General features: G+C 40.8%; 2 protein-coding genes and 2 long non-coding RNA genes across 8 annotated transcripts; 1 reads left to right on the top strand and 3 right to left on the bottom strand.

Annotated features, from left to right (window-relative positions):
- Nucleotides 1-46,656: 46,656 nt before the first annotated feature.
- LOC134042996 (uncharacterized) lies at nt 46,657-48,467 on the bottom strand. The gene is made up of 3 exons (XR_009933120.1): nt 48,430-48,467; nt 48,134-48,350; nt 46,657-46,859 (listed from the first exon to the last, which is right to left on the bottom strand). It is a non-coding gene; the product is annotated as an uncharacterized LOC134042996 (long non-coding RNA).
- Nucleotides 48,468-64,405: 15,938 nt separating this feature from the next.
- On the top strand, nt 64,406-122,094 carry TRIM24 (tripartite motif containing 24). Of its 3 annotated transcripts, none has more exons than XM_062491857.1 (20): nt 64,406-64,467; nt 67,930-68,299; nt 89,315-89,433; nt 97,387-97,534; nt 99,407-99,539; nt 100,818-100,934; nt 101,974-102,088; nt 102,721-102,867; nt 105,534-105,651; nt 106,897-107,060; nt 107,798-107,962; nt 109,421-109,600; nt 110,909-111,044; nt 112,035-112,107; nt 113,400-113,565; nt 114,074-114,372; nt 117,361-117,493; nt 118,427-118,501; nt 119,699-119,848; nt 120,864-122,094. In XM_062491857.1, exons 1-20 carry the CDS (start codon nt 64,441-64,443, stop codon nt 121,071-121,073), a joined length of 3,045 nt encoding a protein of 1,014 aa, XP_062347841.1. In that variant the 5' UTR covers nt 64,406-64,440; the 3' UTR covers nt 121,074-122,094. The 3 variants fall into 3 exon arrangements, with proteins under 3 accessions (XP_062347841.1, XP_062347840.1, XP_062347839.1); XM_062491856.1 differs by having other exon boundaries at nt 106,897-107,162; XM_062491855.1 differs by lacking the exons at nt 64,406-64,467; nt 119,699-119,848 and having other exon boundaries at nt 67,915-68,299; nt 106,897-107,162.
- LOC134043484 (uncharacterized) lies at nt 114,977-120,346 on the bottom strand. The gene is made up of 4 exons (XR_009933152.1): nt 119,955-120,346; nt 117,888-118,022; nt 117,286-117,440; nt 114,977-117,167 (listed from the first exon to the last, which is right to left on the bottom strand). It is a non-coding gene; the product is annotated as an uncharacterized LOC134043484 (long non-coding RNA).
- Nucleotides 122,095-127,350: 5,256 nt separating the features above from the next.
- LOC134043481 (DNA repair protein Rad51 homolog) lies at nt 127,351-133,358 on the bottom strand. Of its 3 annotated transcripts, XM_062491854.1 has the most exons (5): nt 133,106-133,357; nt 130,175-130,798; nt 129,532-129,624; nt 128,761-128,853; nt 127,351-127,921 (listed from the first exon to the last, which is right to left on the bottom strand). In XM_062491854.1, exons 2-5 carry the CDS (start codon nt 130,231-130,233, stop codon nt 127,855-127,857), a joined length of 312 nt encoding a protein of 103 aa, XP_062347838.1. In that variant the 5' UTR covers nt 130,234-130,798; nt 133,106-133,357; the 3' UTR covers nt 127,351-127,854. The 3 variants fall into 3 exon arrangements, with proteins under 3 accessions (XP_062347838.1, XP_062347836.1, XP_062347837.1); XM_062491852.1 differs by lacking the exon at nt 128,761-128,853 and having other exon boundaries at nt 133,106-133,358; XM_062491853.1 differs by lacking the exons at nt 130,175-130,798; nt 133,106-133,357 and having other exon boundaries at nt 129,532-130,158.
- Nucleotides 133,359-144,179: the final 10,821 nt, after the last annotated feature.

Below are 144,179 nucleotides of genomic sequence, written 5' to 3'. Positions count from 1 at the left end.
CAACATCTAGCTACCAAAACCCAATAGCTTCTGCTATGATTTCCACTGATGGTGTAATTGCCTTTTCATAATGAATAGTACAGCATACCTTCATGCAGGAGGTTGCAAAGTAGGTAAGACAGCCCTCCTCCCTGTGCTGACAGACTGACATTCTTCCTGTAATTCTGGTGGGGCAGAGGTCTTTGGTACTGACCAGAAAAACAGCTCTGATACTGTGAAGGTGGAGTACTAGTGTGGGTGGTGGTCGACCTGTTTTTCCCCTTTCATTGGGAAGAGACACAAGCACACTCAGGAAGGAACTAGTCAGAGAATTTATTTTCTCATATTATCTCTGTGTTAAGTGGAGCTACAGCCCAACATGTGAAGGAGCCTGATAACAGGGGGAGGTGCCCATCAGATGCCAAGGTCATGGTTATATATTTGGTCTCCTTAGACAAACATCTTACTGTTTTATTGTCCTTATGTGGTGCTGTCAGCTAAGGGGAGCCTGTTTAGGTTGGTCCTTAGGTAGGGTCCATGCAGCCCCTGAGGCTGTAAGTTCCTAGTCCCAGGTAACATTTGCTGTCCTAGGCAAGTCATGCAGCTGTTATTGCCTTGCAATTCCTATGTGACTGAAGACTAATGCAATTCTTGCTCTTTACCCCCTAAATGGCCATTTCTAAGGTTTGTTGCACTGCATTAATTGCTAACATCTTTCTGTACTTTGGAGTAACTGCACTGTTGCTCTTATTTTCCACTGTGAATCATGCTCGAAGTATCTACCTTGGAAGCAGTCAGTAGAAGGTCTCCTGCACAGACTTGTCTTGGCAGTGTCTAATATCTGATGTCTTAATTTCTGCTAAAAAAATTTAAAATTAAATAAATGTCATGAAGAGAATCTGCCAATGAAGAAAGAAAACAAAAATTAAAAGAAGTAATTTATTTCCACATGTCTGTAAGCTGCTCTGTGAGCATGCAGAAGTTAGCCATGACTGCTAGCAACTTGACCCCAGCCCTTCCAGAGGGTCATCACTGTGGTTTGTTGTAGGTCATGTGAGAAATTTCTCACTTAGTCCAAACTGGCAGGACACTTTCCACATCTGTGGTCTCAAGCTGGTGAAAATGTGCTGGTAAAATTGTGGAGATAGGTAAGTCTTCTCAGTGGGTAGCCCTCTGCGAATAGAGACATCAAATGAGTCAGTAGAGTGCTAAAAATAACCAATGGTGGTGTCTGAAGATCTTGGAAAGTAGGTCACAACGCTCACATATCAGAATTAGGGTTGCTGCTGACAAGGATCAAGGGAAAGCTTCACAGATACTAAAGTACAGTGAAGATTGTGTAGCAGATCATAGTGTTTTATCCAATAATTCTTGTGTGAGAAGCAAAGGTGAGTCACGTGTAGACTTAACCTTAAGCATGTTCTGAAGTATTTTGTTAAAAAATGTCTGGCTTCTTTTCAACATTGTGGGTTTTTCCTCTCTCCTCTTTTCCTGGAGCAGAAATAGGGAGAAGTACAAACAATCTCTTGGTAGTTCTTAATTATTTAGCAAAGAGGAATGCAGGGCAATGAAGAGAAATGAAATTTTTGTTCAAGTGAATCTTTCTGGTCACAGTCTCTCTTACCTCCCTTGTGCTTAATTTTATTTTGCAGTGTGTTGTCTAGATTTCTATCCTGTGGAACTGGCATTGCCTTTTGAGGGGAAATGTATTAGCAGAGATAAGGTAAAAACAGAAAAACTTTTTAAAGTTATCTCACTTGATTAATCTGCTTTCTGTCTAAAAGATGATCAGTTGAAAAGCAAATCAGTTTGCTGTTGTGATGTACAGATAATATTTTCCTGTGTCTGCTCCTGGTCTTCTTCATTGCCTGTGACAAGAGGAGCCCAAATATAATAAAAGGGATTTTTGGACGTTTTACTTGCCACTCATTTAACATGAGTTGATAGTTGTTTGCGTTATTAATGCATTTGGGTAAATAGATGAGAAATTGTATCTCATTGTAGGAAAGCTTAAACCGTCCCACAAATGTAGTTTTCCTTGGTAAAAGACAATCTAAGAAAAAAAAATTGCAAAAATATTAAGTAAACATCAAGTAAAAAATCAGAACCAGGTGAAGATAGTTGGATGACATGCAACATAAAGGGCATTTTGTATGTAACAATGTGAATAAACCCATCACAAAGCCTCAACAGAAGGTAAATGCATATATACTCAGATTTTTCATACCCTTTTTCTAAAAGAAGCATGTTTGAAAATAATTAAACCCTGGTTCTTTAGGATTTGTCCACAAAGGAAGACAACACTTCAGAAACATTCAGTTGTTTATTTCATAACTAAAACAATTCAGGTTAAGATTCAGGAGGATTGTTCACATGTAGTGAAATATTTAAATAACTTAGGAACAAAGGGCTCAGTCCTGTATTTGCTTATCTTAAATATAGATAATGCCATTGAGATAATCACCTTAAATAAAACCGCTGAGGAGAACCTAAAATGAAAGGAAATACAGCATAAAAGCTCATAAAAATAGAGTAAATGAAGAGAAGAAGGCACACAAGCTTGTCAAATTGAGAATAAGAAAATCAACTTACAATCAATGTGACTGAGCTAATGGATAAAGCAGAATTATTGCTTATAAAAAAAAAAAGATTTACCAAAGAGCTTACCACAATAACATGACATGTCTGAACTCTCTGGATCACTGGTGGACACAGAAAAAATATTTAATATAAATAACTGCAGTTCAAGAGCAATTACCTCCAGGTAAAACTGCTTCCAGAAACATGTGAGGTAGAAAGGAAAAAGGAATGTACAAATCCTGTTTAGACACCATTGGAATATATGTGCATATTTTAAGTGAAAGTACTTGTATACTCATAATCATATACTCTTTTTGGGAGCATATAAAGTACCTATGAAAATTTGTCTTTATTTTGCTTATTTTTATGATTGTTCTAAGCCCGTCATTGAGATGATTGAGTTTCACATGAGATGTGAATATATGTTTGATCTTGGAACCAAGCTGGATGAATAAGCATTTGTACATACTTCTGTATGTCAATTTGAATAAAATATACCTGAGTTACTTCAAGTGCTCTTTCTTTCATCCATTCCTCAGTATTGTACCTCAGAGGTGTACCTGTCAATGATTTTAAATTCATTCAGTCATTTTTTTTAATAGAAACTGTGACAGTGAAATCAAATTCACAGGATGGAGCTTAGGTTTGTGCACACAGTATGTAATGTGAGGAGGTTAATTGTGGCTGCAGAATGCACAGTTTCATTTGATTTTATTTAGAGATGACATCTCTATCTGAGTAGAATAGCAAGTTTGAGATGAGAATTACATTCAAGGTCCATGTTATATTATATAAGCATCACTATAGCTTTATATTGGCATGTTGTCTCTTTTCTAGTATTTAACTTAGGTTTTTTTACCACCTTGGAGTCTTTAGCCCTTATTTTAAGAAAATAGTTAATTATGGAAAAAGATTAAAGGAAATTATCTCTGTCTGATCACTCAGCCCTAAAGAAGTTTATGGCTGGTAGAGAATAGTATGTCTTTTGCCTTTTTGTGGTTTATTTTCTGTAGGGTAGGGGATGGTGTTTGTGTGTTTGTTTTTGTCAAATTGTATGGATCCGAATCTAGAGATTTCAAAGGGGTTGCTCATTTCACATGGTCTTAAACTGTGATGATAAATCAGTGCAAGGAGAAGTATGTCAACCACCAAATTTGTCATAGATTTGAATGTGTTTTATGTTGGAATGTTGGAAGTTACAGGAATGCCACAGCTTAAAAGACTTCTGTATGGTAAAGAGTCATTTCCTATGTGACATGATAATCAAATTCTAGTCCCAGATCATGAAGAAATTATCTGCAACACAGGATTAAAATAAAACTTTTTTGTCAAGGAGACTAAATCCATGGCATTAAATTCAACATATGAAGATCATCCTTGTAAAATGAACAGCAACAACAATGAAAGCAATCTGTAGTAATAAATTAATCACTGAAGGGTTTTCCTCAAGCTTTGTGGCAAAGACTAACTGCCTAAAATTTCCATTGTTTTATGGAACCCTAATGATAGAAAAGTGAGTATGGGGGATTTAGTGAGATTCAGGATGACAACAGATTTTTTTTAGGTTTAAAATGTTCAGTGAAAAGCAGCATGTGAAGCTTTATTCGTCATTAAAAAGTGCATTCAGTTGGAGTTGTCTACTTTGAGCAGCCTTCCTACAAGCCCCTAAGCTGTATTGGTGAGATAATGCTGAAGTTTTTACAGAAGTGGAAACATGTTTTAATAATAAAAATGTTATATTTTATTGCTGAAAATATTTTTAAATGTAATCTGCTACATTAATGAAAATAATTTAGTAATTTGTTATAGAAAAATGTTGTAATATATTTTCCAGTGCTTGAGGCTAGACTAGATATGAAAAATCAATTTAAAAACCTTCGATCAATCTAAGATTTTTATTAAAAGTCAGACAAGAAATAACACTGATTGCTGGATGCTATGAGCAGAGTTGAGAGCAAAAAGTGGTGCATTCATTTTGTTAGCAAGCTATTTTTTATATATTTTTTAATTAGCGTGACCAGGCTATGGGGACATGTAGTAAATATTAATGACTTTGGAAGGCTGAGGGCCAGCACCTCATGGCCATGGTGACAAAGCTTAGCTGGGTGTCTGGGCAGCTGGTGATGCTGAGGCATCCCATGGGTGAGGTGAGAGATGCCCGGGCAGGCAGAGCTCTGGGCTGGGCAGGGGACTTTGCACAGCACAGGTACAGCCTTAGGCAAGGACCAAGGCATAGGGATGAAAACCATACTGAGGTTTCTCACAGCTTCTCACCATTTAGCTGTTTCCACTCAGTCTGATCCAAGATTACAGGTGCCTTGTACCAGGGATTGCCTAAGGGAAGAGGTGACAGGGTCTGGTGGTGGCCCAATGACCACAGTAGCCTACCTGGGGATGTCTGGGCGTGGGGTCATCCAGAAACAAGAAAAATTACCATTTTCAGCCTGTTTTAGCCACTTGAAATACATTACCTGCCTTCAATGGTAGTGGAAGTGATATTTGATAATTGAGAGGTTCATCTTCACAATGATTTGGACAGTGATAAAAAACTAATATTAGAAGCTTGTTCCAATGTAGGTTTTGGGGGGGTTTTGTTCCCATGAAAATATATCAAAAACATCAATCTATCTGAGCTGGAAAACTATGCATAAAAGTAAGAAAATGAGCTGATACATTCTAGCAAACTGGAAGTTAACCAACCTTAACCTGAGTCTTGGTCCTGATTTGGAAACTGTATGCATTGTCACGCTCATATAGTCCTGGGAAGCAAGCATCTTGTCCATGAGGATACAAAGGAGTGTCTTTAACTGAGCTCTTCATAGAATCTTATGTGAAACAGCCAGTTTTTAATCAAACTTGCTTAGGAAGGAATATTTCTGACAAAACTCAGAGAGATTTGTGCCTCATCTAACTTGTTCTGCAAATTTCAGGAACTGATTACACTGTCCAAAGTGGATGGAATTTAAACAAGCCCTGGATGTTGCTCAGGTGCCATAGGACAGCCCCATGCTCTGAACAAAGAAATATATATCCTACTGGTGAGTAGCATGTGCTGCTTTTCTGCAAAGCAAGAATTGGAACAAAAACCTCTGTAACATAAATCTTCGCCCTTTGTGATGGTGGGATTCCTATTCTATATGGAGCATATTCCATAACGTCAGCAACTGCCACACAGATTATATAAATATTCTTCTTCAATTAATGAAAGGAGTACTGCAATAAAGGACACAAAGAAAGCAATGTATTCCAAAATGCTAACCCCAAAAACATGTACTTGTGTAGAAGTAAAATTTTGCCACGCCCTTAGAAGGAAGCTTCAATTCTACTTTGGTGCAGAATTTCCTTCTTGGCATACTTTACAGCCAGATACAATGGTAAAATGTGATGATAAAGTAAGTTAATTATCTTTAAATTGTGGTTTGCAGTGTCATGATGTTATGGTAGGAGAGTGATGCAGGGTTGTGTTTTACTGCTCCATGTCATCACATTAAATTGGCTGAGTTGGGAATTGCAGTAAGGTAAGGGCATTAGCATTCACAGCCATTACTGCCTTGAACACTGTCCAGCCTTTTCACTTCCCTCTCTCTCTCCCCACTCGTTCAGTAATTCTGCTTTATGCCTTTTTTGAATGCAAAATAGATTCTATCAGATTTCCTCCCCTCTCCTGACTGCCCTTGCTGGGAATTGCTGTAGAGAGGAAAGCTGCCTAATGTTCTCCACCTTCTTTCAGACTTGTGATTATGGGTAACCAGTTGTTTTCTGCACCTTTGAGTTTTGTTCATTTTCTATATTGGTGAGCTGTAAAAGCCCTTACAGAAGTTTGAGCACTTCCATTTTCACTTATTATTCGTATGTGTTGGAGAATCTGAGCATTCAATCTTAAATATTAATAATTTTTCTTCCACAAATACATATGCTAATAGAAAAAAAAGTTAAGGGTTTCAACACATCTAGAATTGGACTAACAAAAAAAAAGTTTGGGTTGGGAAATTTTTAAGTCACGTGTTTCATCCTTTATGCAGATTTTCATAATATATGTATCAAACTTGTTTTCTACTTCAAGTGTGGATTTTATCCTCACTTTCCAGCAGTAGTGAAATAGAATGGATAGAAAGCCCACACTGAGGTTGGTAGAGGTCTGAACTGGACTTCATGGAAGCTGAGTAAGCCCTGAGCTGTGCTGAGTCTTCTGGAAGGAACCTTCTGGTTTCATCCAGCGCTGCCTCCTGCTAATGGCATGATGAGCTGGGTTAGCTTGTTATGGTCTTGTCCTGTTGAGCCCTAAGCTCAAAGACATTGACTTTGTACCTTCCCTGAGTGACTTTGCCAACAACTGACCACATCTGATGGGGAAAAGTGTTTGTTAAGATCCAACTGGAATCTCTCTTGTTACAACTTGTGTCTATTGCCTGCAGCGCTGTTTTGCCTCTTGTGCTTTTTCTGTGTACATACAAGCAGGTTTCTCTGTCTGCTCTGCAAACTACTATCAGTTGGTTGAAGACAGCCATAAGATCTCCCCTGAGGTCCCTGTTTTCCTCCTCTTATGGCTGAACAAGCCCAATGTCTCAGATACTTCTTACATTTGTGTGAGCAAGCGTTCCAGTGGTCCTATGTTACTGGCCTTCTCCTGGTCTCATTCCAGTTTGACAATGTCTGCCTTCTACTGGAGATTCCACGACTGGACATGGTATTCCACATATGGTCTAATGAGTGCCAAATAGAAGACAAGGAGGATAAAATTGTTTAAGTTGCTGGCTCCAGTCTTGCTAATGCAGCTTGGTACCTGGTTATGGATCTCAGTCTCGAGGGCTCACAGGTAAACCACAATGGCCATATGTGCCAGAGAAGACAAAAACATAGTCAGGGTGACTAAAGCCTGTCAGTGCCACTGATGTCCTGACAGTTTAGTACCATCCTACATAAATTTCAGAAGTTGCCCTGACTAAACCTGATGAAGATTCACCATCGGTCCAGGCTCTCCTTTAGCTACCAAAAATTAAGGTATGATTTCTAGGTGTTCCAAACAGGTGGATTGAATCACTCCTCAAAATGTTTTTGTCTGTGTGTGGACACCAGGAGAGAGACTTAGATGCTAAGCTGCTGTTTTGATTTTAGGCAGCTAAATTCAAATGAGATGACAATTCAGATGGGATCATACCATCAGATGGTACTCTTGCACCCTTGGAGGAGAAAACAAATGTTTAGACTGTTTCACTTCAATGTAGAAATTTCTTCTTCAGCTTCAGGCCTCAAGGTCTTCTCTTCAATCTGACTGGTTGCAAACCATGGCTGCGTCTTGCCCGTGTTAGGGCATGGTAGAGTTTTTCTTGTTCACTGATGTGGTTTCCTGTTCTTCAGATAGGCTTGTAAAAGTCTCAGAAGTTATTCTTCAGGGTTTTTTCAGCTGAATCTATGTTAAACATGGCTTGCTACTGTACTGAAGTATGCTCAGTTTTGAATGAGATTTTGCAACCATTAAGAATGGATAATGGGAGTATGCTTAGGATGCTGGAGGCTCTAAACAGATGCTATCCAACATCCATCTAACCTGCCTTTGGATGTATGGTTTGAAAATTGCTGATGAAAGAAAAGCTTGGTCTAAAGCACAACTTGCTAAGCAGGGCTAGATGGCAGGGTTGAAGGAGAAGGGATTTCATCTTTTGGAATATTTTAGCATTGCTTTTGTCCTGAAAGCAAATCCAGGAGTCTCTGAGCTTAGCTAAATTTGAAAAATCAGGCCTATGACAGTCTTAACATCATGCATTTGAACTATAAAGTTAAAACAGTCTTAAGCTTGAAATGATGCATGGACAAAGAAAAGGACTCTTTCCACAGGTACCTCTTCAACACTTTTCCTGTAAAAATCTTCACTATTATCCTGGGCTTCAAAATCTCAGATTTGCTTAGCAGTTTTCTTTCTCAGCTGTTGACTTTATTACTGTAAAACTACTTCTCTGTTTTCATGAAGTGCTGAGAAGTCAATTTAATTAGCAGACCAGGAATTGGTCTAGAAGCACCAGTGCATGAGACTTTAACCATAACCACCTGTGACGAAGAGAGATTGTATTTTAATCCATTAACAGTTGTTATGAAATTTGGGAAGGAAGGGAAGGGAATGACAGATGGTTAACAACTTTATAGAGGGCTTGTTGTGGATGAGTTTTTTCCTAAACTTTGTGAAGAAGAGGGGCCACTGTCACAAACTCACTGTGAGGCTGCAGGGTGCTGGCTGTCCTCGCCAGTGTCCTGCTGCTGGGGAAGGACATTTCTGTTGTGCAAACACCGGGAATGGCTGGCACTGGCCCTGACCCCTCTGATTTCCAGAAGAGCACAGCTTTTCTTTCTGGAGAACCTGGGAATGGCATCACAGCAGCCAGTGCAGAGAGTTTTAAGGCTTACTACACCAAAGCCTGGTTGCTTTCTAGCTCTCTTGAAATCACATTTAACAGAAGTAAAGATGAAAGCAAATGTAAATGAGAACTTGTTTACATAGCACAAATGTCGGTGATGTAATTACAATGAATTTAGAGAGAACTAAGAAGAAAACTCTTCTTTTATCCACCCATACTTTAATGAACTTAAAGATGAATTTCTCTGTGCAAGGGGGAAAAATGTTTAACCAAATTTGTTGTCTGGGATTCTTTCTGGGTATAGTGTTTACACCTAATTTATTCTCTGTGGCTCAATTTAAATATAATTTAATCTAAATGTTGATTTCAATCTTTTCCCAGGGGTTTGCCTCCTATCTGCCACTTCACTTTCAGAAATACTTGGTCTCATATAGCCCTGCCCAAAACCCATATTTTCTTTCTAGATGATAAACAATTTCTGCTAGCAGACTTTCTTCACAGTAAAGAAACCCCAAATTTACTCTAAGCAAAATACTCCTGTTGGCTTAGTACAGCCACATTCATGGCTCAAGGTAAAAATCTTTTTTTACATGCTGAAAATCACATTTGCATCAATGCTAAAGTTTGCTTCTAATTCTGCAAACCTATTGTACATGCAGCACATTTAGTGCTTGTTTTTGACAGGTGTGGCTGTCACCCACATTAGTGTGACAATGCATTATTGCCCTGTCCTTGGGAGAGCTATCATGTGATTTAATAAATATTCAGATCTAAGTATAACATTCTAGCAAACACAGTGTCTCCTAGAGACCATCATAAAGGATATACAGAGTTCTGGATATACAGAGTGATTTAGTTGTTTTGGGGTTGGGTTTTTTATGTGTGTAGTTGTTTTTTTCTTCTTTTTTTTTTTTACTTTTTTTTTCCTGATTACACAATTTTTGTGGAAATAAACTCATTGTTAGTTCAGTATTAATCTGTTCCTGGTTCTTACTGTTTATTTGCTTCAGAAGCTCAGTCACACTCTTTTATTTGCAGACTTCATTATCTCCATAGCAACTAATTGTGATTTATTAATAATAATACTAGTAGTAATTGAAACAGAGAGATAGGAGAAGCATACTGTGTACCAAACGTGTTGATATAATAATTTGCAAATAAAACATATTTTAAAAAAATTTTAAGAAACAATGGGTGAACTTAGGGCAGTGATTGTATAGGGAGATGGGAGCCTTTCTAGACTCTTCCTGTACAACCAAATGTGTTTAGATATTTGCACAAAATTTGTATTATGCAGTGACTGATCCAAAGCCCATTGAAAATTTTGATTTCAGTGGTCTTGGGATCAAGCCCTTGTTTAAGTAATTTATGAATGCACTGTCAAGCAATCTTTGAGATTTTGCATCTTTCATGTGAGAACAATTAAACTGAAAATAAATTAACTAGAATTTAATCTGCTGTTGTGGTGAGGATCAGGAAATTAAGGATTAAGGATTGTGTTTGACTGTGGAATTTATTCAATAGTCCTAAACTCACTGAGGAAGATTTCTTTCCCACACTGAATAATCAGGCTTTACTAATTTAAAGAACTTACTCCTAGAGCCCACAAATCCAAACTCATACATTTTCTTTGAAGAGGAAGAAGGCAGAGCTAACCAGGATTGGATTTTTACATGTAAATCCCAGGGATTACAGGAGCCCTTCCTGCCTCTGTGCTTTACATCACTCTCCCAAGTAAGCCTCCAGAGTGGGGCAGAAAGCCTAGAAAACACTCCAACAGCCACCTTGAAATGTGTTTTCCTGCTTATGTTTTGGTTATGGGTTAGAGGTGGGGAACGAAAGTACTCTGGGGCCTCTGGAGAGGAAAGCATGACATTCCTGAGAACACAGACTTGCCAGAAAGGCTGCAATTAATCTGCCCCTGAGTTTGCAGGTCTTGTCCGCTCAAGAAGGCTGCTGCTCTGATGCAGCCCTTTCTTTGTCCCATGAAGTACCCAGCAGGTTCCCTTAGCAGCAAGCATGTGGGACTGCTGCTATGTGTGCAGTGCTCACAGTGTGAAAGGCTTGCTCTGCCTTATCCTGAGGAGTCACCACTGTGGCTTCTGGCAGGGCCATGCCAGCTCTGAGATCCCTAACACTTGTATGGGGAAAGAGACTCCAAACAAACAAAAACACCAGAACAAAAACAAATGCCCCAAGGTAAATCAGTGATATTTATTGTGGCAGTGAGTACCCATGCAAGTGACTCTGAACAGCAAGATCCTACAATAAATATTTGGTCTATATAGAAAACCCTCTTCTCATAGATTGCCCCAAGAAGTCCCATGGATCTTTTGTGTTATGACAAGATCAAAGACTCAACCAAGGGGCAGAAAGTAGCTTCTTTTCCTGGCTGCTGTTTTAACACACAGGAGAGGGAACCTGTCCAGAGATTAGACTGCCAGCCTTGAACTTGGAAAATTGGATACCAGTTTTCTCTTCTGCAGCTGATTACTTACAAGACCTGAGGGAAATAATTTTGTGTCAGATTCTTCAAGGAATGATGCCCATTTGTTTTCCATGGAAATTGGTTAAAGTGAGATGTGAAGTACCTTTATGTTCTCTGCGGGGCCTTTGAATTTGTACCTGGAAAATGGAGGTGGGATGATTCATATACTTGATAAATGTACTAACAATTGTGAAGTTCTTATACCTAACAGCTACAGAAGTAATAAATTTACTGCAGGTAGAGCTACATAGTTTCAGATCCTAATTTGACCTTTCCATCTTGTTTGAAAGGATATTTTTGGCTGTAAAGATGAACTTCTTGTAATATTCAGATCAGTGGTAAATTTTATTATTGCCTGTTGTGAATCCACCAACTCTTTAAGGGATTTTATTCTTATTTATATTTCTTTTCCCATTATAATTGAAATAATACCTTCACCAACAGGTCTGTAAATTAGCCGTACAAAAGAAACATTCAGCATCACTCAAGGCAATTAAGAATTTGTCTAGATGGAATAATACTGTACCTTGCAGATGGTACACGAGAAGCCAAGGCTACATTTTTCTCTAGAGCTTGAGAGATTTATATTCAATCATCCTCTCAGGACTAGACACAGACTAACCAGGATCAAGTGATGTTCTTAATACACTTCTCAGAAGGGCTTTAGTTACTTCAGTTCTTCGAGCAAGTTCATTCAGGGTCTCTGTGTGGCCTGATATTGTGCCATGAGGAGGTATCCTGAGACACTGGACAGAGTTCAGAGGTGAAAATAAGGATTGCACATGGCCACAGGCTAATCTTGGAGCTTAACTGATAGAGAGTTCTGCCTCTGAAACACATCAGATTGTGTTGGCTTTATTCATTTGACTCTTTCCCTTTCCCTTTTCCCTTTCCTGTCAGATGCTGACTTTTTGGCACAAACCTGCATCGTTTCTTTTCATTTCATGGTGCACAAGTACTCCAGGGAACATCATTAGTATGAAAATTTACAACAGTGCAGAACACTTCTTATTATTTTCTTGCTGTTGGAGAATCAGTAGAGAAAAAGTGGTACAAGATTTTTTTTTCCCCTTATATATTTTTGAGGGTTTTTTCTACTGAATATATATTTTAAAAAAAGGTTGATTCATGCCTCTTCCACCCAAAATGCATTGACTTAAATTAATGCACTTGTCAGAATAGAATTAAATTCCTGGTCACGATGAACCAAGAGGATCTTCAACTTCATCATCCATGAATTTTAAGAAAGGAGTATTTATTTTTCTTGTGTACCTTCAGTTTAGGAAAGAACTGAAATTGTTCCTTTGCATTGTGCTGAGTCAATCACAGGAAATAAATAGTGGTGTCAACCTGCTTCTTAAAGGACCTTTGGTACTTCATCTCACCTTACAGACGTGAGCAATTTTTGGGCAAGTGACAGATTGCTACAGACTGGTCAGCATAGGATCCAGGAATCCAAAAGCACAGTCTACTGGTAGCAAATAAAACAAGTCAGCTCTCAGAGTTTGTTTTTTGTAAGATTTTTCAGCATAGAAAATAGCAAATAAAGCAAATAGAATCTGCTAATAACAGACAGGCAGTTGTTCTAATGAAGAAATCCTGATTTAACCACTTTGCACATATTAACCTTAATGCTCTTAGTGTTCAGAGTTGATCACTGACTTACAAGGGGTGCTGTGGGACAGGGACACTCAGTCCCACCTTTGACTGAAAGACTGAGGAGAGAGAGAATTGAGCTGACCACAGGACTAATCTTATCATGATGTGATAAAAATATGTACAAAAAAGAAAAATGCATCTGTGCAGACTTTCCCAGACTGCCTTAACATTGTACACATTCAATATTCAGAATTATTCTGTGACTAATGTATGCAAACATATTCCAGTGTTATAACCGTTTCAGTGGGTATTTGCTATTTTGGGACTTGTGGTTGGTCATCTATTTCATTGTGACAATTACCAGTTTCTGCATGCATGATTCTTACATGTGGCTCTTTAGGGTGAATATATTTAACTATTTGCTGAGCTTTCCCTATGTGCAAATAAATTTTGCTTTCAGAAATGTGCAGGAAAATAAAAAAAGCAGAGAGAACAAAAAACAAGCAGAGATAAGGGGGTTACAAATATTTGAGGAGAAGCATAAGTACCAATGAAATGAAACTCTGTGGTGATTTTCAGTGTTATGATGCTCCAGTTGTAAAAACTGCATTACCAAGAGTTTAGGAGTCTACCCATAAAGCTACACCCCAGGTCAATTTGGGGAATGCCTGGAGCCCTCCTGGCAGCTCTGAATCATAAACTCATAGGACAATTGGGGTGGAAGGGACATTTAAGGATCATTTCATCCAACCCTCTCCAATGAGCAGGGACATCTTCATTTAGATCAGATTGCTCAGAGCCCCCTCCAATCTGAGCTTGCATGTTTCCAGGGAGCATTCTGGCAGGGCTGGGTCTCTCAGCCTTTCCAGCCCAAGAAGCAGAAAGCCACACTGTGAAGTCCAAACTCTGGACCTTTGCACTGCAGCACAGAGCCCACCTGGCTGAAGGGATGAAAATAATGATGGTGGCTTACTGTGATTTATGGAAACATGTGAAAAATACATTGATTTTTTTCTGCTTCCTTCCTCTCCATATATTATTCTAGCCTTGCTCTTGGTTAGATGTATCCATTTTGGCAGGGGCTGGGGGGAACCCCAAAATACCAACGCGTCTTATGGGCATGGCTTCTTATTTCTGCACTCCATCACGTCTACTTGCCATCCCCACATCTTGGAGACTTCTGTGGTGCAATTCTTTGCCATGCAGCACCCAGACAACAAAGCTGCAGGGGGAAGGGACATTAATAAAGCAGGGTATTTTCAGTTTTCCCTGAATGTGAATTTAGCTGTGTTCCCTCCCGCTGAGCGAGATGATAATGAGGCAATTGATCGTAAACAGGTGCAGCGAGGAGCTGCTCTGGGTACAGCAAACCTTCGCACTCCAGTGCCGTGCGTGGCATCTGAATCTTGGTATCATTCAGAAGGAGTGACAGAATAATAATTCTCATCTCATGTTAAGGCAGAGACTTGTTAAATTCAGAACCTTCTGGAATTAATGCCTCTTCTTTTTTTTTTTTTTTTCATAGGTTCTTTGCATTTGCCAAGCTTCATTTCAGGAATTCCTCGAGCAAGGAAATGCACCCTTAAGAATTACTGTGTAATGAATTATTTATTCATTATCTGAAGCTTTATAGCATCTATAAACCTTTAAGTATTTAGAGGTTTAGTAGATTTAATTTTTTTAAAAAATATTCCGTATTTTTAACTAGGTTTTAAAAATGGATTATGTCCACTTTTAGTCTGACCAGGTACTGTGGTCTTTAACACCTTGCTTTAGAAAGCTAGAGCAGAAAAGCCACTCATGCACGTGTGCACAGCTCTTTATAATTCTAGTTTATTTAACCCATAACACAAAGATAACACTTGATGGATAGTTTCAGTAGAGCAGCATTCCTTCTCCACAGAGGGGGAGAGAGGACCTGCTGTGTAGAAGTATTGACTAGGCACAATGCTGTCGCTGCTGGGGTGAGGGGATGGCACAGTGCAGGATACCTCCTCTCACCCTCCTCTTCCTGCAATCACGGTCTTGCAGAGGGGTTTTTTTCTATTCCTCCTTTTTTTATTCTTTCCTTTTTCGTTATATAGCAGATGTTTTATATCTGTTCAATATACGTTTCTTGTTCCCTTTTTTTACGGCTTCTTTGTTGCACCCTGAAGCAAGCCCTCTCCAGCTCTCAGGTTACAATCCTTCACTGACCATCCTCAACAATTCGTATTTGTGCTTTTCCCTCTCAGGTCATCTGCCTGTACTTTCAAGGCCTTTGCTGTCACTCTATGAGCATATTCTCAGGGACCCCCTGTGACAACCCGCTTAAGAATCCCTAAAAAGAAAAGACACAACGCCTTGTATTCATTTGCGTCTCAATTCGAGGAGCTTCTACTCAGCTTTAAATATCTGCTAAAACAACTTTTCCAGTATTTGATTAATATATTTTAAGTTGTTACCGGAATGACAACTTTCCTCTTCCTCTTTGAAAGGATTTTATCAGATCTTTTCACTGTTCTTTGTGCCTTGAAAATTCCATAGGAAGTTCTGCTGAGAAACATATGTGCACATGACTAAAAGCCATCTGCTTCTCTGTCACCTGAAAGACTTTGCACAGAAAGCTAAGGCATAATTTATCATAAACATTTTTGTTGTCACATTTGTAAGTTGTGGCTTTTTTACCTTGGCTCTACAAAGGGGAAGATTCTTTTCCTGGACCAAAAAAGCTTAAAAGCCAGTCTTAGTACCACAGATAGCAATTTACATTCTTGGCTTGGGCAGCATCTCTCTGTACGTGGCATAGTCACGTCTCTCTCCAGGAGTTCAACCCCAAGCCTGCAGGTTTCATCCACTTTTATGGGATGCAGTCTTCAGAAGTATGGTCTGCCTAATACAAATAACCAGTGACCTGAACGGGAATATAAATTACCTTAATAATTATTTTCAAAGCTTCTGTAAGGCAGTTTAAATGCAGCCCATTGCTGTGGCACTGGGGCTCTGCACAGCCTGCAGCCAGGTGAGGAGGCAAGTCCCTGGGGTGAAGGATGCTATTGTGCATAGATAACATCACTGCCTAAGAGTGATATCCTGTAAGCTATGTAGAGCAAATACTGTGGGCAAAATGTAACTGACAGACAAAAAACTGTTAGCAGACTGAAGGATGCAGAGGTAATTTAGGCTTGACAAGCCTGCTGTCTAAAGGGAGGGTCTCCAGATTTGATTCTCATGCTGTTTCACTCATGACAACATCGGGAATTGATGCTAGTTCTGGTGATAAGGTTATTAAGACTTTAATCTATGTTAATTACCAAAGAACACAAGTGTCTTTGAAAATAGATATTCAGATATTATGTGCTCTGAACAAATGCAGTTGTCTTTCAGTACCATATCAAGGATGTTGACTGTGACTTCTCAGAATCAAAAGAGAAAAGGTCAGTAGATATAAAAATAGCTTTCTATTCCTTATTTAGGATTTGTTGAAAAGCAGCTGCTGAGGGTACCAGACCACAGTGGGTGAATCTAAGATATGTCTTTGACTGTAGAGTTTTGACTTGTGCTTTCACTATAAACCTGAAATACATGAACTGAAACCCTCACCTGTTGTTTCTGCCATGTATTGAATAGTAACTTGACATAATATGTTTCTGAATCTGAGCTTGTTCTTTTAGGGACTGCTTACAGCAGTGTGCGAATAGGTGTGAGGATGCCAGTGCATGAACATTACTTAGCTTTGTGTAAAATTTTTTTTTAGGAACTTGTTTGAGCCAATGGCAGCAGTGCCTTTGCCTTTTGACAGCAGCATTTCTGCGTTAATACTGCCTTACTATGTACCACAAGGAGTATTTTTATGAAACATGACTAAACATAAATTGTACCATTATATATTTGAGAGTTATTCTGCCACCATCCTAAATATGAAAAAGCAGATATTTCCCTCTTAAGTTCTTGTTCTCCTTGTTATATCTTTGGACCTTTCTAGTAAACTGTAGCATAGTAATTTGAGCTTCACCAGACTATTAAATGTTGTCCTAAGTTACTTTTTCTCCTACTACATGGTCTTAAGCAAGTTTTTATATCAATGTCAATGTTCTTGGCTGTCATGTGTGCTGTCGAATATGATAACTGAAAATATCACTCCTTACTACATTATTCTACTTACAGTTTTCATGACAGTACAAAAATGACACTCTTAAGCTCTTGCATGTGTATCAAAGTGCTCTGCTCCCTGTCTTTACTTTGCCATTTCTGTTATTCCTTAATTACAAACTAATTCCATTGTTTATTGCTCTTTCAGGAACAGTAAACATTACTATTTCTATTTTGGCTATGGAACACACTTACTTTGTGTCTTACTTGTTTTTTCATGAAACAGTTATCCAGCAGGCTTGAGAGGGTACTAGTCAAAAGGGGTCTCTTTTATTGTTGTTTACATTGTTTATTAATTCCACATAAGATAGAGGCATTCTCTGATGGAGCCATAGTAAAAAGTGTAAAAGGGGCATGAACCATCTCTTCACCTGGCAGCAAATGCTGTCCTCAATCCCCCAAGCCCCAGACAGAGACCATCATTAAGATATAAGAACACATCACTGCTGCTGGAAGCTGAGTGTTATGAGGACTCCTCCTGCATTTACTGCTCTGTTGGCTCCCATTCATTATTCCATATCTCTGCTCTGTCTCCGTATATTTTCTAGTGAAAACAATATGTTGTTTTGAGGGTTTTTTATCACTGAGAAGTGAGCTCTAAAAACTTAGTTTTGCCAAATATGCATGAAAGGAATTGAAACATGCTGCTTTTCCTGATGCTGGCAGCAGTTCAGTGATCCCAGTGGTGGCCTCAATGGTGGCAGGCATGGGCACAGGAGCTGCAGAAATGGGAGCACAGAGAGCAGAAGGAAGCTGTGCCTGTCTCATGAGCCATCGCATCCTGACTACTGGAGGACATTCAGCATTACAAGTGAGGACACGCTGTTTTAGTTTGAAAGAGGCGTTTGCTAAGGAAGGTGGAAGCCTCTTTTGAAATGGAAAATGTAAACCTCCTCTCTCCAAATTATTATAATTTTGAAATTAAGGAGCTTTCAGGTAAAAATATGGGGATAGGAATAATAGTTATTTTACTAGGAAAATGAAAATTAAAATACAGTAATACCAAAAAACCCCAAAATACTGACAGGGTCAGAATACAGCTTGACACCCTGTCAGTCAGGGTGTTGGTAGCAGTCTGCTTATATGGTGGCTACAGTTTCCTGGAGTGACAGATGTGGTTCAGTTGAAGTAGCTATTCAGCTACTGTGAGTGTAGTTTTCTTCTGAAGGTCTATTGGTGATGAAGATGGGCTTGGTCTTCTGGGAATTTAGTGGGGGAAAAAAGGCTGCTTTGATGTTCTAAATTTTAGATTTTATTTAGGTAGTAAATGCTTGGGTGGGGGATCTCCCAACTGGACGATGTAATTTTATCAGTCATGCAGTGGGACTCAATGACCCATTAACAGAAGACATCTCCCTGGACAAAGGATGTGGTGGAAGAGATAAAGAAAACTGCCCCACCTGGTTTTAACAGCTGGCTCATTTAGCTCAGGATATCTCCCCTGGTGTTATGAGGGATGGGTCATGGAAGAGATAAGGAACACTGCTCCACCTGTTTTCAACAGATGGTGATAGAATACATACTTCTGATTTACATTTTGCATTGCAACTGAGAACACACAAAAATTTAAAGAACTTTACAGCTAAATTGCTTTATGTCTTTTGAAATGAAGAATGTTACAGCACAGCACCAAAAAATAACCTGTGAATGCCAGGACAATACTTGTGCTAGTAAAAGGCAACCTCTGTTTGTCAATGAAGTCCATTTTTAAAAAGTTTTGGGCAGAAGTTCTCTGCCTCAGCAGCAGTATATTACCAGTGTGTTTGGCCAGAAGCCTAGTGAGAATAAGCAAAAGACAGAGGGAGACATCCTCCACCAGCTTTGGGCTCTAAACACATACTGATATTCCAGAATCCATCACATGTAGCATTGCATCGTTCCTTTTGTACTTCCTTCACCAGTCAGCAAGCAATACAGCACACAGCTGCTTTGGATTAATCTTGATGCTTTAACATCTTCATTTTGGCTACTTGAAAATGATGTTACCTTGGCATGGTTTCATTCAATGACTCTAATAGATCCAGGCAAATACTAATTTGGGATTTTTTTTTTTTTTTTTTTTTATTCAGAAGCCAAACCAAAAAAACAGGAAAAAATGTCTTAAGTCAGAATTTTCTGGTTTTCTTTGGCAAAATGAAACAAAAAATAATGTATCATGCCAAATGTATCACGTATCAAAACCTTGAATGAACTAAAATATCTCATTCCACCAAAATTGAATGTTTCTGTTCTGATGAATCTTGCCTTTTTTTTTTTTAAATTGAATGACACTTTGAACAAATAAGTCACAAAATTTTACTTGCAAATGGTTGGAAAGGAAATATTTGCCATCTTCAGAAATCTATAACTTAATCTTTCTTTCAACCAAGGCTTTAGCTGAATTCAACCTAAATTTACTCATTGTTTCCATGTTTTAATTTTTCTTTGTGTTGAATGTTTACAGAAATATATCCCACAGAACTTTTCTTCTTGCTATTGAATTGATCCTGTAATTTTCTTCCTGCCCTGTTGATGAGATATTCTCCTACTTTTACAGGGTTTCTTTTGACTTTGCTTTTTCATGATGAAGAATATTTTGGTTTTGTTTCTTAATGATCTGAAAGTTCCTGTCATTTAGTGTGTGAAACTCTTAAGATTCTTCATCAGCTTTGCCTTGGCCTTTCCCTGCTCATTCTGTAATAGAGTTATAGGCTAAAGAGGAGTAAGGCAAGTTCTGCCTGTGGCATTTTAGAGCAGATGTTGATGTCAATACACTTTCTTCCTAGACTTGCTTTGATTTTTTTTTTTCCCAAAACAGGGACATTCAGTTAAAACACAAGTGTGTAGCCTTGCAAGGGGAGAGGAATCAAAGGCTCATATTTAGCTTGGAACATTGCATGCTCTTTAAACACCTCTTGCCTTGAAGATGCTTGGTTCTGCCAGGGAAGCCCACAGTCCTTCATGCCAGAGTCCATCTCTGCCCAGAAATGTTCATGCTCCTGTTTGTTTGCTCCTTGGCTCAGAAGCCTGGTAATCTGGGCTTTTCCCAAAGTATATGTTCTTGTGGCATAGGCCACTGTACTGTATCCAGTGCATTTGGAAGATGTCTGTTTTATGGTTTCTTATGGAAATAAGAATTCTCAGCAAGAATTTCCAGTGAACTTCTCTACAAAGCTGGAATCTGGGTTTATTTCCAAGCTTTGCTCAACTGATATCCTTCCATCTATTTACCTTTAATCTTCTGCATGTGATAAAAGTGATATTATTTTTGGAGGATGAATGTTATTTCAAAGGCTCATAATCAGCCCCTTCCAACTTTGAAAACATCACTCTTTTGAAAGAGGTTTTCTTAATCTGCTTTGTCTGCAAAAGTGAATTTTAAATATTCCCATAAAACCTCTTCATTTCCTGTGCCATGTGCCTGTAAACACACTGTTTCGTTTGTTGGGGATTTGAGGTTTGAAAATAATGCTGCATTTATATATAGAGTTAAAGAGGCTTCGAAATAACCCTTTTAAGGGCTTTATTTACATGACCGAAAATAATCAAGATCAGATTGTTTGAGAACTGGAGGATAGAATGTCAGTAATACTTTAACAAGCAAACTAATCAACTGGTCCTCCTACTGCCTAGAACTGATGAAATAAAGAGATTCTTATTAATTCTGCTTGTAAATGCTTGGGAGCCTTGCAAATTCTCACTGGTGAGAGCCAGATGGGTCCCTCGATAGCGAGATTCTTTTATAGGTTCATTGCTCATTTCTGTGGCTAATGCTTTCCTCCTGATGAGGAGATTGTCCCCACTGATCCTATTTCTGGTTGCACTGTTTTTCTCAGAGGCAACAGGAATACAAATCTGGCACATCATTCTGGTGGCTGCACTGGGCACTGAGACTTGAGCTCACCTCAAGACTGTTATTGCTGCTGGGCATGAAACCTCACACTGGCCTGAGGATCTCCACTTGTGTCTGTTTCCTGGGCCTTTCCTGGCACTCAGCAGAAGAGAATGTGGGCCAGGATAGGTTGTCCCATTGTCACCAAAAGTGCAGGAAAAACAACTATCCAACAACATTTTTTAGTGTTAGAGAATCAAGGCATTTCTTTATTCTGGCCAGCATGTGCAACAGAAATAATTTCATTCAAACATTGCCCAGGTTGTGCAGAGAAATCATTCCGACACGCATGACTCTTTACCAGATTTTTCACATACTTATCCAGCCAAAACCCAGAAAAACTCATTGGTTCATTGGTCCCAAGTTATGAAGTTCTTAATATTTGTTTTCTTACTGCTTATTGATCCCTTCATCTTCTATGTTAATTAGGTTCTCATTCTTCCTTCTCTTATCTATCTTTTCCCCAGCCAGGTGTCTCCAGCCATGTCAGGGGTGATGTTTAGAGTTGATGTTTGTTATTGGTCTTCATCTTTTTCTCATCTTCTGTGCAACTCCCAGTCTGTTGAGATGTTAAATTCATCAGGCCCTGAATGAAACAGTCCTCTGAAAAGAAGCTTCAATTTTCCTTCCCCCCTGGGCAAAGGTGAACAAAACCCCTGATTAAAGTTATATAAACGAATTTCAAACTTTGTATCATTTCCAACACCATTTGTGGACCTGTCTAAACTTGATTGCTGGGATTTTTGGTTGGATGAAATTTTCCTCTGTAGCTTAACAAACCCAAAATTTGCCTCCTCTCTAATACATTTTAGATGTGGTTACATCCTTTATGACTTTTCGTGTTTGGGGTTTTAATGGCAATTTCCTTCCATCTGATTTTATGTCCAGCATAAGTGTGTCAGTATGCCTCCTGCAGAGCTCAGCCTGATGAGATTGGCAGACTCACCTCTTGGAGATCCTTGTACTGAACAACCTGTTGCAGGTGTCTCAGAAGTCTTTAAAAACTAATTTCTGAGCATGGGCTGTTGTGTCTGTGTGTCTTCTACAAGGCCCAGGGAAGCTGCAGACCTCCCTGTTTGCTTTCTACAGCCAAAATGCTTTCAGTGGTTGAAAGAGTAAAATCTCCCAGAAAATGCACTATTGTTGAGCTGCAAGGAGGAGCCTTTCAGAAAGGAAAGAAGGCAGATTTAGGGTTACTGCCATCCCTTCAAAGGATGGCAAAAGCCTGTGTGTGCCTTTGGGCGCCCAATGGGTTAGAGCACTCCAAAATGTGCGCTGGAACTGCAGTGTGAGCTCTCCAAGCCTGGGCAATTGCCCTTAGGAAGAAACCCCACCGAGAAGCAGAGACTGTGGGAATCAGGTCAGTCTGATGAGCAGCAAAAGCCTGTCCAGGGATACAGACAGCCATATGGGACAGGCTGGCTGAGCCCCTGGCTATGCAGACCTCATTGCTTAGCAGCAGTGGAGAGCCCTGCCCTGGACTTCAACCAGGACTGGATGTCAACCAGAACAAATCCATGGCTGGAAAATGACAGATCCCGAGCTGGGGAGCTCAGGAGCAGCTATGTAAGGAGGAAGGCAGGAGTGTAATTAAAAGTCTGCAGGACACAGGGGAAGTGCCAGCTGGGTGCTGGGGGCCTTTCATGGGAACGACAGTGAGTTTTCCTCTCTACAGCCAGGGATGCTGAGATGAATTGTGCATCTCTTTTGGTCAGAAGGATCAAAACAGTGCCCTGACCAGCGTTTGACATGAATTACTGAGGATTACACGAAATTTGCAAATGCTTTGGGCAGCAGGCAATTTTGGAATCTGAGATTTTAACAAAGAGCGAATACAGATTAGAGCTGAAATCAGGGGGAACCATGGCATGAGCTTTCACTGGTCAGTAAATTCTGGCCCCTGAGGTGACAAGGACCCCAAAGAGTAAGAGATCCAAGCTGAGTTTATGGCAGAAGTTTTGTGTTGCCTGGGGTATGTGGCTCTCCTACTACACATTGCAGAATCCTCTCCCTTTGAGGGTAAGAGTGCCAGTATGACATGTTGGATGTAGCAGACAGTTGTTAGACAAATTGCTCTGGGATTTTATGGTGATGTGAAACTTCTCAAAGAGCATAAATTGGGGCTAATTTTCTCTGTTGAGGAATGGGGTCTGTCTCAACAGATGCTCAAGGCTTGACACCTATTTGGGAAATGCATTCTTTGATTTTTGGCTGCTAGGGGTATGTAAGCTATCTTTAGTGGAGAGTGTAACATTAAAATCTGCAACAGAGAAAGAATATTACAGCCCAAATGAAAACACAGTGGTAACTGAGAGCTAAAGATGCCTACTGAGTGACTTTTTTTTAACCAAGAAGGTAACATTTGCTGTTGACTTGCTGTTTTGAATAGACAAAAATAGCCATACTTTCCCAGATAGGATATTTAGTAGCAGAACCTCAATCAAGATGCTGCTAAAGTAGGGGAGGTCTTATATTATTGTGTGGAGCAGGAAATACTACATGAGAACTGTAAGAAGACAAGTGTTTGCCAGCCTCTCCCATGGTGGTGCTGGGAAACCTGTAGGTCCCATCTGTGTGCTGCTCCAGGAGTGTGGCATGGCACATCCTATCTAACCAGGAGTGTGCATACACGGTCAGCAGGTTGCATTTAGGTTGTCCCTTCTGCTTTTGTTTTAAACAAAAGTGTGCACAACAACAAATTGCTTAAGCGCTATAGGGTAATGGTAACATGCACATTCATGTGTGAATTTTCACAATTTTCTTCTTGTCCATCCAGGGTAAAGGTTATTAACAGCTCTAGACAGGGAGCTGTTTCTGCTCCCTCTTCAGTGTGTCTGTTTATGTCTGCCTTACCCTGTCAGTGACTATTTGCTTCTGTTTCCCACCAGAAGCAGAACTGGGATAGAGTTATACAACCAGATATTTATTATTGCAAGTCATGTGACATACCTTCTGTTTAGTTTTCTCTTGCCACATTTCTTCAGCTCCATTGATGTGCAAGCAGGCAGCATGTCTGCAAACTGTGGTTGCCATCCCCAGTGCCTTCTGTAAACCACTGCCTCTGTGCCACACAGTACCACGTTGGCTGCCACTTCCTTGCCTGTCTCATTTCACCACGCCTGACAACACTCTTCCAACCCCAAGACATCTTCCAGCAGCCTGGGAGCACAGCAGACCACCAATGTTCCAGCCACAGATCCACAGCTGTGGCTGTTGGTACTGGTGTACCTGGCCAGGCTTTCCCTCTCACCTTGCCTGCACTGCTTAGGGACGCAGGAAGCTTTGAGGGCAAGGATCTTCTTCTCCTCTGGCAACACAGCACCTACTGAGTTAGTCCACTGCTGAGAACTGCCACAAGGAATGTCATAAACAACCAGGGATACAGGCACAGAACTGAAAGGAAAAGCATCCTCTCCTGGCATCTGAACCTTTTCTGGTATCTTTCAGGGACTGCTTGGTGTAAGAGAAGTCTATTCTATGACAGAGTACCAGTGGGACAGATCCCAGTTCTGTTTCCTCCACCTTTTTTTACTGTCAGAAGAATTCACTGATTTAGCTCAAACTCAGGATATTTTTCTCAAGCATTTTACAGGGAATTAGTAATGCTCACAGGCTATATTCCTAGACAAAGACCATACAATTATTTACAAATTTTTGGCCTGAGACCATGCTTATAAATAAATCACAAAGTACTGAGTCTCCTTTAAAAAGTGCTCCCAGGCTGTTGCAGTGATAATTATTGTGATCATAAGGGAAGCAGTTGTAGACAAATAAAGGTGTCTGGAAAGGCTGGGGAAGAGGTTAATTGGGATGGTTCACCCTGGTCTAACTGTATAAACACAAAGTGATATAATTAAATACAGAGTCTCCACAAGCACCAGTGCTGTGCTGTATAAGTTTTGATATCTCTAGAAATATGTGATAGAAGTTTGCTAATGTCACATAGGAAACCATATAGTGAAACTTAGACCAGAAATCATTAGATTACAGGCTTCAATGGCAGATGTGCAGTAGAAAACAAAATAGCTAATCCAGCCTGGTTTTAAAATAAGTTTATTTGGGGTCTAATTCTTCAGTTTCAAGGGTATCTAATGTAATCAAAGTAATGAATGTGTGCACCTTTCTGGTTGACCGGGCATCTTAGGTGACCAAAATAGTGAACATGGCTTCCCAGGCTCACCTGTCCATCTAGCTGTTGGCAAAGTTTTGTGTGTATCAGGCTTCAGCTGTTGGGGTTTCTGTAATGATTTACTTTTTCACAATAAGTTGAAGTTAATTAACTCAAATTTTCATTAACTCTTCTGTGCTGCAATACATCAAGTCATATGGAAATAGAACAAACTTGTCATGGTCTGTTTGGATATTTCATATTTGGAGGACAATGTATTCTGTAAATTAAGCTTTCTTTTATAAGCTTATTGAGAAAGAAAGGAAGAAACACAACAAACAAGGGCTCCATTGCCTTTGCACAGACTAATCTGCCATGTGAGTTCACCAATTCATCACATAAGTTATGAAGTTTGTAATTCATAACTTGTAATTGGCAACTTGTAACTCAACTCATGCACCAATGTGCAGAACAGTTCCCTAACTGGTGGAGAGATGCTCATCCTTCCTACTCTGTCACTGCACAGGTATCCCTGCTATCACACCAGGAAGCACAGCAGCCTCAGTGCAACTGCTCTCCAATCAGCTTCCAAACCTTTTTGCTTAAACAGAGGTTTTTATACCTTCCAGCATGGAAGTTTTGTCTGTGCCATTCCCATGGCTTAGCACATTCTGATGAAACTGCCAGGCAATCACCATGCAAAGAAGTGGCTTCAGGAGACAGCAATCTGCAGGTGACAACGGCTGTGTAATGTCCCTTTATAATGTCCCTTTATCTCTTCCTGTCCCTCCTACCCCACGTCTCAGATATTATTCCTCTGAACTAAGGACACAGCTCCCAGTATACATCAGGTATGAGCTGTGTTAGCCAAAAACCATGACCTTATGGGTCTGTCCAAACATGAGAAAGGGTGTTGTAGTGATTTGGGGGTTGGCTTTTTCTCCCAGGTAGCAACTGAAAAGAGAAAAAGGCCTTAAGTTGCACCAGGGGAGGTTTAGATTGGATGTTAGGAAAAAAGTTCTTCACCAGAAGGCTTGACAGGCATTGGAAAGACTGCCCAGGAAAGTGGAGAATAACCGTCCTTGGACGTATTTAATAGATGTGTACACCTGGCACTTAGGGATATGGTTTAGTGGTGGTCTTGGCAATGTTAATTCAAGGACTGGATTTGATGATCTTAGAGGCCTTTTCAACCTAAATTATTCTAAGAGTCTATTAAACTTTGCCAGGAGCTGTCAGATTGGTGAGTCTCCAAACTCAAAAATGCATCAACTGGGTTTCATATGGTTTTGGAATCAAAGAGGATAATTCTCTCTCTTGCAGCCAGACCATAGTTCTGTCAAGGACAATGATAGCCACCATTTTACAATACCTGGTCAGACAAAAGTCCATTTTGAAGTCATTGTTACTGTAGCCACATCCAGGACTGGAAAAAACAGCTCTGGCTTTTTCACTTTGAATCTGAATATCAGGAGCACTTTTGGGGATTTGTATGCATGTATTATGCACAGAAGCTAGTTGATGGCTATGATGTGTTGATTTTCTGCTCTAAAGCTGATATTATTTTATCAGGTTGCAGACAAATTGCTGCTGAATTTGTGTAGCCTTACTATTTGATCAGCTCTCACCTAGTGTTTACACTTTATTGACCATTTCATAAGATTGGACTTTCTCCCGAAAGTACTGCCACAGGCCTCTCCCTGCTTAGTTCTAAAATATCTGCTGAAGTAAAACAGAGGAAACAGACTTGTCCTTTGTTATTTATTTTACTGTTATTTTCTACTTGCTTACAATGGCATGGACCTGTTTTACAATAAAGGATTAGCTTTTAGATATAGAAAATTACCTAATTCTCTGGAATGTTGATTGTGTCCAAGTATTATATTTGTAGCTAGCCATGCACTAAAGGAGTTTATTTTACCTGGCAATAATCAGGTTGCTGTGTCTGATTGCCGCCTGTTCTGCAGTAATTTAATGGAGCTCAAACTAAAATTTCACCTGTAAGGAGGGAAGAGTATGGTATACAGGAAAATACAGCTACAGTATGTATTATTTGTTCACATGTAAGCAGTTTTCAGCCCTGATGGCATAAGGCTGTAACGCAAGCTTTTATTTGCAGTGCTGTGTGGAAAAGAAATAGTTTGAATCTCTTTTCAGTGCCTACTTCTGGGCTGGGTTGGACTTGATCTTGGAGGTGTCTTCCAACCTTGTGATTCTGTTTGAGATTCTGTGTGTTATGCTGACATCACAACTTTCTTACAACACATAATAAATTCTTACATGAATATTCACATGAATATGTGAATATTTGTTATCACTTCCTAGTGTTACAGTTACCTGCAAAATATTTTAGTGCTCAACCATAAATGATGAATGGGTGACTACCATAATCTTTTGGAACATTTAAAGGCATATCTATAGTACACGAAACAGGAGTTTGCAAAGTCATTAACAGGCAAGGGAGGAGCAACTGTATGTAAAGACTCTGAAGGCTTTGGTGTTTAGAATCCCTCCCCAACCTGAAGTTTACCTGGTGCCTCAGTGGCTTGATGACCAAAAACTTTGCACATCTCTGGGAATGAAGATGGATATCATCTTTCTGCAGAAGTAGAGGCAACCAGCACAGCTTATCAGAGGACCAAATGAAGGGCAAGAGAGTGATGCTGGATGGGTGAGATCATATTTTGAAATCTGCATACCATTCCTTGTGCAATGCTCAGATGCCGACTTGCAGCTGTGGCCCTGCACAAGAGCCAGAGACATATCCCCATCCCCATGCCCACCCAAAACTCTTCACCACATGCTGATTCCTCTCCATCATCTGAGCTGGGGCTCAAATCAAACCCAGTTTCTGCAAGGAAATCACACTTGTGGCCGTGTGCTGCTGCTTAGCCAGTGCAGTCGATTAGCACATTGAGGCTCCACTTGGTAGGAGGGGAGCCGTGGAGAAGCATCCAGCATCTAGAACTGTTCTGCAAATCTTAACTAACGGAGCATCCCTCAACAAGAGGCAGGATAAGAAGGAAAAGTGATTTTATTTTGTGCAAACCAGGCATCACTCAGGCACAGGCATTCTTCTCGTAGTTTTCCTCAATTTTTTTGTCTTGGGAAGCTTGAAGGTGTGTCTGCATGTGGTCTGTCCAAAAATATTTGTGGCCACAAAGAATTAGGGAAGGTAGCTATTTAGTTCTGGTGTGTCTTCTGGGTTGTTCTTAATGGCAGCCATGTGGCTGGCTTCTAAATGTGTCTTTTACACCTTTCAAAAGTGACTGTGAATTGGTTGTCTCCTTTTGTCCCACCTCAGTGAGTCATTAGGTAAAACCGCTGATTAATTCATTGCTCTTTTGTCTCTTTCTGGGTGTCGGCTGTTGTATTTAGTTTGTCCTTTGTTTTTCTCAGTCTGGGTGTTTCTACAAATAGAAATTGCAGATAGTTGTGCTGGAGACTTTATGATCTACTAATTTAGATGCCATTGACACGTGCTTTTCTTTCACTTTTTCTTCCACTTCTCCCTGTTGTCCCACATCCACACTTTTCTGCTTCTGCTCCATCCATACCAAAGCTGATATTTCTACTAAAGCTCATCACAGAGCTGTGTGCAGCTCTTCTGCTAAACTTGGGATCTAATGGGTCTGGGAAGGCAGAGGATTGAAAAATCTGCTTGATGTTACTTTCTCTTGGAAAATTTTCCTGATGATTACGGCAGCAGCTCAGGCTTGTTTCAGCTTCACAGGGAGCAATGCAAATATCAGCTTCTAAAATTAAAGGTAGCTCATATGAAAGTGCAGGATCATGATAAAAGTAGCTCGGTATACCTGTGCTCTGACTCTGGCTACACTGTTGTCTTCTCTCCTTCAAACAGTAGGTATGGAAAGGTGGTTTCTCACTTTCTCACCCTACTGCCCAAGGAAATGCCTGGTCAGAACTCAGATGACCCAGTGGGATAGACTTGCCCCCAAACAATGAAAGGTAGAGATTAACTGGCTTGCCAAATGACAGAGTATTCCTGAAGAGGAAGGGGTTGCAGCTTCACACGGGGATGGAAAAAGGAAATAGTGAACAATCTCTTTCTTCTAGAGGAGATCCACATTTATTCTATAGGAATCTACCACAAAAGAATGTGAGCTTCCCCCCGCCCCCGCACCCAAATGAAAAAAATCTTTTGTCATCTCACACTATTCTAAAACATAAAAATAATAAAAATTACCTGATCTTACATGGAGGTTAGATATATTAATTAATGTTTGTGAAGCACTAAGTAGTACAGCAATAAATTACATGGGCGATCCTATGAGGATGTTACTAATTGTGTATTCAGGCCAGAGTTTGAATAGGATATAGTAGATGAGGCATGAGGCCATGCACTTAGCAATAAGGATAAAACAGGCTAATGAATCATTGCTCATTAAATGTATGCCATCCATGTGCACAGGAAGGCTAAAGGTGCTATGTAAGATAGTACATGTTATCCTGTAATTGAAGATTTTATAGTGGATATAAGAGTTACAAATTTAATTTGTCTGGGAAATGTCAAATCAGGCATTTCTTATCCTCGGAAACACAACTTTGCAACTCTTACACTTTTTGAATAGAGGCTTTTTATGAAATTCAGTAAAAAATGTTTATATATTGTGTTTCCTCTGTTTGTTTTGCCACTGAGCTCCTTCTCCCATGCTGCCTTCACCATCTGGAACAGACTAAATGGCTTTGAGTTGCTTTAAATCCCATCACCAAATCCTATCTTCTGGGCCTATAATTCCTGACCCTCTTTCTCATAAGAGAACTCAGTCCCATTTTTTGACCAAGCTTGGCTCCATTAAACTTAGATCTCTGTCAGGTCTTGCCTTTTTTTTCTACTGTGTTTTTATACCACAGAGACTTGACTCTATAAGGCATCAATACATCTATCTACATTTATTAATATAAAATGAGACCATAATTTAGTATTTAGATTTAGTATTCTGAATTTTTTTCACATCAAAATAATCAATTCAGAGAAGTGTTTAGTTCAACCTAAAATAGGTTTTAATGAAATAACAGCAAACTGACTATGTATGGAAACTCAAATAGACTGTTCTTTCTAAAGAAATCTGATTCCAGCATGCTGTTGAAGATAAAAGTAAATGAAAAGCAGAGAATCAGATTGCATCCAGAACTGGATATCATCCAATATGTTTCAGTTTGGTATTGTAGATATATTATAAATACAGTCAACAGGAAATAAATATCCAACAGTAAAATGGATATTAATCAAGTTCAGTACTGATACCTAAATTTTCCCCATGCTCAGCTTATATGATTTCTTTATGTTTCTGTGGAGCTTGAGTGACTGTAGTCATATACACCTTTGTTACTGATTGCTGTAAAATTCTCTCACTTTGCATTTAAAGACACAGTCAAAAAATATAGAGCACATGCCTAGTGAGAGGTGGTTGTACCTTTGGGATGGAGGTGTGTGTTAATATTAGAATTATATAAAATACCAAGTTCATCTAAGGACACCGATTTCATCATCGAGTTCCCCTCCCTGCAAAGATTTCAACAGAGCCTGGCTGCAGTTTCTCCACACTGCTCCACCCTCCATTCCATCCCCCTTAGCAGGTGCTTACAGCTGCAGATCCTGTGTTTGGGGAATCACTGCAGAATAGGTCTCCGAGCATGCCAGCCGCATTCCATCCAGGCAGCAGCCACTGTATGTTATCCTGTAATTTCTGTACTGTTATCGCCTGTTAGGATGTGAACAAGTCTCCTCAGTTTCCTCCAATTGTACTTCCAGTTCTCTGTCCATGGGGTCCCCAGTCATCTTTCCACACCTGTGGCACAGTGATCTCTCTGATCAGCACATCAATAATGGCTTTCTGATACAGGGTACAAATAACTAGTGCAGGGGATGTTTTGACATGGGCATCCACAGAAAGTGGAGATGGCACTTGGTGTCCTTTGAGCTTTTGTTTCTAATATGTTTTTACTCTAATTCTAGTGTTCTGTTCCTTTACATCATTTATCCACCATTACTTTGTAAGATATATTAGGTTATTTTTTTTCCCACTAAATTTAAAATATCAGGCGTGTTGGTTCTTCTTGTCACTCTGAATTTGTCAAATTGCCACCTATGTGATCTGTCTCTGCTTTGGATAAGGCTGGTACAGTGATGCTGTTACCTCCACCCTTCTCAGCCTCCATGGCTTGGCAGAGATAACAGATGAAATGGTCACATCCTGTGATTTTTCCTGAGACCACAGAACCAGTGATTGTCCAGACACTAAAAACTCTTCTAAATGTGAGATTTGCAGCCTGAAAAAAGACATTCATTCATGTACTACGTGAATTCAAAGCTCATTTGTATGGAATTCACTGTGATCTGTGTTCTTTTAAAAAGAAAATAACTTTAAGACAGCATACAGATGAAATTGAAAGAAAAGAAACCAACCCTTCCCTGCTGACAGGCTAGTTTTTGGTGCTTTAACAATTATAGAGTGAAGTAAAATTATTTTATTGCCTTTTTTTTATTGTTATGTCACAGACTAATTATGCTTCTGGTGTTCTGAAATTTATAATGTTATTTCTTGCCACTGAGTTTCTATTTCTTTATTAAATTAATTCTTTAAGCACATGCTTTATGCTGCTAGTGAGGCCCCAGTAGCAGACTGTCATCATATAATGACACCAATGGGTAAGTTTTCATCCACTGCAAAGATAGAAATGATGGAACAATGGCTGTATAGAGTAGAAATTGTAAAAAAATGATTAATATTTTTCAGAATGATCAGCATGATCAGCATATGCTCCCACAGAGTGAATATGAAATCATCACATTTTAATATGGAAAACCGATGAAGTCTAGAGCATAAATAATAAAAGTTAGGCAAACATATCTTTGCGTGTATATGAGAGACTGGAGTATGGAAGGCACTATGCATCCTGAAGGATCCTTGCTTTGCTGCAATCACTGCTTTGCACAGACTTCAGTAAGAGTAACCTTTCATTTCAGACACTATTCCCAGCTGACTTCAGAAAGATCTAAAGAATCAAGAAAAGAGCACGTCTCTGATAAAGATGGACCCACTGCCACAGTTCTGATAAACTCAGGGCTTAACATGGAGCTAAGGGTCACTGCTGTCTGGTCTGGGTAGTGTTAGCAAACTGCTTGCTAGCATAGGTAAGCTTAATAATGACAACCAGCTTCAACCACTGCTAGAAAGGGATGCATGAAATATGACTCCGTTCCTGTTAAGAGTATAGTAAAGTTATTGACAGAGAGAATACACAATTGAAGGATTAACCACCAAGGAGAAAGAGTCCCTCATAGGAACTGTGCTGCTAAAGGGAGTGCCTTATGGCAATTTAGTTCAATGGCCAACTGCCATAAGATTTCAAAAACATTTGAATGTAGTCCTTAAAGCAATGTTGTGCCCTTTCCCATGGCTTCTAGAGGTCTTTTGGCAGCTGGGAATTTCTGCACAGAAGCCACCCCTGTGGCACTCCTAGGACTGGAGCTGCCAAAGGTGATGGCACAGGGTTTGGCACTGCTGGCTATAATGCATCTGGGGATGTGCTGGGGTGAAGTCCTTGGCCAGGGAGGAGAGGTGAGTTACTGCAGCTCTTTTTCTCTGCTTGAGCAAAGAGAGGCAGGCTAGGAACCAGGGCTGGAGGTTAACAAATGCTGAGCTCATAGGAAATTCCAGTATGAAGATGAAGGCTCTGCTATTAGGGAGCATATTTATGCCTAAATGAAGTCTCCAAAACAGGATGCCTGTCATCAGTGAACTCACCTGGCAAAATGCAGTGGTAACCATACTTTCAGCAATTGTCACAGGCTTGTTTGCAGATACTGTCAGACACCACTTTGGAGTCCCTATTTCCATGCCCATATATTTCTCTCTGTTCACAGATTACAGGTGCAACCCCCAGTAAAGCCATCGGAAATCGCACAATATTTGGGAACAGAAATTTAGCCTGATCACTTGAAGCCAACATAGCTTTTTCCCAAGGTCTTTCAGCTATAATCAGAAAGTTGTTTATGTTTTTAATAAATTGATGGATAAGACAGTTTTATTTTTAAGGAAAAAAAACTATTTTTTTTTCCTTTTTTTTCCCCTTCTCATTAATTACAAATTTTCTGGTATTGACTGAAATAGTACATAAGTGAGGCAGATCATAGCAAGATTTTTCAAGAGCTTTGTCACTGTCTTTCCTGTCCTGTGACTCTACTTAAATGTTCAACCTTTTCAGTGTGAAGACTACTAATTTAGAAAAATCATTGTAATGGTTTTGTCAGACAGGTAAGAGGTGTTTAAGGCAAATTTAGATCATCAGGATAATTTCCCATTTTTCCTACATTTAAAGATATTTTGTATATTATTTTTTGTCCTGTTGCTAATTATCTTAAAAGGGGCTTTGTAATAGAAAAGGATTTTTGTCACAGAACCAGTCATTTTTCTGGCAAACTGCACTGCTAGTAATGTGATTGCTTAAATAAGAATTGGTGCAGCTTTAACATCATAATATATTCACTCATTTATTTGCCTTTCATTCTAACAATGTAAGACATAATGAACTCTTGGTATATACAATAATATCCCGTAAGTATTTCTACAGGATTTATGTTGTCATTTAATATTATTTCAAAGGACAAAACATAATTCTTGCCACTTTGCTCAGCTACTCATTTTGTAATTTTTTTGTTCTCCTACTATCACTGAAAAGAAATGATCAAATTAACCATTTTAACAAGCATTTGCTAGTTGTGCCTACATACCGTTCATTTAAATGACTTGTGAAATCAGTCAAATAATGGGGTTTAGTCTTCTTTCCCTGAATAATGACTTCAAGGAAGATCCCCCCTCCCTCTCTGGGAAAGAATGGATAGCTGGGAATACTCAGGGGAATAAAAGGATTTAAAGCATCGCACATAAAAGGTGGAGTAGAGGAGTCTTTGAAAATAAATGCAGGCTTCAACAAAGGATGAGAAAGAAAAGGGTATAGAGGGAGCTTGGTGTAGATATGGACAGCACATACAGAGGAGGTTGATGAGGAGATGCATAATACCCCAAAAGAGAATAAGCTATAGGTGCTGGGCTGTAGGCTGAGGAAAATGCATTTTGATGAGGGGCACAGGATGTGCAGAAGCTGGCTGTGGCTGATGGGGTAATGAAGAGACCTTGAAAGGAAGCCAGTCTGGAAAATTAAACTAATTATCTCCAAACAAAGTGTTGGCATTTCCACTAGTATGCAATGAGCCGTTCTTCATAATAAAAAAATTCTTGAAGGTGAGAAAAAGAGATGAGGTCCATTTAATATTTTTAAAATTACAACTCTTTTTCCTATATTCCATATTTGGGATTAATTGAAAATAAAAGGTGCCCGATTTCTCATCTCATAATATTGTGAAAAGAATCACAACATTACCTCACAGTTACACAACTTCTGTCTGAATTTTTCTCATTTGTAGCAAAGCCTCTCTGGAGGATTCTCTCAGAGCAGGACTGAAGTAGGCTGTAGCATTTCTACTAAGTGTTTACATACACTTCTTCAGAAAACAAGCAAGCATAGAAATTATTAAAGAAGATGGTGAGTAATCTTCTTAGATTAGCATCCTTAGAGTTCCAAATATTTTTTTTAAAAAATAAGCTATTTTCTCAGTTTTTGTTGTTTCAGTGAGTTGTTGGTGGGTTAAACATGTAATTAAAAAGGAATGTACACATGGTTAATACTTTTTTAACTGTGTCAGAGCTAACAACTTCATGGAGAAATGCTAGATCATCATCACTGCCCTGAAAAAATTCTAATAATATATATTCAGCCACCCCTAATTATTGTAGTAACAGTTGAGTCATGGAAATTTGGCATTACTCTCCTCTGAGACTACCTATTGGACCAGACCAGTAATGGGTCTGATCAAGTATTGTAGTGACAGTGTTTTTCTAGGAGTGTTTGCAATGCTTTGTGAAGATCATGTTTGAGCAGTTCAGTAATGTTGGTCTGGAAGAACATAAAAATGCCACTGTCCTTCCATAATACTTTTTTGAGACTCAAATGCTGCAATGTTTTCTGAATACAGGATGCAGATTTTAAAATAAATGTAACAATTGGGACTGTGCTGACTGTTACAGATAGACAGGATAACTAGAGGTGGGTGCAGGACTTCTGGATGCCGAAGAGCATCATCAAGGCCCTCTTATGTAAGTTGGTGCTGTCCTTTCACCATCCTCACATGAGATTTCAGAACCCAGAGCCTTGTTCAAGCAAATGACTGCCATCCTTTAGTCTTGCAACCTCTGACCATTGACCATTGGTCACTAATTCCTTTGAGGTGAGCAAGTACACCACTGGTCAAGTGAGTATGGAGATTTTGTACTCAGTAGTGGTGTGAGTGACATCTGAGAAGCTCTTCAAGGCTTTGATCACCAAGACTTCTGAGGGAGAAGCCTTGATAAGATTCTTATCTTATTATTGATAAGATTCTTACCTTATTCTTCTACTTCCAGCCTACTGCTGCTATAACTACATACAAAAGGCTTTGCTCAATCTCTGAGTGCCCACTGGGTTATCCTACCCCTTGAAAAACTCCTCTTTCTATCACAGTACATGTTTGTTGGAAATGTAATTTCTTTTGGGCTGCAGACTGCAATTACCTGAGTGTTTTGGCAGGTGTAAGAGGGTGCTTCCAATGTGGTGGAGGAGACTGAAGTGTGGAGAAAAGAAAGCTAATACAAATAAAGATGGGTTCAGCAGCAAAAGGCAGGAAAAATGAGAAAGGAAAGGTTTCAGATCTAAAATTCGGATAACTGAGGATAAATCAGGAGGGATAGACACTGCTAAATTGATTGAGGAAGGGCAATTGGCAGCAAGTAGGGAGATAAATGCAGTACCTGACTGTGCAGCCTCCTTCAGGCTTTGTGACCACTCTTCAGGGTCTGCCAGCTTTGGGGAATGCCTATACCTTAACTACATGCTGGAGGTTCTTGTCACACAAAGTCCACATGAGGATTTAGGACCAATTATTCCACTGAGTGTTGGAATGCTGTAGAGTTCTGGTTTCATGCAACAGGAATCTGCTTTGTGCACATCAACATCACTTTGAGAAACCAGTTAATATATGGGTTTGTGGGTACAGTCTGGGTATTTGCTTCAAAATGACCCTACTGCTATGAAGTAAATTGCTTAAGTTAACAGAATGACTGTGCCTTATAAGTGCATGAATATATCTCTTCATGGCCATGATCAAGAATTTTTTTTTTCCTTGAGGGTTCTCTTGAAAGGCATATGATTAAAAAGAAATAATATGATTACTGCTTATTGTTTCTGGCTTTCTGAAAAATGGAGAACTAAAAACTAAACTAAACTAAAAAGAATATTTTGTTAATGGGACAGCTTTGCAATAATGCAAAGAACTGCATTCATACTTTGCTTTTTTGCCATGCTGTTATTATTTCAACCCCAAATAAGTTTGTGTAGTAGCTGACAAATGTATAGACTTTGTAAGTATAAATTTTTGAGCGAAGTCACATGCTTTTTTTTTCTTTCAAGGCCAAATGGATTGAAAGATCTGCAGCCCTAAGGAAGGAAGGAAATAGTAACCATCTGTGAAACTTGTTTTCTGTATTTTCACCATCATGGTGAATTACTTGCATGTCCTTTGTCTAAAGGTTAACTATGGTTGATTTCCTAAACCCTAAAGAATAGTTTGAGCCCTCAACTTCACAGAAGCTCTGCAGAACTGACCTTGATAGGCCATACAGGTAATCTTGAAAATAAGCCCTTTTTTAGCTTTCATGGGAGTAATTTTCTTTCATGTATTAATATTGCTAAGTTTAGCTTGTGGCTGGGTGTCTCAAACCATGGCCAGATGAGTAATTACAGCTGGAAACAGACTTCCTGCCCTTGCTCTGTACCTGTGTCCTGTGTACCAGCCGTGATCTGGAAATTGGGGAGCTGGTTGAGATGAGGGTCAGGGGTTTTCAGCAGCAGTGGAGATCCACTCTTGTGCTTCTCTAGCTCCCAGACTTGCCTGAATCTCAGCATCCCTTAGCACATACAGTTAATTTTCTTTCTGTTGGGACCCTGCTCAAACTAAGCCCTTTGTTAATGAAATTTCACCTTCATTAAGTCTTCAGAAAACTTCTAGAGTAGATCTCCTTTACTTACCATGCATCCTACTACTACTTATATAGCAAAACTAGCAGGGCAGACTTGGGTTAGTTTACTACATGATGCAGCTTTCAGGAAACCCCGGAATGAAGCAATGTCATCTATTGGTAATAATCATGAAGACTGTCTTAAATTCAGGGTTTGACTTGCCTGTTGATGATTGCACCTGTTTGTTGCCTCATTTGTGAAAAGCAGAGATCTGAAAGATGAATTAACACCTTTTTCTCCTCAGTGCAGGACCATTGTATTTGATTATTCCCCTAGCCTATCTTATCAAAAAGCTCATAAAAATGGCACCTGCCAGGAGAGTTCACTGTTAACGAATATTCTTTGATGCAGTATTTCATTGTGTTTTTAAGGGTCATTCTATAGCTGATCCCACTTTTTTTCCTAGTGAAGATAGACTATGAAGTCATACCTGGCAAAAGAGGTTTTCCTGTAACTTCTTCATTTTGTGGAAGATGGTTCTCTGCACCTTTTTCTGAGAACCTGGAGCTGAGCAAGACTAACCAATAAATGCAACCGTAGCAGAGATCTGGACCGCAGAGAAACAATAAGAATTGTTTCAATAAGAATATTGTACTTATTGAAAAATAAGAATATTATTCTCACAATAAGAAACCCATCAAAGCTATTGCAGCAAGATGAGATATGGTCTGCAGAGGATCTGAGGCTCAGTTATGTTTATCCCACAAGCTGTCACCACTGCAGCCACTCTGTGAAGAAGCACAAACACTAAGATGGGCTGGCAGAGAACTTGCTGTCATTTCACTGCTACATCAAAACTTAAAAATAAAATGCGTACAGATATTCCTGTATCTCTGTCACTCCACTACTTTATTGAACTAAAGTTGTTCTGAACCAAGTTCAGTTTCTTTCATTAGTCCTCTAAGCAGAAACATGGGATCCAAGAACAAGTCTGCCTAAGAAAGGGCTAGAGATGGAGGATTATTGAATTGCAGTGTGTGAGGTGGGGAGTGGCAGAAAGAAGCTCCTTTTTGGTACGATTTGTCACTTCTCTTCCTCTGTGAATTAATGCCTTTCTCTGTTCATGCTTCACTGATTTTCTCTCCCACTAGGCTCAAATTCTGTCTCTCAAGCAGCCAAGGGATATGGGGAATAAATCCTGAATGCAGGCAAGGGATACTTAAGATCAGGAATCTCAGTCTGCAGGATGAACTGAGGAGCTGGATACCCTGGCTGAAGTCCACCAGGGCTCAGAGGAGCCATGCCAGATCCTCCCTGGATGTGAGCATATCAGCCTGCTAAGTGTCCAGCCAGGGGGCCCAAACTGCAGTGCTGCTACTATGGTACACTATTACTGTTACAGTGGCTTTACTATGGAACTTTTCTCAAAACCAAACCAGTTTCCCCAGCTAATGCAGAACAAGGCCTTGAAAACAAATAATGATGCTTTTATATAGTGCATTTCTTTTTACTAGCAAACATGAAAAAAGCCACATTGATTCCAGATTACAATGTAAGAGATGTATGAAAAACATCTGTCATTATGACAGAATCATAAATCATCATGCTGATACCCTGACATGCATTTTTTCATTGGCAAAGTAATTTTTTGAAAATGGGATATAATTAAGTTGCTTAGATCCACATATTATCTATTTTAAACCTATTATTTTTCTCCTGTGAAAACTGTCAGGTGAAACACACAGGTTTGGTTTTGGTTTTAAATGAAGCTAATAAAAAGCCTGACCACTGTTCACCACAGCAATTCAGGGTGCTGCTAGGAGCTGTCCCATGTGAAGAAATTATAAAGGGAGATAAACCTGTGAGTAAGTGAAACCTTGTTGTAGGTGCACCAGCATGGAAGAAAGATAAGTAGTAGGAGGCCATTATATCTGCATCAGGAATTCTCCAGTGACTTGAATATCAAAAAGGAAATCCTACAAAGATTTGATCGTAAAATTTGTACACAGAAGAAACATGTAAATACTCAAATGTGTTTTATAAAGAAGATCCTGCTTGATGACAAAGTGGTGGTCAATTCTCAATCTCAAAGCATATAAGTGAGATGGGTAATAAAGCACCGGCATAAACATCTAGGGATAAAACTAGAAAGAATCAGTCACAAAATGAGTTACAACTTTCCTGGAGCATAAAATGGAAGAAAGATTCTATAAATACCGAGAAGTTAGAGGGAGAGAAGGGGTGAGGCACAAATAACAGATACCCAGAGATGAGGGAAATGTTTTATTAATTTTGCTTCTTCCTTCACATGCACATTAATGATAGGTACTTAACAATGCTATTTTTTTTTAACAGAATGACATATGCCACAGTAGGAAAAAAAAAGTAAAAGAATGTTTGAATAAGTTAGATGTATGCAAGTCTCCAGTGCTTGCTGAAATTCACTTAATACCTACTGGGCTTTTGACTTATCTCTGAAAGTTCCTGAAGGAATTAATAAGTCACCAGGGCCTACAGCAGCTATGTAGCCTAAGAAGGAAATACAGTCAGCATCATACTTACAATTTTTGCTAATTAGCAGAAATCTGACATTACAATATACATTTTGCAAATTATTTTAAACCAAGCACACACTCAGTTTAAAGCCTTGCTCTTCCTTAATTCTTCTCATCATGGAACCTGAGTTTTAAAAAAGGAAAAGAAAAATTTAAGTAAGGTTTTAATTTCTTAAATTTGGCATTAGCAGCAGGCGTAGATTTCAACACTATTAAGAAGTTGGCTGTTTGCAAGGTTATAACCATTCCTGCTTTAGAAAATAAGAAAGAACCTGGGGAATTACAGAGTACTCTGCCTAACATCAGTACTGAGAAACATAATGAGAAAAATTATTGAGAAGTAAATTCAGACACACTATGAAAAGAAGGTGATAAGAAGCATCCAACATGAATTTGTCAAACCAATATAATTTCCTTCTTGAATAAGGTTAACTGATCCAAAAGATAAGAAAAAGCAGTTCAAATGACTGTATGTAAGACCTGAGGAAGTCTTTAGACACCATCCTGCATGCTCATAAATGAACTGGGGAAAGTTGTTCCATTTGAAATCACTCTAATTCAATCCACTGTCAAAAGTACACCTAATACATGGTGGTTGGTAGCTGCACATGGAGATGTCTTGCACAACAACTAATGCATAACTCCTTTATTGAAATGTTAACTCCTCTGTTAACATTTCAATAAAGATTTAGATGACAGAATTAGAAATAATTATAGATCTATAAGCTTGTGAGGTGACAGTATGTAAAGATTTGCAGAATGTGCTCAAGGACAGAATTAGAATTCAAAAATCTCCTGATAAGTTGTGAAATCCAACATGAAAAATTTGCACAAAGACAATTACAGAGGGCTACATTTGGGAGGATGAAATCAAAAGCATAACCACAAAATGCCACTGCATATAAAGATGTAGTGATTAATGAGGGCCATGAACAAGTCAACAGTGTGATGCTGGTGAGGAAAAGAGATAAATGTAATTCTAGATTTTCTTGAATTGTCTGCTCAAGACAGTGTATGTAAGATGGGATAATTAGCATGCTCTTCTTGGCACTGTTGAGGCCTCAGCTAAATTACTGCTTTACTGAGGCACCATCATTCCAGAAAGGTGTAGATCAGCTGTATGAAATCCAGAGATCAACAAGAATGAAGATTGGAAAATTGCATCCATAAAGCAAGGTTGCAAGTTGTACTTTTGTTTTAATCTTAAAAAAAAAAAAAAGCTATATGCGTCCAACAGTCTTTAAGTACATAATAGGGGACTACAAAGAGGTTAGTTTTATGCTTTCTCATGCCCACTAATGACACAAATAATGTCAAAGAAACCTTTTTCAGTTATACTACAATAAGTATGACAGTAACACATTCTAACTAGAAGAAAAGATTACTGCTGAAATATATTACCCAAGAAGGTTGTATAATACTTGCCATTATTGATTTTAGGTACAAATCAGAGGGACTGCCATCTGCACTTATCAAGACAGTTGTGGACTTTCTTTGAAGCTGGGAGATGGCCCAGGTGCATGTTTTGTAGCAGGTGGGTGAGATCACTAGAACTGTGACAGAGCATACATATTTTTACAAGGTAATCCATAACGTATTTTCACTAAGAAAGCATTTGAAAATTCCAAGTGTGGTTCTGAGCATATTCAATTGCTGGTATGGATTATTGCACAGGTTGTTCTTTGGTATTTCTTTTCCCAACATATTTCCTTTGATTTTGTGTTGTGGGATTTTTGGTTTGTTCTTATTTTACCTCAGGAAGGCTTGGTGCAACTTTGATTAAAAATATTGAGGAATAACAAACTACATAACCTCTTGAGATTCCATCCAAATCTATACTTCTATGATTCATGTGCAAGCTACCATATTCTTCTGCGCTGTTGAAGAGCTTTGCAAGCACAAGTTTAATAATTAAACTAGTTCTTTCCCCAGGGCAGTAATGACCTAATCATTTATGATAGTGGTCAAATGAGGAATTAAACAAACACATCCAGAATAAACACAGATCAAATAATCTTTGCCAATGGAAAAGGACAAAATCTTGTTTTCATGCCAGTGGGTCTGCAAAACAAGAGCACAGATACAGACATCAGTAAAACTAGCAAGTGCAGACTCCTCAGCCTGTGAGAAATTCTGTTTAGCAATTCTTTTTATTCAAAGTTTTAGGATGTTTTTCTGTTTTGGAAAATTAGAAGAATAGGAATGAGGAAAAAAAAAGTAAATGTTTTGGAAAGGTTGTAAAGTTTGAAGGCTTGAATTACAGCTAAGAATTTCAACATTCAAAGACCCAAAATGTTGCAGTCATGGTGTACCACATATATATATAAATACACAGACACACACAGACACACAGACACACACAGACACCCACACACACACACACACACACACACACACACACACACATATATCTTAGCTAGGGGAGCACAGAGACCTCATATACAGAAGAAAATGCCAACCAGAATTACTGTGCAAGTAAAATAGCATTCTCCAATATGGTATTTTTTGTTAGCTCAAAATAAATCTCTTTTAAGTCATACTCACAAAGAAAGACTGAGCAAACCTACACTTTTTTTCTATTTTATTTGTTTTTACTATTTAAAACTAAGTTTTAAAGTGAATTATAAGTAAATATGCTCTTCGTTAGAAATTCAAACCCATATAAAACTTCTGACAAATTCTAGTCACTACTTAATATGAAAATAACTGGCTCAGAAATGCTTTCTAGAGAAATCTGTGCTCATCAGTGTGGACTGTAGTGTTGACCAAAATATGACTGTAAACTGGAAGTGTTTTCAGTCTCCATTGTTATTTTAATCTAGTAAAAGATGATGCTCAAAGATAGGATCAGGATTATGACTTTACAGAAAGTTATAAATATTTAGTTTTGGTATTTATAGGCTATACTTCAGTGAATATCCACTGGTTCTTTTGTTCTTTTAAATCTATACATGACATTTAGACACCAAAAAAAAAGGATTTCATACTGTGCAAGAACTTTCTTTCTGATAAGAAAACCACTGGAGCATGTGAATTTTGCTGTGCAAATGGATAAATACTGACATAACACATCTGGCTTGCATCAGGTATGTCATTAGACACCCCACCCTTGGATCAACAGCTGTAAAAAACTTGCAGAATTTCAAAGACCCTGGGACAAACATGTCAGGTGTCAAGGGCAGCCTTAATCCCAAAGCACAGGGAGGGACAATTAGACAATGGGGGTTGCAGTAGATGACCTTTAAAGGTCTCTTCCAAACCGAGCTCTCCTATGATTCTATGACCCAAGAGAAGAGAACTCAGCTGAGCTGAGCCTGCTCAGGGCAGCCCCAGCGAGGTGATTTCATTGCTGGGACCTGTAAATATGAAGGTGGACTCTGCTTTGCAGGCCAGGGTGTTGGTACAGCCCCACTGCACACGCCAACAGACTAAAGTGTCCTAAGCAGCTTAAATAGCTTTAAGCAGCTTTGAAGACTTAAATACTGTAAGCTTATAAAGCAGTTTAAGCTGCTTAAACCACTCTAGGACTTCAAGAAGGGCCCCAGGATGCTGCTCCTTGCCTGGTGAGTGAAACAAAGCTGGCTGCAGCTCCCTCACCATGGGCTGGAAGGATGGAGCTGCAGGGTTGCCACAGATCCAGCAAGGAATCTGCTGATATTGACATACTTTGTCAATGATGTTGTATGAAATAATGCAGCATATGCTTTCTCCCCTTGGTTAACACATTGTTACTTTCTTTTCTTTTAGCAACCTCACTTCCCCTGCCACCGCTGTGTCCTTTTTTCCTATTTTCACCCATTCAGCTCAGGCTCTTTCAGTATCTCTTTTCTGTCTAATTAATTCTTCCTAAAGAAATCTGTGGGCTTCTCTTACTGCAGTGATACACTTTCATGAAGGGAACACATCTCAATTCAGCCTATTCAATCCACAGAGCCATGCTGGGGGTAATTGTTCATTTGTATCACAATGGTTTAACCTAAATCTAGAATTTTTTTTCTCAGAAGAAGGGCATGAGTTGATGGAAGCATTGTGGAAAAACCCAACCATGTAATCCCAGGAAGTACCAGTGGCAGTCATTAATTTATCACCTGCAAATCAGGAAACCAGATGGGAGAGCATTGTTCAGAAGAAGGAATAAATTGCACTGAATCTGTGTCACAGTTTCTGGCATTTCTGAGCTTTCAATAAAGGATGTAGCAGGAGGAAGTCTGGGGACAGCTGTCCAGAAAAATGGGTAAATTTATGTTCCTACACTGAATCTCTTAGGGCTGAAAGGGCTTTGTTTTCAGTTTTTACTCTATCTGTCTGAATTTGGGGTATGCTGTTCAAACCACAAGTCAAGTTGTTCTTACCAAAGGATGTAACACCCCCTCCCCCTTGCACAGAAGACAGCTGCTGAGTGTAGGTTTGGTTTGGTTTGGTTTAGTGAATTGTCACTTTGAGCTCCCATGCTAATAGCTAGGGCAGGGGTGATAATATACCAGAGCACTTGAGTTGGATGTAATATCCCTGCTGCACAGGATCCTATCAGACCTACATCATCTCATTTTTCTTGTGCTTGAATTCCCTTTCCAACTCCTTTACAAGGAACATTCTCCTCTTCTTTTTCATACCCTTCACCTACTTCCTGGGGCTGTATCCTAACTTCTCAGGGGTTGTCCCTCCATAGTCCTCAACTTAACTGGGCCTATGTTTTCCACAGGCTTATGGAGTTCCATCACATGTGCCTTTGCATCACAATTAAGCTAAGAAATGTAAATATAAAGTTTATCATACCCAAACAATGTGTTTTAAAGACTTGAGAGTGTTAGCAGGAAGGATAATGGTTAGCCCTACTTACTGGTCTATTTTTTAGATTATCTATGTTATGCATTCCTAAATGGAGTTACCTATCACCGTAGTGTGTATTGAATGCACACCATGTTGAATGTGACATAATTATGCAAGCATCATTTAACACTTTCATTAGGGTTTGATTTATACCAAATGTTCTTTTTTTCCAGTATTATGAAAGCATGTTTGTCTCCACTTTTATTGAAGAAAATTATTTGTAGCATGATCTATCCTTTTCAAGTCATCAATGCATTTTAATCTCTTCTCCCATTTATCCACCTATCAATAATTACTTCCTTCAAAATGTGTTCAAAACCCCCACACCCCAATAGGATTCACTAGCTTGAGTGAAGTGAGTGATTTAATTATTTTTTTCTTAAATATTGGTTTGATGTGTTTCTATCCGGTAACACCACTGGCAGTTAACAGATATATTTGGAATGGAGTATTGAAACCATGGGAATGTGGTTTCCTTGGATTCATGACTTGTGTCTACATCATCCTCCTAGTTGTCCCAGTTCCTTCTTCAGCTCTCCTACAGTTTTGTAGGGGAAAGGGCAGGTTGTCTGGACTAGCTGTGGGCTTTGTGATCTGTGGATCAGTGTTAGCTGCTTGGTGGCCACACAGCTCTCAGGCTGGAGAAGGTGAGCTGCCTTCAGCTCCAGCAGTAATTTGGGTCTCATTCTTCTCTAGGAAGCTGCTCATTTGCAGCAACAATTAATGATGGGAATTGAGGCGGGTAAGACTAATTGTGAGCATGGAAAAGTCATCTTTTTAACTCTGAAAGCTATTTACAACTTATGTGTTTTCTTTACCATATATTCTATTAATCTGAAGAAACAAAGGTCCTATTCATATTGTAAGAGAGATTGGGTAGTTTCATAACTGAAGGATTTTTTAAACGTTTGTAAACCAGAAAATAGAAACCACGCATCAGGTCATGTATACGGGCCATGGTTTGTCAGACATTTACACTTATGCCCAAATTTCAATTGGAACTTGATTTCCCTTGACTTCCAGGAAACATCAGGGTGTGTTAAAATTAACTCTGCTGCTTTGAGATGACAGCAACGCTGCACATTTGCACAGCTTGATAAACAACTGCATGTACACCGGAAGTATTTTGCTGACTGTGTTAAGCCTGGTGAGGTCATATATCTGTGTTGATCCATTCACCAATGGAGAAATAAAGTCTTCAGTGCTGCTGCTGGACAAAAAAAAATCACCAAGTGCTGGCAGGCTGCCAGGATCGTGTTGCTGGGCAGATCATCAGGTGTTGGCCAGTCACTGAGGGCTGCTCACACAGCAAAAATGTACAGGACAGCAGACTCACCCTTCCTTCCTTCCTTCCTTCCTTCCTGGAATCCTTCCTTCCTTCCTTCCTTCCTGGAATCCTTCCTTCCTGGAATCCTTCCTTCCTTCCTTCCTGGAATCCTTCCTTCCCGGAATCCTTCCTTTCTGGAATCCTTCCTTCCTTCCTGGAATCCTTCCTTCCTGGAATCCTTCCTTCCTTCCTGGAATCCTTCCTGGAATCCTTCCTTCCTTCCTGGAATCCTTCCTGGAATCCTTCCTGGAATCCTTCCTTCCTTCCTGGAATCCTTCCTTCCTGGAATCCTTCCTGGAATCCTTCCTTCCTTCCTGGAATCCTTCCTTCCTGGAATCCTTCCTTCCTTCCCCCAAAGTCGGGATAGCTGTCTCCTTGATGAGTCTGTAGGATTACAGCTGAGCATGCTACAGGACAGCATGGGGCTTCTATAAGCCAAATTGTCACTTTTTCTAATCCCTCCATCTTCTTCAGCATTTTCTACCAAACCTTGACACTCCCACCACTGTTTAATATAAGTTTTTAAAATCTTGTTGAGTTGAAGAAAAACTTACTTCAAAAAATAACTTTCATTTACACTTGTTCCTAGCTTTTTTTTCCCTTTTTTCCAGCTTTTGTGGCTAGCTTCTTCAGCTAATGGGTGACATGGAGAATTGTCTGAATCTATTATGTGTCTGTGAACACCAAATTCCTAGATTGCAAAATGAGCCCAATTCTTTGCTTTGCTGGAATTCATCTTAAGAGGTAGATAGAGTTTAAGATTTTAGGAAGAAAGCCAGAGTTTGCACTCTACCAATATTTATTTCATGCATTCCCACCTTCATTCTTCATTCTATAATTGGGCTGTGCTTCCATCTCCACCCACATCCTGCCTTGACTCACGTTCACATGTGCAGGACAGGGGCAGTGACAGGTAAGCCAGCCAGCCTGCAGGCTGAGTCACCCCAGGAAGTCATCTGGCAACTAGGATGGAGAAGAAGGAAGTGTGCCAACCAAACAGGTGATCTGAGCAATGCATGGCACCCCACATGCCAAAACAAAGATTGCACAATGTTGGCTATAACAGAGAAATGTGAAGAACACAAGAATGCATTTCCAAAATGGCCTTCATAGTAGGAATTAAGAAATACCAAAACTCGGCCTATTTCTTTTCATGGATCACTTTAATAACAAAGTGAATATATTGAATATAGCAATCAAGAAATAGAGCAGTGGTGTAGTATAACCCTCTCAGCACTTGTATTCACTTTTATATGGGTGACTTTTCCTCTGCATGGAGGCTCAAAAACAGGATCACAAACACAATTTATGAGTATGGAGCAATTATGCTATTTGTTGTATTGTACAGGCAATAAATGTCTGTGAGTAATGTGCTATTAGCCTAAGCATTAATACCCTCACCACCTCTGATGCAGATAACCACTGGATTTCTGCTGGTCAGGCAGATGGTAATCACAGGGGGAAGTGCCAGACTCTATTGCTCCTTGCAATAAGATGATCCTCAGTTTTGCTGAGTTGCTATATTCTATTTTGATTTTTTTTCTCAGAGTTTTAGAGTTATTTCAGTTATTAATTTTTCCATGAGTCCTCCAGTGGCTGCTGTCAACTTAACAATTTCACTTCTGTTTTTGTTTCATCTTTTTTTTTTTTTTAATGTATCTTGCTTGGCTTAAGTGCTTGTATTGTCAGTTATAGGTTAGCAACTTTTTTTAGTCAAGCAGATTTGGGGTCACATGGCCTACCTAGGCCTTGTGTTAAAATAGTAGGAGTGTGAAAAATCTACCAACATGGTGGGACACAGACTGATCTGTACTTGTTGTTTGACATATTTTGAAGCACCTTGCTGGCTTAAACATGTGGGTCTTGCCAGATGGCAAAAAGACTCAGAAATAGACACTGACACAAACACCCTGCAGGGTCAGATGTTCTATATAACTGGTGGTATCAGGGATGGTCTTTGTAATGCCAAGCAGAAAAGTCTGGGAAGGATGGGCAGAACAAATCGAGTAAGCCCATAAAGGGTGCATCATAAAGAAAATTAAAACTCAGAATTAAAAATTCTATAGTGCTGTGTGGTGACTGAAGGACAGGGATCATGCTATGCAAGCAAAGCCAGCTTATTACAATGATCACCAGTATTCATAGTCCTCTAACGTCCCTACAAAATTTTCTACTCGGACCCCTTTGCCTCTGTTCCCTTAGCAACACAATCTTTTTGGTTACCAAGTCCCTCTTACATTCTCTTGCACCAGCAATGTCCTTGTTACATCTTCTCTCATCAGTTAGAGTGACCAGACATGATATCTTCACTTCTGTTCTTGCCTTGAGTTTATCTCTCCCACGGCTCCCACTGTACCAGGGCCAGCAGGTCTGGGGCACTGCCCAGCTCAGCATCAGCTGTCTGATCTTCCACATTGCTGAGACAATGAAAAGTGTGGAATTACAGGAGGAAACCTGAGAGTAAACAAATCAGTGATAAATAATGTCCCTTGTAAAGATGCAAAGGAAAGATGAACAGAGATGTATCAAATACCTAGCACTTGAAATTGAAACTCCTGCCCTGGTAGGAAGCCACAGATCTTGTTTACCAAGTTACAAAAATCCTGTGTGGGTAGTTTAAACAGGAAATGGGCTGATCAAAAGCAAAGATAGGGAAATATGTACAACAGAGATAATATGGATCAGCAAAGCATTTTAAAGAAGTCAGCAGCAGAAAGTTAGCCCTACTCTGACATGTGATTCTGTAACATGAGATGATGTGAATCTCTTTAAAAAGAGATTGCTGTTGGTGCAGTGATGACATCAAAAAAGCAAATTGTAGTCCAGTAGGTAGCAGCAAAAACACAATGAAAGACATTTTGGTTGCAGTAGAAATGCTAAGAAACCATGATGTCACTGCAGAAGCAAAATTTAAAAAGTTTTTGAAAAAACCTTGGAAAAAATTACCAAATTTTTACAAGAGGAAACACGGAGTTGTTAAAATATTAAAATGTGAGACTGGGAAAGTGTCTCTCTGCCCTATGCTATAGGGGAGGTCATATGCAGTGAAATAACATGCAAGATGACACAGAACTGGAGGAGAGCAGCCTCTGGATTCAGGCCCAGAAAACCAGATATTTGTGCAAAATAGCATCCTGAAAGAACATGTGCAATGCCAGGCTTTGCTCATCACCATTCTCAATTATTTTTTTTTCAGGTTGCTTGACATGGGCCTCAGGAATGCCTTGTGGAACTTCAACACTTACTCCATCATCACAGCCTTGCAGAGAGGGGTGGTTAGCTGCATCTGGGAGTCCATCTAAGTAAGAGGCTGGTTCACTTTAAACACTGATGTGAAACAAGGCTACACTTGCTTTCTGGGGCTGTGAAGCATTATCATACATAGCTACTGTGTAGGCAGCACCAGCAGCAGCATTCCGTGGGGTGGGTTGCACATATCTTGGAAGCATAAATTGAGCTAGTAGCACTGCTTTACTGAGCCATAGACCTGAAAAAAAAACTGTGAAGATACATAACCTAGCAAAAGAAGTAAGCCAGACAGGATTCAAAATCAGTTATCAAAGCAAACATCCCTGAAAGCTTAATACCAAGCATCAAAGTCACACTAGAAAACACAAATTCTGGGAAAGCAGAGCTTGCCAGTCCTGCCCATATCCCACTTCTGACTAATTAGGCAAGAACTGACAGTAAAAATAGGAGAGCCTTCCACCACTCATACTCATTTCAGCACATGCAATTTCAAGATATTCCATTCCAGATGAAAAAATTGTTGTTGTTGTTGTTGTTATTATTATTATTATTATTATTATTATTATTATTATTATTATTATTATTATTTACATGTAATTACAATGCTAAAATAGATCCTGGAAAACAGAGACATCAACGATTCTAGGAAAACTATATGCTTTGAGAAAAAGAAAGTGCCTATGAAAAAGTCTGACTGTTGGTCTCTGTCTCAACATAGAGTTGAACTGCTCACCACCACCTCTCCTTCCACCACAGTCAGCAGGGAGCATGGGATATAATTGCTGTGCATTCTCTGAATGGTAACTCCCAAGAATTCCCCCAGAGATGATCCAGTGTGTGTGAAGACCCACCTGACAGCAGTGATGGCAATCAATCCCAACCACGCGTGCTAGAAACAACAAAGAATGATGGTAAGAAATGGAAGATGCTACCTTCCACAGCCAGAATAGCATAAGGGCTGCAAAGAAAATCCAACATATTTTCTCTAAGTGCTTTGTTTGCTCTGCAAAGCAAACCTTGCACTAGCTAGCTTGCCACTAGAGGTAATAGTTGTGAACCTTACCAAAGGAGAGGAAAATAATGCTCTTGTTCCAGAGATGCAAAGAGTAGCTGCTGTCCAGGTGAAAGCACTGTACCAAGTACTTCAAGGAGCCAGGGAAAACCTCTTGCCAAGGCATCACTGTGAAATTGCTGCAGCCATGGTGGACTGGGAGAAAGTCCACGTCAAGAAGAGTTGGCAGAAGTTGGACTCAGATAGTTATGCCAGTGGAAATTACTTGATCCCTAATTAAAGGGGTTTTGCCTTTTCTGAATCTTCAAAGGTATCTAGAGTCTACTAGTGTCATTAGCAGTGATGGTTTATTTTCATTACCTAAACTGAATGAAAGATCTTTAATCAAACTGTGTTGTATTAGAGAGAGTTCTGCTGTTTAAACATAAATATTTGGTGTGCAATCTGGTGTTGATCTGCAAGGTTAGTAATATCTATAAATAAGTAGTCCTTTTTATTTGCATTATCTATCAAGTTGATTTTGCTGACGAAGTTTGAACTTAGATCTGAGTGTGCTTTTTGAGGTCATTCCTTGTTGAAACAAGGGGGTACATTGAATACATGCAAGATATATTGTTTCTGCTACAGTTCTCAGTGATTTTCTTAGCCAAGTTTTAACAAGATAAACACTAAATCTAAGCTTCTTTAGAAAAGTAAATCTCTACAGTCTCTTCTCAGCTTTCTTCTACATTTCTCATAATATCAAACCCACACACAGCCCAGATTCCTCAATGGTAGCTGGTGAAATTTTTCCACCTTCAAGTGCTAAATATGTTCCTATGTCCTGAGCAGCATCCTGTGTCTGTGTTTTGAGCACAGACTGCTGTTATTTTAGATACCTGCCTCCATAAAGGAGCATCAGTGTTTCTTACATGTCTTCATAATGAGAATTTTTTCATTACTTTCACAGAGGCTTAACCTCATTTCCAAAATAAGGTTGTTCTTGTTCTCCAAGTTAAACTAAACACACTAAATACAGATATATATGTGTGTGTGTGTGTGTGTGTGTGTGTGTGTGTATAAAATGTTGGGAGTCTGTCCATCAAGATTCATATGTATTTATATGTATATAGCAGTTGAAGTAAAGAGCTTCAATCAGGACGGACTCTTAAATGTGTCTTATTTTTAAGCACCCGCTGAAGAGAAGTTTTGTGTCTTTACACACTTTTCTGAATAGGGATGCACTGATGAACTGGATTCATTTCTGGAATCAAAACCTTGACTGAAATACCACTGCCTGGATCACCTGCTGCATGCAAGGCTGACAGCAGCAAGGATAAAAGCCATAGCTCACACTGGCCTCACCAGTAATATCAGGCAGGACACATCACATGTAATCATACAACATGTTGTTTCTCAGGTGACACCATGTGTTTTAGTAACCTGCCTTTCTGCAGTGGGAGCATCAAGATGAAGGTCATGGGTCCCAGAACACAGCTGTGATGAAGCAAATCTACATTATGACATTCAAATTTGTTATATAATTAGAGCATTCAATTATAGAAGAAAGACATACTGAAAGACATATTCTCTGATGTAAATGAGGTTGGGTTAATTCCCTAACAGGCCGGGCAGTGACAAGAGGTGGAGATAAACTCCCAGCACTAACTAGGGACAAAATAAAGCAAGTGGCATTCTTGCTTGCCCTGCTCTGCCCTGCCCTGCCCTGCCCTGCTCTGCTCTGCCCTGCCCTGCCCTGCCCTGCCCTGCCTTGCCTTGCCTTGCCCTGCTCTGCCCTGCCCTGCCCTGCTCTGCCCTGCCCTGCCCTGCTCTGCCCTGCCCTGCCCTGCCCTGCCTCACCTCACCTCACCTCACCTCACCTCCTCCTGTGCCCTGGTCCTGTGGCCATGAGAGCCCAGTCCACACTGAGAGCCCCTGCCACAGAGTACAATGGGCAATGTTCACCTTTTGTTGTAATCTGCTAAGAAATGATTTCTCCTTTTGGCTCCAGCTGCTGCTCTACCCCTGTGTAGAGTATTGGCTGGGTGGAGCAGCCACAAACACTGGGAACATCTAAGACTCTTCAACAATTTCAGTAATTTTCTTGGATTAATACTGGATTAATTTCATCTCTGAAAACAATAAGTTTTGATAGGAGACGTTGTTTCTCTAGGCTGATCTGGCAGGTTCAGCCATAGCTTACATAAGCTGGAACATTGAGGCTTTTTTCGAAGAGAGAGGGAATGCAAGCCAAGACAGAAATATAGGCCCCTATTTTCCTTTGAAAAATATGATTAGGTTTCCATTTTCCTCTTAGGCAGCAATAAGCTACTTCTCTGAGGGAGCAAAGGGTCCCTTATATTTTGGAGATATTTCAGGAAAATACCATGGCATTGTTGTTCCATAAATCACTTCCAAAATATTCTAGATCTCACGCAAAGGTGGAAAGAGTCTGTGACCAGACTGCATAGCCTAGAAACAACTGAGATTAAATGCAAGGGCAGCAGGCACAATGTCCAAAACAGATAAATCAGGGTGACTGCATAGTTGCACTCTTGTTTTTCCACTGTACTAACAGAGAGGGTAAAATAAGCCTGTAGAGCAACTACATGAAAAAACACATACTAGAAGAAATATTTATGTTGTATTAGCATATTCTCTGCTCTAAATGAGTTTGGGCTAATTACTTATCAGACCAAAATGGGATAAGCAGGGGAGATAAGCTCTTAATATCACATTAGGAAAAATTAATTAAGCAGAATAAATATAATTTATTTGATTCTTCTCTTTCCTATTTCGATTGCTTTACTTAGCAATCTCAGTAATGTTCTTTAACAAATGCTTTATTTATTTTCTTAAACAGAAAAAAGAAAAATGAGAACAAGCTGGAAAGAGATTAATTTTATCCTGGTTCCTTGTTCTCCTCAGCAGATGAACAACTGCAGCTTCAGCACAGATTTCTGCTACTTGAGTTAATGGAGTGCCACTACCAGTCACGGGTTGTCATCCTCTGAGAAAAGCACTCCCAGAAGAGGATTGCTGATGGGCACTGGTGAGAAACATGGACTGAGGATTTGCTTGTTGGCTGGAATGGCAAGTAATTGTATGGATATATATTCCAGATATAAGGTAATCCACTGTCTCTCCTCCAGTCTCTTGCCATCTCAGTCCGTCTTCTTTCCCCACTTTATTCTAGACCTCATCTTCTCCTACAAGAAGTCACAGTGGATCCCAGCCCCTGATCTCCCAATCTGATGATCTCCTTGCTCACTCCCCAGTGACACTCTTTGCTTCCAATCTACTTGACTGAACTGCCCTCACTCCCCAGTTCCTTCTCATGATCCCATTTCTCATCTAAAATAGGTTTGGTATCCAGTATCTCTGTCTGAGAAATTCTTCACAGTGCATTTGAACAACTCTGTCCTCTGTACTCTTGATTTGAACATAGGTGTTGCTGGGACCCGAGGAAGGCAGACCCCTGTTTTTCTTTTGTTGATAGACCTCTTACAGCTCATGTCCATTGGTAGCAAATGGGACCTTTTAGGAAAGTGTTCTGTTGAAATCAAAGTCATCTTTATTAAACATGCACTATGACTTTTCATATACCTGTCACTGACACAAAATCTGTCTTCTATCAGCTTTTAAGTCCTCACACCAAACTTGCAAGATGTAGGTTTTGTCACAGAAGACATCAGAATTTTTAACCACAGCATATTTTCCCCAAAAACCTGTCAGACATGTCAGAGATCTCAGAGTTGTTTTACACCAGTTCCCCTTGAGAATGTGTGTCAAGTAAAAAGTCTTGAATGGTACAATATCAAATTGTTTAGACAGGACAGCAGTATTAATGCATTTAATCTTATAAAAAGCATTCTAATATTGTTAGTGACCACTATACAGACTTTTATTCCTTAGAGAAGATAAGGAATGTCCTTGCAAACAAGAAAAATTAGATCCTGTTGTGCCAAGGCCTGTGCTCTAAGTAGTTCAAGGTGACCAGTGTGCAGCTCAGACTGTTACATAAAACAATTTGCAAAGATCAGTGAAAATTAAACACAAAATGACAGCTTCTTCAAGAAAACAAGACCCAGTGAAAAGCCCCAAGGACTACACTGATATCATGTCCAGTAATGAAAAAAAAGTAAGACTAGACTCAGTAGTACTATTGCAGAGTAGCTGAGAGAAGACTCTCAGTCAGGTGTAAGAAATATGACACTGATTAAATGGGTGATTATGATGAGATTTATTGCTAACACAGTATGTAATATTGCCAGTGCAATGTATAATATAAGCAGGCCTGAAGGGCTGTAACATGGACAGGTTCAGCTGGAAAAGCACAGGTTTGCACAAAACACAATTGCAAAGCACCAAAAGCACCCATAGAGCTACGTTAGGATTTTATCTCCACCTGTTACTCACCTGTCCAAAGCTGAGTGTTCCCATCCTCTTGCTGGTTGTATCCTGCTGGGGTGGGATCCACCTGCAAGCTGCCCTGCAGCCTCAGGAGGTCAGTTTGCCCAGCTGGCTCAGTCTCCAGGAGCATTTTGTACCCTTCTGCAGGCCCATTCCCCACCATGGAATACATTAGTTATGCAAGCATCCAGACAGTTCCTCCTGCAATTCCCACCTGGTGTTCTTATCTTTGGACAGATCATATTCAAGGACTGCATGGGAGAGGGGATTGGTGTGTGTGGAGGACACAATCCAAGACCCGAATATTCTTTGTCACCATCACTGCGGCAAAAGTGATATGGTAAACATCATTAATAAGCAAAATCATGAGTGGTGGGCTATTCTGACTCCCTGGTGACTCAAATCTTGAGCTTAGATGCTTAGTTTGACCCAAACTGCAGAAAGATAGGTAGGCAGCAGAAGCACAACAGTCTGGTTTGTCCTTTTCTGTCCCCCCCCTAGTTCTTTCCTTTTTCACATGTGTTTCCTTTCGATTTCTGTTTGATAAAAATCTGCTTGAGATACTACAGCTGTCCTTTGGAGAGCTGCTGTGATACTGTTAATAAACATCCAAAAAGCTGTGTTAGAGACAGCAGGGCATTACTGCAATTTCCACGTTTTCATGTGACCAACAGACAATGTGCTGTCCTGAAGTTTTCTAGCAATGAATTTGCTGTTCAGTGCCCACACCAGAGAGAGAGGCTGAGTTCCCTTCCCCTGCAGCTCTTGAGCTGGCTTTGTCTCTCTCCCACATGGCCCTGCCTCCCCGGGGAAGGACTGGGCTCTGTCAACAGCTCCAGTAGCATTTCCAGCCCATCTCAGTGAACTCAAAAACTCTCTTTTCTGAAATAGAAAACCCAATACTTTGTCTTTCTTACTATATCTAAGCCTGTTAAACAATGATGTTTTTCTCACACCGACTTTAAAAAGTGAATGCAAATTAGATTTTAAAATTAAAGTCTGACTTTTCTGCACTCTAAATATTTTTGTCTTCTTTTCTCCCTTATATTTCTCTATCTCTAACAAAAGGTTTAAAAGATTTTATGTGATCCATATTGCCAACAGGAATAAGCAAGCACTTGAAATGTCAAACCCTATCCAATGCTTTTTTAGCAATATAGCTTTGTTACAGTGACAGAGGACCTTTAATTCATTTGACCCTCTGGGTCTGTTTGCTTTACTGAAATTTGACTCAGCAAAGTTAAATCCCCTTCTATCATTCTGCAAGACAACTCGTTTTATGTTTGCATGCAAACCAATTCACTCCCAAAGCTGCATAATCAACTCCCTCCCATCCTAACATTCCAGTTAGTGCATGTAGGGCTGAATGGTAAAAGAAATGGTGGTAGTTGCATAGAAATACACCTAATTTCTATGGGATGCTCAGTGAATATCAGAACAATAGATAGTGTATTGACTACTGTGTTTACCAACACTCTTTTCCTTTGGCATAGTTTATATAGTTACGTAAGGGCATGGCAGTCTACCATCATTTTATTGTGCAAAATTCCTGAGTGGATACCATGAAGTAATCTTGGTTTTTTCTAAATTTATTTTTACTTGATATTTGGGAAACTGTTCTGTAATGACAAGCTCTGGAACAAAATCTAAAAGACAGGGCATTTTCTGTATTTGAAAGATTTCTCCATATGACTGCAAATAAGAAAATTATGGAAATATCTATTCTCTTTTTATTCCATATTGTTCAATCAACATGGTTTTTTTCTTCCCTCTTGCTATGCAATCATGTGCAGATTTTATTTTGTCTCTGGTTCATTTTTAATATTTATATCTACTTATTATCAAACAAAGCAGAGCAAACAGTTGTTTAAGGATGTGCTGGAGCAAATCATTATAGGAAAGTTATATTTATTTCCATGTTCAGGCTACAGAAGGCTAGCCAGGGTTATCTCTTTCAACTTAAAAACTTTAAGTCCATTGGAAAGTAATTAAGGGTTGGTCAAATAAGGATTTTCTTCTCTCTCTCTTTTTTTTTTTTAATTCCCTCCTCCATTTTGTGCTAAACATTTGAATCTATGAAAAGCAGCCTATTACCGTAAGCCATAAAGCAGTTCTTTCCCTGTTTCAGAGAAATCTACTTGAAATGTGTGCAGCTTTTTTGATCTGTAAGCTCCTAGTCTTGGCAAACAGATGGAGTGTTTCTGCCTGGGCTATTATTTTCTTTTCCTCTTCTCCCCCTTGAGCTAAGCCATGCTCCCTGTGCAACCCAAGAGGGAAGGACTTTTACCCTGCCACACACCATCGTGTGGCTCAGCAGGTAACAGAAAGTTCTCACTACACTTCAGTCCCAATGCACCAGCTCTTATGGACCCCAAAGCATAGGTGTGCATCTGCCTCATTTCCCTGCACTGCCTGGTTACATTTCCAGCCTCTGCCAAGCTGGTGATGGCCACAGGACCACAGCCTGAAGAGGGAAAGACTGAAATACTGCTTTCACCAAGGCATATATGAGAGGTATTTGCTGGTTGCTTCCAAGTCTGAATCACTCAATTTTCAGTGGCTTGCAGTATCACTAACACAGTTCCTTTTTTCCACTACTTTGTTAAATGGAAGAGACCTTTCTCTTTTATTTGAAACATTGGTTTTCTTCAGCTCCCTATATTTCCTCTAAAAGTCCTTAGGCATTTTTCTTAATATAACTCTGTGCCTCAGCTACTGTACCTCACAGGTAGCCGTGTAAGAAGAGTGTGGTATATCTGACATGACTCTTGCATGACTCTGGTCTGACACAGCCCTATAATGCTACTGGGATGTGACTGCTACATAGCAGTCAGCATCAAGATAGCACAACAGTGGAGGGAAATCTCAGAGGCTGCAACAAGAATGCAGCAAGGGAAGCATTGGGAAGAAGGCAGTGAAGTGTGGCCAAGTGTGAGTAAAGGAATGGAAAGACTGGAATGGAATATTAACAGTAAATGCACTTGGGGAAAAAATATCAGAGGGTGAAGGCTCCTACTCTCTGCATACACTGGAAATAGATACTGACAATGATAGTAGATAATTGTTATTTTCATCTGTAATACAAAAGAATATACATAATAAAAATGAGGTAGGAAAATGAAAGGAACAGATTAACAAATGCACCTGAAACTGTGAAAGGTATTGGACTGGCATCATTCCAGTGGCAAGAGTGGGAATCATTAACTTGAGCTATTTAGCATTCATATCAGCGCAAAACTAGAAAACTACAGAATGGAAAAAAATTCTATACTGGTCTATTGAATAACTATAAATAATTTAAAGCAACTTCTATCTTATCCTTTACAAATCAGTGGGCAACTGATTATGCTGTTATGTAGTTTTACCGTATCTACCACCTTTACCAGGAAATGGTGGGAGGGTTTTAAGCTAATATGCATTTCTTTGACCACTCCTATTTTGGTTGTTCAATTTTTTTTCTAGGGAAAAAGAGTTGTCATGTTTATTACTTGATGCAGCTGCTATTCAGATCTGGTTTTACATTAATTCTTCTCAGTTTGTCACTCACCTGTGATTAATTAAGCAGAAACTAAGAAATAAAATTATGTGTATTGTAAAGGTGAACTAAGGTTTCAGTAACTCTGAAACTGTGGGTAGGAACACTGTGACAGACTGTCAGGAATTCCAGCTTGGTCTAGTTCTAGCTGCTTTGGTAGAATTATGCTGAACCATATTTTCTGAGAATCTGAATTTTAAGTATCCTTGCTGTGTTCTTCGTAATGCAGTATAATCTCTGTAGGAGTAATAACTTGGGAAAATTTTGCTTTGGTCAATATCTGAAATGAAAATTATGTCATTAGCTGTGAGCTGTCTCCCCGGGCAAAAATGCACCCAGTTATTACTTGAGACTAGGAAAAAAAATTGCAATATTCTCCTTATTTTAATCTTTTACTAGATGATGATAATGGCAAATTAGAAATTACTTCAGAGTTCCAACTTCATTTTAACATTTAGGATATCTGCCTACTGCACATTTAAAATTATTTCCAATTACAACAGTATGTGAGATTATCTCAGTATTTGAGGTCCCTCACAACAAGCCCATGAGACAGGAAAATGCAATTTCTGTGCAAATGCAAACAGAGCTACAGACTGTTTTCCCCAGGGAAGTATGTGATTGATACATGTGTATATATATATAAAATATAGATATGTATGTTTTATATATATGTGTGTATGTGTGCATATCTATAAACTCAGTCCAGTTGTGTTTAAATCCAGAATATGTCTCTGATGCATGAACCATAATCCTTGATCCCATATCTGAAATGTCAAATGTTACCCTCAAAAATATATTATAATTCATTATAGTCTAGACATATTACTAAAATGTTCCTTTGGGGTATGACTTGTTTGAATAGAAGTACAAGAAATAAATTACACAGTTATTTACTTACATACTGGTCACAGTTCTATAGATTTATGAAGAAAACAAATCTGAAGTGCTGCATTGCACAACTACGAAACACTGCAGTTAGATTTTCCCTTGTATTTACAGACTGGCTTATTTTAAAAGCTATTCAAGGACTGGAAAAACATAAATATATATGCAGTTCCACAGATCTGGAGGTCAGGTTCCTATGACTGTAATACGTATCTTCCTTTGGTAAAGCCTTCCAATTTAGGGTCAAACTCTGATTGCTTTTGTCATGTTTGATATAGGATGGAAATACATGAGTGAAAGAACAGGTTTTGTCAGAGTATTGTACGGCTACACAATGGTGACCGCTTCAAACACGAGCAAAAATATGTACTAAGGTTGTAATCTAAGAGGGGTAGAATGTGACAATGTTTGGTAAAAATATTTCTAAGAGGTCTATCAGCACATTCATGATTCTTTAGGAAATCTAACTAAAATATGCTTGATATATGGCTATTTATCCCTCCCAATCAGAACTTCTGAAAGCTCATAGTTGAAGACTCATTTTGATTCCTCCATTAATACTAGAATTTTTAAATAAAATGAGTCAACAGATATAAAGTCTGGTATCAGTCTTAACACCTTCATTTTCTGATCATAAATTCAATTAAGAATCCCCCCTTTATTTTAAATCCAGAAGAGAGCATGACTGAGAAGCTGGAAAGTGGGCATCATGGTACCAACAATGCTCTATAACTCTCTTGTGATGGGGCACAGTAGAGCTGCCACTGGCATAGTCACTGATTTTTGAAGATTCTCTTTCCTGCAGCCAACCAAAGTATGATAATCCCCTCCCCCACCAAAAAACTGGAACACATAGCAGTGCTGTGTTCAGGGCATGACTGAACATTTGGCACCCCTTCATCCCTGGCACTGTTGCCAAAAGGGTTGTGTATTACATCATAACCCCAGGAAGGAATTTCTCTACAGCTGGAAATTGCATGTGGGAAAGCAAAGGCAAAGTGAACCTTATCTATCTCCTACCCTTCTCCCCTAGATACTACCCAAACAAAAAGATTTTTAAAAGGAAATGCTCTTAGATGTTCAGCATTTGCCTAGATCCATAAAGGTCTCGAGGTAACCGAGAGCAAAATGAGTGGGGTTTAAATACTATCTATCCAAAGTTCCTACATATAATGTATTCCCTTTGATTTCAATATAATACCCTAAGAATTAATACCATAAATAGTTCCATTATCATGTAATCCCCTAAGAATTAATACCAAAAATAGTGATGGAACAATGAAAAAATTGGAGAGAAGCTTGGGATATCTCATCCCTTATGTCTTGGGTCTGAAATGAGTCATACTGCCATGTCTCCTATGGCAAAGAAGATTTTCATAGCTGAAAGGCCAGGTTAGAGCCTTGAAATTTCTGTGCTGCAGTCCTGAGGTCTGTCCAGACACAGAAGGTTGAAGGGTTCAGTACGTGTCATTCCAAATAACACAGTGCTATGTCTATCCACTGTGGCTTTTAAACAGGATTGTGACTTGTCTATCTCCTATTTTGTTGTCCCACCCTCTATTCAGGGTTGTTCAGAGAAGTTGCATAATGAAACAGAAGAGTTGGTTTGGCTCCAGCTGATCCTGGTGCCTGTTGTCCAATGTGGGTTTGGTTTAGTTGTGGGGACAACGCTTGGGACACAATGAGAGAGAAACTCACAACACTCAGAAGCTTTTGAAGAGTTGAACATTTTATTTACTAGCTAGTTACCACTGCAAATAAAACTTTCAGTGCCGGAGATAAGATTAGTTTTATCTGTCTGCTAAGAAATTTGTAGCATATTCCTTTGACTTAAACTGATAGACTCCAAATTTTCTAACAAGCTTCGCTTCTTTGAAAACCAGCTATCTAAAAACAGCAACGTGTGAAAGCAAACCAACCCTTCTTATTTTCCCTGTAGGTAAAGTGAGAATCCTATCTCCAAACAACCTTAAAGAAAGTTTCTGATGCCACTTTTCTATTCTTGTTAGTTCAGCATAGACAACAGTAAAGGCCTTGTTGACATTAGGCAAATGTGCAATGATGCAGCAAAATCAGTTTAGTCACACTGATGCAAATCCCTCACACAGATGTACTGCCTGTGTGCAAAGTAGGGCATTTCCGAATATACACAATACTTAAAATGAAGTCAGAGAGACACTATTCCTTTAAGGTGATTCATATAGATGCCCCTGAAAGCTTAAGCTGAAAGAAAGCTTTCTGGTAATATATAAGGGTTCGTTAGGAGTACTGTTGGGAAGGAATATTATGACCTTTAAATTGCAAGTTGCAGTAGCTTAACAAATAGAGTAATACTTTAAAAATACCCTTTACCTTTTAACTGAGGATATTTGACCTTAAAATCACTAGGAAAAGAAATATGTGATTTCACAACTCCATTATAGGGTTACTTTTCAGAACAGAAGTGAAAATTAATGTTTTTGGTCCAGGGCTGTTTTTAGTAATTTAATGTGATCTGCTGCCAACAAGAGGGGAAAACAAACCTCTGATGTTCAATAAGACTAAGAGAACAAAATGTACCTTACTGTGGGTATTCAGTTAAAGTTCTATGGGTAAAAAATGGCACAGCCTGTAAAGGTGTTACTGAAAAACAAGTGGGGTCAGCAAGGGAGGTGACAGTAGGGATACCAGTAATGAGATAATGACCATCTTTCTTTCCAGTCTGAAGAGGTTTGGGGATTTTTTTTTTTTATTCTTTTAATGCTTCAGCAATCTCTGAATCTGAAGTAAAAGTGTTTCTAATTTTGTAAGTGTCTTTTAGATGTTTTGAAGGAAAAAACTTCCAAATACTTCATGTAGAAGTATATAATTTATTTAACATAGTAATAAATGAAATATCAAAATTCAAATAAAACATAATTATTGAAAGCATAGTTTTTAATCAAATCCAGAATATATTGCAATATTTTTCTTTAAAAAGTATTTTAAACTGGGGAAATTCTTTCCTAATCTGAATGGAAGCACATTTTGAAACCTGGGATCTTTTTTGTTGAGTGAATCTTTGATTCCCCTTGCAACTGAAGACTCATGCTAGGAAAGTGAAAAGATATGCAGGGCTTCTTCTCCATGTCCATGTACCTACAACCTGACTCTTAAAGCAACATTTTCGTCCTCCACCCTCCCACTAAAAGAAGACTAAGAAGTCCCTTTTCAGGAATGGAGTCAGGGCAGAGTGTCATCCTGGTAGATTCCAGTCTCCCAGTAGAGCCAGATGACTTGAGGAAACACTGTTTTGCTCATATATTGCCAGGAGTTGGCAGTGCTTCATTTTGTTCTATCAACAATGCTAACCGTAGTAGGAAACCCTCATGAGAATAAGGAATCACAGAATATGCTGAGTTGGGAGGGACCCACAAGGATCATTGAGACAGGGCAAGGGAAGTGCTTAGGCAGATAGGGAGCAAAGAAATCAATTATTACTGAATTTCAAGCCCACAGGCAATACAACTATACCCCCTGCTTTATAATTACTGAGATTCATCAGCAGAAGCTGTGGCCCCCACTGGGCAATTCCCAAGTTCCTTGAAATGAGTCTAATACCCAATGAGGTTACTTGTGCTGCTGCAGAAAGATATTTCTGGCCTTTTACGTGTCAGAAAAGAAACTGGATGTGACAGATTTGGAGCTGGCCTGTGATAATTTAGGAATATGGTCTGTTGGCCTGATTATTTGGTTGAATATCTGGGTTTAACTCATCAGAGATTAGCTTGCAGTTGCATTCTTAAATTATCAGGGCTGATCTGTGCTCATTACCCTGGGATGCCCCACTTCCACTGATGCTGCACAGCCAGGGAACACAGGGACTGATTGAATTTTGAACCACAGCATCTCTACATGGGCAGCCCTAGCATCCTACTCATCCCTAGGAGAGACATAGGGTTCCAAAGGTCCATTGGGAATTAGAGATGGGACCTGTAAGTGTCTGATAAAACAAGTGGATAGAGCATTGATAGGAGACATTAACTGCAATATGTTTGTGTGTATCTGGGCTGTTTCCATGTGTTTGTGGAATTTTCAATGAAAGTGAACCCTAAAAAATACCTTTGGAAGAAAAAGGGGTTGTGCATACCACAGTCATTTCCATCAGTTTTTTATCTAATACTGGGTGTTCAGAACTGGCATGTTGCCTCTAGCCTTAGGCAAGCTCCTTTTCCCTGAAAGGGAATCTAATGGGATGAACCCAGGGTTAATTTACAAAAGCAGAGTGTCTTCTCTGACCATGACATCAATAGGAGATTGTGCAGAGGCGATCTTATTGTATAATTTACAGTGGAGGCATGTTGTGTGGAGAACTGGAAACATTAGATGGCAGCTGGCTCACTCCAGAGTACTGGACCCAGCCTTAGCTGTGGTGAGCTTCCAGCTAAAATTGATCAAGTAAATCTCTTCCCAGTTGTGAAAATGTCAGTTGCTATTTGCCAGGTGCTGGAGAAATATTTTACTTGGGTAAAGAGCATATGTAATAGGACACAGAAAAAAAGGTTTCCGAGGAACCACTCTCCAATCTGGAACAAAAGTTTTATGTGTTTGTCTGTAGATGTTAGGTGAGTGAAGCATAGAAAACACAAAGTTGAAAATCCTAAGACAATTACCTGAACTGGGTTTTTCTCACTCTCCTTACTGAAAGGACAAGTTTACTATAGCTTGATGGGCTCTTGATTGTGGAGTTCCAAAAGGCAGCCTATGGATTTAAGATATCTTCTAGATCAATTCCTAATTCAGCCTTCAGTGCTTGGGAGGCACTATGCTCATTCATTGCTTGTTCCAGATGTCTTAGTATGTAAAGTTCTCCTACTTTGTTGTTGCTGGAAAGGCTAATATATTACATTTCCCTAACCATGAATTCCTAATGCATTTATCTTGCTTCCAGTGAACATATTTATATTTTACAGATTTTGAAAAACAACCACATATTGAGATATCCACTTCTCAAAAGGATACAGACCAGTAAAGGCTGTCTATTCTGGGACACATCCTCCTTTGTGTTGCTTTAGTAGAGTCTGGCCAAAAAGCTGCAGGATGTATGTCTTGGATGACTACTGTGTCAAAAGCATTTTTTAATGACACAGATGGAGCTCTGAGTCTCCTCCCAACTTCCTTCACTGTTGCCACATAAAGGTTAAACTGGGCTGGCACTCTGTAAAGCCCCATGGCTTTTCTTTGGTCTGGAAAAAAAAAACAAAACCAAAAACAAACAAAAAAACTTTGGAAAGAGACTGTTTAGTATCACATAGCTGTTTTAAGAGGAGGAAATGCACATCCTGACCTTCAGTGGTAATCTGTGAAGATTTGCATCTGTTGCATTTGCAAGGCCAAGTGACTGCTAGAAAATCTAGAAATACAAGAAAGAGACAAACTGAACCATGGACAAAAGGAGGAAATTGGAGCCAGCAAGTAAATTCTGAGGGCAAGAAACTTCTAGTTATGAGATGTCCATTGAGAAGTTCTTCAGTGCAGTGGCAGCCATTTCTTTCTGCAGCTGAAGTTTCTGAATGATAACTTCTTGTGCAGTATATCACAGGAACGTAAATTACAAATGGCAAAGATCTAGATTGTAGCCACAAAGTGTATATCTGAAAAGAAGGCAAAATGGTTCTGGAATTTGCTTTAAATGAGATATCCAGAAGAAGCAAAGGAAGTAGTAAAACAAATTGTAAACAGAAGTAATGGGTAGCATAGCAAAGGAAGAGAGAAGCAGTCTCAGCTTCTGGATGTTTCCTTGTAGCTAGTCATCTTGATTTCCAGCTATCAGCTTGTCACCATCATCATTCTTTCTTCATTGGTTTGACTCATTCCAGTGAAACACTGGAGAGCCTAAAAAGTTGTCTTCCATCAGAAACTAGACAAAACCATCAGCTGTTTTCAGACAAAAGGGAGTACAGCACATATTGCCCTGTGGTTGGCTTGTCTACATGACCTTTTCCCACAGCCCCAAGCCAGCTCCGCCCCTGTTCCCTGATGGCCAGGTGTGGTGTAGCTGTGGCCGAAAGCTGTGCACCCAGGTCAGTATAAAGAAAGGTATACCACTACTTTCACTGAGCGTTGTCACATTTTGTCTAAACAATGTGGTTACATCTAAAAGCTTTTCTCACTCCCTTGTCTGCATGTACTGAATAGTTGGTTATCCCGGGGTGTTTTATTCTGTTCCTCCATTCCCTTTTTGTTCCTGTCCCAAGTACTCCTAATATGATGCTACCACTAACAGGAAGGGTCTACATTCATATTCAAATTATGCAGGTTCAGACGTTCATTTAAATCAGATGCTGTTCAGATGCAATGCAACTACAGATTTTACAGCACAGTTTGAGCTTTGCAAACAAACTTTGCAGGAAACATAATCCTATTACTTTACTAATCTTTGGGACACTGCCTCATGGGGATCATCATTTGCAACAAAGCCTCTACTCAGTTCCTTCACGGGGTGATCTTTGTACCATTACGCAGTATTGCTATTTTCCTGTGTTGACATCTGTTGGAGAAATAGTTCATACTAGTTACAGAAACTATATAGTTAGATGATCTTACAGCTTACTATTACTCCTCACAAATATATTATTTACTGAGTTTCTGATCATGTTTGCTCTCAATACTAATCAACCATTCTTCAGGTATTGCCTGTTCCTCAACAGATCTTTTCTAATGGCATTTTTGGTGATTTTCACCTGGCAGAACCTGTACCATCCTCCTTACCTTCAATTCCAGAACCCATTTCATCATTCGCACTTGGCATACTCTCAGTCTGCTAGCTCCTGTTACAATGGATTGTTAGCACATCATCATAGGGCATTGGACAGCCAAACTGGTGGGGGGGAGGAAAGAGGACTACAGGGTCTCTCCTATCACTTGGTGACTCATAGTAAAGGGACAGATTCAGCTGGACTGGGAGGCAGAAGCTGTACTTCAGGAGACTGCTTCTGGAGGCATTTTTTCCTTATGTGTTGGCAGGTCAATGGTTGAGAATGTATGGCTTGTCCCCTCCATTGATATTCTTAATCAGAGAATGACATTTCCCTCTTAACAATTCCTCACTGTCAAACCAAATCTGTTCCTCCTCCCCAAAACAACCTGTAGTATTGTTCTCCTGTTACCATGATAAATTATGCATGTGAGACATGCTGAATCATGACAATTCTCCAGTACACAGTTGTTCCTTGTGCTGAAGAAATTAGTCTTTTGTCCTGTACAGCTTTTTTTACGGTCCTATTTATTATGGGACGGATGTTAGGGTCCTGATGAAATTGCAAGGAAGTTGGAAGTGTACTAGCTGCTCTGAGAATTTAAGCACAGACATCTGGAATATTCTGAGGAGCTTGGATCAGTTTATGGTTGATCAGCAACCAATGTATAAGCAATGCTTTGTGTCTGCACGCACCCTTCACAGAATCATAGAACAGTTTGGGTTGGAAGAGACCTTAACCATTACCTGTTTCCACCCCACCCTACCATGGGTAGGTCATCTTCCACTACACCAAGTTGCTCCAAGTCCTGTCCAAATAAATAACACAGAGAACAGAAATTTTCAGTTCCCTTGAAGTTAGTAGATATAGCTTAAAGACCAACTAACAATAAAAGATAAAAGTATGTAAAAGTGTGCACAAAGGATGATAAATATAGCTGGATCCAGCAGATAAACAGAAAATGATTAATATAGTGGTTTTTTGGCAAAGTTATGTAAAAACAAGCAACAGGACATGCCCTAAGAGAAGTTCAATGAAAGATGAGTACAGACACCAAACCCTTCAGACAACCCTACTGGACTTCCAGTAGGAGGCAGCTGCATGCAAATTACTTCTATGAAAAGTGATGTTTGTGTATTAGCCAGAAGCACACTGTAATCAATGTGTATGATCATGATTGAATAAATACCTTATTGTACTTTCTGGACACACATCAGATTAACAGAGTCCTTCTGATGTGTCCAGCACTGTAATAAAGAATTTCTGCTGTCTGACACTCAAAATTGTGTTAGAAAGTTTGTTTTCTATCTGATTTTAGTATCAGACCAACATCGCCTTGTACACTTCCAGGGTTGGGGCATCCACAATTCTCTGGCACCTGTTCCAATGTCCCACCAGAACAATACTTATAGCCTTTCATTCAATAAAATATTGTGTCTAAACAAGAACCGTACTTTTCTGTTTTATCTTTTTAATTGTACCAATCACCAGTTAGCTTCAGTCAGGTAACGTGGTTGCACATGGTGGTATTGCTGTGATCTCCTAAGCCAAACACAGGCCAAAATTTACAGACTTTCACCCGCGCATGGGGCAGAGAGAAGGGTGACCTCTTTTAACACCCTGTCCAAGGGACAAAGACTTCTCACAGAATGGGTCGGGTTGGAAGAGACCACAAAGGGTCATCTGGCCCAACGACCCTTCCCAAGCACGGTCATTCTAGAGAACATGGCACAGGACCGTGTCCAGGCAGCTCTTCAGCATCTCCAGTGAGGGAGACTCCACAACCTCTCTGGGCACCTGTTCCAGAGCATGGTCACCCACACCGTAAAGTTTTTCTTCACATTCAAGAGCACGCTCCCGTCCTTCCTCCTCACCCGGACAGAGCCGGGCTCCCCCCGCCCGAGAGAAGGCGGTCACTGGTGCCGGGGGGAGGAGGGGCTCCCGGCACGGGGCGGGGCCCGCGCGGCCGGGCCGGTTCCCGCGGGGCGGGCGGGGCAGCGCTCGCCGCACGTAGCGGGGGCGGGGGCGGGGGCGCGGTCCCGGCGGGGCGGGGCGGGGCAGGCCGGGCCGCGGGCGGCCGTTGGCGGCGAGCTCGGCGGGGCAGCCGCTGCCGGGGCGGGCACACAAACACCCGTGGGGCGGGGGCCGAGCAGCGGCGGCGGCGGCGCGGGCGGGAAGCGGCGGGGCCGCTCCGCCTCCCTTCGGCTCTCCGGCGGCGGCCGGCGCAGGACAATGGAAGAGGCGGCAGCGGCGTTAGCGGCAGCGGCGGGGGGGCCGTGCCCGGCGGACAGACCGGGAGTAGCGGCGGCGCTGAGCGGAGAGAACGAGGCCGAGAGCCGGCAGGGCCCGGCGGAGCGCGGCGGAGACGCGGCCCCGCTCAACCTGTTGGACACTTGCGGCGTGTGCGGGCAGCCCATCCAGAGCCGGCGGCCCAAGCTGCTGCCCTGCCTGCACTCGGTGTGCCAGCGCTGCCTGCCGCAGCCCGACCGGTACCTCATGCTGCCCCCCGTCCTGAGCTCCGCGGCCGCCGCCGCCCTCAAGGAGCCGCCGCCGGCCGCGCCTCCCTCCTCGCCCGTCTCTTCGCAAGCCTCACCCCTGCGCTGCACGCCCAGTAAGTGTCCCTTCTGCCGTACCTCCCGCGCCCCTGCCTGGGGGTGCTGCTCCCTCCACCCCGCACCCCTGAGGCCTGTGGGTCGCGTGTGGGGAGACGGGGAGCGGTCGAGACCGGGTGCCGTGGGCGGGGTGCCGGTGCCCGGCCGCGGAGCTACCGGGGCACGGAGCTGTCGGGACGGGCGCTGTTCGCTGCTCGCCAGCGCCGAGGCTGGCGGCGGCGTTGTGCTTTGGCTTGGTTTGTTTTAATCGTTATTTTTTAAATTTCCCACCTCCGAGGGAAGGCAGAACTGTTGTGGTTTCCCAGGACCTCTCTGCGTGGATGGAGAGGGGCGGTGAGAGCGACCTCCCGCTCCGGGCCGTGGGTGCGGGGCCAGGCAGCCCTTGTCGGCGGAGCCGGGAGGCATTGGCCCCTGGCCGGCGGAAAACCTGAACACGGGCCGATAACAAGGCGCAGAAACGTAGCGAGAGGACAGACTTTTTATTTTTTTTGAGTGATGTTGGGAGTGTGGAGCGCGGCCGGAGGGCGGTCCTGCAGGTGTCGGGGACCGGGAGCGACCCCGCGCCTGGGCGGGGAGCGGAGCGGCCGAGCGATAATTGCAACGCGCGATGGGCAGCGCGGATGGCTCTGCTAATGCGTTCATGCACCACTTACTTGCTCATTACCGCGCCAAAGGGAGAATGCCGCGAGGAAGTTTTGTTCAGTTCGTGTACTGACACAGTGGCCTGTGACAAGGTGTTTGAAAAGTACATATCGCTGTAGAGGATGTGGAACGAACTCCTCTAGTTTGAAATTAATTTCCTGGGTTTTTTTGTTTGTTTTGTTGTTGGGGTTTTTTGTGTGATTTTTTTTTTTGTTTGTTTGTTTTGTTTTTTCTTATCCCTTTTAGGCTAGGTCTAATGGATCGCTTAATTTTGTTAAAGGCAATTCCGTCTTAGAAAAAATGTGCAAACAAGCATCCTGTAGTGGAAGCTGGGCAAGGTCTTGGAAAAACTTGTATAAGAAAGAGGAAGTGTGATGGAAATTGAGCTAATCCATAGGTATTGTTGGAACGTGTAGTGAGGGCTCATGTAAAAAGTAGTAGCTCCAGGTTGACCATTTTTAAGTCCTTTAAGCGGACTTAGGAAAATTTCACCATCCTGCCAGAGTTCTGACCAAAGATTACCACTTGAATATGTAATGTGTTTGCAACAATTCATAAAGGAAACACCCTCTTCAGAGAAAGAAATATTTAGAACAGTTAGAGACTTGCTTCAGAATATCTGAGAAACTCCCAAGTATGTTAACAGGATATGTATTCATCTGTGTGAATGTCTGTGTTAATATCGTCACTCAGTCTTTAATTTTAACATGTAAAGTCATAGTCAGACTGCCTAATCAAAAGTTACAGATTGGGAAAATCTTTGAGACCCAACGCTTGATAGATTCAGGACATGTTATTGCTCATATGTCTATGAGTAGAAATGGGAAATTCTGCTTGGGAGGAACAGAAAAACACAGATTCTGGAGTATGATGAGATATTTCAAGATGAGAATACTTGGAAACAGGACAGAGGACTTAGGCAAAAGCTCAGGAGTTTGTTAGGTAGTGTGAGAGGCAACATCATCATTGTCTTCTGAGATTTGAGGTCATGAACAGCACAGGTCCATTCCCAGATGTTCTATATAAATACAGCAGAAATAGCGATCTGTAGCTGAGTGAGGAATGAGATTTATCATAAGAATTAAAAGATTAGTGCTGTTCAAGCATCTGCTTGATAATGAATCACAGCAACAGTAAACTTGTAGCTCTGTTGCCTCCATTTGATTGTGAGTTTGTTCTTCTTGAATGACTTTCACAGTACGTACTACCCTTCATTCTACAGATTCACACACATATTGTATTTTTGGTGATAATTATTTTTACCCTGTTAGCTTTCCTCCCAAGCTACTTTGAGGCTTCCATACTAGAGTGTGTTGTCCAGTGGGAATTGAAAACTCACACTTACTTTGGGGCATTTTTTTTATATCTTTACTTGTCATGTGTTTGCCCTTGTTAAAATGACAGGGACTGTATATTAGCTAGCTACGGCCAAACTTGGTGGATTGCCTACTTTCTGTTTTTCAACTGGTACAAAAAAACCTGTGAATTTGAAGCTAGGATTGGGAGAAGCCCACCTGTTCCTGTCCAAAACTGATTATATAGAGGAAATTTGTTACGGCTGGAGCAGTTGTTAAATTCTCCCAAGATGGTAGCAAGCACCAAAATGGTGCAAAACTGTCACCTCTTCTGGCAATACATTGTGCAAAATGCTTATGAGGAATGACATGAAGAAATTAACTGAAGAGTATAGTCTTAGAAAGCTGGATAATAAATTACTCTTATGATGAAAATTATGAAATTACTGTGACTAAACTGAAGAATTAAAACATCAAGGAAGCTGTCTTCGCTGGAAGAAATGTCCTAAGTAAGGAACACAATAGAATTACAAATGAAAATGTCCTGAGAGATAAGCAGACAGGCTGCTTATGCGCCTGTGGTGAGCCTTGAGTTGCGCAAAAAGAAGCCTGAAGAAAGACTCCATTCTACCAATCTTTCTTGACCAAAATAGAGGATTTTATTTGAAAAGTGCTCTGCCGAACCAGCCTTGTGTGTTGTATGAGTACTGAAATGAGCTGAGAAACAGGTAGCTAAAGAGGTTGAGTTTCAAGTATAATCTGGAGACACTTCTTTTCTTCGTTAAACTGTTTCCAAGAAGAAACATTTGTTCACTTTAGTAGAATAAAATGTGCATTCAACTTCCAACATACAGACGAGTTTTTGTTGGCTCCCTTTCTGTGAAGATTCTAACAACTAATTAAGGAGCTATGAAAGAAGACTTCAATCTTGAAGTGAATTAAGAATTCTGGAGTTGCTCACTTGAATACGAGATTCAATGTGGGTAACAGCAGACAAGTGACAAGATATGCAGAGGAGTTTCATGTGATAACTGTTAATTAGTAGTTGCCTTGTAAAGGGTAACTGCTGGGGAGGTCAGTTGGCATGGATGTGTTCTATACTGCCACATGCACTCTGTTTGGAAGTAGAATAACTTCTGTAGAAAAGAAGACCTGGAGTATCTGATTTCGCTACCATTCCTGAAGCTGGAGGTGTTGAAGAATCATCAGTGTATTGTTATCAGACACCAGTGATATTAGCACTGGAGAGTTAACTGCTTTCTGAATGTCCAGTGGTAGCTTATTTGCTCTAAGTGATAATTTTGATGTTGCATTGCCAGACAGAAGATTATGAACTGCAAGGACTGCTGCAAGAGCAGCTCTGTAAATGTGGCACTCTTGTGAGCAACTATCTACAGCCACCTCTACTATTTGGCTAGGTTCATGTAGGTTTTGTTTCTCATATGGCCATTCTTTATTGTCCAGTTATATGAGTTACAACTGGAGCATACACAAAAAAGGCTTATTAGAAGTCTGCCATTTGCCCAAATTTTGTCTGGGCTGCACTTCAGTAAGTGAGTAGTAGCCTGTACTTAAAGGGTAGTGTTTGTAATGTGCAGATCCTCATAGTACTCTTCTGGAATTTTCAAATATGAAGTAAGTACATGAAAGCTGCCAAATTAGAGAGAGAAATTCTATTCCTTCTCAAAACTTTTGAAGTTCTAAGTAGCCTTGTTTGTTCTTTGTCATAAATCTGTACATGAAATAGACTTGGAACTGGTGCAGGGAATACTTGTGAATAGGACTGCATAGCAGTGTTTTATGCAGGTATCATCACAAAGTCTTACTAGTGTCAATGCCAAAACAGTAGAGGGAAACTGTTTTTTTTTTTCCTGTAACTGCTTTTTCTTCTCCTGTAGCAAACCTACTAGCAAACAAATTTATATGAATCTGCTAGAAGCATATCATGCTTGGACAATCCCATGATGTCAATTCTTGGGGAGTGTCTGGACTAACGTTTCAGATATGTTCAATATATGCTATTAATTAAGGAATAAATACTTCAGAGTTACTCGACAAGGATTCAGAGGTGTTAATGTTTCAGGTTATTACTTCCCAGAAACATTTGCTTGGCAGTACAGTTTGAAGGTCTCTAATGATGCAATGAAGACCTTACCCTTGACATCCCCTCACTTACAGTGGATGGCATCTGCTTTTTTATTATGTCCCACAGTCAGTCCTTTTACAGATAGCTTCAGATACTTTCAACTTCTCATCTGATCTTTATATCTGGGCTTTCTGATGTCATCACTTCATTTGACCTTGAAAATACAGCTTTTGACATCAGCTGAAATTGTTACTTGTCTCTTTTGTTACTACCTCCTTCAGTTGGATAATGATTGAGATCCTTATTAGTTAGTTTGAAGAATATAATAGTGTCATTTGAGGTTTCTTAGGGTGAAGTTCAGTTTTTCTTCCATGTCTTGATAGTCTAAGAAGAGTTAAGATTCTTTGTCTAAATCTGCTGCTACAAATTGCTAATTCCATTTAATCCTTGATATTACCACTTGCTTAAAGTGAATTCTCTCCATCTTTGCCATTACAGAGAGCCCACATTTTATTTGTGTGGCTGTACACTCACACTTTAAGTAATATGGTTGGATCTATGCATCATTTTCACAAGGATCATCTTGTTTCTGCTGTGGTACATCAGGAAGTGAATTGTTTAACCTCCAACATGAAGGAGATTTGGGAGTGCTAATATTTGGAAATAGTGTATGTTACAGGAATATGTATAGGAAAGACATGTCTAGTTTTCATTCTGTTTTGTGCTTACTTTGAATTGAAAATTCCCAGAGCCCCAGAGATTGCATATGTGAAATGCATTTAGCATTGTTACAGGTGAAATACAGTATTATTGTTTCGACAGCTTGTAGTGGACAAATCTCTTGGTTAAAAAGTCACAAAGCTAGTAAAAGCTTAAAATATGAACATAAATATTAATGAATAGAGAAAGTTCTTATTTTTCTAGTTAGAATACCCTACTTACAGAGAAAAGTATGCTCTCAAGATATATATGATGGGATATGATACTTATTGTACAGGTGTAATTTGAAGTAGGGATATATTTGCCAAAAGTTACTGCTTTCTCTTCTACCAGGAATTCCATAAAAATCTGGAGGCATGCCTGTGCAGCCTTTATTAAGGCAGGCAACTGCATGTTGTGGAAATAAGCTTGCATCATGCTTGCTCTGATATATGATTAATGTAAGTATGTAATAGATGTTTGTCTTATGTATGTAGAATAGTATTTCTAGGGCACTTTGCATTTGTGTTCTTGCTTCTTTCACCCATAGCAAGTGGGAGCTGAAAGCTGAAGCCACCAGGAACGCCAGATGAATGTTGAAACAACTGCAGTTGCCAAGCTCATTCCAATTAGAGGCCTTAGAAAAATTAGGCTGTACAAGTTATCAAAATAGCTGTATAATTGTGTGAAACTTCTTTTCAGACAAAAATTTCTATTCTCACAGGCCATGCTAGCTCTGTTTCAATTCTAAATCAGCTTATAATGTCTCTGGTAAGTAATCAGTACTTTTATCAGTGGAAAGGAATTCTAAATCATGAGGTGAAAGGATCTTAAGGAAAGCAAATATATACTAGTGTGTTAAAAATTCTCATGTGTGTGTCTAATTGAAAGTATATTAGGTTGTTTGAATGCTTATAATAGAGATATCTCTTAAGAAAATATCTTGTCTGAAGATCAGGGGAAAATAGTGGTGCATATGTTCATGAAGAGGCAAGTGAAAGAATGTTTTTGTGAGCTAGTTTATTCCTAGGAGAAGTGTTCTGAAGAGCTACTCAGTTATTCAGCAGGCTTTTAGCTTGATCTGCTGAATTCCATGCGCAGTACAAAGTGACTACAAAGTCTCTCAACTTCATCCAGTTTATTAAATTTGTGAAGGAAATTTTGTGAAACTCTTGATTCTGAATGTAGTGTTAAAGAAACTTGTCTTTTGTACAGGACAGATCTTTATGCCAGTATTGTGTGTGTTTGCTAAGATGCTGTGGGAGGAATTTCCATATTATTTACTGGAATTTCCCAGTAACGGTAAACTTGTAAAGCTGGTATTTTACCTGTTGCATCTAATCTAAAAACAAGTCAGGGGAAAACCGAAAGGAACTTTAAGTGAATTCTAAATAGGACTGTATTTCAGGATGAGTAACTGACTAGATTAAAAAAATCCATTATTTCTGAAATTGGAAATTTAGACTTTTAAAAGGTTCTTGCAGTAAAATGAAATACTTTCATACAGTAGTGCAGTGGTTTGACCTTGGATAAATGCCAGATGCCCCCCCAAAGCTGCTCTGTCACTCCCCTTCACATCTGGAAGGGGGAGAGAAATTGTAGCAAAAGGCTTGTGGGTCAAGATAAAGATAGTGGAATCACTCAGAAGTTAACATCAGAGTAGACTCAGTTTGGGGAAATTATTGAATTTATGACCAATCATCTGAGTGGGATAATGAGAAGTAAAAGCAAAGCAAAAAAATCTTTCCCCCACCCCTCCCTCATTCCTGGGCTTAGCTTTATGTCTGATTCACTACCTCCTCTCCTCCCTGCTCAGAGAGACAGGAGTGGGGGTGGTGGTCAGTCTGTCACATTATGTTTCTGCTGCTCTACTGTGGGGTCCTTCCAATGGGAGACAGTTTTCCACAAACTTTCCCATTGTGAATCCTTTCCATGGGCTGCAGTTGTTCACAGGTGGCTCCAGCATGGGTTGTTTCCATGGGGTGCAATCCTTCAGGAACTGACTGCTCCAGTGTGGGTCCCCCGTGGGGTCACAAGTCCTGCCAGCAGACCTGCTCCAGTGTGAGCTCCTCTCCATGGATCCTCAGGTCCTGCCAGGAGCAGCCTGCTGCAGCAGAGGGTTCTCCATGGGCTGAAGAGATGGCTGTCTGCTCCACATGGTAACATCCATAACACACTGGTCAGGCAGGGTTCTTCAGGTGCATATGGCCTGAAGTGTGGGTTATGGGCCAGTGCAGATGATCCCACAGAACTGTTCACAGTGTCAAAATCTTCTTACTACTTTAACTTCTATGTGCTGTAACAATTTTCTGATGCATTCTTTTTTCTTCAGCAAATTTCAAGATCACAGGAAAAATGTTTTTATAGAAAAATTCCAGCAATGCTTTTAAAATTTACCTCAGCAATTAGGTAGCTATGGAGTTGTGTATGTTTAAAGTACGTACTTGCAGTTCAAATGTGCTTTGAAGGTGTCAGTGCCATAGTTGAACTGATCAAATTATCTACTTTTTTGCCTACTGGCCAGAGAGTATGTATAAAACTGTAAATATTTACTATCAAAGAAATAATGAAATAGTTGTGTGAAGTAAGTAGGAAAATGACACTATTTTTAATAGGAAACAGTCTTGTAAAATCAGCTATGAAACCAAATGTTGAGCGAAGGAATGTCCCTAATTACTTGATACCATCTCTGCAGTGATTCAAGTAAATGCTTATTTGAAGCTTTTTTTGTGGGAGAAAATTGCCTATTACCTTACGTACATTACTAACATGATAGAGGACTGATGTAAAACAAGGTTACCAGTTATTTTTGAAGTTGATCATTGGGCTATGGGAAAAGCATGACAGGAAGCAAGGCTCAGCTCTTTGAACTGCACTCATGGGTTTTGAGGGCCCTTGTTTGTAATGTGGATTTGGGTCATAGAGACATCCTCCTTTCAAAAAAGAAAATCTGCAACTCTGGTGCTGAATCCTCAGTAAGTGGGGAATACAAGGACAGGGAAACAAAGCCATTTGCCTTCTGAATGTAGAAAGATTTCTGCCTCCGATTAATAACTAACTTGCCAAAGGCAACTTTCTATTAAAATGCAGAGTTTCCCTTTCAACTGTAATCCCTCAAGTGAATATAGTGCAATTTGAATAAAGCAAGACTCTAGTGCAAATACCCTTTGAATTAAAATGATTGCCTGATTTGAAAAGTGACTGTGTAGTTTTCCCAATGAGCTAGCACATCTGTCTGGACTGTAGCTCGTAAAAAAATAAACAGGATTATTTTAACATTCATGTTGACTTGGAAACCCCCCCTGTATTTTCTAGGATGTCTACATGAGGTCAGAAAGCATCTAATGAAACTTATTTGAATGGCTTCATTTGTTTCTAGGCATGTGCTCTAGAGTGTGAGCATGGTCAAGGAAATTGATTGAATTAATTCTACACACAAGTTCATGTTGTGCTTAGGCGGCTGCTGCTGAACCTGCTATGTCAGGGTACTTGTAACACTGATGCTCTTAGGGGAGGGAATGCTGGCAGCTGCCCAGGGAATGAGTAGGTGGGAATAAAAAGGGAGAGAGCTGCATCACTGCTGGGACTGGAGAATGAGATTTTAAAGTTAGAGCAAGATTCTAATTTTAAATGCAAGGTTGCAGTGCTTCAACAAAACAGCCCAGCACCAGCAAGTCTGTTACTAGAAATAAGCAGTATGCAAAATTGTCCTGAACAGCAAAAGTGTGAATTGAAACATGTCTTTTTTTTGAACCTTTGCTTTAAAATGAGTTAACTAGTTGCTGAAATAATGTAGGAATGTAAATTTCATGCCCTCCTCACCAGCTGGTTCTAGGAGAAGGGGTAGAAGCTTTGAATCTTCTTTGCCTTTGAAAAACTGATGACTTGCAGCTATTGTTTCAACACTTTCCAAGTAAAAGTTGGAATTCATAGCATTACCCAGCTGATAGTAGATCAGAACACCATTTTAGTCTGAGGACAGTAGAGCAGCAGTGCCTAGGAGAAATAGATAACGGATGTAAACTTAGGCAAACAGAAGTCATGCAAAAGGCAAGTTGGATGCCAGCTCAGCTCTGCAAGGCTGACAAAGCAGAAGTTACTGTGGAAAACAATGATATTGTGCTTACTCAGAAGTGAGGGTTGAGGAACAGCCACCTGAAAAGGACACTAGTAATTGAAGACCACTGAAGAAGACCCTCAAAGAAACCCCAATAAGGGGTGTCATTGTGTCAAATAAAGTAATACATATACATCAAGTGAGAGGGGATTAGCTAATGAATATGTCATTGCTGTGTGTGATGAAAACCTGTTCACCTGGTGCTCAGGGCACTTGATTAGAAAAAGGATCCTCCAAGTAACTGGTATACTGCAATAAAGAGTGCCTGCTTTCTCATACTCAAAACTTGTTAGATAGTTTCTGTCTGGCTGACTTCAGTATCATAGCCCCAAAGTGATAGATTAGGGTAGCAGGTAACTCATCAGTTGGACACTGAGATAAAGACAGTCTGTTTAGTGGACAAGATTTGTTGAATGAATGTAGAGCTATATAATGATGGGTAGTGTCCTATAGCAGGACCTCAGTAATGACTAAAAGTCTGGGAACTTTGAAACCCTGGGGGTGTCATATGTCTGGATTATATTTATCTCTTTTGTGTGTTTACAGATTCCTACCTTTTCTTGCTTAAGTAGTTGGTTTTCAGCACTCAATAGTTCTGTTCCTTATTTGCTTTTGTCTTGTTTGGGGGCCTTTCATCTCACATTAGCAGCTATTGTTCTCACTTGTTTTAGCTTATGGACTGTTTGTTGAGCTTACTAACTACAGACTACTTGGCCTTCAGTAGTTCAGCTTTATCTTCCCATTTCGAGTAGGGAGATCTCCATCGAGTAGGGGTCACTGAACTTAGAGTACTTAGTTTAGTTTCATCAACTGTTAAAGGAACTTTATCTCCTTTGAGAAGTTCTAAACTTTTCTTCAGTCCCTTCTTTATGCAGGAAACTCAAATGTGATTTTGGAGTTTGTGTTAAACGTTGCCTGAGTAAGTATTGCCTCAAAACAGACAGATAGAATTCTCTCCTTGGATAAACATAGGTGGAGTTCAGATAGTTTATCTGAGTGGGAGTCCAGAGATGCTAACCGCTCTTTCTTCAAATATTGCACTCTAAGTTGTTCAATAGAATGTTTATTTTCTGCTTTGTAGCAAAGGCAGAGTCCAGTCTTGTGAAAGAGTGTTCAGATGTTTCTGGAATGGAACATGTGGGAGAAGTTGTGGTCTTTCTACATCTAGCAGTGAATTTTAAACAAAAAATAGAAGAAAGCAGTCTTTATCTTATGTTTGTCATAACTCCTATCTGTACCATAAGAATGACTTGCAAGTATTGCTTTTATCACTCAGTAAATAAGTATTTAAAATACAGACTTTTGGCACTGGCACCATCAGTAAAATTGTGTGCATCTTGATGGATTGTGCAGGGAGACCGTACTCTGTTGCCTTTTGATTTTCAGAAATGGCCTTATAGCTGGACTAGATACAAGTTAGAAGCAAAGCCATGATTTGTGGTAGCTCATGTGTCTTCTAGATTATTATCACAACCTTTGACATTCAACAGGGCCAAAGATGTTTCCTCAAAATCATGATTTTTAGAAGCTGTTTTGGTGAAATGAAGATTACTTAGTTTATGGGTATCCCAAATGGATTCAACTGACAGTCCTTCTAGCTGCATTCCATCCTTTGTGCAAGAGCTGAATGTAGTCTGGAATCTTTAAGAAGCTAAATGCTCATCTTGCATCCTTTAAAAGTCCATTTAGCAACAGTATTATTGTTGTATTGTGTTTCAATCTGATTGTATGTATTGTGTGGGTTTTTTTCTTTTTCCCTGTTCCCAGTTTCATTGAGGTGAGGTCAGATTTAAAATGGTTTCTTTGGCTGCCTTTTTGACTGATCTAAATTATTGAGAATATAGTGTAGGTGTTGTAAGTGCAGAATGTCAGGCTTCAAACTTTTGCCAGAATCTCTGTTGTTCTGGCTTAAGGTTCTGGCTGGTTGTTTTTGCTTTTCATTTGTTGTTATGCCAGACAAATAGATTAAGAACCACAATGCTGTGGTGGAACCCTTGTGATTATTCTTTTAAAAATACAGAAAGAAGTACAATCCTAGTTTATTGCCAAGCTGGTATTGGATGCCATGTGTAGTATTTCCAGAGCTTCATCATCAATTCATTGAGGCAGTATGGTGCAAGAAGGTGGAAAGAGGTTGAGTGAGTCTAAAGGACAGAAGGTATCTAGATGGTACTTACAAAGAACAGTTTTCGTAGAAGATGAATTTTCTTAAGCTTCATTCTTAGTGCTGAGAGTGTCATGCTGTCAAAGAGACTTTGAAGGAGTTCTGCTTTAGTTCTGAGAAAATGGAGGAAACCATAGGAAGACTAGATTTCTTCAGTGGATGTGGATGTTCATTTACATCAGCCAACGTGCTCTGGCTCATGGTTCAGTTACCTACTGCAGATTACAGCAACAGAAGGAGATACACCATGGGAACATAAGCAGTATCACTGCTGGCTCTGTAACCTGCTGTTTTCTGAAAGCTGTAGGGCAGCTGTTAGAAATCCCTGTTGTTCTTATTTGATCAATTAGTGCATCTCTTCAACCCAGAAGGAATATGTTTTATTAGTTACATTCAGTAATTTTCATATTAATGCAATGTCAGAGGAGATAACACTGCTTCTTAATTAATGCTGGTTCTTGCAGGCTGCATAGCCACGTGTGAATCTCACAATGCATATATTGCTCCAGCTTGGTAGTCTTAAAGCTGTGTGGGAACTGGAAACAGTTGGGCACCTTGCTTTTTGAGCTCTTACAATGGTGGTGTGGCACACTGGGCACATGCAAGAGAAGAATATAAAGTAAGCTGGCTTTTTATTCCTGACCATCTACACTCAAAAGTGCAGTCCCTGTAACTTGCAGTATACTTGGAGGATATTCTTTTCTCTTAATAACTGGTTTTAGAATATTGAAGGAATTTTGCAATTGAAGTTGATGCCCAGTAGTGGATAAGAGTGCTAATGTAGATACTGGAAAGAAGTGGATGTTTTTAAGGTGTAATTAATCTGACCAAGTGTAAACATCTGCTTTAACAAGGGGACTGCTCATGACCTAATGATTACTATTACCTCTGTCTGCAATGACTATGAAGGGAATTTCATGTAACATTTAGATGAATCCCACTGAAGGTATTAGAACTTGGCAGCACTGCAAAGAAACTATCCATCTTTCAGGTGCAAAATTTTATTCTATGGAGTCAGCATAATAAATGAGTATTAGTTTTGTGCTGCCATTAAGAGATGCTTTTCCATAGATGCAAAAATCATGCCTGTGACAAGCTTTATTGTTGAACAGCTTTTAAATGTAACATGTAGTCAGAATAGAGTGGATTTGAGAGTCTTGGGTTGTATTAATTAAATAAATTAAATGGCTTGGAGCTTTACTTTTTTATTCCATTAATAATATCTTGCAGAGCACTCAGACTTATCTGATGTAAACAGCAGGAAATAGGTACTTTATTATTTTCTCTTATTAGAGTGGGTTTTTTTATCAAATATTTTTTTATACTTTTCAATGTTTCTGCCTCTGTCAACAGCAAGCTTTAAAAAAATAAATCTAGAAAATTTAAAAATATTGCCAGGTAAAAGTGTTAGGGTTGAAATGCATGACAGGATGATTATATGCAAGTGCTTTTATTGAACTGTGGGAGTCAGGGTACAAACCCAAATCTGACTCTGATGTGGATTCGAGATGGACATGTTTTTACACCCGTTTTATTATATAGCTATATATTAATTATTAAACTCATATTGTTCTGTTGTGTACATTGATCGTATCCAAGCATGAATTCTTGTAATTTTCATCAGGTCCCTCAAACATCCTTTCTCATGTTTCTTGTTACGATTACATCGTTTCTCATTATTCTTATTGCAATTAAACAATAATTATATTCAACTACCAAACAATCATTACATTTAACAATCCTATCATTTATCATATGATGGTTACGCAGGTGCTGTTTCACATGCTCTAATTTGTTCCCAGGGCCTAGTTCCCTTTCCCAGGCCTACCAGACCCAACCTTTCTTTCCACTCCCTGAATCTGTTGTATACAATTCCCATGATTTTAGAAACATTTTAACCCTATGCTATCAAAAGTATTTGTTATATTTTAAAATATTCAGAAATTATTGATAAATGCATAAATTCCTCTTTCTTGCTGTTGGGGATCTAAGTGTTGGACAGTGTACTTGGATGGTAAATGTGCTATTACCATACTGTCATTGAAGAATATATTGAAGACACATTAATCTTTCCACCCTCTCACCGAACAAAGTAACCTAAACAAGGGCAGAGCCTATTATTTTAAATCAACATATTCTTTCTATGTACTTTTAAACAGCCATTCCCTGCACAAATATTTTACAGATAAAGTTGATGGAGCTTTCCATTATATTTTGCATCACTGTAATCTGTATTTTGAGATAGCTTGAAGGAAACAGAAGTCTTGATGACTTCTGAACTCTGTCCTTGAGGAGAACTTAAAAATAAATATCCACGTAGCAGAAAATAGACAGATGCTGTGAACACTGCAGTTAACAAGTTGATGGCTCTGAATATTGACACTTCAGCATTTTAAACCTAGTTTTCCTATGGGGCTACAGACTGCAGTTTGTTAGGGTGCAAAGATCTGTGTGTCTCAGTTGTGTTCTCCAACAGGAATTTAAAATCACATTATCAAAAATACGTGGCATAGAATAGGCAGGTAAGTTGAAATTCAGCTGTCTGAAGTAGAATAGAATATCTTCTGCCATTTCTGAATTTTTGGGATGCCTGTAATATTTTAAGAAGAGCTGGTAGATGCGCAATTCACAGGAGCTCTATTTCCTTCTGGAATAGTAGCTGGAAGCCAGGCAGGATATTACCCTCAAATTAGGTATGTCTGTTTAGGCACCTGAATTGCTCCTCTGAGGCTAGTGGCTGGAAGAATGAGGGCCAAGAGGGTAGTTTGCAGAGTCTCTTAGGTAGTTTCCAGTTACTTAGTGGTGAATGTATTTAGGATGGGAGCAGACTTGTGAAGGAGGAGTTTGTAAGGATGCATGTGAGCCCTTGAAGAAGAGAGGGAGTAACATGAGCTGCTCAAAGGCCTTGAGTTGCACTGTCATCCCTGTTTGGATGACATTTATACTGAAATACTTGGAGTAAAGCCTGTTACCGACTGTTGTTCCCACTACTGTGTCTAATTTGGTTCCCTTAATATGATCCAGATTCTTAGAAGTTATTTTATGAGGATTTTTTTACCTTCACATCTGCTCAGTGTTGATGGGAATATTAAGGTAGCTGGGGCTAAACAGAAGAAGAGGGCTAAACGCTCAAGCATGTCACATGCTGGAGTGTAGTCTTCATCCTTTCAACAAAGAATTAAAAAGAGACAACTCTTTCAGTGCCTGAAAGGCTTGAATGGGCTTGGTTCTTTGGGTTGTGACTGGCTCTAACTGTCCAAATTATACTCTGCTAACCTGCTATTTTTATAACTATGGTTTCTGGGAATAGATGCATTGTACTGCAACTGCTGAACTCAGAGCTGGTAATAGATGAGAAGCTGAAAAGATGAAGACCAGAGTATGAAATGTAGTGATACAAAGAAATTATAATTAGCTGTGTTGTGCTCTAAGGCAGGGTCCATCTTCATACCAGAGATTCTGACAGCAAAATTTTTTTATCCCAGTCATCTTATTAAAAAATTAATTATAACATGTTCCCATGCTGCTATTTATGGAGAAAGGTATTAATTTTCTTGTTCCAGAAACACATGGATACAATGGACTTGAGCACTGTTGGCAAGATCCTAGAGTATCTGCAAAATGGTATTTCAGTAGAATGTATAAATCTAAACAGCATTAAACCCACTTTGAGAATGTTATTTCAAAATTAAATACTTGACTGATCAGAAAAAACAATGCAATAATGTCACAGAATCTTAAAAATCTTTGTATGTTATGTCTGAATTCAATAATGCCATTTGGAAATACTTGATTTCAGGACTGGAAAGAATGTATTTTAATTTTGATGAAAGAAATGCTCATCACAGTCAGCAGTGACAATTGGCTTGTTGGCAGTTTCTGCATCATCGTTTAAGCACATTCATTGCAAGACAGTGAGACTTATTGTTCATCATCTTGTAGTTAAACATTGTCTATCCCACAATAACAATGTTTCCTTTTGTTAGCACTATGAGACTTCTTACAATTGTGTTGTTGAAGAAAATGTATTGGACAGCTTTGGATATGAATGCAAACTCTGCCATCAGAATTTCTTAAGGTATTCAGAAGTGGCTAGGGAGTTAATCCTTGCAAAATTTACAGTTTTTGAAGTCTAATACATGCTATCTAAAATATTTGAAGATTAGGCATGTATAGCAAGGACAATGAACCATTTCACAGAGCAGCTGAAATATTTTAATTCAGCTCTGCAGTGCTTTCCAAGAAAGTCAATGTACTGCAGCATAAAAACTGGCCTGTAACACTCTTCCAGAGGGGGGATTACCGTTAATAGTCTTTGTCTGGTTTTCATTTATTTGCATTTTAAAGGATTTAAAATAATTTAAATTCACAATTAATTATAATTTTAATAAACTTTTTGCAAGATCGGTGGTGGGTTGGAATGTTTATATCTCGGCAGTAGGTGCCAGTTTTCCCTTGAGATGTGCCTGCTTATTGGTTTAACCTATCTCCCCTCTACTAGCAGCAGCAGGCTGTCACAACTAGATGGGAGCAGCTTTTTCTGGAACAAACTGGTTTGAAGAAGTTGCCAATTTTGCAGCACCAGTAGCGGCTTAATGAGAAGCAAGAGGAAAGCAGTAATTATTTTAAAAATTGATTCAGACATTATTGCACATGATACTGCCTCTCAAATTAAGTTTTCTAAGTGTTTGTTCTTAACTGGGAAACATGACCTGTGTAAATATAACCAGCTTACCCTCAAACACATGCATTTTAATGAAAAGCCTTGCAAGTATTAACGGTATCTATAGAAAGAGCAAGGGAAGAAAAGAATCTGTAGCTCACAGTTGCAACATCCTTATTTTTTGTGTAGTTATGTTAAAAATCTTACAGATGGTGCTGTCTTCAATCTCTGACATACCTTTTATTAGTTTTAATTAATGTGTCCATGTTTTAGACATTTTAACTGCATGTGTAACTTGCTGATAATATTTCTTGTTCTGAAATCTGTGTAGTTAGAATTTCAAGCAAAACATCTGTAAAACTGGGAAAGATTGCTGTACAAAGCCCTAATTATTTATTCTGTAATGACTATGTCATTGCAGGTAAAATTGCCAGTTGCTTCTGAGCACTCTATTTAATAAAAAGAGCTCTTTTTCAGATAACTAGTGGGTTTTCTGACTGATTTAATCTGAAGAAAGGGAATTATTAAGTCCTCCTTTTTTTAGTAAAGCACTTTGCATCTACTAACAAAAATACCCTCTTGGATCTACAGATAATCATCCAGTGGCTTTATTAAATTGGCTCTGAAACCTGTTTACAAGAGTGGAGACTCAAATGAGTCAAAATTGAGGCAAACCAGAACAGTTTCCTCCTATTGTCTCAGGAGGCTTCAGTGGTCTTAAATGTACTCCTAGGAAATTGAGTTTTGGGTTGGAAATAATACTGTATAAGCTATAAATCCATTCCACTGAATGGCTGGAGATGCCCTTGTGGGTGCAGCATGTAACTTGTGAAGAAGACTAAGAAAGGGCCTTACTTTTCCTACCTAAAATGCAGCCTAGCATTCCTTGAAAGTGGTGCATGTGTTATGAGCCTGTAGCTAGTGGGGGGGAAACACTTCTCTTTCCTGGCACAGTCTCTTTGAAGACCGTATTACAGTCACTAATCCAGCTCACTGCGAGGCAGCACAAATCTTTCTGTTGCTATGGGATAGAAATGAAAGAGCAAGGAAGCCAGCATTGCTACTCTTGTTAGCATTGTGGTGTCCTGGCCTGGTTCAAGAAAATTTGAATGTGAGATTCCACAACTGTTTGCTTTTTGTAAGAATGCTGCTAAGAAGGATGGAGGTCTTCTCTTTCACTCTTCCTTACTCAAGAGCCACATGTGCTTGATCCAGCTCCCTTTACAGCTGAAAAAACAATGCTCCTGATGCTAAGATCCAGCTGTTGAGATGTGCCTCTGCCCAAATTAAGGTTCAAACAAGATAATATGCTGAAGTCAATAATACAGATTTATTTAACATGGAATGTCAGGGAGAAAGATGGAAATGGAAAAGAGGGCAGAAAGAGATCATGTAGAAGATAGTCACCACCTGTAGATCTAGTGGTGTCCTTTTGATCCTGCTTTACCCCCAGGCTTTTCAGTAGTGGGAATCTCCAGGTCTTTTCACTATTCATACATAGTAGTAAAAAACAAATTACTGCTCATTGGCTACACAGTTCTACCACTCTATTGGTTAATTGATTCCCTTGCTTCTAATGCTAATTAGTCCTTGTACTCAATCTTCTCTTTGTTTGGGATGGTGGTCTCAATCTCCCCCTGCCGGAATTACATTTTACCAAGTCCAAGCTGACTTCAGCACAGTTGCTGAGCTGGCTTTCCTTGTGGCCTATAAATTCTGCAGCTCTGTCCATTATGGGCGATACATTCTTCTCCCCTGGCTTTGTTAACCTCCCCCTAGATCTGAGATAACACTCAAGACAGTAGCACCCCTTTTCTCTTATCTCATGTTCCTGCTGTGGTGGCTTATTTGACAGTCCAACTTCCAGGTATCCAGGGAGGCATTTTCAGCCAGCTTCAGTGGTTGGTGGTGGCTGCAGATTTCAGGTGTCCCAGAACTTGGGATGATCTTTGTTTGACCAGTGACGTGCATATGAGCAGTTGCTTCTTTACTGACTTTTCCATAATGGGAATTTTTTTCTGGATGCATTACGCAGAATGAGCTAACTGGGTCTCATTGCCAGGCATGGAGAGAGACCCATCCTGTCACTCACTCCATTCTGTGCTTATGTCATGGCAGAGTCCCATGGCTGTAACAATGTTTGAGACAGGCAATTCTGTTCTTTAACTCCTTACACCTGGAGCAAAGGAGCAGATAAAAAACGTGGCATCTGCTCACTCACTTACTATCCTCACAATTATCATCATCATGATGATTATGAAACTCTTCCCAGTTTAAGTCATATGTTTTCACCTTAATGTGCTTGCTCCATTAAAAATAAATAAGAATCTTACTGAATTACTTTGAATATAAACCCTGGTCCTTGAGATCTTTTGCTTAAAGTCACCATCCTGAGGTTGACTAAATCTGGGTTAAAACTGATTGGTGTAGCAGTCATCAATTAAGAATGATAACAAACGCAAGTTTACCCTCTCACAGTGGCAGAAGAAGCCCCTGAAATAAGGCTAGACAGCCTAAGGAACTCTAGAAAAGAAAATTAATGAAGATTTAGAGAGAGTTATAGGCAATTTTTCCCTTTTTTCCCCTTTTCCCATCTGACACTAGAAATTCTAAGTGATTTCTTGAACAGGTAATTGGCAATATTCTGTTGGTGAAAAGGTAAGTAAAACATTTGTTTTATGTTAGTATGTTTCCTAATTTCTTGCCTCCCCTTCCATATTTTCAACTCAAGATGACTTAAAAACCCTGGTTAATGCTGCTGATCTGGTTCAGTGGCTCCAGTTTTAATCTCCAGTTGTGGCGTTCCTCCCATCCTTGCGCTGCTTCTCCTGGTGCGTCACTGTAGTCAGTAGTGCATTTGGTCAGTGAAGCAGAGCAGGGGATTAAAGTGAAGCTTGGGAGAGCAGGAAAAATCCATCCATATGTGAATTGGTTTGCCAGCTTCCTTCTATGTCTATACTCATCTCCCAAACACATGCAAAGACTGACTTGGACACCTGTGCTGACCTGGATAAAAGGAATGGAGCGTAATGATTCCTTACTCGTCCAAATAAGGTGTTTTAAAGAACTAGATAAAAGAATGTATGAGTAGACACACAGGATGCTTCATGTAGCTGGAACCAGTAGGTAAACAGATAATGAGGAATACAGTGGCTTTTGTGGCAGTTATGTAACAAGAGACAACAGTGCATACCTTAAGAGAAATTCGGGGAAAGGTCACCTGTAACAATGGGAGCTCTCAGTGAATGTGATCACCAGAGACCCCTTCAGAGGGCCCTGCAGAAAGATAAAAGGACTCCCAACTAAGAGGTGGATGCATGCAAGTCAGTTCTAGGAAAAGTGATGTGTATATATTGGCCAGGAATAATCTGTAATCAGTATATATGGTTGTGGAATAAATATCCTTCTGTAAAATTTCACGACACATCAGATTAGAGGAAATGGCCTCTGTGTGTCCAGCGTGCTGCAATAAAAAATGTGTGCTTTTTAATACTTCAAATTGTCTTAGAAGTGACCTCTCTAGATGATCTTGGTATGAACCCAGAGCACCCTGCTTTGTCAGGGTCAAGCGTGAGGGAACAGAGAGAGGGTGGTTTGTAATTTGTGCTGTTGAAAAATGTAAAAAAAATTGTCTTTTTTGGAAAGAGTGTAGCTTGAGAGTTAGGAAATGTGTTCACTCTTGACTGGTAAATTGATTTGCTTAATTACAGGAGAAATTCAGTACTTGCAGCTCTGCTAGCTATTTGACTTACCACAACTGAATTTCTCAATTATCCTTGCAGATGATAGTATGAAAAAATGTTACAAAAGATGTAGCCAGAAAATGGAATTTGTGTATCAAAGGAAGCTGCACAAATGTGTATTGAAATGCAGACTGGTAAAATGGCACTTAGAGTAAAATCAGGCTTAACATCATAGCTGTTCAGATGAAAGTGAAGTTCCTTGATAACAAGTGAAAAACTGCTTGCTGATTTTCCAGAATGAATTGCTTTAGTGAAATGGGTGGGCTTTTATTAGAGCACTGCTTTATACCCAGTTGCCAGTTTAATCTTGAGCATCTGTTGAAAGAATCTTATGAAAAAGTTACCTAAATCTTGTATGAAGCACTTAGAGTAAGGAATTAAGTTCTTCTGCAGAAAGTGAAATATTTAATAGTTTCTGTACTTCTGCATTTTACTGTAAAAATGAAATGTGAACAGATTTAAGCCCATGCTGGTTTAGTTAAATATGCAAGTGGTGAGTTACATACTGGTGTTGAATTCATTGGGTTAAACAGGTTAAACTGATATTGTTAAAGGCCCTAAATTTATGTCTCCTCTCAAATGGGAGCTGAAGGTCTAGAACCTGTGTCAGTGTAGACTTGCATGACTGTTCTGTGGTAGGCTTTTTGCATGTGACTTCCATGTCCTAAGTGGTTATTTCAGCCTAACTTAGTTTCAGTTGCTTCCTTTTTTGGTTGAAATGACTGTGGTCATTTTCTTCAAGCAAGATGTCAGTGCCTAGCATTTTAGAAATTTTTCTTGGATGTTTAAACCAAGCCTCAGTGCTAATAAGACATTCTTATTTTCTGCAGCTAGAAAAGGTCTTGGCTCAAAAACGTTAAGATAGATGTTTTCCATTTCAATCTAGTCTTCTCATAGCTCAGCCCCAAGCTTTGAGAAGACTAATTATTTAACCTTTTGTGTAACTGGTTCTCAGTTTACTTCAACCTGAAGCCTAAGTATGTTTCTGTCTTAGCATTATATACCCCGTTGTGTATTGCAGAGAAGAGGAGGGAGAGAGCCTTGCTTATTTATTCTTAAGTTTTTCTTGCTTTCCCTCACTTAATGTGAAGGTAGTCACGATATTAATACAGTTCCATTCATCCTCTCTACAATTTGCCTCATTAATTTTGAATGTACTGCATTTGTGTTCTCCTATGACATGAATGAAGGTCATTCACGTCACACTGCTGGCGTGTGTGTAATGCCACTCAGTGTCACTTATTAATATTCCACACTAATAAGTGTTTACTTTAATCCGTTCTATAACAACAAATTGTCAATGGGAATGCATTCCCTTCATAGTAAAATAATTATTTTTTTATTTTTATAAGATTAAGGCAAATTCCTTATGGCATTCAAACAAGAAAGTGTTTGACCTTGGGTGGTAGAATATGTCATCAGGAAAGAACAGGTAAATGTTACTTCAGTGATAAATGAGAATTTGCTTTTTCTTGTTCACATCTTATTGACAGAAAAGTATTAAAACGTCCTTTAAAAATATTTATCCTTGCAAGTTGTCTTTGAAGTTGTTTAATATATGTTAGTTTGTGCAAGCATAATGAGATATTTTTTTTCCCCCACCAGTCGGTGTTATCCGCTGTCCCATTTGTGGTCAGGAATGTGCAGAGAGACACATCATAGATAACTTTTTTGTGAAGGATACCACAGAGGTTCCCAGTAGCACTGTAGAGAAATCAAATCAGGTAAGTGCATTAATATATAATCAAGTTAACACCTTTTGGATGTGTGTGTGTGTCCTTGGCTTCTTGCTGTGTGGCCTTTTTGTTCTTCATATGCAGACAGAGCTTCAAGTACTTAGACACATGAGGTAGCTCCTCTGGAAAATCAGTTAAAATGTATGAAAATGCATGTGAAGAAGGTGGTTATTTTTCCCTAAACTATTTTTAATTGTTGATATAAACTTGCATCTTAATAGCAAAAGATAAAAGTAAGGAATAGGCATTAGAATGGGAATTTCTGTACTTTGAACAGGGTACTTGAAGCACTCTTTGAAGCAGAGACTTGAATAACACTACACCAGGAGATCTAAATGGACTTTATCACATTACTGACAAAACATGGGATTAAATAGCTGGAGTCCTGTTGCCATGAAGAGGCTCAAAATGCTAACTGGGGAGGGTGGTATATTGTAGGGGTTTCTTGTTTGTTTTCCTTATGTAGACTGCCTTGCCTTTCTTTTGCAGTCAAGTAATAGCCATCTTATAAAAGTTGCTTATGTGGAAGAATATTAATATTGGGGGTTTTTTTCCCTCGTGATGTTTTTTTCAGGAGGCAAGTACTAGCTAGTGTGGAAGCTACGCCAAATTAATAGTCACATCTGTGTAGGATCATAATTGAACAATCTCTGTTAGCAAAATATTGCAGGTATTCATTTTTAGCTAGTAAGGGAGTATCTCATGCAACTCTTTACTCCTGAACTTTTTATTAAACTCCAGGAACTTACTGCAAATAATTCAGTCTCTCTGTATGTTGCTGCATTCTTCATAAGAACAGTACGGTATGGTTCTGATATGGATGTGGCCTGCATTCCAGCTCATGCCCTAATATTTGGATGATGATTCCCTTTTATTTTGAAAATTCCTCTTTATCACTTTCCCATTTTAGATAGGACTGTATTCTTAGCTCTTGAGCTGTTTGCTTCAGGGGCAGTGTCTTAGAGCTCCTTTATTTTGCATTCTGCTCGTTTCAAGGCTTAGCTGGAATCTGTCCTTAGGTGTGTGAACAGCCACATCTCAGGAGCAGATGTCAGGACCCAGTCAGGTTCATGATACCAATTGACTGTTGAAGGCATAACTGGTGTCCTCATCTCTGAGGAAGAGAACTTGTGTCTTGCAAGTCATTGAACTATTCAGATTTTAAGGAATTTTAAAACTGGATTTCTGAGAAGTGGTAGACCTTATCAGAAACTGAAATTGAGTTGTGAGTTGCTGGAAGTACAAGCTGTGTTCTTGCAATGTAGGACTGTTTGAACTTGGCTTTTTTTGGATTTGGCAAGGGGAAATGTTGGTTTGTTTGTTTTGTTTGTCCCCTGGGAATTACAGGAAACAGTTTTGCAGATGGTTGTGAGATTTACACAATCTCTTAATAATGTACCAGTAAGATTGACCAAACGAGTAGTCCTTGTTGAAAATTTGATCATAACTTTTATAGCGATTTTAAGATTAGGAAGAGAAGCAAGATAACAAGCAACGTTAAGCAGAAGCAGTCCTAAATGTGGGGGGTTTTTTGAGAGGGTGGGACTGTCCCATAGCCTCTGCCTGGTTACATAACAAGTCCTCAAAGATACTGCTTTGCAGAGTGGTGATAGAAGTGCAATTTTTTTTTCCTTGGGAGTAGTAACCTTTTTTTTTTTTTTTGGTGAAGTCACTGATCACCCCCTCTTCCCCCTCAATATCTTTTTGCTTCCTGTGAAAGTTAAACAGAGAATTCCATTCATTGAGTGGTGTGAGCAGATGTCAGGGAGGTTGTTTGGAAGCATTTGTGTTTCCTTAAGATTCCTTCTAGACTTCAGTCTTACTCTTCCATTCCGTATTTGTTTCTCCCTCTCCCTGACACAAACCAGCAGGTTTGCACTTTGAAAGTGGGACTGTTCTTCAGCTAAGGTCTTTGGCTGAACTCAGCACACTTGCTGTAGCAGTTGAATGCAGACCAGCAGACTTTGCTGACCAGCAGAACAGGACATTCATGTGCTTTTTTGCTGACTTTTTTCTAAGAAATGGAGCTAGATGTTTTGTTAGATGCCTGCTATGGGAGTGTGTACCTTTAGCTCTTGGAAATTAATGATGTGCAGTTCTCTTTGAATAGATTTATTTTGGTATGATAATGAAGCTTTTTGTACATTCCTTTGTACCTTGACATAAGAAAAAAGCTACACTGTTCTGTAAACTTCCCTGTTGTGGAAGAGCAAAGTCAACTCAATAATAGTTAAACTGATTAGTGTACTGTCCAGGGGGGAATATTATGAAGTTTAAGGATGATACAGCCTTCTAATCAGCCTGTCTTGCTTTGCCTTTGAAGGAGCAAAGAGAAAAGAAAGAAAATTTTTCATTAGCATAGGCAACATATCAGAGAAATTAAAGTAGAAAAGATACTCACACTTGCAGGAAATATTGCATCAGAGATCATCCAAATTATATCTAAAACTGTGGCTATTTTACAGGATTTTTCTATTGAGATAGTTAATTTGTCTTTGATAGTTTTGCAGCTTTATTTGAGCAATTAAGAAACTAGAATTGGAAGCAAGGCATGCATTTTGTGCAGATATTGTTGTGGCTTAGAACCACTGGTCCATATCTATGATTAGCCTTATATGTGTATTGTCAGGAAGGGCTGCTTTGTTTCAATCCACCACAGACTGCAAAAGGCCTCTTGCAAATTAAATGTTTAATTGTTTCAGATTCAAAATGGTACTAATGCTAAAGCAATTTTTTAGCATATTGAATTAAAACTGCAGGAGTGAATGGCATATCATGCAGCCTGGCATTGTGGAAATAGAAGAATAACTGGAACCATGAAAGTGCTGTCCATCTGTCTATAATCATGTTTATCTTACCTGAGCCTGATTTGGGCAGTTCAGAAAGCACAGGCATAGCTGTGCTTTCTAGCAATTACTGCTGAAAACTTCAGGAGCACGAGAAGTGAGCATGAAGAAAGTGTGCAACTCCCTAGTATGTGTTCCACAAGAGCTTTCCTGGGTAACATTAAAGGCTTTGTGCTGGCTATTAGCATAGGAAACTTCAGGGAAAAAAAAGAAACTCACAGGAAACGCAGTTGAGATCTTCCTGAAAGTAATCGTTGTAGGTTGTGGGCAGGTAGGACATAAATACTTTAAAAGAGCAGATGCTTTCTATTTTTTTTCCCACTGTGATTTATTGAAAGACTTGATAAAATTATCAGCTTCTAAAGAGAAGTTTGATAATAAAAATTAATTATACTTTATTTGCAAGACTGAGCACAAAGGGGCTTCAGACTTAAGAGATTTAGCTGAAGCAAGTGCTAGATTTGAATAAGACTAAAGGGTAGACAAGTGCGGGAAATTTAGGGACTTTACCAGAAGAACATGGTGTATGCAAAGCCATGAAAATAAAAATGAGAAATGTGAGGTTGATGCAAGAGAGAAGACCTTAGTGAAACATGGGTGTTGGTGCAGCCTACTGAGCCTCTAGTGCATTTTAGTCTAGGTTCTAGTTCTCATAGCTTCTGTGTCCAAAACAGAATGTGTGTAAAAATAGTTTTGATAGTAAGAATGACTTTCTGTATCTTTACCAGTCTCTGGCTGGAGTTTAAAATAGTGTATTAGGAATGAAGAACAGCTGGGTTTTATGTGAGATCATGGGAATGTAGTAACAAAGCAAGGTATCAGCTTAGATCTGATAGTAGATCCACCAGATATTAGGAAAGCAAGTCTGACTGCCATAACGAGGTGATTAATGAGGAGAATTTAGAACAGTAAGTTTCTTTAAGTTTGTATGGTGCCAGAGGACCCACTGTGTGTTTTTCCAAAGAAGAACTATTATGATTAAACAGCTTATAAAAGCTGTACCTGTGACCAAAACATCTTTGAAAGCCAGTGGTTTATGAAGGTGGTTAATAGACTCAGGAAGAGTCACAATATGCTCTTGTATGCTTTGAAGAGATGTGGATATTGATGGCATGGTGGGTAAGAAGGACATGCTGATCAAATGTCATGCATTTTGAGCTGACAGTACATGGGTCATATTTAGAATTACATATAATCGCTGTCTTTGGTGATTTTGTATGTGCTGAGGGATAATTACATAACACTTAGTGAGGTTTACATCCAGTGGAGGAAAGCATTGCATCTAATTTACATTGGTGAAGTTTGGAGTTCACTGAATATTCATATTCATACTTTGCTCTCTTCCTTTGAAACCTTTGCTTGATTACTTAATCTCTTTAATGCTCAAAGTGTGTTTAATTGGAAGAGTGGTTACTCACTGCAGTAGCGGAGAAGACAGGTCTATTACCTCAACTCTTGCAAGTAAATGTGTTTTTTCTGCCATAAAAGCTTGTGTATTTACTTAAAATAGTACTTACCTGCAACATGCTGAGTAATTTCTTCTTTCATTAAATTTGACTGAAGGCTGAATGAACATTTCCCGGGGTTATAAATACTAGAACTTTTAACTGAATTAAGTGTAATTACTAGAAAATTAAAAATAAATGTCTGTCTGACCAGAATAAAAACATATATGTTAACTAGTGAGAGTTTTCTTTGCAGTCACTGAAACACTGCTTGTGTGGGTCACAAAAATAAGAATTAAATGGGTTTTAGGGTTTGTAAGGGCATAAGAAATATTTGCTGTAATTATACTTTTTTGTACTTTGGCTGTATGGCATACTCTGATAACTAGGAATTCTAGCAAAATCCAAACTATATCTGAAAATACATATTTCAAATCAGAAGTGGATAGGAGCAAATCTGATGCTACCTAGAAGGTATTGCTGTTTTGACAGCTTGAGTTATGGTGTCTATGAAAGCTTTAGGAAGAAGTCTGTCTCGTGTCCACTTGGTGGATTTGAAGAGTGTAAAGGTGGGATATATATTTTTGATACTACAGAGGAAGAGTTTTGATTCATTTGGCAGCACCTGATGATTGGTTACTGAATCACGATTTTCATCTCATTCCACATACAGCAGGTCAAAGCAGTTGAAAAAACCCAACTAAGGCATACTGAAAAGGGAAAATAGATTAAGTTCTTGGAATCTAGGGAGAATTAATACCTTCAAAAATTCTTTGAACTTACCTGGCATGTTCGTCTGCCTGATTTTGCTAAAGGTGATCTGGAAAGGCTGTTGTGAGGAGTTTGGTTAGTTGATTTTGCTTTTAATTTAGTTCCTGCCTATTTTTATCTTTGTTTTGCTTCTTTGACTACTTAGAGAATGCCTGGAAAAAATTTCTGTTCTTTTTCTCTGCTTATTTCATTTTTACTGCTGGTTTCTTTTACACCAGAGAGCCAAAAATCCAGTACGTTACTCTGCACTCTGACTTTAAAAGACATGTCTGGATATTTGGGACACACCACAATCACACCTCTTTGGCAACAAGACTGATGTGAAAACTTTCTTGTCCTGACTATTCAGTTCACTCTCCAGTCAGCATTGCTGATGTAACTGAGCCTTGGGCTACAATGGTGTAATCTTGGTTTGCATTTCAGTCTTGCAGAGGGTTGCACTGGCACAAAAAGGAAGAGACAACTGGCTAGAGAGAAAAGAGGGAGATGGTTTTTTCCTCAAGAATTAAGAATACTGTTATATTTTTTTGTTTTTCAAAATGTCATGGAATTTAAGGGTTAATAAGTGTTATGCTTTAGCCCCAGCTAGTAACCAAGCACCATGCAGCCTTTTTTACTTCCCCCTTTCAGTTTACTTTGTCCCTCCCTCCCACCCACCCCACTTCCAGTGGGAGAGCTAGGAAAATCAGGGGGGGGAAAAAGGTAAAACTGTAGGTTGAGCTAAGAACAGTTTAATAAATGAAACAAAGTAATATTAAATAATATAAGAATAACAAGAGAGAGAGAGGGAGGGAGGAATAAAGCCCAAGTCAAACAAGTGATGCCAAATAAATTTGCTCACCACCCACTGATGGATGCCCAGCCTGTCCCTGAGCAGAGATTGGTGCCTCCCACCCAGCTCCCCACAGTTTTTATGCTGGGCATGATGTTCTGTGGTATGGAATATCCCCATGGGAAGTGCAGGTTAGCTGTCCTGGCCACACTCTCCCCTTGTGCATGTGCTGACTGGCAGAAAGCATGGAAAGCTGAAAAGCCCTTAGGTTTGTATAAGCACTGCTTAATAAACTGATGTGCTGGTGTTGCTGTCTGTCAATGTTATTTTTGTACTACATCGGAAACCACAGCACTGTGCCCAGCTACTAAAGAAAACCCCCTCTCTATCCCAGCTGAAATCAAGACAGAAAGCAAAAATTTTCAGTTTCCTGATTGCAGTTCACTTCCTTTTATTGCTTCAATTCCATTTTCTAGACTTTTTTATTATGTCCTTTCTTTGGCATTTCTCCCTAGTATACTGGTCTGGATAGGAATATGAATATTTTTTCTGTTAGGAGAAGAAGGGGAAGAAAAAGAAAAACCAAGGAGAAGTTAAAATTTTGAGATTATTTTGAAAAAGAAAACTTTCAGGCCTCGTTTTTGTAAAGAAACAGAAAAAGGGGCCCAAGCCAAATTTTTTCTCCTTTGCAGATCACCTTTAATGAAAAAACAGTGCTTCAAACTACAAGTGACAACAAGAGGGGTCATCAACAGCCCTTGTGTTGTAACTTCATTTCTCAGAAAATCCTTGCTTTGAGAGGTTACATGATCCAGAAGAATAAGCACAGCATTGGGGAATCTGGAACCCATGTTCAAATTCCAGTTCTCTCAGTAACTTGCTATCTGGCCTAAGGCAAGTTTTGTGCTAATTTTCCTTTCTTTCCTGAAGGGGAAACTGGAACTTAGTTCTGTGTATATATTTTTTATCTGCACAAGTTAGAAATATTTCCTTCCTCTTTAACTTAATCTATATTTACCTTGTGTGGGTGCGGAAGTCATTTGGTTGGGTTTTTTTAAATCAAACTGAAAACAAAACTAAAACCTAAAATTTTGTCCTTGCTGCTTCGGTGAGCAGAAGTATGTCACTGTGATCTGTAGGATGTAGCAATCTTTAAGACACCTCAAGCCTTTGGTTTGCAGTAGTGCTAAGCATTGCTGGAAATGGGTAGTAGTTACCTTAAACAAGGATCTGCATAAGCATGGTCACCATTTTTTACTACCAAAACCCCACTGAAGGTAGGACTGCAAAGGAATTGTGAAAGAAGGGTAAAAATGAAATTATAATTATGAACGTGTGAAATGGAGTTGTCCATTATTCAAAGTCCTCACCCTGCTGTTCAGATTGTGCTAATGTAGCAATTTTGTCTTGTGTATGTATTTACTCTGTGTAGAGAGATTTTGGTCTGCTGACATGTTTGTTTTCCCTTAGGGTGGGTTTTTTTTTTTTAATTCTCCCTAGGTCTGTTTGGTACAGTCCACAGAGCCCCAGGGGTTAACAGGCCACAGTTTGAAAGTTCTTATGCATTGGTTGCAAATCTGTTCTGGGGTAGCTTTTTTGACAAACTTAACTGGAATACAGTTTTTAAGAGGTGATCCTAAGATTCTTGAGAGGAACCTTGCTGCTCAGGACTGTGTGTGCTTCCTGAAACCAAGCAGGTGACTGGAAGCTGGAATTAAAACTGCTGGGTGAACTGAGAGAGGCTTCTAAAATCAGAGCAGTGTTGGTCATGTTCTGTCATTAGAAAATATTTCACAACAGCATCTTGTATACACTAAACATTTTTTGGCTTCTAACTGTGCAGGGAATGGCAGAAACTAGTGGTCTGACTTTTATCATGTCAGGCAAAGATTTTAGGGTAACACTTACAAAATGACCTGTTTCTTTGAAAAGTCACATTCAATTATTTCTGTGCTGTTATTTATAATGTTCCTGTACCTCAGGCAGTTTTCCGTTCTCGTTTCACTTTTTTTAGAAAACTATGGAACTGCACTGATGGTGTATGAAAAATAACCTGTGTGTATATTCCAAACTTATTTTGACAGCTACCTTTTCTTCCTCTTGTCAGGTCTGCACAAGCTGTGAAGACAATGCAGAAGCTCATGGGTTTTGTGTGGAATGTGTAGAGTGGTTGTGCAAGACGTGCATCAGAGCTCACCAGAGGGTTAAATTCACAAAGGATCATACTGTGAGACAGAAAGAGGAAGTATCTCCAGGTAACATATTCACAATTTCATAATGAATTTATTTCTGCATTGGAAAATTATACTGGACCAACACACTTCTTTAAAAAAGTGGTAACTTGGAAAGCTGGTTTTCTGCCAGTTTTTTGTCTCAGATAAGCTGAATAGTGGTACAGATTATTTTTATTTATTTTTTTTATTTCACTTGCTTTAAACCAGTAAATACACATGGATTTTATCTTTCACATGCATTGATGGCAAATTATTGTCTAGACTTCAGAGAACAGCTGCAGAAAATACCTTAGGCATTTGGCTTCTGTAGTTTTACTAGAGGTCTAACAAATTAAACATGAGTTTTACCATGAGCTTTATTATTGTATACAGCAGGAAAAGGAGCACTAATAGATTATGGTTTTTTCACCATTCTGATAAAATTAATGTTTTAGCTAAGTATATTTTGAGCTTGAAATCTTTTGCTTTAGAAATGTTAGGGAAGTATATTATGAATTGGGTCATTTTTCCACAGTAGGATCTAGGATAATTCAAGTTAGAAGGGACCTCAGGAGATCATCTAGTCCAGCCTCCTGCTTCAAGCCTTCAGTTCTGAGTTCTAGTTGCTAAGAGCTTTATCCATCTGGGCCTTGGGAAGCAACAGTGGTGGATGTGGTGTACAGTACAGCCTCTCTGAGAAATCTTGACTAGTCTGTGGTAGAAAAGGTTGTATTTCTATTCATTGAGAACTTCTTTTGTTTCAGTTTTTTCCCCACTGTGTCTTGTCTTTTAGGGTCATTGTAGGAGAATAATAAACATTATAGTGGTTCTAGCATGTCCATTGGACTTGCATGATTTTTCTTGTAAATATATAAATATTTATTTGATTTTTAGCAATTGTTTCATGGTATTTTAAAAATATGTATTAGAACAGATATTTATTTTCATTTCATCCTATCTAGTATTATGAGGTAATCTGTTGCTCATGATGCTTTGAAGATAAGCACTGTATTCTGCATTTCACACATGGTTAATCAAAAGTGAGTACTGAGTGTACTTTCAAGAGAGGACAAAAGTGGGTAGAAATGTCTGATGGACTGTTAGGTAGAACATGACTTAGTGGTAGGAATCATCTCAGTACACTCAGGCCTCTTTGGGAGGCAGTTTGTAGGTGAGTTGGAAAGAATTTTGACTGAAGCATACAAATCTGAAAGTAAGTTCTTCCAGATTTCTTGAAAATTAGCAAATGAATGGGTATGAAAAAGAGACCTTATCGATCTGCAGCGAAGGGTGGGCTGCAGTGTGAAGCCAGTTTTCATTACAGGCTGTATAATCCTCATGAAGTCAGTGTCCAGCCTGACTCCTAGGAAATCAGGCTTTGTCAGTTTAATTGTTCAAAGAAACAGATTTCATTTCTATTATCTGGTGGTGTTTCTTGCACCCTTTGATATTTGCTCACTAGGAAAAGAAGTGGCACCTCTCACCCTTTAATAATGGGGTCCTGAAAGGACCTGGTTATCACATTCTGTATGTTCTACGCTTTGAATGTCCATGTCTTGATATCCTCAAACCCCTTTCACCCAAGTCAGCTGAGAAACAAGACAGGGCACAAATTAAGTCAAAAACATCATCATCTCCATTTAAAAAAGGAGCTTGCTGGTTGTGCAATGCCTTTTGCAGCCACAACATTACTGACTACTTGTTTTGTAAATAGTTTTGTGGGGCTAGAAGAGACAATGTTAAAATAGACTTTAGACATTTTCCATTAGAGAGGGTGCTAGCTCCATGCTTAAGCAATAAAAGTGAGACATTGCAGTTTGATCTTATGGCTGTTACAGTCTGAGTGACCTCATACACACTTGTACACTTGAACAAGTTGAGTAGGCTGTACTAACATCTTCCTTTATTCAACAGAGGCAGTTGGTGTGACCAGTCAGCGACCAGTGTTCTGCCCTTACCACAAAAAGGAGCAGCTGAAGTTGTATTGTGAAACCTGTGACAAGTTGACCTGCAGAGACTGTCAGTTACTAGAGCACAAAGAGCACAGGTATCAAAGCAAAGTGGATGTTTTATCCATCTCACAGGAAGGTAGCCTGAAGTAGATTGTAGTTCTAGATGTATGGAACACAGTCAGGTAGAAAAAGTGCAAACTAAGATTTGCTACTCAGGCATGAAACTCACAAAAAGCCAGAGATTGTATCCCAAAGAATGTGACTGATGAGTGTGTGTTGCATCTAGAATAAAACCTAGTTCTTCCAGTTGTTAATCTGGTGATTTAAGCACGAGACCTTTGTTATGGTCAAGTTATTTAGTTAAAATTTGTTGCTATGCAGCTCTTCAGAGAGTCCTTAGAAAGCACAGGGGCTGTGTTATGCAACTGTACACTTATGTGTAATTTCACCGTTTGTCCTTCAACAATATTATATAATAACATTACCAAACAGTTTCAGAATGGAGCAAATAGGATTTTTTTTTCTGTGAAGAGCCCTTTCAAGGGAAGAGGTAACCTACAATTTGGCTAATGCTGTGCTTTGACAATGCTATAGAACTCAAATCTTTGTACTGCTATTCTTTTAGTCATCTCTAACTTGTCATTGAAGCTGAAAAGTAGAATTATGCTCAACTTCTGAGTACAAGGCAAAAATCTTGCTGGTTAACTCATACAGTAGTGTTTTGGACAGATGCACTCTGGTTAAATATTAATATGCTTGTTCTACCTGATGCAACCACCCAAAGAGCTTACTTGCCTGACTAGGTGAATGTCAGTAGGTGGAGAAGTATTGGCTGCTGTTGCTCCTTGGAACAGGCTGAATATTGCTCTTGCAGAGTTGCAGTCTTCCTCTTTTATTCTTCTTTTCTTAGGATTGATATCCCTTTTATAATGTGCCACCTCTTTTTCCCTCAGATTGTTAGAGATTTTGGTTCCTTGATTTAAAAAGTTGCCAACTGCTACCAACTCAGCAATCTCTTTATTTCTGCATCCTTGTTTTTCATGGAGTAATAGTTTACCTGCATTTTAACATTCAAAGTGATGATTACCTCAAAACATTAATTTTTCTTTTGCTAAAATTGGGCTATGGTCACACAATATCCTTTTGTGTTTATGAAAATCATAAATTCTTTCCCCAGTAAGACAGGAAATGGACTATAAAATTAAATATACTATAAATGAAATATATAAGCATTTGCTGACATACACTTCCATGATGACAGTTAAAGCTTGGATTCTTCTAATTAAAGAAGTATTATTTTGTAAGTCACTCTTCTTTTTAGCAAGTATATCACACCTTTTCCATGTATCAATCCTCACTGCTTTTTACTACAGGTACCAGTTTATAGAAGAAGCTTTTCAGAACCAGAAAGTTATCATTGAGACACTAATCACCAAATTGATGGAGAAGACTAAGTACATAAAATATACAGGGAAACAGATCCAAGACAGGTTTGTATCAGATTATGAAGTTAAAACTGACAGAAGGCAACTTGACATATACTGTAGCTTCTTGAAATGGTTAAATTAGTGTTTATATCTCTCTCCTTTTATTCTCCAGAAAGAGGAATTCTAAAGTTCACTGTAGTGACTGTTGCCTGTTCAGTATGCTTGGTTGCATTAGGTAATTCTTCTGCTCAGCCTGTGGACTTAATGGGCAGCACTTGCTTGGGTGCAACAAAACAACTTAAGCAATAAAGACTGTAGGAGACAATGTTAAATGCTTTCCCCCATCAGCAGATTAGTTTCCTTTGTGTAGACTCCTCTTACAAAGTGAAAGGTTATGACTCATGTTTTCATTATGTTTGTGACATGTATTTGAAGAATCATGTGTTAGGTTTATGCTTGGGGCTCTATTCACTGCGTACTACAAACCTAGGAGAAAAATAAATCTGTAAAATGCAATCTGCAGCAAGCCTTTGTGGCTGCTCCTTCAGCAGAGTCCAGGGGCAGCAGTACCCAGGGAGATTGAGCACAGTCAGGGATGCCAAGTGTGACTTGAACCCTTCCTTCATCTTTGCAGTAGAGGTTTCCCCAATATAACATTAAGCTTTGCTGGTATGAATTTGAGCACTGTTGTTGAAATGGCTAAATTAGTGCCTTTCTACCTTAGATAGAAATTAGTCTTAAGCAGTTTTGATTGGCATGGACCATTCCAGAAAAGTGGAGGAGTTCTGAAAATGGAGATTTTTAATTACAATGAGCATTTAATTTTTATCAGTGACAGATGTCAGAGTTATGGTATTAGAGTTTGCCACCAATTAATTAATTTTATCAGAGGTCAGTCTTACTCGTTCTGTTTCTCCCAGTAATTTTCCTGACTATATATTATATATATATATATATATATATATATATATTATATATTAATACATTAATTGTTTGTATATGACCAAGTATTGTACTCTAAGCAACAGGTTTTTTTTTATTATGGTTTAGAGGATGGGTTTATGAACTAAAGAACATTATTTTCTATACTATCTACTTACAGAATTCTTGAAGTGAATCAGAATCAAAAGCAAGTGGAACAGGATATTAAAGTTGCCATATTTACACTGATGGTAGAAATAAATAAAAAGGGAAAAGCTCTGCTGCATCAGTTGGAGGTAATTTCATTTCTATCATACGAAAGAAAAATTTCAGTCTTAATATTTTTGCTATGTATTCACATTGAAGTAAATTTCTAGCATTAGTCCCCTCTGCATGTCCTCTCATGATTCCAAAGTGGAGAGATGTCCTATACAAGCTACTTGAGCAAGTGGGTTTTTTGGTGGAGGAAAGTTTGGTTTTTGAGGGGCGGCCAGTTTCTTTCTCCATGCAGTTGCAATTAATAATTCTGTGCATCATGCATGAAAAGTGTTCTATCAGAACTTGTCATAAATTCAGTAATCCAGTAGTAAATCACATAAGAGAATTGTCTAGAATGGGTACCTGGAAAAATATTATCTCCAATTGTGTCTTGAAAAGTGTGTGTATGTAGAGAGGCACTCATATACATAAATTTATAAATATATGTAAAAATATGTCGTCAGCACAGAAAGTCCTGATGTCTTGAGTAAATGCATCAGTAAAAGTCAGAAAAAACTGACTTTTCTGTCTGATAGCTGCATCAGGGGCAGGAATCCTTTTTAGAGGAGCTAAGTGAAAGCACGTGATCATTGTGAGTTACCAATACAAAAGTTAATGTCTTTTAACTGTAAGTGGAGCCTTTTGACTGCAACTGCTTTTCTACTTGCAGACTCTGGCAAAAGAGCATAGGATGAAACTTCTGCAGCAACAACAGGAAGTGGCAGGTCTCTCTAAACAGCTGGAACACGTCATGAATTTTTCCAAATGGGCAGTTTCCAGTGGGAGCAGCACAGCACTGTTGTACAGTAAACGCCTGGTAAGGTTTGGAAGACAGCTCTCTCCATTCACCTTGAGACTAGAGTTAAGTCATCTATGCATGCACATGCTTGTCAGGAGTACTAGGATATTAGAATTTTTAATGATTTTCTACTAATTGGAGTATTTATATATATTTTTTCGTGGTTTTCTCTTAAACAAATACAGAATGTTTCTATTAATTCAGCTCTTTGGTCGTGGTTCTCTCCTGTTACAATACCATAGAACTAATGTACATCTGCAGAAGTAGGAACAACTCCTTTTCTCTGGGTTTAAAACCATGAAGCCATGAAACACTGGGAAAAAAAAGTTGTGTGTCCCACATCATCATTGTGCTTCTTTACAATACTTGCTACAGCTTTTGGCTTCATGAAAAATAGTATTTGTATCTGGTATCTAGCATCTAAATGTAAATATTATTGTATGTCTTTGTTCTGTCAGGTTCATCTCCCACTGAAAGTCTTTCAAAATTGATAAAAAATTAAACTGAGGCTTTTATTTGTCAATACAATTACAAAGCTAAGTATTTCATTGCTATAGTGATCCTTAAGATCTGAGTTCATGTTGTCTCACTAAGTTGACTGTTCATGATGAACAGAAATCCTAGAAAATTTGACAGAGAAGTAACAAACCAAAAGCTTACCTTGATTTTTCCAAGGGTTGCTAGACTGTACTTGCTTGATAGCAGAAATCTGCTATGGTGAGGCAATGGTGAGGAAAGATGCTAGATGCTTTTTTTTTTGTTTGTTTTCCCAATTCCTATAAACAGGTTCACAAAGTTTTTTTTCCTTATTTTCTCACTAGTTAGTTGAGAACCTACCTGGGTATTTGGTGGGTTTTTTTGTTTGGGTTTGTTGTTGATTTTTGGTGGTGGTGGGTTTTTTGTTGGTTTTTTTTTCTTTCTTCCTTTTTTTTTGTGATACCTATTATTGCTACTGCAAGCTATAGGAGAATATTACTTGTTTTTATCAACTTCAAGTAGTTGAATTCATTTGGTCTGCCTTTTATATACTGCCTCAGCCAGTCATTTTTTTTAATTGAATAGAGAAAATGCCATAAAAACTGAGTCATGTTGTTCATAATTGCTTAGTGTTGCCACCAAGGCTCTGCTACATGAGTGAGGAAACAAGTTTTAGGCATCTTAATCATATAAACATTAGACAGCTGAAAGAAAGGACCATCTAGCCCAGAAAGCCTCAGCAAATCAGAAGTATTTTTCAAAAGAACAGACTAGAACTTGATGCTGCTCAGGAGTTGAGTATATAACCTATCTGTGGGCATTTGGAAAAATCTATTTCCAAGGAATTTTGTGTAGAGGAGCATGTGGGACTTCTGCTCCAGCATATCCAGGAGCGAGGAAGGAATGCCCACCAGACTTAAAGGCAGCATTAGATCTGGAGGGCTGTACTGTACTCTCAGGCTGTACTTTTCACTTTTACTAACATGAGGTGACCAGTCAGGAGTTTATCTACGATAGACGTGTGTGCACAATAGGAGGAAAATAATGGAGCAAACCATGGCAGGAGCTGTGTGTGACCAGTACTGGTAACAGGACGGAAGTCTAGAATTTCTGTAGTGTCATCTACTTGATTCTGGTAGTGTACACAAAAATCCTAAGGAAATCTCTATCCAAAATAGAAATAATGCACTTGAAATTTTCCTCTGATCATTTGAAAACCTTGAGTCACATTAAATGTTTTTTTTTTTTTTTTTGAGTACAGTCTTAAACTGACCTGCCTAAAATGGAAAGAAAAAACCTGTACACCGGCTCTTATGAAATTCCTCTCAAAAAAAAAAAGCCAAACTTGTATAATTTAAGCAGTTAAGATGATTTCACCAAGTATATCTCTTTTCCAGGAAATAATCTATCACTCAAGAAAAACAAGAGTTGAACTCCCAAGGTTTTTTTCAGGATCTGCTATGTGTGATTCTAAAATTAGACATATTTTAGTATATCATTTCCTGACATTTGTAGTGAAGCAACTGCAAGACAACATTTTCTTTTTAGGAACTAGATAAATTTGCAAGCATTTGGTAGAATATTCTCTTGTGTAATCACAGCCCAGTTCTTTGGAACCAAGGTATTGGAAAAATCTGAAAATATCTGTGAATCTGAGTTTTCAAAGACAGTTTATAAAAATATGTTCTTTGGCTGTCTGAAGAAAGCTTAAATTAAGTACAAAAGAAAATTTCCTGTGATCATACTTGTTGCCAAACGAATGGCATACTTTGAAAGAAAAATGAATGGGCTAAAATAGATGCGTGGGGAGAAAAAACATCAATGGTTATGTAAATCTGAACTTCACTTGCAAGTAGTTAAAGTCATTGAATATAATGGCCAAGTTTTTTAGAAGGATATGTATTTCTGCAGGAAATAATTGTTATTTTTGTTTAGGCTGTAGTTAACTTCTTTTTAAAACTACTTTAGGAATAAGGGAAGATGTCAAAAATACCTCTTCTTTTGTAGCTTGGACACATTTCTCTATCTTTAACCTCTGTTCTCTAGGGGCTTGTTCAGGGGAGTTTTTCTTGGTGGGGTTTTTTGATTGGTTGCTTTGTTTGGCGTGTGTGTGGGTGGTGTGTGTATGTGTTTGGAGGTTTTGTGCTATTCAGATACATGGCTCTGGCCCCAGAGGAAAAAAAAACTTGTTTTTGTTCTTGTTCTAGATTACATATCGACTACGGTATCTCCTCCGAGCAAGGTGTGATCCTTCCCCAGTGGCTAACAATACCATCCAGTTCCACTGTGATCCTAGCTTCTGGGCTCAGAATATTTTCAATCTAGGTATGGTAATTTTTTATTAGCATTTTGGTGTCCTGGTCCTATTTTGAAAGCAGATTTCTTTTTGTGATTATAGCCTCTACTGTATTCATTTCTTCATTTACTCTGTTAAGTGTATTTCCCTAACTGTGAAAAACATTTAAAGTGCACTGCATGGGGAAAAGTATTATTTATGAATAATATGATAAAGTGTTAGCAAACTTATCTTGCTTGAATGTTATATGTGATGGTGAAAATAGCAGCGTTCAGTTTTCTGGTCAATACTTCCAATAGTTCACCCCTTCTGGCTTCTGAAACAAGGAATACAGTTTTTAACCCTATTTCACATCCAAAGAAAGTGTTCCTGCTGTCAACCAGCACCCCCAGGTCCTTTCCCATGGGACAGCTTTCAGCCACAATGAGAAGCACCCTAAGAGCTCAAACAGCTTAGCAGGAGGACTTCAAGGTTTTAGAGGTCTTTCAGGATTTTGACTGTTGTGCTTCCTTTCTCTCTCCACTGTTGTCTTGGGGGCATTTTTATTTTTCTGTCATGTGCAGAAGGCTTTGTGAAATAGCTGTGGGACATTTTCTGCCTTTCATCAGAAGTTGCTGTCTCAGTGTACAGAGGTGCAAATGCACGATTCTCTACAATGTCAAAAGAAGAAAGTGTTATGGCAGTTCTTTAAGGCAAATAAGCTCCTTTTCCCAGACATGAGGACATTTGATGATAGCAAGAAAATTCTCCAATTTCTTCTTTATAAATAATTTTCTTAGAGACAGGAATTGAAAGTGAAACATATTTCCAGAAACCAGCTGTCAGGTTGTGTGGTGATAACTCTGAACTGCTGCTCAGCTGAGATGCTTGTCATGAGCAGACTTTCCTGTTTTTGGTGGGCTCTTTTTCTTGTGTATGCTTATTTAATGAACTTCTGAAATATGGTCCCTTACATTCTGAGAAATGCTACAATAGAAATGGCACCCTTATAGACCAGCACTGGAGTTCCTGTAAGAGTTTAAGTGATAGATAAATGTGATTTGGTTTTATCTATCTAGTTTCAGAAATCACAACCTTTAGGCCATTTTGTTTATGATCAGACGTGTTCAATTTCTGTAGGTAAGCCAGGTATAAGAGCCAGTGAAAAAAAAATAAAGTCTGAATAAAGGAACAAGTTACTTCAGAAATGTTTTGGATTGTAGTGAGACGGCATGTTGCTGACAGAGTGATGGCATTTCTGCTGATGGTGATTTTATTTATTTTGGTTAAAATAGGTTCTTTGGTAATTGAAGATAAGGAGACTCCACCACATATGCCCAAGAGCCCTGTGATGGAACCAAACTTACAGCCACCAGGCAGCTTACCTCCCAACCAGCTCTCCAAGTTCCCCACACAGATCAGCTTAGCTCAGCTCCGCCTCCAGCACATGCAGCAGCAGGTCATGGCTCAGAGACAGCAAGCTCAACACAGAGCAGGACCAGTAGTTCTGCCAAACTCAAGAATGCCAGGAGCCATGCAACAGCCTCATGCTTCTCATCAGGTAAGTTAGTACTGTTTTTAGACTCTCTTTTTTCCATGGCACTGAGGGAGAAAGTCAAGTAAAATAGGAAAAAATGCAAAGAACTGAAATTTAGATACATTAACTACAGATATCTTCATCTTCAGCACATGGCTATGTAGATGGTTTAGAGGACCTTTTCTTTACTGAGGAATGAATGGGCATTTTAAACTACTTGCCTTGCAAAATGCATGGCAGCACCGAGCCTATATTTATTCTTTAAAAAACCAAAATCTTCCTTTACCCAGCCACATACAGTGCTTAGCGACATTTTTGTAGTTTTGGTCAAGTGATCAAAAAGTTAATGTCATTAATTTTTTTTGCTAAATCTATTTTGCCTAATACCCAATGATTCTCTCATATCTTTCAAAGTTGGAAACACTCTCACTGGCTCCTGTTATGTCTCTTCATATATTAAAATAATTCAAAACTGTCCACTAGGTTTTAACATTGAAATTAATTATTTTGGTAATTGAGATAAATGGTGCGGTACTATTTGTTTGCGTATAATTTATGAGGAGTATCAGAAGTTTAAAAGGACTGTTTAGTAAAAGATGTGTGGAATACAGAATAGATCTCAGCTAACTTGCAGGACTGTTTTTATTGTTTTTATGCAGGCACCTCCACGCTTGATTCATTTTCAGAATCATAGTTCCAAGCCCAATGGTTCCGCTCTTCCTGCACAACAAATGAGATTTCCCCAAAATCAGAACCTACCAAGGCCAGCAGTAAAGCCCAACCCCTTGCAAATGGCATTCTTGGCACAGCAAGCTATAAAACAGGTAGAGTCTCTTTCCCTTTTCACTCTCCCATCTAGAAATTAAACATCAAATGTGCCTTATATCATCTTTTCTGCAATACTTCTGGAGTGCTTTTCAGTTAAAATAGAGTGTGAGATTTTACTGTGACAAGATACCCATAGTTTTCTTAATGAGGTAACCTAAGTTGCTTTCATTTTGACAGTTCTAAGCAGCTGAAGCATTGGGGAGGTGAGCCACTGTGTGTGCTGTGTAGGTGTTTCATTCTCTTACTTGCTGTTGCTGTAGTTTCTGACCACTTAGGCAAAACTTAGCATGGCCATGGTCTGCACACTGCAGTCAGTGAGTGGACAAATCAGAAAATCCCAGTTTAGTAACTTGATGATAGTGACTTCACCAGGAACCAGGTAAAACACTGGCTAAAAGGCTGGAGCTGTCATGGTTCCCCAGAGTATGGCAAACCTGAACTCTTACAGGTGAGGGGAGAAAAGAGTGTCCACAATTGTGGGCCCTCTGCTGAGTGAGACTGATCAGTGCCCAGATGATCAGCAGCTGAACTGGAGAGAAGCAAACACATCATGTGTGTTATGGGTGTTTAGGAAGGCTCATCTTTACTAAAAAGCATATTATTACCACATAAGTTCCTGAGTGCAGGTAAGCAGGAAAGAATCAGACAAATCTGTGACCTGAAAAGCAGTGTCATACCAGTAAGAAAGCTGTACAATATCTAAGAGAACTTTTAAGAATAAAAAGTGACTATTGTTCTGTGCCTCTGAAAAGAAGACTGGCCTGTCTACATGCCTTTCTTTAAAGATACCTCATTATTCAGTAATGTCTTTCTAGAGGCCAGTAAATAGAATGACTAAAAAGGAATTCAGCAGAGTTAGATTTTGCCTGCATTTGCCAGGAAATTCCATTAAAGTAATTGAAAACTCAATACATCTAAATGAGAAAGAAATTTGGTTTGACTTGACTGTGCACTTCATATCATGGAGTTAAATGTATATGTGGCTGTAGACACAGTCAGCATTTCAAATTCTTAATGACTTTATGTCATTAAGGGAAGCACGACATCAAAGACTTCAAGGTGACACTGTAGCCATTTATTTGGTAAAGCACTGGAGCAGCTGTGCATTCAGCCTATTACCTGTAATGCTTTTATTTCACAAAAACTGTTACGTTTCTTCCACAACACTGTCAATGCAGCATGAACTATTAATAGATACTTAACAATGAGATACAGCTTTGAATTTAAGGATTTGCATTCATTTTTTCTATTCATAGTTTTCAACTACTTGTCATTTTCCGTTGTCTTTGTGAGATTGGTTTTTGAAATGAGAGAACTTAAGAGTAAATCAGGATTTTATGTTTGAATTCAGCTTCCTGAACTAAGTTGCTGGTTTTATCAGTACATTCAGTAGATGTGACTTGTTGCAAAGGAAAAAAAGTGCTGAACCCTGGATTTTTGTCTCTTCTTTTTAGTGGCAGATCAGTAGTGGACAAACTTCAACCACCCCTTCAACTGCAAGCAGCACAACATCGACTCCATCCAGCCCCACAGTCACCAGTGCTGCTGGGTGTGATGGGAAGAATTACGGTCCCCCCGTGATAGATTTGAGTTCCCCAGTGGGTAGCTCCTATAATCTGCCATCTCTCCCTGATGTAAGTGTAACACAGAGGCAATGTTTTATGGATTCTATTTTGAGGTCTTAATGTTTGTGAGAAATAGAAACCTTTTAGACTGAAATTCTGTTTGCCAAAACAGTTATAGGAAATAAACAATGCAGAATTGCCTGTACATTGCTGGAAATACTCAGAACTGTTCTGGGAAACAGCTGTTAGGACAACTAATTAAAATAGGATTACAAGTTGTAATTGGACTTGTTTATTTGTATGCTGCGTATTTTTCTGCAGGCCTCATAATTCTCCTTACAGAAATGTGTTAACTTAGCTTTCGTTGACCAGTGTCCATAGATAGCAGTGGTTTCTGGTAGATTTTTAACATTTAACACTGCATACTGTGTGTCCTCTTTATTAAAATGGAGCACATGGACTACAGAATCACAGTATCTGTCAGACTTAAAGGGGGAGCTACACAACATGGTCATAAAACTACTGAGTCTGTGAGACATTTTGGCATATTTATTTCTGTGCACAGTATTAAGAACTCTTCTGCTTGTGCGTGACTGAGTTTATGCTTTCAAGATAACATGGCACAAATCACTGTAAATATGCTGACCTTGCCAAAGCTGCTGCATCCACTTTGGATACATTTTATCAAACATTATCTTACATATTGGAAGAAACCAAACATTTCAAAAAGTCATTCCTCCTTATCAAACCAGAATTTGTAGCTTTTACAGAAAGTTAGAATGCTGAATTGGGAGCCCCTAGAATAAAGGCCCAGTTATCTGGCCTGAGCCATGGTGGAAAGAGCAAGTGTTGGTTTGCTGTTTCCATTTTAAGTCAATATGCATGGCTTCTGTCCAGAGGGTATGTGGGACAGATGGGATCGAGTGTCCTTTGAATTTCTTCCAGTCCTGTTAAAGCAGTGGATTAAGGGGTAATTTGTGTATAGCATTTTATCTTTTTGAGAGTATGTATTGTGAGCATGTTCAAAGAAGGTGTGGAGATAAACTCAATTCAATGTGTGAAAGCTCCCTGTCTGATTTAAGCCTTCCCTGTAGCCTGTGGAGAAAAAATGGTACTTAGAGAATCATCTGCTCTTAAAATGAAGCACTGTCTGGATTTGGCTATTTCTTTTTAGGGAAAGCCAGATGGATATGTTTTAAAGTAACTATCTCACTTTTGGATGGGTAATCTTTGGTGAAATGCATTCTGGTCTTTGCTTTCAAAATATCAGCGTGGCAGAGACTTTTTGGTTTTGTTTCTTTCTTTGTTGTTTTGAAGGGTTTTTTTTTTTTCCCTTTCCCAGCACTAACTGCTTACTTTTGCTTCCCCACCTTTTAGATTGATTGTTCAGGAAACATCACACTGGATAATGCCGTAAGGAAGGATGGCACTGTAGAGCAGAATCAGCCAAAACCCCCTTCAAACAGGACTGTGCAGTCACCAAATTCCTCGGTACCATCACCAGGCCTCTCAGGTAATTAAATTTGGTGCAGTTTTCTATTTAAGTGGTGCAATTGAAAAATCTAATATGGCAAGGTTAACACTGGCATCATAATTAATTCTGCTTTATCTTAAAGATGAAAGATGAGAAAATGAAGGCAAAGTTGTAGAAACCCTAGTAGGAGGTAGAGTTGAGATAATATTTTGGCATTTGTGATCAAAGGTTAAGTGTCCAGATCTTAAAAACAGGGAGGGGAAAAAAAGGGTAGATGTTAGCAGACTGAATAGAAATCCATAGCAAAGTGACACGCTCAGGTGTACACCTGATTAAAACCTAGCAGCTGTGGTAAGAGACAAGTATTTGCAAAAGTGAGATAGGATGTAACAGCAGACTAGAAATGGTGCCTTGGGTCAGTAGTGCAGCACTGTCACAGGATGACCAGAGAAGTTACTGTGATGGGTGGCTGAATGTGGTGGACCTGGAGGATCCAGGGGATTCCTGTCACCATGGGAAGGCTGTGGGAATTCCCAGGGAGCACTCATGCAATGTTCATACGCTTGTACGGTGGTCCCAGATTGTGGCGGGTAGCAGAGACAGCGGCAGTGCATTCACAGACAGCACAAACAGCGCACTCAGGCTTCCCAGGGCTGCTGCTCAGCAGTCTGCTGCACAAGGCTTTTGGCTCTCTGGGTCCCAGACCTTCGGTCTCTCTCATATCTGTCCCCCAGACTCCTTCCTGCTCACCAGCTCAAGGTTTCCTGGCAGTTCTCCTGAGAGATCTGCTTGAATTTAAATAAGACAAAATAGCCTGCAGTGATCAGGTGTAGAGGTCAGCCAGGCAGAGGTACTCACCCATCATAACCCTCGGTTACCTCATGCCTCTCATCCTTTCATGAAAATGTATTAAATGAGATGTTTCTCACTGCAGGAGAAATTTTCCCCAAAACGTGTGTACTTCTCTGAGTCGTATCTCAGACTTGGCACAGACCTGTGTTCTGTTCTAATCTGATCCTTGTGTCCTAGGAGGAATCAGTATGACAAACGTGCACCCTCCAATTCGTTCACCCAGTGCCTCCAGTGTTGGGAGCAGAGAGAGGTAAGGAGAGAGTGTGAGAGAAGTAAATGTAACTTCCACCTCTACAGAACATGCCTCCGTCTCTTCTCTCTTTAATACATAAAGATGTCGATTTGTTTCACCTTCTCTGTTAACAGGTCAGGCAGGCCTGATGGTTGTTACAGCACTGTTTGCATTCTAAAAGCAGTAATTTCATTTGTAATGTATTAACAGAACATCTAAAGATGTATTGAATATATAAATGATGGCTAGGTTGGCGTTATTAAAAGAATACCATTTATAAATAAGGTTTTAAGTTCAGAAAAATCACCTGAAGGAAAAAACTGCATATTAAAAACCCTTGTGGAACTATAAATTACTTCAGATTTAAGGAACTGATGTTACAAAGAGGGTTATTAAGAATTTTCTGCTGCAATACAGTTAAGTGAGCACTAGATATCTACTGAGAGTCTATACAAATGTTTTTATCCCTTACTGATGGAATATTAATGAACAAATATATTTACACAGTGTTGTTTGAAGAGTGCAGATTCGTTAATGCATTGCAATAAATTAGAGCATACATGAGACATTAATTTTTCATGCAGAGAAAAATCAGATAACATTCATCCTACTTGAGTTAGGAATGCAGGTGCTTTTTAATCTAGAATACCTTTTTCTCTATTCCATTTATATGGTAAATTCTGTGAAGGACTCCTATGAGCAGTTTAAATGGTTGTTTGAAGAGTCTTGCATTTAAAAATGCGATTCATTATACTGCTGCTTGAATTCATTTTGTTAGATTTAAATTCTTCATTTTATTTAAAAAGATAAGCAGGTATTTTAAAGTTAGATTGTCCGTTCTCATCCTGTTAGTACTAAATACATGAAAAAAGACAGATCTAGTTCTATAAGTAGGGTCCAAGTTTTGGTAGAGCTGCAAGGCTCCAGGAAAATTTTCCAAGATAATGTAAATATGTGTTTTATCTGCCTTATTCGGTTATGTGTTTTAGGATGTTCAGTGGAGGTGCTTTTTTGTGTATGATCTGAAAGAAACTGAGATTATTTGCATCTTTTTCACTAGTGGGTCAAACCATGAGTAATTCTCTAGTTTTGAGGCTGCACCATTAAAATTTTCCCATTTGTAATGCTTTTTCAGTATATATCAAAGGAAATTAGCTTGGATGTTGCATTCCATAAAGGGAATACTATTCAGGATTTAAAGAAACCAAGTAGATTAACATCCTGAGGTCTTGGAAAGCATCAGTGTACAAAAGGTGTCCAGTTCTGACTCCTAATTTCCTTCTTTTCCTCTCTCTTCATGTCATTTACAGTTCTGGCTCCTCCAGCAGGCCACCAGGAGCTGACTCTACACACAAAGTCCCTGTTGTTATGTTGGAGCCGATCAAAATTAAACAGGAGTCGCCTGCATCAGAAAATTTTGATTTCCCAATCGTTGTAGTGAAGGAAGAGATGGAGGAAGAATCCCGGCCTCGGAATGTAATATTTACAGCTAGAAAGATCCCCTTTCTCTTTGGAGGGTATTTTGTATTTATGGGGACTAAAATTATTTACTTGTATTCTGTTGGGAACTGTTCCAGGGGAAAATTACAAAGCTAAGGAAAAGATGAAATTCAAAATCAAACTAGCCCTACTGCCAATTAAATTAAATTGTGTGATCGGACTGCTTTTATCCATTGAAAACCTGGGAAATTCAAAAATAACTTGCAGAGATGAAATTTTCAGGTGCTGCTAGGAAGCATTTCCAGTCATAGTGTGGGAATATCCATAAACAAGGTACTAGATTTTTGGGCCACCAGAGATTAATTTTTTATTGGTGGAGCAGTAAATAGCCTGTGTTATAGTGTGTTAGTAATTTCTGCATGCATGTTGCAAGTTGTATGGCTGCTGGCATGTAAATCTGTTACTCAGGTCAGTTTGCACATTGTTAGGGTCACGTAAATTCACATAAATACTGTAATCTGACTTCCTGTGTTTCTTCCTGCAGTCCATACTGACTTCCTTGCTGCTGGATACCAATCACAGTTCCACTTCTGTTGAAGCTATGCTAAGAACAGATGCACCAGACAGCACAGATGACCAGCCAGGGGTACTGCAGGAGAACACATGCCCTGGGAAAGCAGGATGGATGGGATCCTCCCACACTGGCGAGGGCAGAAAAGAGGATGATCCCAACGAAGACTGGTGTGCTGTGTGTCAAAATGGAGGGAAGCTCCTTTGCTGTGAGAAGTGTCCAAAAGTATTCCATCTTTCTTGTCATGTCCCTACATTGATGAGCTTTCCAAGGTAATTGACTGTTTCAATTCAATCTAAAATTACACTAAAAGACCTTAGACTTGCATTGTGAAACCCAGGATAAGAAGTTTGAGTCTCAGAGGAAGAGCAGTGTCTTCTTTAAAGTCTTGTGTCCAATAGTTTTATTAGTTAGATAAAATCTGAATTTTCACAAAACTTCAGCTCAATTGCATATTTTTGTACAAAATCTAGCAAAACCCTTCACTTACTTGACAGTTAAACAAGACTACATGTAGGACATCTATTATTAAAACTGGGACATGGAATTACCAATCTGTCATAAAAAGTTTTAAGGGTTGTATTTCTTAATAATAATGCTCTTAAAAAAAAAGGAAAAAAATTAAGAAATTTCTACAGGAAAAATCTGATTTAATATAGTATTAAATATATTACTTTAGTGCTAAACATGGCTGCGCTCCAAGCATGGGATGTGTAGTGACTGACATATTTTATAACATCTCAGTCAGTGTTGAAACAAGCATTAAGCTTTCTTCATTGGCTGTTACAAAACCATTGCTCAGTTTCTTGACTTTCAAAATAGAGTCTTAAATAGATTATTGTTGCAAGCATTACCAGTGCTTGCTTCTGGAATTAGTGTCTTTGATTAAAATAAACAGCATTTTGCAAAGCCCCAGCTTGGAAATGTCACGTAATAAGCTTGTTTGGATTAAAGGATAAAAACATTGGTCATAACATGCTCAGTGGTTAATGCTTTTATAAATAAGAGGTCTTCCGATTAAATATCAGGATAGTTTACTGGTATAGAACATTTGGATAGCAGCTTAGATTAGCACGTGGATCTCTGTGCTACTCTGAACAGGCATACTTCTGGAAAGTGTGTCTTTCTTTTAAATGCTACTTGAAACGGCACATAAAAATGTTTCTCTTTTTGAAACTTCAAATTCCAGCTTTTTTTTTTTTTTATTAAAACAATGCTATGTTACAGCTTAATGCCATAAGGTAAATGCAGTAAGGCTACAGTAAGCATTTAGATAAATAAATATTCTTTCTGGCACGGAAACAAAAAGTAATCTTGAAGCAGACAGATAACAATGCATTTCAAGACTTGGTTGGTATTAAAATTAAATATTCAATAACAAGTCTTTAAAATGCTTCATTTTTACTTGATCATTCAGGGGAAACAGGTAAAGATGTGTGAGGGCAAGGAGCCAAAAGTCACTTTGATGGCAGGTGTGCAGATCTGTAAAGGTGCATATTATTACAGGTGCATTGTGTTCATGGCCTCCAGAGCACAGTTAGCTGAAGTTTCCTCCTGACTTCTGATGTATCAGGTTTTTGTTCTCATGTTTGTGGCTTTGCTTGCCTTTTTTTTCCCCCAGCTGTAAGTCTGCCAAACAAACTTTAGCCTGTTATCATTAGTTCCTTCAAACACACAAAATAATATTGTTATTATGGCAGTCTGCTGCTTTCAGGGTTGCTTTTTGTTCCTGTTTCAGATGGATAGAGCAATTTCAGAGGTTCATAGTCACAGGGTGTTTTGGGTTGGAAGGGACCTTCAAAGGTCCTCTAATTTGAACCCCCCTGCAATGCTCAGGGACATCGACTAGATGAGGTTGCTCAGAGTCCCCTCCAACCTGGCCTGGAATGTTTCCATGGATAGGGCATGCACCACCTCTCTGGGCAGCCTGTGCCAGTGTTCCAGAGTACTCACCTTAAAAAACTTTTCCTTTGTATCCAGTCTGAATCTACTTTCTTTCAGTTTAAAACAATGTTCCCACCTAGAGTTGTAAGGTCACAGCATATTCTTTCCTTTATTCCAACCTACCACATTGTTCCTGATTCTTAGATATCTTAATGCATCATTCTTCTGTCTTTAATTTGTTCCTTGATGTCTTGTATCACAATATCTTTAGGTCATGGTATGTGTCAATTTTTGTCTATCTGCTACATCATTTCTGTAAGGCTAGTCCAGGCATAGAGGTGACACTGTCATAAATCATTCTGTGAAGTTAAGCCAGTAGAAGGTAAAACTTCTTGAAGCAAAATGTCCATCATTCACCACTGCATGCTAAAACTGGCAGATAGTGAAAATTTTTGGATCAACTGAATAGAAAATAGTAAGATTTTCTTTTTAAATTTGTGACGCCTTCTGCCTTAATATTGAAATGAAAAACGGCTTCTGCAGAAATATTTGCCATTTATGAAGACACTCTTTATAATAACATACCTCTGGCATATAAATGCAGTTGATCCCATAATGGGTTATTGCTGGATTCTGTTGTGTGGTGATTCAGCCCTCTAGTGGTTATCTGCAAGGGTGCAGGGGTTTTTTTGGTGTTTTTTTTTTTGTAGAGAGGTATATTAAAAATATAGACTCTTCATAGTTTTTTCAGTTTTTCAAGTTCATAAATTGTGTTCAACAATCAGTGGACATAGCTTGCAGAACTAACTCTCTTATAACCTTACACTGACATTTAAATCTCCAATATTGTCTTACACAAACCGGTAAAATCATGAACATCTGAAAGGTTTTGGGAGTGAAGTATTTTCAGTTTTACAAAGAACCCTGTCTATGGTCATCTCTTGATTAGTAAGGTACTGTAGATCAAGGTTGTAGAGGGTATGTAGTTCTCACCACACAAGACTAACACTTTTCCTTTTGTTCAGCCCATATTACTCCTTCAGTCTCTCTGTAGTTGTGGTTGTACAGGACTCTTCATAGTGCAGTCCTTAAATCCTGTGAGCTCAAGTGAAAAAATTCAGTATTGACAAAGGTAGAGACCATCTGTCTTTCTGCTGGGACACAATTAGTGACAGCAGTGCAACTAAAAGGAAACAAAGTTGTAATAAAGCATTTTTTGCCAGCTGTCACAGCCTTTTGTACCACCACCAAGAAAACAACAGAGATGCAGAGAAAACCCAGCCCCCAGATGAGGAATTTACCCAGAAATATGTGAAAAGCCTTCCAGCAAAGAGTGCTCCCTCACTGAGGTCAATGTGTCTGTTTGTCTTCTTTAGTGGAGAGTGGATTTGTACATTTTGTCGGGATTTGTCCAAGCCAGAAGTTGAATATGACTGTGATAAACCTGCTCACAGCTCTGAAAAAAGAAAATTGGAAGACACCATGGGTTTGGCACCCATAGACCGCAGGGTAAGGATAAAATTATTATTTAAAACTTTCAAGCTAAAGCAGTTTTGAACTGTGTTAAAAACTTTTGTCAGCATTTCACCTGTTTGCAGTTGGCAACTTGTGTAAATAACACTGAAATTAGTATTTTATTTGGGGTCTTAATCTACATTTATGGAAGAGTAGTAGAGAGAAGACTCCCAGGCTCATGACATTGATTAAGTGGGTGATTATGATGAGATTTATTGCTAACACAGTATGTAATATTGCCAGTGCAATGTATAATATAAGCAGGCCTGAAGGGCTGTAACATGGACAGGTTCAGCTGGAAAAGCACAGGTTTGCACAAAACACAATTGCAAAGCACCAAAAGCACCCATAGAGCTACTTTAGGATTTTATCTCCACCTGTTACTCACCTGTCCAAAGCTGAGTGTTCCCATCCTCATGCTGGTTGTATCCTGCTGGGGTGGGATCCACCTGCAAGCTGCCCTGCAGCCTCGGGAGGTCAGTTTGCCCAGCTGGCTCAGTCTCCAGGAGCATTTTGTACCCTTCTGCAGGCCCATTCCCCACCATGGAATACATTAGTTATGCAAGCATCCAGACAGTTCCTCCTGCAATTCCCACCTGGTGTTCTTATCTTTGGACAAATCATATTGCCCATCAAGAGCAGTGTGTATGTGTGTGGAGGACAGACTCTATCACACCGTTATTTATATATGTTCTATTTGTATTTTGCATTAAATGTAAGTTATAAGCCCTGTAAAGATTCTGAAAAGGAATCAGCAAGCATGAAATCACACAGAAGTATTTTCATAATCTCTTTCAAGGCTCAAGATCCAGTTTAATGTATTTGTATACACAAAGAAAATGGTGAACACTGAGCTCTTTATTTTCTGTAGATTGTGATTTTAGAATAAGCCATTAATCACTTGGTTATCTATTTTTCTTGACACAGAAGTGCGAAAGACTGCTGCTATACCTCTACTGTCATGAAATGAGTCCTGCCTTTCAAGATCCAGTTCCTCTCACAGTATGTACCTCACTTCTTTCCATTTTATGTTAGCAGCATATTTGCCATGTTTCTAATGGCATTCTGAAGTCCATTATCTTAAGTCAAATTCCACAAACATTCAGTGCATTAAACATGCTTAGCTTTATTCAAACTGTCTGAAGGGAGGAAGCTAAAGCCCTGCATCAGCAGGGGATTTACAAGTAAAATTCCACAATAACTGATTCTACTTAATATTTCAAAAATGGCTACAGAAAGTAAGTTCTAACACTGCTGACTTCATATCCCAAGTTAAATCACTGAAAAGGTAAATTTGGATATATTTGGGAGTTTTAAACATTACCTTATTTTGAGAATTGGGGTACTCCATTAGTACTAATAGCCAATTGAATTTCTTACTGACTTGAAATTTGTTAGGTTAAAAATGGTAAACATTACCTGGGTGCATTAGAAGTCCAAGGATACAAAGAGCTACCACTGTGATCAGATGACAAGATGTTTTTCAAGACAAGTCAGTGGGGAAGGACAAGTGAAGGGGGAAAGAGTTCATCAAAAAGTACTATGTTCCTAGGCAGCCTTTATTCCATTTGATTAAGAGTTCTGAAAGACATTCCAGAGTTTAATAATAAGAAATGGCTCAAGAGATTAATTGATTATTCATATTACGGTCATGTGTTACTAGATTCAGGTATTAGAAACGTGAATCTTGTTATGAGAAAGTAGAAAAAATATATATTACCACTGGTTTTCATTCTTACTTACTTTCTTATTGTTTCTAAAGAACAAAATCCTTAATCTTACAGCCACAGTTTGGGTATGAAAACCATTGATATCTCTGAAATTTGCTGCCATTTCAAAAGACTTACTTCATATGGTGGTCTTGAAAATAAAACTTAATAGATAGCTTATTTGACTACACATGAAAATAATGTCCAAACCAACTCATTGGCTCTGTTATATGTAGTTAGTGGAGGTTTTATGTGTTTGTCTTTGATTTTAAAATAGGTATTGGAAAGAGTGCATTTTAGCCAACAAATTGTCATACATCACTGTTATTCCAGAAACTGTCTGCGTGTATGTTAAAAGTGCAATTCTTGTATCTTTGAGTTGCACTTTTAAGATGAGACTAAGTCTTGCCCACTCCATCAAATCTGAAGGTTTTTAAAACAATAAATTATGAACACAATTGCATTTTGCACCTTTTTTTCCTCCACTTAGGTCCCTGATTACTACAAAATAATCAAAAAGCCTATGGACTTGTCAACCATCAAAAAAAGACTTGAAGTGACCAATTCATTCTACACAAAGCCAGAAGATTTTGTGGCTGATTTCAGACTAATTTTCCAGAACTGTGCTGAATTTAATGAGGTTAGAAAAACAGATGTTTTATCATATTTTGTTGGCTTAGTTGCTTTCAGGAAAACTATAATGGGGGTAGAACTTATAACACAAGAATTTATTGTACTGAACTTACTTGGATGATGAGACTGCAGTGAAAACATAGATCAGATTTGACACTACTGTGGTCTAAGATAACTCTGCAGTGGAGGTCTTTCCTTAGAAGGGAGGAGGATGGTAACAAGCTGAATTGCAGGATGGCAGCTAAAAGAAAAAGACAATTTTTTCATACAGGTTAATGGTGGGCATTATGATCGCCTTCATCCAATCTTAAATTCAGTGGGATTTTCATTCTGGGAGCTCTGTACCCACCCTTATTATTTCGAGTAGCATGTTAAGTAATTGTTATTGTCCCCTACTGCACATAAGGAAACATGTGGTTCATGTTCCACAAAATGAGAGAGGATTACAGTGGGGATAAAGACTTCTGCAAGTGGCCTCTGTGGGGTTCTCATCCAGACACCCTTGATAGCAAGGAATTATTCCAACTCTGGTGATTGCTGCTTCAGGAAACTGATAGCTGTGGTGGCTGTGGGTGACTTCAGGAGGGCTTAGTCTTCCATGTTACAGTCATTGTCTACTCAGTGATATTTTCACTGTTACTAAAACTATCTGTAAGCTAGAGAAGTTTATAACACCCTGAGGACATATCTATGTTTTACAGCACAACAAAACTCTGCCCCCCTGCTTCCACTCCAGTCATGAGTTAACAGTTCTTAGAATCTTTATATAGCTTTGAGAACCCAGGCAGTGTGATTTTTGTGGCTTCTGTGATCACCTGTCAGAGACAAAAATCACAGGGGGTTGTTGGCTGGAAGATCTGCCTTCACTCTGGGTTTTTGTGCTCCTTGGGGCCCTGGAAGGTGCTCCATAGCCATTCTTGCTGCTGAGTGATGGTTTTTTGTAGTTTGTACCTAAAAGACCTAATGAGATCTAAGTACAAAGCTATTTCATGATGCACTGATGTTGTTAATTCACCCAACAGCCCGATTCAGAAGTGGCTGATGCTGGCATGAAACTTGAAGCCTACTTTGAGGATCTTCTAAGGAACCTTTATCCAGAGAGAAAGTTCCCTGTACAGCCAAGCAGCGAGAGTGGAAAGGATAATCCAGAACATACCGATGACTCGGACGATGACTTTGTGCAGCCCCGGAAAAAACGCCTCAAAGGAGAAGACCGTCAGTTCCTTAAATGAGCCACATGTGTTACTACAGAAAGTTTTTTTAAAAACTGAGAATATTTATCACTGGTATCACTGTTTTGACTTGTAGGTTTGTGAATATTTACTAGACTTTCTACCCCCTGTCTGAAACAAATTGAATGGCGATCAAGGCATGTGAAGAGCTTCTCTGAAGTTCAAACCTTTCATCTCTTCTGGAGCAGCTTTAGAAATGGCCATTTCTTTGGGGTGACAGGTGTTTAACTTTGTTTTGAAGAAGAAGTTTGTAAAGAATTGAACTTCAAAACACAACATGGGTTCAACATGCGGCTTTCTGAGTTTGAAGAAAATGTGATTTCACCAGACTTAATTTTACCAAAGGCATGTGGCTGGCCATAATTTGATCTCTGTGTACTGTATTTCACACAAGCCATGAAAAAAGATGGTGTAATGTTATTGTCCTGCAATTACTGATTCGTATAACGAAAGAGTAGTTGCCCCCCAGCAAAGTTATTGGAAATTTAATAACGTAAGGGGGGAGGGTATTAAAAAAACCACAAAAAACCTATTAATTTGTGAGAGTTTCTGATGGAGGAAGGAAAGGACAGAATATTTTAGTTTGCACCATTTTTCTCATCACCAGCAGGAACAATGGTATTTCTGTACTATTTTGTTTAACGGGTGTCTCAACTGTGATGTACCTCTGTTTAATGAAGTTGGTGGGAAAGTCTTGAGTGGAAAAACGTTTGTTGGCAAAACCAGTCATTTTCTGTGAATTTTTAAAGAGGGAAGCAAAAACATCCTTTCTGTCCACAGTCTCTCTTTCTCCCATATTTCTAAATATGTCAGAATGCAACCAGCATTCACTTGGGAGTACACAAGTTTGAAGAGAAAGGTATTACTCTTCAGCCCTCCATCTGTCCCTGAAGACCTGAAAATGAGGATGAATTACCTTATTTTGTTCCATCTACTTTCCAGGAGCTCTGACAACATTGGGACTCCTTCTGCTCTTGGAGCACACCTCTAGTGGGAGCCTTCTGTGAAAGCTTTCCATCAGCTCCCTACTTCTAGCTGGCTCCCTAAAGAACTCTAAACTTAATCCAAACAGAACTTCATCCAACTCTAACTGTTTATTTTAAGGCATCTCTGAGGGCTACTGTTTGGGCTTTAATTTCTATGAGGGAAGATTCCCTTGATGGATGATGTCTCCAAGCTGAAAGGGATTTGGGGTGGGTGGGACATACCTGGGGGTGTGCAAGAGCTCCAGGAATTGCTGTCTGAGCCCCTCTGCAAACACACCCTGCCGACATTCTCAGGTACTGCCAGCTGTTCCTTGGGGAAATTCTGGGATGGCAGTGGGGTCTGTACAACCTGAAGCATCTCCAGGTGGCAGTTCAGGGCAGCCCCTGGCCGAGGAGCCATGGGCAGCCCTTTATCCACCTCCATCCAAGCACTGCCCAGGAATCCCAGTGCCCATCCCCAGGATGTGTGCTTGGCACACTGCATCCCACCGGCAGGACACTGCAGGCACAGCTCCTCCCCTGCAAATACCAAGGTCAGCAGGTGCTGGTTCCCTTTCTGGGGCTCCCAGCCTCCTCCTGCCCTGCATTCCCAGCCAACTAGGACACATTGAGGAAACACCAAGGAACATAACTGGTAGTGAGTGGGAGTCACTGAGGGCTCCGTGCAGCTCTGGGCCTGAAAAGCAGCCCCAGCCTCGGCATCTGCTGTGATTTTGGGCTGTGAACACTCACCTGCAGCAAACACTCCTTTGCAGGCTGGACCAGACCTAACACTCTCCAGAAGAACTGTGGGTACCGACCAAGTGAACCCTCAGGACTTGTCCTGCTTATTTCTCCCTGAAAAAGGGACTTGGAATGAGTGTATTTGTAGTTGCTGAATATAACCTTAGAAAGGGCAGGAAACCAGAATTATGCAAAAAAGTTTTGGGGTGTCATGTCAGATGCTGGCGTACAGCAGAAAAGGAGCTGCATTTGCATTGGAATTCATTTGCTATCAGCAGCCATTCCCATTCCAGGCAGGACCTCCCTCATGACCCTGAGATTGGCTCAGGTGCTGGGAACAGAGTGTTAAGAAGGCTAAGATTCTGAATTCGATCCCTACATGGGCCAATCACTTACCACTATTTGATTTGATGATCCTCGTGGCTCTTTCCAACTCAGAATCTCCTATGCTCTGGAAACAAAGAGTAAATAGTTTTCACTGGCTCTTCAAAACCCAGAGATCTTCCCATTAGTAATTGCGAGCCACAGAGAAAGCAGGGGAGAGGATAGAGAGCTTCAGGTCTCATCCGGCAGGTACCGGATGAGCGGCTGGAGCGGGTCCGAGCACCAGGGAGGGGCGGTACCCGCGTCCCGCCCGCTTCCAGCCGCGATCCAGCACCTGCTCCGGGGAACGGCCGCCCTCCTCCGGCACAGCCCCGGCTTCTGACGGCCGCGGTGCGACCGTGCCCGGAGCCCCGGCAGAACCCTAGCTCCGCGCCGGCCAAAACTGGAGCGGCAGCGCCGGGCTCGACCCCAGGGCCCATCCCGGAGTGGCTCCTCCAGCCCGTGGTCATCCCGGACCCTGTTAAAGCCCAAATCCCTCATCCTGCCCGCTGAGAAAAAAAGGGGCTCCGGCAGGAACCCCCAGCAGATACCGGCAGGAGCCGGACCCGAATTCCTGGGCCCGGATCCCGGTGCCGCTCCGAGCGAGGGTCCGGCCGCAGCCCGGGACGAACACCCACCGCCCCGAGCGGAGCAGCTGCGGATCCGCCGGCATTTATGGGCCGGGCGGGGCCGGCACAGGTGTGGAGGGCGGGGCCGGCACAGGTGCGCGGGGTCCCAGAGCGGCTGCGCGGGGCGGGGCCGGGGGGATTTAAGCCCCGGGAATGGCGTCTGTAGCCATTTGCCCCTCGGTGCTCGGGGCGGGCGGCTGCGGCCGGGCCGGGCTCTATATCTCTTTCCGCATTTATTTTCTTTAACTTTTCCGGTTTTTTTTCTCTATACCTCTCCTTTCTCCCTCCCCTCCCCCACCCCCTACTCCCTCCCCCCCCCAAACCCCCCCCCTCCCTCTCCCCCCTAGCCCTCCCCTCCCTCCCCCCCCCCCGGCCCAGTCCCCCCATCCCCTCTCTCCCTACACACCCCGACCCTGGACACCCGGACACCCTCCGTCCTCTCCCTCCTCCTTCCATCCTTCCTTCCCCCCACGCCGGCACCCCCTGCCCCCTCTCCCTGCTCCCCTTCCCCCTCCCAGATCCCCCCAACCTGCCTTCACTCCTCTTCCTCCTTACTCCCAGTCCCCTCCCCTGCTGCCCGCACACCCCAGCTCTCCAGTTCTCTGTAGTTGTCACCTTCCCCCGACCACTCCCTCTGCCCCCTATTCCCGTTCTCCATCCTCCGCTCTCCTTTTTTTGCCCCCCGCAGCAGCGGGGCTCGGGGTGCCGGAGAATAAAGCCCAGAGGGCTGGAACCCGGTGCCCTCTGCTCTCGCTGGAGTCCCCACACGGGGCCGGACCCGCTCGGCGGGACCCCCCCATTCCGGTCAAACACACCGCCCGACACCGCCGGGGTTCCGGCTTTCCTCACATCACACGGGGGGTCCCGGGGGGTCGGGGCTGGGGGTCAGGGAGGGACCCCTCCTCCGGAGGGGGTGCTGGGGGGAGGGGGTGAGGGTGGGCCCCTCCGGAGGAGGGGATGGGTGGGTTGGGGAGGGCCCCCTCCGGAGGAGGGGGTCCCTGGGGGGGGGGGGGGTCAGGGTGGGCCCCCTCCGGAGGAGGGGGTCCGAGGGAGGGGGCGGAGGGGGATGATTTCCCCCTCCGGTCCCCTTCCCGGGACCCCCTCCTCCGGACGGGGTCGGCCCCGGCCCCCTCCGTGGGGTGGGGGGGGGGGGGGGTGGGGGAAGGAAAGGTGCTCGTTTGTCTGTTACTGGTTTTCTAATGTCTGTTCACTGCGCAGACGGACGTGAACCATCCCGCTTTCCCTCCCTCCCCGGTCCGGAGGAGGGGGTCCCCTGGAGGGGGGGTCGGGGCTGACCCCGTCCGGAGGAGGGGGTCCGGGGGAGGGGACCGGAGGGGGAATCTCCCCCCTCCGCCCCGCCCCCTCCCTCGGACCCCCTCCTCCGGAGGGGGCCCCCCCTGACCCCCCCCCAGGGACCCCCTCCTCCGGAGGGGGCCCTCCCCAACCCACCCCCCCCCACCCATCCCAACCCCCCCCCTCCCCCATCCCCTCCTCCGGAGGGGCCCACCCTCACCTACCCACAACCCCTCCCCCCAGCCCCCCCTCCGGAGGAGGGGTCCCTCCCTGACCCCCAGCCCCGACCCCCCGGGACCCCCCGTGTGATGTGAGGAAAGCCGGAACCCCGGCGGTGTCGGGCGGTGTGTTTGACCGGAATGGGGGGTCCCGCCGAGCGGGTCCGGCCCCGTGTGGGGACTCCAGCGAGGGCAGGGGGCGCCGGGCTCCGGCCCTCTGGGCTTTATTCGGCTGCGGGGGGCAAAGAAGGAGAGCGGAGGACGAGGAGAGATGGGGGGATGAGGAGGGGTAGGGAGGGGAAGGGAAACACCAGGTGGGGGAAAGAGGGAGGGTGGACACAAGAGAGGAAAAAGAAGGGATAGGACAGGAGAGGAAGGAGTGTAGGGGGAAAGGAGGGAAGATTTCGGGACGAGAGGGAAGGGGTGTGTAGGGGGAGAAAGAAGGACAATACCGGGAGAAAGAAGGAGAGGAAGAAGGGGGGGACAGGATGGGAGGCCGAAGCCCCCGCGCCTCACCTGCGGAGCCCGCAGAGGAGCTCCCGCCCGCGCCGTGCTCGGAGGGAGCAAATGGCGGGCCAGGTGATTTCCGGGTATTAAATCACCTCGGCCCCGCCCCGCGCAGCCGCCCTGGGGCCCGAGCACCTGAGCCGGGCCCGCCCCGCGCACCTGAGTTGGGCCCGCCCCGCCCCGGGTCCCTCCTCACGGAACTCCGGCCCCGCCCCGGGCCCCTCCTCACGGAACTCCGGCCCCGCCCCGGGCCCCTCCTCACAGAACTCCGGCCCCGCCCCGGGCCCCTCCTCACGGAACTCCGGCCCCGCCCCGGGCCCCTCCTCACGGAACTCCGGCCCCGCCCCGGGCCCCGCCCTGCCCGGGATGGGGCCGGTGCTGTCGCTCGCGGCCCCGCCCGTCACACCTGGGCCGAGCCGGCCCTGGGACCGGGGCTTCGGGCCCGAGTCCTGCCCGTGTCCGCTGGGGATCCCGGGGCCGGAGGAGCGGGGCGGGATTGGCGCTGGGATGGGGACCGGGCTCGACGCGGGCGGGAGGAGCCGCTCCGGGACGAGCGCTGGGGCCGGGCCCGGCGCTGCCGCTCCGGCTGTGGCCCCGCCGGGGTTCCAGGACCCTCCTGCTGTGACTCCAGCTGCTCCCGTGGGATTTGCAGCCTGTGGGACTCTAATGAAGTGCCAGGTGCTAAGCACGACAGAAAATAATGGGAAAGCTCTCTGGATCAGGGAGTGTCCCAAAGAGGTGGCAGTGCTCAGCATCCCCTGGCTGGAATTTAGTGACAGCCCCCCCCCCCTTCCATACTGTTCCTGTATCTCTGGCACTGATCACCATCCCTGCCCAGGGTTTGGAGGTTCCAGCACAGCCCCCCCAGCACATCCCACTGCTTCCTCAACTCCCCTTTAACCAGGATACTTTTTTGGGGTAGGGCACCCAAACCCAGCAGAGTTGGCTGTAATCAGTTTTGGGGCATCTCCCCTCTCCCCTCCTCACTGAATTCCCACTGCCAAAACCAAGCCTGAGGCTCGGCTCCCCATCCCCTCCGTCTCCAAGAAACTGCACTTGCACTTCCCAACCCAGCAGGGCAGCAATGCTGTTCTCATTGTGTATCTTGATTGCAGCAACTGCTTAAGAAAATAATTCAAAGAAATTCAGAGAATGAAGAGACAATAAAGAGCTGCCAGCTCCAACCAAGGGCTGCTCAAACCCCTTCTCAGTGATTTGCTTTAATTAACCAATGCAAATGAACCAATCCAAACAACATTGCTACAGTTTTATTATTTTCAATCCAGTTCTGGAGAGATACTGCAGATTATAAAAGAATATTTTAAACCCCAAAACTCTTCTAGGAGATACATAGGGCAGGGCTGCACTGCACCCCCAAACTGAGAACTGGGAGAAAAGACAAATCCAGACTGACACATTGGTGCAGCTTCTGCCAGCCAGAACAATCCTTGGTCTGAGCACACACCTGTAAATTCCAGGAACCTGGGATGTCATCAATATCCTCCTGGGCCTTTTCATTAAAAGCAGACTTCCACAGAGAACTGATGAAATACAGAATATTAGATGGAAATGGAAAGGAACAGCATCCCCCAGGATGCTGCAGCATCCAAAAGAAAATGAACAGAAAGATTATGGACTGGGACCATCCCAAATCCCAAATCCCTGGTGTGGAATGCCACTCTGCTTTGGTTTATAAATCACCATTCTCTCCATGGACAAACCCTTCAGCTTTGCTTCCAATTCACCGAGTTCCCAGCTGTGGCCACCGAGATTCCTCTGCACGGCGCCCACGGCGGGATCCAGGGAAACGCGCGGGGTATGGTCCCATGGGAACGCTGCCCAGGAAGCACATGGAGCTCAGCTGTGCTGCAGCCCCGAGGGAGAGCTCTTCCCAAAGCTCTGGCTGTGCTCGGCTGTCCCGAAATTGCCACGAAATTCCCACGCTGACAGCCACGGCTTCCTCCACCCTCTGCCTCGGGGAGCATCCCTGCGGTGCCAGCAGGAAAGGAGCCTCTTAGGGACACGGAGCATCCCTGGGGATGCAGGGCAAGAAAAGGAGTTCTCAGTCTTTAGCCTGATCCAGCAGCTGCGCCTGGCGGTCGCTGTTAAAGCCCTGGCAGAGGCCATTCCTGCAAAATCGGGGAAAAAAGGGATGAACCTTGGAGCTCCTGGAGTTAGCCAGGACCTTTGCCAAAAGACTGGAAGAAAAACTCACATGACCACCAGAAACAAAAACAGAGGGGAAAAATGCAAGCTGTGGTGATGAAAAGAGAAGGGAATGATTGGAACCATTTGAAATGGGTAAGAGGAAACGGCCTCACGTGATCCCAGGGGAGGTTTAGGCTGGATATTGGGAAGTCTCTTAGAGGAAAGGCTGTCCAGCCCTGGCACAGCTGCTCAGGGCAGTGGTGGAGGCCCCATCCCTGGAGGGATTTAAAGCCGCGTGAATGTGGCACTTGGGGACATGGGACAGTGGCCTCGGCAGCGCAAGGGAACACCTGAGTACCGTGATCTCAGAGGGCTCCTCCAACCTGAAGGATTCCATGATTCCAAGGACACCCTGTACACAGCCAGCACAGACACACCTGTGCCTGCTGCAAGCATCATTGCACTTCCTCTCCTTCACTTGGCTGCCAAATATTCCCTGGTGACAGGGAACACGGGAGCAGTCCTTGCTGTGGGCGAAGCCAGCAGGATTAGATCAAATTCCCTTCAGGAAGAACTGACAGGATGCAGCCAGTCCTGCCCCCAGCTGCTTGGAAAGCTCCCAGTCCCATCCAGTAGCAAGAGAGGGAAATCACCTCATGCTGAGGGACAATGACAGGAGAGCTGTGGGGAGAGAGCGGCAGAGATGGGAGAGGAATGGCAACACCAGAGCTTTCCGAAGGGAACACCTGCCAGATGAACCTCCAGGACCTGTGGAAAACTGAGCTGTGAATCCATCTACTCCTGTCTTGCACTCACTGACCTTTCAGCCACAGCCAGGAACTGCTCTGGATGGAAGCTGCTCTGTGCCCGTGGATGTGGCTTTTCCCTCGCTGCCCCCACAGTCTGTAGGGAGCTAAAGGAGAAGGAAAGGAATGAACAGGGAATAAAGTATCCATAAATACAGCAGACATTGCCACATGCCCTCATCGAGCTCATACAACAAATAATATCCCAAGTTATTGTGATTCAATTCCCATTTAGCTGGGAAAAGCAAGAGGGAAGATTGTTGGTCCCCATCTCTGACTCCTTCCCTTTGCAGTACCTGTCACCCTGGAGTGACAGGACAAGGGGGAATGGCTTCCCACTGAGAGAGGGCAGGGATAGATGGGATATTGGGAAGAAATTCCTCCCTGTGAGGGTGCTGAGGCCCTGGCACAGGTTGCCCAGAGAAGCTGTGGCTGCCTCTGGATCCCTGGAAGTGTCCAAGGCCAAGGGGCTTGGAGCAACCTGGAATAGTGGAAGGTGCCCCTGCCCATGGAACTGGATGTGCTTTAAATTCCCTTCCCACCCAAACCACTCCAGGATTCCATGATTCTACACAAGATGACAGGTGCTCAATGTTGAACTGAGAAGATGGGAAGTTTAGGGAGTCAACTAAATTATCAAATTAAGTCCAAGCCACTATATTTTAGGGAATGGCAACCTCTAGACAGTAATAAACACTTAGAAAGTCAAGGGAGTTGCTCAAATTAGCTAATAGCCCAAGGCTGTGGTGTCTGAATATTGGGCTGTAATGAGGTGAACCACCCACCTTGACCAGTGACTGCCAGGCTGGGACACAGCTGCTTCTTCCCAGTATGGAATTCCCCAAAGAACTCCATTATGGATCCTGCTTCTATTTCTCCTGGAGGGAAAATGACAATAACAATTATAAATAAATAGTGAAAGATCACATGTTACAAACAAGTATCTGTGTATGTATCTATCCCACATATAAAATATTGCATGTGTAGAGACTCAGATAAACACTGAATTTGGCTGAAAGTTTCAAAACTAAGAGGGAAAACTTCTGAAATTTGTTCATGCTGTGGATAAGAAGTCCAGGTGTGTTTCTGAAGATGCTGAAGAGCTGAAATTACTTACTTTCATTTTTGGATTACCAGAGGAATGGGGAGGTGGTGATGCCTGGTTTTGTTTCCCCTGAACATATCACAAACTTAAATAAACCAGAAACATCCATAAATGGGCAGCTCTGGCTCTTGCATCCTGACTAAAAGGATTGAAGACTATTTCAGCAGCTTTTAAAATACAAGCAATTATTCAAGAGCAGTCCTAGAGGTCTTTCATACAACCAAGACTTGTCTTATGTGGTTCCATGCAAAGATCAAACTCATGGGAAAACCCCACCCCAATAACTGAGCTTAAGCAGGAAAGACAAATAATAAAATGCTGACCTTGAAGCAGCTTGTCCAGCTCTTTGGAGCGAGTGGTGATCTGGATGATCTCTGGCCATTGCTGGTGGAATTCTGTGGCCCTGCTAAAGCCCATGGGAACAGTTTGGCTGCCTCAGCCTGAGGGAAAACCCAACTGAGCAGTGCCAGAAGAGCTCATGCCATTCATTAACCCCCAGTAATTAATATTTCCTGCCTCATGTATCATTCCATGCACATTTCACAGACCTTGCACGAGCTGATACCTCTGCACAGAACTGAAATTCTGCTCCAAGAAAAAGCTCCGACATCCCTTTTGTGTGTTTTATGGAAATACCCTCCACTTCAGTCCTGTCCTGGTGCACTTTTCCCATCAAAAGTCATGTCAGAACTCCAATCACATTTACTGCCCTTTGGAGACCTTCCAAATTCACCACAACACTTTCAGCCAGCAGAGATCAATCTGTGGAATATCTTGGGTTAAAGTTCTAGAACATCTTAACCGGGATTTTGTCATCTTTGGTTTCACTTTTCACTGATGCCTTTAATGTTCAGCAGCTCCTTCTCTGGTGCATAATCCACAGCCTCCACTGTGTAAAATACAGCTTCTTCCAGCCTCTTCCCATCACTGGAATTTGTGCCACATTGCTGGGAAGGAAGGGGGAAAAGGACACCTGTTAGTATTTTTTGATTGTTTTGGGTTTTTTTTGGACAGAACACAAGAATCTAGCAAAGAAGTTTGCAGATTCACTGTGTTTTGAAGGAAAAAAAGTTTAGGTTGGCTATTATGAGGGAATACTTCCCGGTGAGCCAAATCACACAAATCTCTGCTGGAAGAAACAAAAGTTTTCAGCTTCTAATCTTTCAAAACTGGAAGACCAGACCCAGCAAAGCCCCTGACCGTCCAATTTTCTGTAGCAAGCTCTAGTCTGGTAAAAACCCTTCAACCCAGGCTATTTTTCCATGGCTTTCTGTTCTAATCTAAAATATTTATATGAGCTTTACTACAAGAGAGTTCAAATCCACAGCAAAATACAGAGAATCCAATTATATCAGCAAAATAACTTATTTTTCTCATGCACCCTATCGCAAGTCCTGGTGGGACCACCAATTGGTACAGATGCAGTGTGGAGCAGGGAAAGAATTAGGATCATTTCTCCAATTCCAATGTTCTCAGTGAGGTTGGGAAACACAAGGATTATTTGGTTTACACGAGAAGATTGGAGTCTGTCTTCAGTGACTGGCAGACAACACTTGCTGGGAAACATTTCCAGCCTCTCTCAGCACAGGCAAACCATAAATAGCAGGATGGAATCTTGGAACAGAAATTATCAGGTGCTTTTTCCCAAGGTGGCATCTCCCCAGACAGCAGCCAGTGTAAGCACAGCTCACAGGACAGGAGGATCTCTCTCCTCCTGGGATAAAAGTCCTTGTTTCCCCACCTTTCACATCCTCAACAGCAAATTTTCCTTATGGGTAACATGTAAGAAAAGAAAAATTCCAACTGAATTGTTAATTTGCCAGGATGACAGCCCTGGGTTGGACATTTTCCCTGCTGTGCTCCTGCTCTTTTCAGAGTAGCCTGAACAAGTTTTCCAGCCAGGAGAGCCCATCCTGGCACAAAGAGCCACCCCTTAGTACTACAGTTATTTACACCTCGGCTCTTGGCTGCACAGAAGTGTCCTGAAAGCCCCAGCTGGGGCACAACCTTCAGCACAGGTCACTTTGCATGGTCCAGGTGCACACAAAGCACACACCGGCCTCCAACTCCTCCCTCCTGACTCAGTGACCTTCTGGAATGGCACAAAAGAAGGAATTCCGACCTACCTCGGGCTTTCCTACCCCCTCCCTGCCTTCAGGGCACTGCTGGGCAAGGGCAGCATTCCCTCCCTGCTCCAAGCTCTCCCCCACTCTGGAATCACAACTGAAACATTACACATACAACAAACCCTTTCTGAATTAAAAATATAACACTTCACTCACCTGGAGAAATAAAAAAAAGTGAGATCTGCTAAATTTCCCTAAGCCAGGCAACACAAAACAAACAAAAAACCTTTTCAGTTTGGGCAAAAAAAAGAACCTTTCATTCCACTTTTTCATCATTTTTAACAATCTACCATGTTCATTTTATCTCTCTTCAAAAAAAAAAAAAAAAAGCCAAGTCAACTTTGAGAACTGTATATTCTGGTGTCCCAAGCTAACTCATAAATGCATTATCTTCCCCTATGCCCAAGATACATCTTAGAACAGAAACGTCCAAACTCACTTCTCCTGGGAACCCGTAGAATTCTGTGTCAGTAGCTCAGCATCGCCTGATGAAAACCCCACAGATCTGCAGTGGGTTCTGCCTGCTTGGATTTTCGATTCCCCTTTCCCCAGCTGCTCCCTGCCCTGGCATCTGGGGCAGTTGTTTAAACCGGGCAGGACTGGGAGGGGGTGACGCGTCCTCTTTCCCTGAGCTGCCTTTGGGTCCTGCTGTGTCAGCCCCCCAGGCCCTGCACAGCAGCATTTCTTTCTTTCTTTCCTTCGCTGCCTCAGAATTCCCAGCCAAACAGGAGATCCACACCCCTCCCTCACCCTGCACCTGCTGCGGGGGTCACAGAGCAGGAGAGAGCACAGCTGGAATGCCCCAAAACTGCTCAGCTTTGCTGCTTTCAAGGAGACTTTCACACCCAGGGACCTGAACGGTCCCAGATGTGAACATGGCATTTGAAACAAACCTGATAAATACATGATTTGGCAGCCAGCGCTAGAGCTGGTCCCCCACACACACAGACACACGAGGCTGCTGCCAGTTGCCATTTCAGCAGCTCCGGGACACGACCACCACCCACAGCTCCGACCTCCTCGGCCCGGAGTGCACCCAGCACTCCCGGATCGCTGCTGGGAGCTGCAGCTCTCCCTGCCGCCTCTGCCTGGCCAGCCCCGCCTCCAGCTCCGGCCCGCACCTCTCACCTCCTGCGAAGCAGCGGCTCCGTCTCGCTGGCTGCTCCCGGCTCTGCTGACCCCACAACCCGTTTTCGCACATCGGGTAACGCCACAAAAAGTCGCGCTGAAAGCGCTGGGTCGGCGTCGGCGCCGCGATCAGCCACCCGAATGGGAGCAGCACGGTCATTCCACGCCGCCGTTTTTTCCCTACCCAAGGCGCATGCGCCTGATGCCTGATGATATTTGGAAGGTCAACAAGCGGTGTACCGAGCCGCCATCTTTGGTGCGGCACCACAACACTTCCGCACTTTGTCGCCATCTTGGGTGCTGGCAGAAGCCATTTCAGGCTAAGGTGCCAGCTTTGGTGTGGTACAATTAAGCCCCCGTCCCCCAAAGGCGTCGTACTTTTCGCCTGCCTGAAATTCCCCCCCCCCCCACCCCCCTCGACTCCGATTCCGACCCGATCCCGTGCTTTCAGCGGCAGCAGGCAGTGACAAGGACGCCTCTGTCGCGGTCCTGCCACATCCGCCACTTTGAGCGTGGCTCAACCCCGGCCGGCCATCTGTAGTGTCCTGTCACGTGATTTTCTGCCACTTCCGCCATCCTTGGAGCGGCGAACTGCGGCTCCCCTTTCAGCGCCGTCATGTTGAGAGTGGCACCCGGGCAGCTCTTGCCCATGCCCTTCTCGACAGGCGCGGTGGCCGCCGGTGTCCCGGGTCACCCGGCAGGGGACGGCGGGGAGGGTCGGGCGCTGTGTCGGGCGGCAGTGCCGGTCTCTGTCCCCAGGTAGCAGCAGCACCGCGCAGCTCAGCCCAGGGCTGCGACAGTTCGGGGCGAGCAGAGAACGGAGAGAAAACTTGGGATAGAGCCTTTCTTGTTTCTTTCACCACGATCATCCTTTCCTATGCTTTCAGGCACTTGATTGTTTCATTCATATATAAAAACGTTATGTCATTACTTTCAAACCCTACACATCTCTATTCAGAGCTTTTTACATTCCTATATATCATATAGTAGATAGGATTTATTTCGAAATGAATTTATATATATATACATTAGTATTTATACTAATTATACTATTTATATATAAATTAGTATTACTTGCCAATATATTGGCAAATCAAAAACTTGGGAGGTTTTAATATTTTACACACACCCCGTGTCCCTGTGAATTTTCTGGCAGTTTCGGGTCCCTCTGGGGAAGGGCACCCAGCACGACCTCCCCTCATTCCCTGCTCACCTGCTCCTCCACCGCAGCGTGGCTCTCCCACGGACATGGAGGTGCCCCAAATGACATCAGAGCCCCCGAGTCCTCACCATCTCCCCCGGCCTTTTTTCCTTGCCCCTGAAGAAGGGTGAGTCAAAACGAGTCAAGCTGCCCTGGACAGCAGCTCGTTTCTTGAACAAAGCCGCTTACATGTGCACACACACCCCCAGAAAGAGCTCTGCTGGAATAATAAAGGGGATCGGGGAAAGCCTGGTTGCCTTGGTTCATACCAACACAAACTCAGTCCCTGTGCTCTCAAGGGGCAAAGAAGTTTCCCCACTACGGCTAACAGGCTGATCTCCATGCAAGAATTAATGCATCACCTGGCTGTATTCCTTGCCTGTCATACAGCATTTTCATTGGTCATGAACAAATGCATTCCAAGCGTTTTTTAAGTATAATTCACCAAGTATTTTTGTTTTGAAATACAACCAAGAAAACACCATGGACAGGAGACAATTCCATTTGAACAGTCTCTGAATTTCCAGTGTGTGAAAGGAAAACTAATAGGATAAGTGCAGGAGTATGCAGCCATTACCAGCAGAATCATTTAAGTTTCCCAATATTGCTTTTGGTATTTCATGGAAAAAACCCATTCAGCCCAAGATCTCTCATCCTTATGTTCTTCCCTTAACAAACACAATTTCACAGCAAAATAGCTCGAGCTGGGTCGCTTTCCCTTAAGTTCCACCTGTGTCCACTATGTGGCAGGAGCTTGGGGAGCAGCGGGGTCACTCTGGGACTTTGCTGTGTTCAGTTGTTTAAATCAGGCCAGTCCCTCTGCCAGCTGCTCACACGCAGCAGCTTCGGCCTCCCGGTCCCCAGCAGTGACTCCTCCCCTGCTCTGGGAAGCTGCACCTCCAGCAGACTCACAGGGATCCACCCAGTGCCGTGCTTGGAAGGATGAGACCAAGGAGAAGGATGACGGTGTCAGCACTTGACGTTAAAAATAAGAAAAACAACGTGAGGAAACGACAAAAATCCAATTTGACTTAGTCTCCTGCAGGTGGCATTTCATGGTTCTGCAGTGTGTACTTCCTCTGAGTTCAAAAATAATCCCTTCATGAGACTGTTAACTTCTAGATTAAGCCACTTTTGTTATTAAGATTTAGGGATTTAGTACATCCAGTTTTAGTTCCTGTAACTTTCCCAGTTACTCCTGTGTTTAAAAAACAAAACAAAATAAAACAAAACAAACCCAAAAGAAAAAAAAAGGGGGGGGGGGTGGTAATTAATAAATAAAGAGTGACCAACTCAACTATAACCTTTTCCTTGATTTTCAGTGTTTCCTAACATCAAGCACCTCGCACAGAAGAAAGAATAGCTTGTTTCTATACATCCAAATTCCTTCAAGTTTTAGTATCATCTGTTTCCTGACATTTTGAGAAGTGTTTTGCACAGCACAATGAATAAAATGGTCTAATTTTCAGAAGACACAATTGCACAAGAAGAGAGAGCAAAACTGCCTTGAGAGGCAATTTGGGCACAAAATTCCCTTTTTGCATTCTGAGCTGTCTTTTGTGTCACACCTGAAATTCTTGAGTTTTTTAGTACTCTGCCCCAGTCCTTCCCTCTCCTGTCAGTGATGCTGTCACATGAAAAGGAGGAATTTTCTTTAGCACTGGATGTCAGCCTTAAGACCACAAGAAGTGGTTCAGCAGTCAAGACACCTGCCTGCTGCTTCCATGACTGCTCAGGCCAAGGATGCCAACTCAGTGAGAGAGCTGCCGTGTCCTTCCTTTGCTCAGAGCTTGTAGTGGGACAAGCAGCACAAAACCCAGAAGATCAGAGTCACCTATAAATGAAACTTTCCAGTGTGAACCATTCAAAACAAAAAAGCATCCCCAAAACCCACAGCATACAACATCCCAAATGATAATTCAGAATTGTTCTGTGCAACACTTACCCTTTACAAAATGAGACACAGACCTGTGCCAGGGGTCTCAGGTACATGGCAAACTGACACCACTGGGCCCATCTCCATAAGGACAATGTGCTTTTCCAGGCACCAGCAGGCTGGGGAGACCCCCCCTGTCCTTCTCAGCCCTCCCTGCCCTGGCTGGGGTACAGAGTGTCCCCCACAGCCATGTCTGACTGGGACAAACCCACAGAACACGTTTGTTCAGCACTGACTGATCTCCTTCACCACTTCCTGCCAGGAGACTGAACCAGCAGACTGATGGATTTCAATCCTAATTTATGTTCCCTACATTCTTTCCCTGCCTTTTCTCTACAACCTTTTCATTCAATTTTCTCTTCCATCCCCCTAGTTCTGTCTAAAACAATGCATCTCACCAATAATACAGATAATACAACAAGTTCCGATAAAGGCACTGAAATTTCCAGTTCCGATTTTACAACCTTCTTACAGATAATAGAAGTTTACTAAGAATTCTCCTGGAACAAGCAAAGAGGAGAAACTACATAGACTTTCAATGCAATACTCTAAAACCAGAAAGAGATTTAGTCTTTTATATTACATGTTAAAAATAACATGCATAATTATAGAAGACTATACTTTAAAAATATTTCAAAATCCAACCCTGAAAGTTTATCTGCAATTGCTATAAAATATCTACTTTCTATCTATCTATCTATCTATCTATCTATCTATCTATCTATCTATCTGTCTGTCTATCTATCTATCTATCCATCCATCCATCCATCCATCCATCCACGATGATTTTCTTACAGGCATTTTAAGTCTTCTTTGCTTCACAGGTGCTTTTCTGCCAAAGGCATTCCCACCTTTTTTGATCCTAAATAAAGTTTTGGAAAGCTGAGTTTCATGAGAGCTGGTTCATATTTTGATTATTCTTAACTTGGAGTTTTCCTTGAAACCAAAATCAGTGGATAAAACCAACATGGCCTTGAAGGGCCATAAGATCCCAGATATCCAATCCCCAATTCCCTCAGGATTTGTTCATTGAACCTTTTCAGGTTAGCAAAATTAGCAAATGTACGGTTTTGGTGATTTCATGATCAAAACAACAAGAAATCTGTGAAAAAGAAACTTAAGTTGGTTAAAAGTGTTCCCTGCTGATGACTAATTAAAACAACTCATTAAAAGGAGGTAGGATTGATTCAGTATTCACAAACCCATCTTGCCAAGATCAGAGTTCTCTGCCCACCACGGACCCAAAAACCAGCAGGGACTTTACCTCCCACTCTCCTCCCTCCACATCCAGAGAACTGCAGCCACTCAGGGAACACCAACTTAGACCTGGGCTGGGAACAGGAGAGAGACAAGGAATATGACCTGGGAGAAAGCACTTCCCACACCACTCTTGCAATCTTCTTCCCTGTCCCTTCCAGTTCTGGAAGGTTTCTGTGGGAGCCTGACATTTGTGCAGTTCAGAAGCTGCACATCCCTATAGCATTCTCTTGGGAACATGAAGCTTGCCTCATGCATTTAATTTCTTTATCCCAAATATTCTCCCCAGTTATCCACAATCTAGAAAGAAAAGAAGGGAAAAGAAAGAGGAGGACAAATTAATTCTGACATAAGGAATGTTGATTATCCCAACACACTTCCAAGTAAAAAAAAAATTCTGCCACTCTAACAAATCCATTTTATATTGTCTCAATTAAATATTAATAATTTAGATATTCTATTAAGAATCTTAGGGACACAACACTTGGAATTCTTAAAAATGGCTCAGCTTTGCTACTTGAAGGACTTTCACACCCAGTGAACTGAGTGATCCCAGATGTAAGTGCCACACTTGATACAAACCTCATATAAATTTGATATTGTTTACCTACTAAGCTTTTCCAAAATCTGTGTAGTCAAGGCTGGAAATCCTTGCTGAGGCCTTTCCATGTCACATCTGGATTTATCCTGGAGAAAACCCTGCTCCTAGGACCTGGCTTTAAAGAGGTTGCATTTGAAGTTACAGACACAGAATTCCTTAGGGATTTGGCATTTCCTGCATCTCCAAACACATTAAAAGAATTAAGTGCAGAGTGCTGAGGCTCAATTATTCCCATTCTGAGGCTCAGTTATTCCAATTCTCCTCATATCCATTTTCTCAGGTCCATGTGGATTTGGGCCTCCTCTGAAGGTCTGCTAAGGAACTTGGGAATTCCCTTCAGTTGGTTTGGTTTCCAGCTTTTCCTCTGAGGCAGCTCAAAAGGCAGAAAAAGAAAAGAAAAAACAAACTAAGAACGGCACAAAATCCCAGCCCCTCCCAAGATGCAGTTCCTCACACCAAACCTTGGGAGAATCCATGGTGGTTCTAATACTGCTCCAATCCCACCCTGAGCTGAGCTGAGCTTCCAAGGTGCTCTGCCTAATCCACATCCAAGACTGGATAGGCCAAAACCTGCAGGAAAAGAGGAGGCAAAGTGAAGGGGAGAGGGAAAAAAAAGGGGTTGGGTTTTTCCTCTGTGCACAGCAGGATTGAAGGGTGGGATGGAGAGGTTTTATGGAAAAGAAGTACTAAAGGCTGCTTAATTCCCAGCAATTAGTGCTGCTGGGGTTGAATCCAAGAGGATAAATCCACTAGGATCAAACAGGAGTGGCTGACAGAATGGGTTATGACACAGACCTACAAAGCTGTAGCCTTCTTTCTTCTCTGGGGCTCTCCCAGAAATTCTCCATGTCCAGACACACTCCCAGTCTCCCCACTGGGGAGGATAGACTTGGATATCCCAGGTTACTGCTTAGGCTAAAACAATAAAGTTATGCAAAGTGTTTCTCCCAAGGAAATGATGTATTCTCTAAAACTGGGATAACCTATCCCATGGCTTTCCTCAGGAAGAGTTACAGTTGGATATGGTCTCCCATAAAGGATTCCATATGGGCTCACCTTTTTCTTAGAGTTTGGCTGAATTCCTCAGCAATGCCAGAGAATGTGGCCATTTGAGGGTTTGAGCAGATTTGGCTCATTTGCCTTTTTAGGCTATTTCCTTCTCTCAGCTTTCTCACTGGATTGTGGTCTCCAAGGAATATGTCAATCCAATTTGATTCCTGTTCTTTTGGACAATTTTTGCATGATTCCTGTACAAAACAAGTCCTCCTATTAGGATATTTTCCCCTACCATTCCCCAGAAGTTTTATCTGCCAGTCCATTCCCTACATTACTTGGGGTCTTCCCAGATTTCGGAGCTTCACAAGGTAGGAGACTGACTTGCCTTGGGAACTAAACACTCCTGAGTAAATTGTCTGATAACATCTCCATGTTTCACAGCTGATCCTTGTGCTGTCCTTCACACAATTCCAAGGCTCACTGCTCCTATCTGGGAACAGTCCCCAGTCTGGATCTCCTCATGGAGTTTCCCTGCTGGGATCTTCTTCAGGAATCCATGGGGTACAAATTTAGCAATTAATTCTTCTCACCCCTGCCCAGTTCTAATTCCAAAGGATTTGGTGTCTGCCTTACCTGGTTGGAGTCTGGTTCCAGCTCTGTTATTAGTGCTTCTGCTGCTTTCCTTCTCCCAGGAATTCCACTAACAGTGACAGTGTTTTCCACCTCATCCAGGATTCCCTCTTTTGGGTTTGGTTGCTGGAAGAATATCAAAACCTCGGACCCCAGGGTTTTACTATCAGGAATTACATATCCAGATTGGTTCATTTCCTAATATTATCTCTTTGCAACAAGGTACTGAGCATCCAAGGAATATAGAAATGGATCTGCTAACCACTGGTTACCCCTCTGGAATGTCAGAGCTTGGAGAAGTGGGCAGCTGCGGATTTTCTTGGTGGTTCCTGTGATATGCATTTTACCTGAGAGCCCCTTCCCACATCTTACCCTGTATCTACCAAAAATCCACCCGTTCATTCCCCAGCTGCTTCCTCCCTCTTTTCCTTTATCCAACAGAATTTTAACAGGTGAATATTCTCCTCTGGTATAGCACCTTTCATTCCAAACATAATAGCAAACAAATAATTTCCTTAGACCTCCACTATTAGGACTTCACCAAGAGCTGGTAGATGCAAAATGATGCTCTCCTGCTCCCTGCTGGATTCCTGGATTACTGCTCCTTGATAGAGCCTATCAAGCTCTATCAGCAGTAACCATCACTTATGAAGTAACATTAGTCCTAAACAGGAAAAAATAAGGCAAGCATTAGTGGCATGATGATGAACCCACATAGTCTTTATTAATTTTCATATGCATGTAATTTAGGCCCCTGGTGGGGCTAATTGCTTTAATTGACATCATATCTCTGAGATGAATATTTCACTGATCCAAGACCAATCAGAATTTCACATGGTACTCACACAGAATTTCTTAACATGGAAAGAGTCTTCGTGCCAAGAGTCAGAGATATGGATATGGAATAATTATGCATTTCCATTTTATTTTTTCCTGAGACTGATTCAGGATTCAGATCCACTCCAATTTTTAAGCTGCTTTCAAAAACACCCTGGAAGGTGTTCATTCAGCATTGAAAAGCATATGGGTGATGGACATTCAGGACAACCATCTACTGAGGGGTAGAGTCACAACAGTGCAGCAGATCACCAGGAGGATTCAGTGTCTATGGTCACCAGATTGTCACTGGGAGACAGAAACCACTCCAAGTCCAAAGGAGCCAAAGGGCACAGAGGGTAAGGCCATACTTGAAGGCAAGTGAGAGTTAGAAGAGGCTTCTTTCCTTTTATCCTGACAGACTCTGTAACCTTGTCATTGCAATGGCACATAAAGATATTAATGAAAAGCCAGATGGCCCTGACCCATGTTTTGCTGTTCTTGGAAAGCCTGGTCATAAATCTCTCAGAATGGGTACAAATAAAGATAAAAATAGTCCATCAGAAAATGTTACTTGTGTCAATATGAAAGAGACTAAATATGAAGAGACTCCACCTTCCAAAACAACATTTTCATAAAGCAATAAACCAGTCTCTCAATGGAAATGAGCTTTTCTACAAGAGAAGGGTAAGACAACAAGAGAAGGAAAAATGCCATCACAATTATGTTTTGGTCAAGATGAATTTTGCAAATAATTTAAGCAAAGACATACTAATTTATGCAAATAATGAGGTTTTACTCACAGTGGTCTCATGGAAAACCATGAGGTCAAGAAAGACTCAATTATAGTTTGTATTGTGCTGAAATTTGGGATGTAGACATATTGTTACCAGATTAGTGGGCTTAATTGTAATTGCATTATTGTCCATAGACTGTCAACTAATCTAATCTAGCAGAAGAATACCAGCAAGGAAGTAACAGAAAGTGGGAATGCTGGCAAAGCAGGTCCCACTGCCTTGGGGTTGTTTTATCAGGGGTCCTGTGACAGCACTTTCCAAACATTTTCCAAATTTTCTCAATATCCACAAATAGGGGCTGAAGGACTAGATTCATGCAGATCAGAACCTGAAAGGCAGAAGCCCAAAAATGACATGTCCAGTGCTGCATTAAAGCTAATGTGGAAGCTAATAAAAATAGAAAAGGTTTTTTTCTTTGCCAAGTAGAAAGTCTGAAAATCCAGTTGCTGATGAAACAAACAAAAAAACTCCCAAAACCCCACTAGGGGACATATTGAATTATCTGAGTAATCCTGTGAAGAATCACAGAATCACAGAATCACAGAATGTCCTGAATTGGAAGGGACCTGTCAGAGTCATCGAGTCCCACACCTGTCCCTGCACAGACATTCCAACAATCCCACCTCGTGCCTAAAAGCATTGTCCAAATGCTCCTTGAGTCCTGATAGCCTTGCAGTTGTGACCATTTCACTGGGAAGCCTGTTCCAGTGCCCCTTTCCTAATATCCACCCTAACTAACATGAATAAAGATATACAGAAAACCACATCACTTTAGCTCAGCACAAAGGTGGTGTAAAATTATTTTATATGGTGTATCCCCAAAACTTCTAATTTTTGGGTCTAATTTTAAGGGTAACAAATATATTTGCTTTTAACATTTATTGCATTAATTAAAATGTTTACATTCAGGAATGTTTCTGAAACGTTCTAACAGCAGTGCCATGCAACAAAGAAATATTTACATTATAAGTATTATTAGTTCTTCATAAACATTTTTACCCATGCTGCTGATTTGCTCTGGGTTCCAAGTACTCAACTCATAGACTCATAGAATCACAAAGATTGCTCCTTGAACAGTAAATCTAGTGCAAGAAAGTACTTTACCAGAAACGCTGAAACAAATAATTTAGAAGACATGATAGAGGTCAAAGGATGTGATTTTTTTGAAAGAAGAAATATACCTACAGGCTATAAGATTTAATATGAACAGACATATAAAATGCTGTCTGCTTGTGCAAGAGATCTTTAAATATTAAAGCAAGAATGGCATTTATTTAGAAATGTACTAGAAAGCATAACTAAAACAACAGAGGTAAAGTAAACAGCAGTATGTAATTGCTCTCCTTCATCAAGATTTGTATCTGTGTACTTCGTAGCTGGTTCTGGCCAGTCATCTGTGTTGTTTTATGAACATTTGCACAGCCAGGAGATAAACATTAAGGTTACAAAGAAGGCCAGTGAATCGAGAATTTACACCTTTCTGTTCCTTACAGCTCATCGAATGTGTATTTGCCCCAGTTTGAGCATGTTTCCGCTAGCATTCAATCTGGAATTACTCTCCACCCTCACAGGGGAGAATCTTTTCCTAATATCCAATCTAACCCTGCTCTCTGTCAGTGTGAAGCCATTCCCCCTTGTCCTGTCACTCCAGGCCCTTGTCAAGAGTCTCTCTCCAGCTTTCCTGTGGGCTCCCTTCAGGCACTCAAAAGTCACAGTGAGGTCACCTCAAAGCCTTCTCCTGTCCAGGCTGAACAATCCCAATTATCCCAGCCTTTCCTTGTAGCAGAGCTGCTCTATCCCTCTGATTATATTGATGAGACCCTGGCACAGGTTTCCCAGAGAAGCTGTAGCTGCCCCATCCCTGGCAGTGTCCAAGGCCAGGCTAGATGAGGCTCTGAGCAAGCTGGATAGTGGAAGGTGTCCCTGCCCATGGCATGAGATGATTTTTTAGCTCCCTTCCAACTCAGGCCATTCTATGATCCTATGTCTCTGTTGAGTTGAGTAAACAAACTGACCCTCTGCACCCTAAAGGGCTCCATGACAGACCTGAGACTGTAGTAGGGGAACAGGACTCTTGAGAAGCCTGGGCTCTATCCTCCTAGATGGCAGATTTTGCCAATCCTGTATGTCTCAGCAGGTGCAGGAAGCTGGCATGGCTTGTGCCAGCAGTCGTGCTGTATTTTCCATCACTGATGGTCCTCAGAGTGGATCATGCACAATGAATTCAGCAAATTATTTTGTCCAACACAGCTTCTCTAGTGAAGCTTCTCTAGCTTTATCTAGTGAAATCCAAACATCAAACATCAGATAATGAATTCCTCTCATGGAGGAAAAGTTTCATGAAGAAAAACACTTTGCACAGATGGAGGACCACGCAGATCACCCTCATTTGCCACAGTATAGCAAGTGACTTCATTTCACTTTATGATGTAGTTAAAACAGGGAGATCTAATTAAAGCTCTCTTTGGATGGAGAAAGAGTGTCAAGAGCAGGGAGAAGGGGAAGGATTGCTTTACTCCATGGCTATCATCTCAACAGAACCAGGAGACAGACTTCTCAGATTGTAGGTCAGTTCCTTTGGAAACATTGCCTTCTGTTCCTGCCACATGGACTTACAAGTAAGAGCTGTCAGGTGGTCCACGGGAACATCCAGCTGGTGTGGTTAGGAAATAACACAACAACCACTTGGCGAGTACTGGATGCAGAGGGAACCAAGCTTTTTTTAGTGTCTGGTTATGGACACTGAGCTCCTGCACTAAAGTATGCAGGTTCACTGTGGGAGTGCAGAGATCTCCCACGGAGCAAACACAGACTTCCCCTTCGCTGCCATCAGCTGCTTG

Source organism: Cinclus cinclus, chromosome 4 (genome assembly GCF_963662255.1).
Source record: "Cinclus cinclus chromosome 4, bCinCin1.1, whole genome shotgun sequence".
Taxonomy (NCBI): Eukaryota; Metazoa; Chordata; class Aves; order Passeriformes; family Cinclidae; genus Cinclus; species Cinclus cinclus.
The sequence above is the reverse complement of the archived record's forward strand: the minus strand, read 5'-3'. Positions and strand labels throughout refer to the sequence as shown.

Coding starts and splice junctions, on each gene's coding strand:
- TRIM24 (XM_062491856.1), top strand. CDS start 64,441: ATGTCCATTGAGAAGTTCTTCAGTGCA. Junction 97,535..99,406: donor GAAAGAGGAAGTATCTCCAG/GTAACATATTCA, acceptor TTTATTCAACAG/AGGCAGTTGGTGTGACCAGT. Junction 107,963..109,420: donor CACAGCAAGCTATAAAACAG/GTAGAGTCTCTT, acceptor TCTTCTTTTTAG/TGGCAGATCAGTAGTGGACA.
- LOC134043481 (XM_062491852.1), bottom strand. CDS start 130,268: ATGGGCTTTAGCAGGGCCACAGAATTCCACCAGCAATGGCCAGAGATC. Junction 129,625..130,174: donor GCTGGACAAGCTGCTTCAAG/GTCAGCATTTTA, acceptor TTTTCCCTCCAG/GAGAAATAGAAGCAGGATCC. Junction 127,922..129,531: donor CCTGGCAGTCACTGGTCAAG/GTGGGTGGTTCA, acceptor CCGATTTTGCAG/GAATGGCCTCTGCCAGGGCT.